Genomic DNA, 143,203 nt, shown 5'->3' on the forward strand with positions numbered 1-143,203 from the left:
ATCTTTAATCTATTACAGAGATATTAATTGTATTTAATATTTATTAGAGAGTTATTGTAAAAGTCACCTTTAGATTTTTTTTTTTTTTTTTTTTTGGTAAAACACCTTTAGATAATTGAAACATAGTGAATAGAAATCATTTACTCTTCCTTGAAAGTTCCACTTTATGTCCTAACAATTTCAGCCACACTTCCTTGTTTGATTTTTTTTTTTTTTTTTAAAGTATCCAAAGTGAAGGCTTAATAGTTAAAACATCATATCTTATTTAGACCTCCAATTTTAAACTAATGGTTAAATTACTTTTACCATACTTAATTAAGTGTGGAATAAGAGTGAGAGTAACGCAATAAACCTGGATCTACACTCTAGTGCAAATGCATAAAATATGAACAATAAATGTAAGACACAAGAATAAAGGAAGAGAGATGCAAACAATGAGATAACACTAAAATGTGTTATTGAAGAGGAAATCGAAATACTCAGGGAAAAACTTTTTTGTGACCCACTAAGTCAAAATGATCCATTAGTGAATAAAGTTGAAGTACAAAGATGTCAAAAAGACTCTTCAAGCCTAATTTGCCTAATGTGCTTGAACCCTTCGAGTTCTAGCTCCCAACGAACTTCACCGAGTCATTCACTAGTTAACTGGATCCTACAATTAGCTCCAAATTACATCCGCTAATCGATGACTTCTTCTAATGCTTCCCACATGCACCAAAACTATTCTCAATACTCATATTAGGTGAAATAAGTGTTTAGGCTAAAAACCCTTCAAGGATTTGTAATTGGAGAGGTAGAAGTAGAGGAAAACTAAGAGAAATTGGGCAGATGATTGTGGGTTTACAATCTCTAACTCTCAAGTGTATTTCTAGGGTTTTCTCTCTGATATTCTCCTTACAATTTTGTAGGTAATGTGAACTTATATAGTATGGGTAAAGAAATTAAGAAGGCACACTAAACAGGCTGGTAGTGCATCTTACAAGTCATCTCGCAAATTGGTCTAGTCACAAGATGAGTTGCGAGATGTTTTTTGGCACTTGACTCTTTAGCTTCCAACTGTTCTTCATAATTCTTCACCAAACTCTCACACTCAACCCTTACATTAAATCCCACAAATATACAAGGAAATGATTGACTAATACAATCAAATTTGACACGGAATTAAAGCCAATAAAACATAATTAAAAATTACAATTTTACACAAAGTTTAGGAAAAAAAATCAAACATTATAATATTAAGATTGTAGCCAAGGGGACCTCTCTCTCATTTATATATATATATATATAGAGAGAGAGAGAGAGAGAGAGAGAGAGAGAGAGAGAGAGAGTTCAAAGCTATAACTAAAGCTAGCTAGAGAAAATTTAATCAGATTTTAAATTGGATTTTAATTGGAGTCAAATTTTGCATCATATGTCCCATTTAATTTTTAATTTTATGGCAAGTGAATGGTTGTGTGTAAAAATCAAAGAGTCCAAATTCATTTAGATTCTAAGTTGGATTTCAATTAAAATTTAATTTTGAGTCATATATCTTATCTAATTTTTTAATTTTTAATTTTAATTGTACTCATGTATATACACATAAGTGTACACTAGTTTTTATTTTTTTTTATGGGTATATACTAGTTAGTTTAAGTAATTGGTTTGCCATTGCGTTACTATCGAGAGATCGGAGAGGAAACTTGTTATACGCCTTTCTACAGCAAGAGTGGACAACTCCCCTATCCAAGCTTAGGCTCAGGCCTTGGGATGGGCAGTTGTTTTGGGTAGCAGGCCCGGTGGTTCGTTTAGATTGCGTTTTGCGTTTTACATTAGTATTTTGCAAATTTTTTTTGTTTGACCAGTACCTCTTGTATTGTTCATGGGACATAAACAGTACATTAAGGTAAATAAATAATAATCCAAAAATTATTTTTTTTATCATTTTCAATTTTTAATATTCAATTTTTAACAAAATAAATGATATTCAAACGTAACATTAGTGCAAAAACATAATTTGGACAATATATGTCTATATTGAATGAGACTCTATGCACATGATAAGTGTTTAGTGTTCAGAGTTTTGTATCTTCTTGTGTGGTTGTTGAATAAAAGTTTTCTTCCACAAAAAAAGAAAAAAAAAGAGAAAAGTGTGTGTGGCCGAGGACTTTTATTGACATAGTTATCACATGGTACATCAATAGAAATGTACTCGCCAAATGTGAAAGTAGCTTGAGAGTTGGAATCGTAGACAGGATTACCAAACATCAAGAGAAATCAAGGAAAAGATAACACGCTTTCATGTCTATCAACTCATTATCACTTGTAGACCGAAGTAGACCTAAATGACTTTGGTTAATGATTATTAAAATAAAAAAAAAGGAAAAAAAGAAAAGAAAAGAAAAAGACTTTGGTTAATGATAAGAAAGTTTTTTTTTTAGAAGACAATGATAAGAAAGCTAAGAAGAATCAAGTTTTGAAGGGGAAGTGTTAACATTAACAGTTTTCCTTTATATTTTCTTAGGAGAGTCGTTATCTTTTTCAAAAAAAAAAAATAATAATAATAATAATAATCGCTATTGTCACGCTTAGGAAAATAACAAGAAGCAACATGTCGGTGATTGGCCCTTTGCAAAGAAAAAACCATGCGGTGTGGAGCAAGGTGTTCCCCTTGCATTATTGAAGCTAAAGTCAAGGTCGATGTTACGAGAATATTTGTATTCTGTACTATATTTTGTGTTCTACTTTATGTTCTATCAGTTATAATTTATTATATGTTTTTTTTTTCTATTTTAAATTTTGGTTATTTTATAAGAAAAGTTAAATAAATACATAGCAAGTTGTAATTGGTAAAATATAAAGTGAAATACAAAAAATAATACAAAAAATTTGTATTCTTAGTACGGCATAGGAAGCCAATGTACAATGAATCCAATGAAGACTGTGTGGTTGATGCCAAATTAAAGGTGGACCTCCACCGACCAAATTACCATTTTTCTTAGAACAATCATTATCATGCATTGGAAAAATAACAAGAAAAAAAAAATTTAACTTTCAGTTCAGCAAATTATAAATTTTTTTTTCAATAAATAGACTAATTTTAAACTAATTTTACTTTACTCTTTCTCTCTCCTCTCTATCTAAACCGATCGTCAGTGACTCAGTGTTGAATGTTGAATAGGCTGGGAGGGCCATATTTCTATTTTCTAAGCCGAAGTTGACATGTCATGCCAAAGTTTAGCCCAACCTGATCAACAATCGTATATTTTAAATTTTTTATTAAACTCACACAACAAATCAGTAAGTTTTAACAAAATTGTGTTTTTTTTTTTTTTTTTTTTTGTATAACCGTATATACTACACAAAGTGGACCATAAAGTTGGATTAGTGGAGTGCTTCTATATGTTTTTAGATTATGTTCCTCTACTGTTTGTGTAGCATAAATATATATGGCAATACATAGAAGTATATTAAATTCAAATTATTTTTTTCAAAATATAATTTCTTGGTTTAGATATATAAATTTGGATGTAAACATAATTGACACACCTTAAGTATAATTAGAAGAACACTTAGTTTGGAATTGCAGTTGCTTGTCCCACATTGGAAAGATCTCATTCTTCTTTCTACCTTATAAGGAATGAACCAATGAGAAAGAGTACCACTAGTTTGGTGATTCTTTTATTGTGGGAGCATTTTTTGCTTCAAGGAAACTCGAGTACTCCTAGGCAATTTTTGCTTGTCCCACATTGGAAATATCTCATTCTTCTTTCTACCTTATAAAGGATGAACCAATGAGAAAGAGTACCATTAGTTTGGTGATTCTTTTATTGTGGGAGTATTTTTTGCTTCAAGGAAACTCATGTACTCCTAGGCAATTTTTGCTTGTCCCACATTTGAAAGATTTCATTCCTCTTTCTACCTTATAAGGGATGAACCAATGAGAAAGAGTATCACTAGTTTGGTTAATTTCCTTGAAGCAAAAAATGCTCCCACAATAAAAGGACCACCAAACTAGTGGTACAAGCAAAAATTGCCTAGGAGTACATGAGTTTCCTTGAAGCAAAAAATGGGGATAATTAGAACGACACTTGGCACAATATATACATATATATATATATATATATATTAGAAGCACTTGACACAATATTAGAGTGCAATTAAAATCTAATTGGATAATTGATTGAACTTCCTCTCTTCTAATTTTTTTTTTTTATAATTATATAGATAGATTAATTTTTATCAGCCACTCAATTGCACCAAATATGAAAAAAAATAAGAGTTATATATTGTCCAATTATATATATTTTTTTTAAAGAAAGTTCAACGTACTTGTAACATAAAAACCTATAGCCTAATTTTATCTACCAATCAATAATATTGCAAAACCATTGGCATATAAATTCTTACAAGTTTTCTTTTTCTTTTTCTTTTTTTTCCATAAACGGCAGTGAGGATGTTAACAGACACAATGACATAAGAATAAGAGGAAACAAATTTTGTAACCCCTTTTTAATCATTTTGGTTATGGATGTAAATCTAATAATAGGAACTGTTTTGGAAAAAAAAAGGGAGGGGGGGGGGAGGATTTTATATTCTGAACCAATTTTAAATTAAAACAAAGCAAATTTATAGTCAGATTAGGATCCTTTAAGGTTCTTAGGGTAACCGCACCATATCCATTCATTATGAAATATAGAGATGCACCACACTTAGACAAGCCACTAGACCCTGAGGCTTTCTTTAAATTATGTATAGTTAATAGTATATAGTTAAAATTAAAAGTTTGACTTCCAAATATACATAATTCCTTCTCAAGAATTAAGTTAGTGTAAAGAAATCCATAAAAATGACCAACCAACAGACACTTATGGCCCCCTTTAAAAAAAAAAAGTTAAGAAATATCTAAACTTAATTGGTAATACTTTTTCTAAAAAAAAAAAAAAATGGTAATGCTTAATTAAAGACATCAACCACCTCATGATGTGTTTAAAGTAAACTCAACCATGGATTAGCAAAACCTCAAGGTTCCCTATCCATCCACACTCTCTTTGGAATTAATTTATAAAAAAAATTATTTGCATGATCTTATTAATAATTTTGTTTTCTTAAGTACAAAAAATGCTTAAACTTTGTGATTAGAAAATAAATCCTTTATTTTTTTTCCTATTTTTATTATTATTTTCAGTTATAAGAAAATAAAGTCGTGGCTACCTATATTTACATCTTTGGGTGTTGATATAATTAAAGGGTCATGCTAACGAGTACCTTAAAGGCACTTGTTAATAATTCATTTTAGGAAAGTTTTGACTTCACTTTTATGAGAAATGAAAAAAACTGTCAAAACATTAATTGTTTTTTTTTTCTTTCCCATAAAAACTTTCTTTAACTAGATTCTTAACCAGTACTTTAAAGGCACTCGTTAGCATTTCCCATAATTAAAAAGAGAGGAAACAAATTATGCTTTGAAAATCATAAAACAAATTAGTTTTGGTGAATCAAACATAATAAGAAAATTATTGTGTACTCCCTCATCTCACATGAATGGTGAATCTTACTAATTAAATTTATGGTGGGACCCACCATTTATGTGAGAAAAATGAGTACATATTCATAGTATTCTGGGAGTACCCAATAATTTTTCATCACATGAACTACAAGTCAAACCATCACTCCATGAATAACTGTGTGACACAATGGTCTCCTTAATTGCTAGTTTTCTCTAGAGATTGTCAACGTTTGTTTAAAGTCCTTGGAATTAACAAGGTTAATTGAATGTTTTTAATTTTGACTAGTTGGATGATTATTTTGGTGCATGTTTTTAAATTTTACAAAACTTAACTTTTAAATCTTTTTTTCTCTTTTTTTTTTTTTTTTTTTTTTTTTTTTATAGTTTTTTTATGTTTTGAGAGGAGAGAGACATAAAATATGAACAAAAATACATATTTACTCTTTTTTTTTAACAGATGTGGGTTATAAAGTCTTAATGGAATGAACCTTAGGTAAGTAAAGTGATTTCAAGTCAAATCACAGGTGGGTTTACTGCAATTACCCCTAAAAACATTGCGTATTTGCCAAACTGTAAAACTATTTTAATTTAAATCTAAACTATTTCTTAAAAAATGTTGTTTAATTTTGATTAAGTTTTAATTTATAATCATTTTGTTTAAACCATATGATATCATTTTTTATAAAACTATTTTATGAGCAAATATAATTGTAGGGACTCAATTCGTGACGATCCCAAGATAATATTAGGCTCGTACGTAAAGAGGGCCCAGACAATATCATTTGTAGAGTGTGGGTTTGAAAGGTTAGGCCTTGGTCACCGAACGGTGGTTTGGGTAGACTCCAGTCAGTGAAACTCGTCTGAGGAATCTAGGGAGCTTTGTGCTCTTGTTATTCTCCTTCTTTCTAGGACTCCATGGCTGGGAGGACTGATCGTCCCCCCCCCCCCCCCCCCCATTTTGGCGCATCAGCTTTTATGTTATATAGGCCTTTCTAGTCGATCCTAACCTTCCACCTGTTGATCAGGCAGGCACCTACTCGAGTACCTGTCCCATCAGCCGCTTCACCCTACTTTTTGTTAGTTTAGCTGATCGAAGCTACACTGTTCAAGAGTCTTTTCCCATTAATACGGTCAGTACGTTTGCGGGCGTATTTAATGCGGAGGTGACGTCTTCTCCGTGAACCTTTTACACACTCTATTTTCGTATGAGTTCTATTTTGCTCGCCCTCTCTTATGAGGGAACTCGGGAGGTTGCCTTTGGCGATAGGCTGATCCTTCTTTTGAAGTCTTGGGAAGTCGAGGACAGGGATATGGGCCATTTGGCCTTTCACTGCTTGTCCTCGGCAACGCCCATCCTCGGCACGGGCCTTGGGCCCTAATGGGAAGTGGGCCAGGTTGTGAGCTCTCTGGCCCCACAATAATATATCGAGAATTAATTCCATATTTTAAGATTCATACCAAACTAAATAAAAATTTAATGTCTATTATACAATATCACAACCAACCTAATTTTGTGGGTGTTTTTTGTTTTAATTCAATAGTTGAGGGAGGAGAAATTTGAACTACTTAAGAAAGTTTCTATTTGGAAAAACTAAGAGCTTCTAGCTGAGCTACAAGACCATTGTCTAATATTGTGTTTGTGAATTTTCTCTTAGCTTTTATTTTTTTTTATGTCATTTAGGTCAGTGAGATACGTTGAGTTGATACAAGTGGAAGGAATAGGACGTTAAGTTTGCTAATCATTTCCTTCTTTCTCTTGATTTTTTTTTATGTCCATCTCTCAAGCCTCTTTCACATTTCATGACTACATTTCTAATGATGTGTCATGTGATGGACATGTCAATAAAAATCCTGTATGCCACTCTTATTATTTATACTCCACCAATATTTGATGCATTTTCTTTCTTTTCTTTTTTATAAAACTTTGGTTACTTAAAAAAATCATATGTAATTGTGATTGGTAAAGTATAAAGTGGAGTAGGTTATTCCCTCAAAAAAAAAAAAAAAAAAAAAGAGTAGAGTAAATGTTTTCCATCCTTTATTTGAAGGTAGCTTTTATAATATTTCTCAATAAATACAATATCTCTACTTCTCTAGGGTATTTAGGGTAAACTTGCATTTATTTACTGTTAAAAAAATAATAATAATGTAGCTCAAAATTCTTTTAAATCTTAAAAATCTTTTTTGATTGACCGATTATGTATTAAATTTTGCAGTAATTTAAATTGACTCAAAAGCTTGAGGATACCATAATTAAAATTTTCTATATAAATAAAATTATGTTATCACATTCTATCTAGCACCTAATTCCAAACATTAAAAGTTATAAATGAAAAATCAGCTTACGAAACCAAAAAAAAAAAAAACTGATGATTATATTTTGATAAAATATAAAGATAGAACAATTTTACATGAAAAATAGAGCTTTCAATTTGACTATATCCAAATCGTCAATATTATGTTGGAAAATTATTAGGTACTCCTAAAATACTATAAATACGTACTTCCTCCTCTCATATAAATGGTGGGTCCCACCATGAATTTAATTAGTAGGACCCACCATTCATGTGAGAGGAGAGAGTACGCATTTATGGTACTTCGAGAGTATACAATAATTTCCTATGAAAAATCATTAGGTACTCCCAGAGTACTATTGACATGATACATCAATAGAAATGTACTTGCCGAATGTGAAAGTAGCTTGAGAGGAGGAATCGTAGATAGAATTACCAAACTTCAAGAGAAATCAAGGAAAAGATAACACACTTTTATGTCTAATTTCTCGTAGACCTAAATGACTTTGGTTAATGATTAAAAAAAAAAAAAAAGACTTTGGTTAATGATAAGAAAGTTTTTTTTGAGAAGATAATGATAAGAAAGCTAAGAAGAATCAAGTTTTAAAAGTGGAAAATAACAAGAAGCAACATGTCAGTGATTGGCCCTTTGCAAAGAATAAACCGTGCAATGTGGAGCAGGGTGTTCTCCTTGCATTATTGAAGCTAAAGTCAAGGTCGTTGTGACGGACCTTAGTCCTTACGGTACAGTAAGCCAGCCAATAGCCAGAACAAATCACCAATATACCAGGAATCCAACGAAAACCCTGTGATCCATGTCAAATTAAAGGTGGGTCGTCCACCAAAGCAAATTACCAATATACAATGATTCCAATGAAGACCATGTTAAAAGGTTGGTCCTCCACCCGAACAAATTGCCAATATACCATAATTCCAATGAAGACCATGTAGGCTTAATTAACGCTGATTTTTGATGCAAATCTATAGTGATAGGAAACTCACTTGTAATTTCTCTGCTTGTTTTCACACTTGTTATAGCCTTGTCATAAATATCCTTAATCAACTCAATATACTTTAGAGGAACTTTCATCTCCAAAACCTACCACATAACTTCTCTAGGGACCTTATCATATGTTTTTTCAAGATCAATGAAAACTATATGAATATCTCTATATACCTCTCTATATTTTTTTGTTAGACGTCTAAGTAAATAGTTCCTGTATGCACCAAAGACAGGTTTACTGGGCCAAACTGCTACTTGGACTCACAATTTATTTATATGGTGGGCTTGAGTATCCTACTTTGGGTTGTTCTAGATTTAGAGACTTAATAAGATCACTTTTCTCTCTTTCTCTTTGTTTCTTCCTTTCAGACTCTCTTTCTTTCACTCTCTCTTCTCTCCACAAAATTGCATCCGCCTTCCATACTTTAGTTTCTCCTATTTATAGCCAATTGTTAGTGGGGGGATTATCATTACCTTTAAACTAGTGCAATAAGAGGTCCAATGTCATTAATCTTAAGTGGATGTTTAGGTGTGAGTGGCTTTGGAAATGGTTCCCTCTGCAGCATATATGCTTGGCGACGAAGTTTCCTAAGGCACTGCTGAGCACTTAAAAGGCAATGTGATCGATCATTTGCATATCGTCCGGGGATGACTTTCCGAGCAATACGTGAGTTAGAATCCGCGGTCCGCTTTTCGGGTATTTGAACAACACCCAACTTAGGCTCGTAGTTATTGTGGGCCCGGGCCGGGATCCCGATCGGTACGGAGGTTGGATCCCTGGGCCATACTATTGATCCATGGCCCAAGGCCCAAATGGACTTGGATGTTAGGGGCCGTACATTAACCCCCCATTGATTTGTTAACGGCTTCCAGGGACGAATCAAGAAGCCAGAGTGGCAGTAGTTGCCCGAGAGAACTCAATGGATGTGTTTTGGGCGATTACAGAGATTCATTAATGTGTTTCTCAAAAGGCGCGTTGCATCTGACCTTTTGGTTCAACCGTCATTATTACCTGTCGGTTTGTAATCCGAGGTGTGCGTGTTGGTGGCTCTGGGTATTTCTAAGGTCTCTCTTTTTTTCTTAATTATTGCTAATTAATACCAATTGTTGCTCATTAATCGATGCTCATTTTCCTTGGTTCCTATAAATAGTTCATCACAATTCATTTTCTCACTTTTCATTCTTTGTACTCTGAAATTTCTCTCTACCGAGCATTCACCTGTATATCTGCCCACAAACCCAGAATCCTCTTCTCCCTTAGAGCCAAAAGTAAGTCTTCTTCCCCTTTCCTCTGCTTTAATTTCTTTTCCTAAAGTTCTTTTTGATTCTTAGGCTTTAAGATGGGTTTTGCTTATCTTTTGAATGCCAGGGCGCCCTTAGCCGATTTTAGGAAAAATTATAGAGTTCCTGATGATGTGGAGGTGATGTACTGCCATGAAAGCGAAATCGCTCTCCATAGAGGGGCGGGCACTGCCTTTTTTCCATTGATGTCTATTTTGGAGGGCGGGGTTAGGTTTCCTAGAGACCCACTTTTACTTAATGCCCTTAGATATTATAGATTAAGTCCTGACCAACTTCCCCCAAATTTTTTCTAGGTAGTAAGTTGTGTGAATAAGTTAAACCAAACATTCAGTTTGCAATTAGATCATCGTGACATAAACCACATGTATAGCCTATGTGGAAAGAAGAAATCCAATTATTATTTAAAGATTAGAGATACGAGGGTACGCCTAATTTCGTGTCTGTCGGGGAATACGTACGGGTGCGCTGCAATTGGTTTGTCGATGGTATCCCTCCCCCTTTATCTCGGCGTGAAGTCAGTTCATTCTAATCATTAATTTATTCTATCCCTTCTTGTTCGTAGCTATTTTACTTATCCTAATTTCGATTTGCTATTCTTTGCTGCAAACGATTCGGTGTTCACCCAAGATATCAGAACAGTTCACGTTCGGGACCTGAACTTTGTACTTAGGTCCGAGATTTTTGTGCATCGAGACGGGCAGCTCCGGGCATCCCATCTCATCCTCGGCGTGGACCTTTTGTATTCCACTTGGCAAGCCTTCGGCCAAGCCCTTATTGTAGACAGCCCTCTCCTTTCTTATATAGACGTTCGGCATACGAACTTCCTGCCTCCAAATTTTACTGTAGGTGAAGCTTGAGACATCGGCCCGCGATACACCTGTTCAAACGAACTCGCGCCCATAAGGGACGAATCAGCCGAAGTAGCATCCCGATATCTCCGGGAACGTGCTCACGAGGTTGTCTAACAAGAAGTTGTACCTACAAAACCTGAGGCTCCCGTTCAGGAAGCTAAACAAGAAGCCGTAGAATCCAGTGACTCCTTTAGGACGCACTCTGTCCCCGAAGAGATGGTGACCCGCAAAACTTTAACAGTTAGCCGTTTTATCCCTGGTGCAAGTCAGACCATTCAATAACAGCCACCCCAGGGACGTGGCCTAGCTCCTCCTACCCATTCTCCACCTCCTCCCCCTTCCGAACGGGCTCGTAAAAGATAATGGGTCGCTGACCTAACCTCCACCAGCCCAGGAGATGCTCTAATTCAAACTCCCCCCCAATCGTCCCGGGGAGTTACTATTCAGGAGCCCCCAGCCCAGGTTGGGACAAACGTAGCTTCATCCACCCGACCAGCGTAGCTGTGGCAGCCCACTTTTGAGTTGGACAACACGCCTCTCTCGGCTAGTGCCAGCGTTCGGGCATGGCAGAAAGGAGAAGGGGGCCGTGTTGCCCAAAACTTGGTTGTGAGAGACTGTGCCCTCGACCCGTTTTTATGGGATGTTGGGTCAAACCCACGTGAATGGGTAAAGTCGTGTTATTGCCTCTCAAAATAGAGGTTCGACTAGTTATACTTTTCCCTTTAGATTAAGGGTTTTAAAATGGAGTCGCCACTTATTTAATTGTTGGAAAAATAAGAAAACCATAATTGAAAAATTTCTCATTTTATTAATTTGAAATTTAATTTACATTGATCGTAGGAAAATTACATGGCTTTAGTCCTAGATACAATCTAAGATAAAGTACATGGCTATATTTTCTAGTTACAATCTAGAAATCGAAAATTATATGGATAAGCATTTGATCTACTAACCCTTGATCTAAGCTCGGAGGCTATGTTACAAGGTGGGAAAGTATTAGACACCCACCTTACCCGGTGAAACCGGTCTTCTAGATTATGGTGGCCAACATTCATATCTTATCATCCAATATGTTAATCAATTTGCATGTTGAATTTAATGTGTATGCATGTGATAAACCCTAATTCAATTTATTAAGCATGACATTTGGATTGAAAAATAAACTCTAGTGAATGTATGTGAATGGTGATATCCTAGATTCAAGAATTTGAAAAAATTATTAAACAAACATGTTTTTCATATTTTTGAGGTGGATTTAAGATTAAATCTAGTGATATGCATGAACATGTGATGAACAACCAAAAACATGTGAAGAACACATAAAAACATTTAAACATATTCAAGGGAATTATCATGCTTTAATCTTAAATTCTCATCATGGCAACATAAACAAATAGTTAGGGAAATAGATTATACCTTCATGCAAGATTCACATGGTAGAGGAGGAGACTCTTGATGGAAGTTCTAAAGGTGGAGGAAAAGAAAAGTTAGGAGAGGGAGAGTGAGTCTCACTCAATACCTTGAGTTTCAAGAAGACCAAGATATGACAAGACTACTCAACTTCACTAGAATTCAAGAGAAGAGAAGAGAAGGGGGTTTTTTATGTGTCTTGGAATGAAGGAGATGAGGGGTTTATATAGTAGTGGTGGAGGAAATATGAATGGAAGGCCATTTAATGAGGGTTGACAAAGAATCATGAACCTAGACCTCATTTTAGCATTGGGGGAAATCTGGTGCATTAAATGGAAAGATTTGTGGGAGTGAGAAGCAAGCCAAAATTCGGTTTCCCCGTAGCTACTGTAACAGCCTATAGACCCAACTTTGAAAAATCATATCTGCCTCAATTTTGATCGGAATTGTCTCATTCTTGTGCTCAAATTGAAGCCCCAGATGTCTAGTTTCTTGGAAAATTAACCTCATTCACAGATTTAAAATATTTTGAGAGATATTGATGAAATGGTGAGCAGAGGTCATTTATTAGAAAATGGTTTTAGCACAATTAACACCAATGGGTCCCAAATTAGCTCCCAATCACTCCCATTTCAGACTTAATTGGTTCCAAATTTACTCTAATTAAAAGATAATTGTACAAATTACTCATTGAATAATAAATGTTTAACTATCTAATTAATTAGGTGTGTGCAACCCTACCATAAAATGTAGTCCTAACCAATCAAATTATGACACATCATCGATCTCAAATTGATTATACTTATAACCAATTGAAATCAGTTATTCATAATCACATATAGTTGGACTCAATTTGTGATAGTGCATCTCAGCCATTAAAACTTGATTTGATGACAACTTTCAATCTAATGGTCCGATTAGGGTTCATGACCAGTCGATTTAATCGTTACAACATCAAGATCACTTTGGTGAAATGAGATTAAGGATCTAATGACCAAAATCAAGATGCATATTTTCAATGTGAAATTACTCTTTTACCCTCCATGTGAGGTTAAATGCGTGTTGCAAAATGGGGTGTCAACATTAGTGCACAGTCTCCTGTTGCCTGAGGACGTGAGCACTTTTGCAGATGGGACTGATGAGTCCATGGGGAGGAGACTTCAGTGGCACACTATCGCGGTAACTTTTCTTCCCTTGGATACTTGCTTTTACACACATTCTCGTTATTGCTGTATACGTTGTTTTTCTAAACTACCGTGCGTGATTAATGTTGTCTATCACAGGCCGCCTAGCTAGCTCATATCCTGAACGAAAGGGTGAAGGATCTTACCGAGGAGGTTGACCGGGAAAAGGTTGGTAGGGAGGAGGCTTTCAAAATGGCAAAGGAAAAAACAAAAAGTGCTGAGGCCGCAGAGAAGAAGGCCGCTGCCACCGAGAAATCACAGACGTCGGCTGAGAAAAGTTCTACGGAGCTGGTGACGAAACAAAATGAAACGGACTTGAAACTGGCCAAGGCTGTGAGTTTAAACGTTACATTATCCGAGGAAGTAGCTGATTTACGAGCGGCCCTGGAAGCCTGTGAAAGTAAGTGGTACGATGAGGGATTTGCGGACGCGGAGAAGGTTGTGGAACCGGTTGTGCTGCAAGCTTGGCAGCTATCTTTTCAGGAGGGCTGGATAGCTACCCTACAGGCCTTAGGAGTGCCCAATGATTCTCCTCTTAGGGACCCTAGCTGGATTCCCTTTCTGGACCTTTTCCCAGTCGTGTAGAACCCTACGGGACCTGCTGATGAGAAGGAGACGGATAGTTTGAGGGAGTTGGTGGAGCAAATTGATGCTCATGTGGAACTAATCGGGACAAAAGCCACCAGCAATACCCCCACTGACAGCCCTTCTGACGAAAATGTTTACCCTCAACCTTCCATATCCGAACATCAGCCTACCGAGATCGCATCCTAGACGCAGCCCGTGGACCTTACCTCTTAATTGCCGAACCGATTTTACATTATTCCTTTATTCGCTTTAGTAACTTTTATTTTGAATTGGTTTGCTTATATCACCAGGATGTGGCGATTAAACAATTAATTTCTGGTTTTTTTACTAAACAATGGGTTTAAACTTAATGTCGCCGGGTTTTTGGTGACGAAGTAATTGTTTTTTTTCGTGTTGGATTTTGACTAAGGTTTATTTGCCGACCAGTTGGCTTAATTTATGACCATGCATCTATGTTTTAATTTCTTAGTAATACTTCGGATTCCCCGTGCATGCATGTTTTACTAATGAACAGGGCATGCTTCTGCCCAGAATATTTTCTTTTGAATGATGTTTTTCTCTGTAATACCTCTGTCCTTAGGATGTTTTTTGAATAATTTTGAATAACGTTTCCACCTGCTCGGTGATAGGGATCGAATCGAGAAGCAGGCTTCAGTCCTTAGAGTCTTTGAATAAGGTTTCCACCTGCTCGATGATAGGGATCGAACCGAGAAGCAGGCTTCAATCCTTAAAGTCTTTGAATAAGGTTTCCACCTGCGCGGTGATAGGGATCGAACCGAGAAGCAAGCTTCAGTCATTAGAATCTTTGAATAAGGTTCCCACTTGCTCGGTGATAGGGCTCGAATCTAGAAGCAGGCTTCAGCCCTTAGAATTTTTGAATGAGGTTTCCACCTGCTCGGTGACAGGGATTGAACTGAGAAGCAAGTTTCAGTCCTTAGAATCTTTGAATAAGGTTTCCACCTGCTCGGTGATAGGGATCGAACCGAGAAGCAGGCTTCAGTCCTTAGAATTTTAATTGACTGCTTAAATCTCCTTGCCTTCCTCCGTGATTAACGTCCAGAAGAGCTAAACAAATAGAGTCGATTGGGCCTACACGAACAAGTTACATCATTATCATATTAGTTATTACAAGTTACATTTTTCTGTGTATGGACAGTCATTGATAAAACTTCTTGAGATTATAAACATTCCAAGGTCGGGCAACGGTATCTCGTCCATGTCTTCTAGATAGTACGCTCCTACGCTTGCAATGGTTGTAATTCTGTACGGTCCTTCCCAAGTCTGGGCTAGTTTCCCGGCGTTTGTATCTCGCATGCTTCCTACTGCTTTCCTCAATACCAGGTCTCTGGCATTGAATTCCTTCACCCTTATATCCTGGTTGTAATGCCGGGCAAGCTTTTGCTGATACTCAGCTAGTCGTATAGTTGCCGTATCCCGATATTCTTCAATTAAATCAAGACACTCTATCAGCATACTGTCATTCTGGGATATGTTGAATTCTGAAACTCGCGTGCTACATAGATTGACTTCAGCTGGTATCACGGCTTCTGCTCCGTACGTTAGAGAAAATAGGGTCTCCCCTGTGGACCTTTGAGGAGTTGTCTGGTATGCCTACAAAAAATTAGGCAATTCCTCGACCCAATTACCCTTTGCGCCTTCTAGCCTTCGTTTCAAGTCATTCACGATTACCTTGTTTACGACCTCAGCCTGGCCATTACTCTGGGGATACGCTGGAGAGAAATATATGTTCCTGATGCCGAGGTCGCTGCAGAATTCACGAAAAGCTTGGCTGTCGAATTGTAGTCCATTGTCCGATATAAGGGAGTTCGGCACCTCGAATTTGGTGATTATATTCTTCCATACGAACTTCTTCACATCTACGTCTCGAATATTAGCCAAGGCTTCTGCCTCCGCTAATTTTGTGAAGTAATTGACAGCCACCTGAACGAATCTTCGATTGCCCATTGCTTGGGGAAACGGGCTGAGGATATCCACCCCCCATTGCGCGAAGGGCCAAAGGCTACTGATCTGGTTCAAATGGCCTGTCGGCTGGTGAATCAAGGGGCTATGCTTCTGGCATTGCTCACACCTGCGGACGTATTCCACGGCGTCCTTTTGCATTTGGGGCCACCAAAATCCCTAAGTCGTTGCCTGGTGAGCCAATGATCGTCCTCCCACATGGCTGCCGCATACCCTTTCATGCAGCCCAGCCAAGAGTTGGCTCATTTTCTCTGGGTGCAGGAATAAAAGGTACGACACCCTAAAGGACCTGCGGTAGAGCTTCCGTTCATTCGATAACCAATACCGGGCAGCTACCCTGCGGATTTTGTTGGCCTCCTTCTCATCGTCCGGGATTCGATCCTCGGCCAAGAAGGTAATGATAAGATCCATCCAACACGGTCCCAATGTTGAAATTGCTGTGACTCCAACCCTTATGGTCCTTACATCTCCTGTTGCCTTAATGCTAGGTTCTAGGATAAGCTCCACTTTGATTAGTTGGGGAATTTCCTCGGCTATTGACGATACCAGTGTGGCGAGGGAATTGGCATGCCTGTTCTGTGCTCGGGCTACCTAGATCACCTTCACCGTACAAAAGCTACTTATGGCCTGCTTTGCCAACTCTAAATATGCTTTCATTCGGGGATCTCAAGCCCCAAAATTTCCCTGCACCTGATTAACTATCAGCCGTGAGTTCAAATAAATTTCCACGTCCCGGGCTTCCAATCTTGAGATTGCCCTCAATCCGGCAAGCAAAACTCCGTACTCTGCCTCGTTGTTGGAGGCGTTAAACCCCAACCTAAACGAGTGCTCCAACAACATACCTTCTGGAGTAATTATGACGATCCTGGCCCCAGCCCCTATGGCGCTAGAAGCACCGTCCACATATACCTTCCACGGGCGATACCCCAACTGACAGACCATTTCCCCTTGGTTCTTAGGTGAGAATTCCGCCACAAAATTAGCTAATACCTGCCCTTTTACAGAACTTCTTGGCTTATACCTTACAGAACTTCTCGGCTTATACCTTACATCGAATGCCTCGAGCCGTGTCCCCCACTTAATTATCCGCCCCGTGAAATCAGACCTTTTCAGCAATGACTATATGGGGTACTTGGTCAACACATACACGGTATGAGCTTGAAAATACTAAGGCAACTTTCTGGTGGCATGTACTAAGGCCAACACTAATTTTTCTAAAGGTAAATATCTGGTCTCCGCAATATCTCAAACACCCCCCGAAGATCATCTACATGCCACGCTTCTTGCTTGCTCTTTACCACCATGTCATCAATATATACTTCAGCCGTATGCCCAATTTTATCCGGGAACATTCTTGTCATCATCTGCTGATACGTCGCCCCGGCATTCTTCAGCCCAAAGGGCATAACGATGTAATGATAATTAGCATCGGGGGATATGAATGCCGTCTTCTCTTGGTCTTAAGGGGCCAAAGCGATTTGATAGTATCCCTAAAAGGCGTCCAAGAAACTTATCCTCGGGTGCCCATAAGTGGCGTCCACCAACTGGTCAATTTTTGGCATAGGAAATGGGTCCTTCAGGCACGCTCAGTTTATATCCGTGAAATCTACACAAACCCTCCACTTACCGTTCTTCTTCCTGACAACCACAGTATTTGCCAGCCACTCTGAAAAATAGATCTCCTTTATTGCTCCGGCCTCCTTCAGCCTCTCGATCTTCCCCCTTACTGCCTCAGCATGATCTTTGGCTGATCTCCTCGGCTTAAGCTTATGAACAATGAACCCGGGATCAACCCTGGGAACTTCGTACGGGCTCCAAGCGAAGACATCTATGCTTTGAGTTAGAAACAGAAACACTTGCACTCTATCCTCATCTTTCACACTTGCTCCAACATGAAAATACTTATTAGTGTCCAGTAATATCTTTACCTTTATTAACTCCTCGGCGTAGCCAACCCCCATTGGTTCCCGGGGCTCTTGTGATTGCTATAAAGAGACCTCTCGGGATGTATCCTCCTGCCCATCCTGCTTCTGTTCGGACTGCCCTTTCCCCTTGCCTCTCATCGGCTGTTCGGTCTCTTCTCCTTGATTGACTTGATTCCCCCGCTTCTATTTAACTACGGCGATAAGGCACTGCCTCGCCACTTGCTGGTCTCCTTTTATCATAGCAATACCCTGCTCGGTTGGGAACTTGATCTTCACATGCAGTATGGATAGGACAGCCCCCATTGAGTGGATTCATGGTCTTCCCAGAATTGCCGTATACGGGGAAAGTGAAGTTACTATTGTAAATGTTACTACCATATCTTTTCCCCCCATAATTACAGGAAGTGAAATTTGCCCTTCAGGAATCACTACCTTACCATCGAACCCAACCAAGGACGAAGTGTGCTTCACAAGGTCCTCCTTCTTCAGCCCGAGCCCCTTGAACAGATTCGGGTACATTACGTTAGCCCCGCTTTCTTAGTCTATCATTACCCTTTTTACCAAGAAGCCACTTATCCGGGCCATGACCACTAATGCATCATCATGTGGTTGGATTATTCCCTCCAAATCGTCATCTTCGAATGCGATAGGCTCCCGTGCAAACTTCATTTTCTTCTCTGGTGGCTGTACTTCCAAGCGACTCTTTACTGGTACTATAGTCAACACCCCTTTCCTTCTTCTTGTAATGAGCCCCTCCAGGACAACATGGATAACTTCAATCACCCCTACAGGGGGTGGGAGAGGATTCCCCCTTTTTTAAGCATCTTGCCCCGCAACTCTGTTTCTCTAGTCCAGCACAAATTCCTTTAAATGCTCGGCCTTGACCAATTGCCCGAGGTGATCTTTCAACACCCGACACTGCTCGGTTGTGTGTCCTTTGTCCGGTGGTAGGTGCAGTACAAATTCTGATTCCTCCTAGATGGATCCCCACCCATCTTGTTCGAACATCGAAAATACGGCTCGTGTTTGATCCGATCAAGAATCCTGTGCACCGGTTCCTTGAATGTAACGTTCACTTCTCCCATCTGGATTGCTAGTTCTTGAATCGTCAAGCCCCCTCGGGGTCTAAACGGAAAACCACTTTGCCGGGGATGATTCATTATCGGTGCTTTGCCCTTGCTTTACAGCCGATCATCCTCTAGTCATTTATATTCTTCAATGTGTCTCATAAACTGCCTCATGTCTTCGGGAGGCTTCTTAGTCAATGACTCCCGTAGTCCGGAGTCCTCGTGCAACCCCATCCTAAAAGTGCTTGCTGCGACCTTTTCATTATCCCCGCCTATCTCATTGTATAGTTCCCAGTATCGGTTGGCATAACTACGGAGGGTCTCTCATGCTCTCATTTTCATGGACAAAAGCGCATCTGCCGACTACGGTACTCGGCTGCAGGTCATAAACCGAACGTCGAACTCTTGAATTAGCTCGGAAAAACTATGTATGGACCTCTTCCGTAGCTCATTAAACCACCTCAAAACGGTTGGTCCCAAACTGGAAGGAAACACCTTGCACATTAGCGCATCATTATAAGTATGCAGAGACATCATCTGAATATAATGATTGACATGCTCTACCGGGTCAGTCTTCCCGTCGTAGTAATTGAACGGCGGGCGGGTGAATCTGCTCGGTATTTCGGCCCGTTCGATACCCTCCGAAAACGGGGATTAAGCTACTTTTCACAAAGCACGACTCATAGTGTCCATAGCAGCATTATGAGGTCGCCTTTCCTTTGGTGAGACCGAATTCCTGACTTGATTCTCCCGAGAACGTGAACGATCTCGGCGTTGCCCTGACTTTCGGGAGACTGACCGATTCCAATATCGTTGAGATCCTTGCGAATGCGAACGATCTTGGTACTGACTGGATTCCTGAGAATGTGATTGACTTCACCGTTGCCGAGACCCGCACTAATTAGACCCCGCCTCGTATCTATTTCCCCAATTGTCGACCTCCCTTTCTTGGTCATCTCAATCTCTTTTTCGACGCCTGCCCCTTACCTCCAATTTCTAGTCCCTAACTAGTTTGCGCAGTCGTTCAAGCTCTTCGTCTCTCTCCTCCCCATGCCTATGTCCCGTAGCACCCGAGACTGTCCGTTGGGTTTAATACGACCCTTCTCCCTCGTCGGACATTTCTTCTTGTTGACCGTGCTCCCTATCCTCTCGTTCCTTTTGTCTGCGCTCTCGCCAGCTAGATCCCTGAGAAGAATTTACGGATTCGCTTTCCGTGCAACTCCTCGAATGCCTTTTAGACATTTTTCCCGAAGTTGAGTCCCTTTAGAACCACAGTTTCGTAAGAGAGCCCCACAGTAGGCGCCAATTGTACGCACCAAAGACAGGTTTACTCGGCCAAACCCCTACCTGGGCTTACAATTTATTTGTATAGTGGGCTTGAGTATCCTACTTTGGGTTGTTCTAGATTTAGAGACTCAATGAGATCACTTTTCTCTCTTTTTCTTTGTTTCTTCCTTTCAGACTCTCTTTCTCTCTCTTCTCTACACAAAATTGCATCCCTCTACCATACTTTAGTTTCTCCTATTTATAGCCAATTGTTAGTGGAGGGATTATCATTACCTTTAAACTAGTGCAATAAGAGGTCCAATGTCGTTAATCTTAAGTAGACGTTTAGGTGTGAGTGGCTTTGGAAATGGTTCCCTCTACAGCAAATATGCTCGGCGGTGAAGTTTCCTAAGGCACTGTCGAGCACTTAAAAGGCAATGTGACCAATCATTTGCATATCGTCCGGGATGACTTTCCAAGCAATACATGAGCTGGAATCCACGGTCCACTTTTCAAGTATTTGAACAACACCCAACTTAGGCAAGTAGTTATTGTGGGCCCGGGTCAGGATCCCGATCGATATGGAGGTTGGATCCCTGGGCCATACTATTGATCCATGGCTCAAGGCCCAAGTGGACTTGGATGTTAGGGGCCATACAGCTCCCATGGTAGATTGTCCTGGCATAGAACCAAATTGATTCTCTGATACTATTGTTTCACATCTTAACCTATGTTCATTCACTCTTTCTTATAGTTTCATAGTGTGATTAATCATCAATCAATCAATGTATATACAAAAGGAGAGACCTCATGCGTGAAAGTATGAGATTTTGCCATGTGGCGCACTATTTGAAAAGAGAATTGAAATACTCTTAAGCCACAATATAAGAACCAAAAAAAAAAAAAAAAAATAGAGACTTTTTGTTTCTTTAGTTCAATGTTTCAAGACTTTTTGTTTCTTAGATTTCTTTGGTTCAATGTTTCAAGATAAATCTCTTGCACTTCTATTCCTTTATATATAGCCCACAACCTTTCATGCATCTCGTCTCAAATACATTCCGACCAAGAATGATGTCATTTATCTTCAACCTTTCAATGAGACCTACCCAACTCCAACTTCGTCGTTCTATCTAATCTTAACCCGTATGAGGTTGCTATAACTAAGGAGGAGGGCTTGCTTTTTTTATTTTTTTATTTTTTTTAAATTATTGAGTGACGATGGATTATATATGGTTTTGATGTTGAGGTTAGATGTTTTGGGTTTTGTAAAAGTTATGGTTGCTTTTCTTCTTTGGGTATTTAGTGTGAGAAAGCCATAAATGTATTTTTTTAGAACTAAAGAGATATAAAAAGAAACCTTATAATTAATTATTGATGAGATTAGTTGTTTTTTTTTATAATGTTTTAGAGCTCATAATTTACAAGTTCCTTTGTAGGTTTTTTACTACTATTTAGTACAATATCGATATAAGCTATGAAGAAAAAGTAAAAGACAATGATGATTTTGGAGTGTTTTGTGCTCTATTAATTTTTTTTTTTTTTTTTAAATGTGGAAGCCTTGCTAAAGGCAATTAAATCTTGATAAATGGAATTGTTTAACAATTTTTTCTATATCTTATCACATTCTCCATATGCCGGCATTTACAGAAAATTTCCTTTTAATGAGATAATGAATTGAGTGTTTGAGATTTAGGGATCGGTATTTGGTTAAGAAAGTTTTGGGAGGTTGTTTGAATTTTTGTAATTTTAGGATATGAAAGTATTTTATGATTTGAATTTAAATTTATAAATTTAAATTTCAAAATCATTTAACCAATTTAAAAAATATAGTCTACAAATAATATAATATGTTAAGTCTCCTACAAATGTCAAAAAACTTGATTGTTCCAACCTTAAAAGTTTAGATTAGTAGAGTAATTCCACTCAATATTCGGAAGCCAATTCTAAGACTATATATATATATATATATATATATAAAATATGAATTAAGAAAATTGAGTTTCAAAGCATTCAACAATATTTTGGTAAAACATAAATATTATACAATAAAATGAGTTTTATAAATAGGTCTTAAAAAAACATAAAAATTATTTCAAATGAATTTGCAAAGTGTCCATGCATCGCACGGGAAATTATCTAGTAAGTTTAATTTCACGGTAGTTTGTAAAGTTTTGGATATCCCCCTTGTTCTTGTAAATAGGTATTTTGTCGACACTTAAAATCATATTGAAAAGGTTTGTCAAACAGCATACACCCACATCACCCTAGCACTTCCAAACCTCAATGGAAATTCTGGTCCCACGTCTATTCCCATATTCATCCTCTTTAATGCATTTTTGTGTCAATCATCCTAATTCTTTAGACAAATCTGTGGTTTCTATCCTCCATTATTGGGCTAATGGGCTACCTAAATCGCTTTAATCTTTTATGTTGTTTCCGTAACAAATTTTATCAAAATAACTTTTCCAATTCTCTTTAATTTCCTCTTATTTTCCTAACACTTTCTTTGCAATTTTTGGCAGCATTAATAATCTATGATGATTTTAGTAAACAAGCAGTGGCATTATGGCATATCGACCAACGTCATTATTGTCACACCGACCACTAAGCCATGAGACTTTCATCACCTCTTTGATCTTCATCTTTAACGTACTGAACACCACTCAAATCTCTTGTTTTTATTTCCCTCATCTTAGTGGGTTTATAAATTTGATTCTCTCCCTCCGCTCCCAACTTGTTGTATTAAGTTATCATAACCATATCATTATCACCATCTCCTACTCTGCCTTTCTAAACAACTGTTTCTGCTCTATATTAAGATTTAAGCACTAGACAAATCCTTGCTATCAAAAAAAAAAAAAAAAAAAAAGCACTAGACAAATCCTTGGTTGACATTGGTGGAAAAATAGGTTTTGCGTCAATTTTATGAGAAAAGTGCCACGTACACCTTCAACCAGTGAATACACAAACTTGACAAAAAATTATTTATTTTTAATCTTCCAAGAATGCCCTACAAACACATTTTCTCCTTCTATCTATAACTATATGTCTATGTCTGCAAATGCAAGAAGTTTTTCTTTTCTCTTTATTTTGTTTGGGAAGGGGGATGTTGAAGAAATCAGACCTTTTTATAAGATTAATGGTTCTTAAGTGCAAATAATTAATTTGTTCAAACGAATTGAGAAATGACATCCACTTTCACAACAATCTAAGACATGCATTTTGTTGTATGTTTTCTTTTTCTCCAATGCATCATATTTATTTTTATCCAAGTCAAACAACATGCAATTGCAAATGGTAAACCTGGAACAAAGCAAATTAAAAGAACAAAGGAAAAATGTAAATTCACATTCATTTCTGCAATGAGGATGTGTGAAGTGATATAATTTTGAGAGATTGCGTTAGCTTATTTAAGAATTTAAATTATACAGGTGGAGGTGGCAAGTCTAGTAGGAGCCAAAATCCAACACAATCATCTGAATCTAAGTCTTCTTGGATGGCAAGGAAATGTAAGCCTCCACAGGCTTTTTTAGCTGCTTCCCAAGCTTCAGCTTCATTTGTTGTTACAGGAGTTTTCTTGTAGGTAGCATAGATATAGCGAGTAGAAATTCCAACAGATAAAATCAAGGAAGCACGACTGAGTTCCGCCTCAATTGAACAGACTTCCAGTCCATTCATCCAAGCTGCAAGAGTACATCACAAGGTTTTTATAATGATACTTGCTATCCATAGAAGCAGCATAAAAGTGCGTAAGGCATACTTGGAATGAGATAGCAAATGGAAAAAGTATTGCTCCACAATCCATATAGAGTTGGATATGGACATTAAATCAAAATTAAAGAAGTGGATGAGCAAGTAGTGAAGTGAGGAATCCTATTTCTTGCTTGTTTGATATAAATTGGCTAAGAGTAACTCTGGTTAGAACTCCAAATGCACCTTATCAACACGAATCCTCCTATAGCAGTTAAGAATTAGAAAATGCATAATGCTTCTTGCCACTCTCATAAACTATCCATCTGGCTTTGGAACCAATCTTAAAAATGAAAAGTATATGTCAATTAACTTGTAATTAAAGCATCTCCAATAGGAGAGCTAAACACAAAATGCTCTCTACTTTAGAGAGTAAACCTACAAAATAAGCTACTGTTCATTCTCCAATGGACTATTTATATCCAGAAATTTTTTTGGCTCATGAACAGTAGCTTAACAAGTCTGATGGGTTACTGTTCATTCTTCAAATATTTTTTTCCTATTATAATAATAAGGTATTGAATAAAAAAATGTTGGAAGATGTGTAGTTGTTAAAAAAAGAATGAATAATGAATGAAGAAATAATATTTAAATGAGATAGAGAATCTGTTGGAAAGTGTATTTGAAAAAGTGGGTAGCTAAAAGGTAAAAATCACTGTTCATTTTCCAAACAGTATAAAAATTTGCCTAATCTGCTAGAAATGCTCTTAGAGACCTAAATTAATCAGATTACACTTCAAACCCAGAATGAGATACTTTTAACTTTTTGGTTGTTGCAATGATTAATCTAGCAGGTCTCATTGAGCACTACTAATTTGAGGCTGTACATAATTGCTACCTACCATGGCAAGATATGCCAGGCCTTAAGAACTTTGATACCATGCATTTCCTATGACTTGGACTTTGTATATAAAAATTGCATGCAGGAATCAAATTTCTTAAGACTATCCCGAATGCAGATTATAGCTGCCATGCTAAACAATGTGTGCTGTTTTCAGAGATAGTTTTAAAAAGATGTGAAAAAACATATTGGTAAAGCATAAAACAAACCAAATAAAATGATCATGATATAAAATCACTAAGAATTATATGAGAGGTGAAGATGCAAAAAGGAGTATATACCTGCTAAAGGTCTAGCACGTGAAGTGGCAACAGCCAGTCCCGGAATTAATGTCTTATCATCAATTTCAATTCCCAGTAAATCCAAATCTAGACCTGCACCAAACACCAATCTTGTGTCCAAGGATGAGACCTCCTCACGAACAGCTGAAAATGGGAAAGTAAGATCAGTAGAGGCTAGTGAAATACCTTGAAAAAGAAAATCATTATATCCGCTTTTGAATTGAGTGAGACTTCTTTGTGCAACACTTTAGTGAAATGGCATCATACTAAAATTGGATCTTCAAAAGTATCTAATATCTGATAGCTACTAATGTATCATAGCAAAAAAAATTAATTATGCAGTTCAAAATGCAGCATAGATATGAATGTTTCATAAAATAGTCTGGGTTGAGTGCGTAAGTGTAGTATCCGTCTATCATTATCATTGAAAGTAAAAGCTGCTGTGCTGTACCTGAAATTGGCAATTGGACAAAGGCCCATTTTTCACCAAACAGATTCTCAGGAAGCTCCATTGGGAAAGGGTTGTCTAATGCTAGAAGCGGTTTAGATCCCTTTTGAAAACCGGGATGACGCATATATACAGCCTCATAACGTTCTTCCAGCCATAGAAGTAGTGAAAGGCACTGAAAAAATAATAATTCAACCAAAAAGCAGAATTTTTGGATAATTAGGTGACTGTACAAAAAGCAAACAGAACTATAGAAAAACATAAGGGTATAGCCAAGGCAAAACAAACTCTCAGTATAACTCAAAAGTTGGGAAAGAGATTACAATGCAACAAAGAATCCCCACACTAAATAATTAAAATTCACCCTTCCCCAATCAGTAATTCATCATAGTGTCAGAGCAGGTGGTTCTAAGTTCAAATCCTGTCTCTATCTCCCCTTTAAAAGTTTAAAAAGCCCAAGTGTTGGCCCACTTTAAGGGGGAGATTGGACCTATACATGAGAGGGAATGTAAGAATTATGGTTAAGTGATTAAATTTACCATTTACTAATACCCTTGAATAGACAAACAAAACTCATTTGGGCTTTGAAGGGGAAAAGAAGCAAATTATGAAAGGGATAAGGTCAGGAGAACATCCACCAATGACGCTAACAACAATCAAAAAGGAAAACAAGGACGCAGAAAGATCAAAAGCTTCAACCTAAACTAAAGATATCACATAAAGTTTTCCAAGATCATTGGAGCCAAAGATATGGTTGATCTCTTTGGAATTTTGTCAGTTACTTCAACTTGCCCATTCTGCAACATGGTTAAACATCAAGTGAAGATGCCGGGATCAAACCCCATATGTATACCCACCACAAGGATGGAGGTGCCAGTAGGCCAAAGAGCCATTTGCTTCCCTCCCTCTTAAATTTAAAACACAGCAATGAAGAATATAATCTTAGTCTTAATCCTAGGAAAAGATTTCCCTCTGAGTGTGAACCGTCCATTGAATACTATAACTCCAATCCCTTGGTTGTACTTCTCACATAAAGTTTTCCAGAAATTTTCAGAATAAAAGCAATTGAAAAATGGTTGATTGTGATCTTTTGAAGCAGAGTTACATAAAGCACAATAATCATTAGTATCCATACATTTACATCTTATCTTGCATTCTCAACTGATTTTGAATAGCAAGCCAAAGAATGAAAGTGTGCTTAGGAATAGCCTTGCTGAACTAAACACTGGAATGCCATGATTCACTAACTGTACCCGCAATTTAATATTTTCCCAAGCTCTTTTACATTGTATTTCCCATCCAATGCGCCAATCCATTAAATTTTGAGTTTTCTATTAAATCTAGACTTAAATCTTGCTAGAGAATTCCTTTATAATATTATAGCCATCAGTGGAATTGTCATGAACACCACATGTAATAGCCATGGAGAATTTCTAGCATATCATGTCTAAGAATTGTTTCAAACTCTATAATCTATATGCCCCATTGATAACACATGTATTCGCTTGTATCATCTCAATAGTTTCAAGAAATAATTCATGAATCTCCCAACAGATTTACAATTCCTACTGTTATTTTATTCTCCATGCCTATTGTGCACAATGTGATCCAATTCAATCAAAGTTAGGACTTCTATTCATGATCCAATCTTCATCCTAGTTGCTTTTAACAAGGACCTAACTTTGGATTTGAACTCAATAAACAACAAATTCAATGAAAAAAAAAAAGAACTTAAAATTTGATAAAACAGAGAAGTAAAACAAAATCATAACGAAAGGCTATACGCACCCGTTTACTTGGAATAGGTTTTATACCAAGCTCCTTACATGCTTTTGTTATAATTGTTTGCATCTGTGACCTTCAAACAAAGAATCAACCCATTGTTAAAGAAATCAATCAAAACACACACTCACACAAACATTTATACATACACAAATGTGTACACGCTACAAAATTCATGCATATTATCGAATAATTCAATTTGAAAACTCACATATTTGTACATACATAATTGTGTAGATATATATACAACAAAAAACCATACATACAATCAAAAAATTCACCTAAAGAAGCGGATTTTCTCCGGTAGAGGGACTCCCAAATCATCACTTATTGATACAATAGCATCCTTCAAAGTAACACTATTGATAACATTGTTAGGAAAATACTTTGTGTATTGAAGTGAAAGAGAACTGTCACATACAACTAGCTCCCACAGCTTCTTCCCTCTGATATCTAGTATAGGCCTAGAGCAAAAATCCAGCTCCCACTCCAAAATGCTCCCGGGATCGGTTTCCGGGTCAAGATAGCTCAGTTCTGCAGTTGGGTCGTCCTCTTCTTCATCATCATCATCAAATTCCACTTCTTTCGGTGCAAAAACTGAGCTTTCTGACACAGAACTAGACCTGATAGGGTGGAGTTTTTGTTGGTTTCTTCTTGAAGGTTTTGTGAGGAAAGTGAATGAAACTTTGATGGGTTTTGCGAGAGAGGAAAATTTGGAGATGGGTTTGTGGGATTGAAGTGTTGGAGTTCTGATTCTGGTGGTGTTGAAGCTTAGACTAGCCATTGGAGTAGTGTATGGAACTGATAAGAGAGTGTGAGACATAAAAGGAAACACAGGTAGGTAGTTCTGTTTTCCACCACATATATCCGTTGGAGATAATGGGCCGAGCTTGATAATGTGCTTGATATAGGCCAGGTCCATCATATATTAGTCTTGTTGTAATATGGATATTTTAAGGTAATTAAAAAATTCTTGTAATTTTAGACTGTTTATTATTAAATGAGTGCTTTAGATTTTGACAAGTTATCTATCACTTAAAAAAATTTCAAAGAAAATTAATTAACATTTGTTTATATATAGATGATAAGCTTTGTTTCTCAAAAAAAAAAAAAAAAAAAAAAGATGATAAGATAAAAGCTTATGGTGTTGCTTAATGATGCTAATTCTTTATTACCAATTTCTTTATTTAACTATTATAAACTTTACCAATTAAATGGATTGAAATTTACTTTGAGCTATGGATGACATGATACAATGTAAACCACTCAATTCATAATGTATACTTGAAATTTTAAGAAGTTCCTAGGCCTCAAAGTGACATTGCACTAACACTAATTTTGCACAAATGGAAATTCTCTCCTTGATGTTTGTGATCAACATCACATTTGAAATGATTTTTTTTCCTAATTGATTATTGGATTTAAAATATTTGGCATTTTTTTATGGTATTGCTTTATACTATCAAGCCAAGACATTTTTAATAATAGTTATAGATGAAATTCAAACTCAATTATCTTATTTGACAATAATGAAATTTAACAAATTAGGTGAATCACATAACTCAAGCGATAAAAAAATTTAACAATTTAGGTGAATCATATAACTCAAGGGTTAACAAAATTTATTAAGCTAGAAAAAAAAACAAAAGAAAAAAAGGTCAAAGTAGAAATTTCATCAATAATCTCAAACAAATTAGGAATCAATAAAAGGTAAGTTAATCCAAAAATATAATTTAACTCAAAGAAAAAAAAATTATAATTTCAATACATTCACCATGTTTATCAATCTCATGAGACTATGAGAGGAATCTCATTAAGTTTAGTATAAAATTAAAAACTGTTCCTTTTCCTTTTTTTTTTAATCTAAAAATGACTATACGTATAATTGAGCCCTAGAACACAAAAGATGAGCCCAAGAAGGTTAAAGAGGTCCAGCCCAACATAATATTCTTTGCATTTTGCATTCACTCGTCATCTAATATTTGCCGCGGATAAAGCACAAAATAAAAAACCACACTTTCTCAAACTCTCAAACTCAACCTCTAAACTCTCTCTCTCTCTCTCTCTCTCTCTCTCTCTCTCTCTCAGGTGAAAGAAGCTCCTCTCAACGCGACTTTATTCCTCCATGTAAACCCTATTCCCCCATACACGCACGCACATATATTCCATGTGTATATGCATATATGTATAATTGTGTAATTACTGGCTATGCACGTATAATAATTCCATGCCCACCAACTGTTTGAAAAAATGCTTTTTTTTTCTTCCATTTTTGGTCTAAGATTTGTCCATTTTTTTTCCATGCAAGCAAATGGGTAATCTGTGAATTGGTTCATATTTAAAATTTAAAACCCTTAATGGGTATTCTAATATTCTTAGCCTGCATTCATGTTAATTGTGTACTGTTTTTACTACATGGATGTTATTTCCATAGTGAATGGTCTAGAAAGTTTCTTCTTTGACCTTTGTTTATTGGGTCTGGAATTAGTATCTAAAAAAAGTTGCAGTGGGTCTTTTTTTTTTTTTGGTTGATTGTTTGGGTGCTTTGGAAGTTTTTTTGGTATTGAGTAAGCTACACAAACTTCAATTTGGCCCTGATATGGATTTTTCCTGCTCAATTTTCACATAAAAAAGAGACCATTTTGATTGTTGATTTTGCAACCCGAGGAAGGCACTAGCCACATCTGTGTTTTTACGCCAAAAGAACTAGTCAAGTTACAACTGGGCTCCTTGTAATCACTTATATAGCCCAGTTTGACCTAATGAACACCAATGTAGGACTTAGCGCACCTTCGCATAACACAAACCTACGCAATCCAATTCACATAATTCAGGGTATCACAGACTCACAGTTGACTCCTTTGGTTTTTAATCAGAAATTTCTTTCCTGATTTCAGTTGATTACATTTGAACTCTTTCTAGTTACAAAACTGCAAGCCATATTTATTGAAGTTAAAAACTTCCTTCAAAGGGAAACATGGAATTCCAAGTGCTGTTTTGTTGTCATGATACTGGTAGTTAAGTCTGCAACTTAATTTTCCTTTATTGTATATGATCATCTAGGTCTTTGTAGGATGCTGCCAATAATTTGTATCGATTCAGCAACATTGATCTTATTTATAATTTATCTACTGTCTCATGTGGGTATAGTTTTTTATTTAATGGATAGGTACCCAATGGAGCAGGCTATGGTCTGATTAGAGTGATGATGAAGTTAACTGGATATTCTTTACCAGCTTCATCTACTCCTATTTATTTAAATATCCTTAAAAAACACAGCATATTTTCTTCCAATATTTTTCAGAGAAATCCTACCAAATCAAAAGGACCGTCTACTTATACACGAAAAGATCAAGTACTTGCAGATGCTGCGATGGTTGCCGGGCAGTATCTTCCTCCCTGGTTTAGGTGCGGTTTCATACGCTTCTCTTTTATATTGTCAGTTCTAAATCAAGAGGACCGCCAATTCTTTGATTGTATGAAGTTAATATGATTTTAGTGTTTTATTGGCAGTGTTGCTCCAATGATGGACTGGACAGATAATCATTATAGGACTCTTGCCCGGCTCATATCGAAACATGCATGGCTCTACACGGAGATGCTTGCAGCAGAAACAATTGTTTATCAGAAGGATAATCTGGTAAGTTATTTAAAGACTTGCCTTTTGAAGGAGCTTTAAGAAGTATTACCAATATTTTCAGTAACCAAAGTATTTAGAACTTAAAAGGAGGTGACATTGTAGGATGAAGCATGTGAAATTATGAAAGTGATTCTTTAAAATCTATAGATTTTGGTGTTATATTATATATTGGATTGCTTGTCAATTAGCTCTAGCTCAAATGACAACTACTTTTTCCATAAGAATTGGCGGGTGAAGTTCTGGGTTCAAGATTCAAAAGCATTTAATACAAGTTCCTCTATCTACACCATCTAAGAAATAATGGTGCTTCATTTCTGGTTTCTCTCAATGTTTATAGACCTTCTCTTGGTCTCTGTTCTTTGTGGATGTCCTGCCAAATCCCTCAAATAAATGTCAATATATGTCAAAGTGAGAGTAAATAGTAGTTTTCCATCTTTATTGGATTTTCAAAGGTTCTGACATAATGGTATCAACTTATATATAATATGTGAAGAACATTAAAATCTTATGATTGTAGTTTCCTTCTGTCTTCATATCCTAAAATTTATTGCTCATCTTCCTGTTATAAGCCTACTACAAAAGGGGAAATGAAGTAAAAAGTAAGAGGAACTATTTAGGTTTCGCTAGTTCCATCTATTAGTTTGCCATTTTTATGTTGAATGATTACTGCCATGAACATATTACTCCATTGCTACCAATAATGCCTACACCCTCAACTCATTCTAAAAAAATGGATTTCTTGGTTCATACTTCATCTTCCCCACCAACCCCCCAAATATCTGGTGGATCTGATATTTTGCTATCTCAATACCTTTGATTCTTTATTTATTATTGTTTTTTTTGTTTATATTGCTCAGGACAGATTCTTGGCATATTCTCCAGAGCAACATCCTATTGTGCTTCAAATTGGTGGGAACAATTTGGAAAACTTGGCAAAAGCTACTGAACTTGCTAATCCATACCACTATGATGAAATAAATTTCAAGTTTGTACAATATTTTGTGCCATATTTCTAAGTTTCTTTTTTCCTTTTGATCACTGAACTAAGACCTTTTAGTATTTGCCAGTTGTGGATGTCCTAGTCCAAAAGTAGCTGGACATGGATGCTTTGGTGCTCGTCTTATGCTTGATCCAAAGGTTTGGCAACTAAGCTGATTATTTTGTTGAGTGCAACCTCTCTAGACAGTAATTTTCTGTCAGCTTGCTCTGATATATACATTTGTTGTTTACAAGGACAGTTTGTGGGTGAGGCTATGTCAGTAATTGCTGCCAATACAGATGTTCCTGTTAGTGTTAAATGTCGAATTGGTGTCGATGATCATGACTCGTACAATGAGCTTTGTAAGGTCCTCTTATGAACATTCTTTTTTCTGTTTAAGTTAAAAGCAACCTATTTAAGTTGAAAGTTTGCTTGGAACTTTTTATTTTTCTTTTATAAATTTACAAGGAACAACTGATGAATATAAACCGGGGCCAAAGTTTGTGCTTTCCTGCTTTCATCCAAAAAGTCCTCTCCAACTTTGCATGCTTAAAGGGTGCGTTTGAATGTCATGCAAATAATCATGCTTTCAGTTATGTGGAATCTTGTTTCATATTGTAGCATGGGGTTATTAGCTCAATATCTTCTGATTATTGTAGCATGGGTGCATTTGACTGTAATGTGAATAGACTGGCATTCAGTTATGTGGAATTTGATTATGCATCATTACTGTAAATATGCAAATAAAATCTTGCTGTTTATTGATTTCCTTTTGCTTGACAAATTTATGTTTCTATTCCTTTCTATATTTTATAGTTATGTAATTTTTATGCTATGTTCCATGAATTCCTCTCCAAGAGTTGGCTATGTTCTTTGCCATTAAACCAAGCCTCAATTAATCTAGCTAAGTTGCATTGTCACTGTTTATCCGATATTGTACCTATAATTTTTTTAGGTGATACTTTTTTTTGGTATCTTATATTGGAATTGCCAGGTTGCATCCTAATTTTTTGGCTGCTATTTTTCTTTTCCCTTTTCAGGTGATTTTATTTACAAAGTATCTTCTCTATCACCAACTAGACATTTCATAATACATTCGAGGAAGGCAATGCTCAATGGCATTAGCCCAGCTGAGAATCGAAGTATTCCTCCCTTGAAGTATGTACTTAATTATTTTGCTGTTTCAGTTACTTGTCAAAAAAAAAAAAATTTGCTGTTTTAGTAATTTTTAAAAGTTCCTGGTTAAGATATCTTTTTTTTTTTTTTTTTGTGGTTCTAGCTTTATTCCAGACCGCTTTTTCTAAATATTTCATTTCATTATGCAGATATGAGTACTTTTATGGTCTCTTGCGTGACTTTCCGGACTTAAGGTTTACAATCAATGGAGGCATAAATTGTGTTGATGAGGTGAGCCATTGTCAAACTAACTGTTTCTCTTCTTCTTCTTTTTTCTTGGTGTGTGAGAGAGAGGGGGGGAGGGTCTGTTAATGTACACCTGTATTTAAAAAAATGTTATCTATAAAGCACACATGAGTATGCATTTATAAATGTTTACATACAATGCATGTACATATGTACATACATAGGTTCTGTTCACATGAAAAAAAAAAAAAAAAAAAAAAACCCTACTAGAAGGCCTCTGAACTCCTCCCTCAAGAGACTATTGCATTACCCATGCCTCCTAATGAAAATTGAGGTCCTTGCTTGGGTACCTCATCCTGTGGACTTCCTTGCTTGTGTCCGCATGACTTTCATGCTTTAGGATTTTTTTTTCTCCAGCTAGCATAGTGCCAAATATGTCCATAAAAAGGCTATTTCTTCTGTTTTCCCTTTTATCTGTGTCTCGTTGGATTGGTAAGGAGCAATTCCCTGGGCCCGGACACCAGGGTGGACTGGGAGATATGCCTACCAGGCAGAGTGTTATCTTCTCTTTTTATTTAGGGGAGAAGGGGAGGTTAGGAAGCAGGGTTTGCAGAAACAGGGTCAACTGAAGATCAATATAGGATTTTTTTTTTTTTTTTTTTTGATAACATAGGAGAACTTCACTCAGATTAGTTGCACGTCGCAGAGCATACTGTACAACAATCCTCATTGTTAATCAAACTCCTACGGGCAACTGACCCCACCCGCCAGAACCAGTTACCGGGTAATTCAGGGGCTTTTCACCCCTGACGGGCTAAGCAGATCAATATAGGATTTCTAGAAAACACGTTTTGCTAGAGTTAACAAGCTAAAGTTAATTGATTTGATACAGGATTCCTAAGCTCAATAAAAGCAAGTGGAAGTGATTGTTACCTCAGTATCTTCAAGTTTTTCCAAGATATGTGACTCCATACAAAGATTAGAAAAGAATCAATTTAATATTCTAGATGTAGGTGTTGCCTCAGTTCACACCTATAGTTGGGCCTTCACATAGCTTATATGGAACCTTAATGAATGAATTTTGTATGACCATTCGTTTAGAAAAATCTCATTCAAATCAGTAACCGACCCTTCGTTAACAGGACATGAGTTTATTCCATAACTGTCAGCTGGCTAGAGGTTTTTTGAACCTATTTTATTTAACTTTCCATTTTAGGCTAGCCAGGAGCCTTTAGTTCAAGTAGTTGGCACCTCCTGGTGTTTTCAAATGAGGCATCCAGGGTTCAAATCTCCCCTCTTCCAATTATCAAATTGTCAAAAAACTTTCTGCTTTAGGCTACCTTGTTACATCAGTTTGTTTTTGCCATTGAATATTTTAACTATAAATGAATTTATTCTTTGCTTATCTGTTGACATCTGAAGCCAGGTTTTGTTTGTTCCTTCTTTGTCAATAAATTTTTTTGATATGTATTGATATTTTAGTAAAAGAAGAGGTTACTTCATGCCCACATTGATGAACACAACGTAACCTAAAAGAATTATGCACAAGAGTGAAGTGATTGTGTGAAATCTAATGACAAAGAATGGACAAACGAAATTTTTCATTGATGAACACAACGTAACCTAAAAGAATTATGCACAAGAGTGAAGTGATTGTGTGAAATCTAATGACAAAGAATGGACAAACGAAATTTTTCTTTGTGGTTGGAACATAAGAGTGTGTTAGATATGTGCTAGCTCCCATCATCTTGATTTCACAGAGAAAATAGATTGCTAGTTTTTTGAGTCTGGAAGCATTTGTTGGAACTCAGAATAGTGTAAATTTGTTGTTTAATTATTATGCATATAGTTATTGAATTTGTTGTTATCTATAAAAAATTCCCTTAAGTTCATAAGTTAAGATTTTTTGTTGGTTAACATGATCTAATGATTACCAAAAATTTTGTTTCTTCTTGACTGTCTCTATCCTATTTGCTTATGTCCTTGCATACTTGCATGCATCTGGTGTAAATGCTTACTATGAATTTACTAACATTTACACGTGTCTGGTGTAAAATTTGTTCTTTTGTCCTTATAATTGCTTTAATCTTTGGTTTTTGCTTTTGACATGGTTTGCTAGTTCACAGCTGCAAAAATTTGCTTCAAGCATTTTTATTTTATGGAATTTTTTTTAATAAGTAAAGAATTTTATTAATAATGAAAACATGAAAAGGCTGAGGCCAAAGAAAACAGGGAGTATACTAAGGAATTTTTATTTTATGGCATTTGCTGTTTCTAAATTATTACTGAATGTTCCGATACTTCAATTTATACTTATTTTCTCATGGACCTTTAAATTATAGGTCAATGCAGCTCAAAGGGCAGGAGCTCATGGTGTAATGGTTGGACGTGCTGCATACCATAAGTATGTGTTATGAATAATTTTGAGAATTTTATTTTGGTCAGCTCTTTATTCTCTTGGCTGTTGACCAATGAGTTTCGACCCTCAGATTTGTGTGGATTCATGAATTCATTGTATTGTTTAACATTTTTCTAGGAGCAGTTGAGTAGATAGTCAGTATGCTTAAACTGTCATCATAAAACCATTGTAGACTGCAAATGTTATGCTTACAAATATATTTGCTGATAAAGAAAATAAAAATAAATAAATAAAAGAAGATGGAGTGACAACAAACATGGTAGTTCTAAGTCAATTATAAAATCAAGTTGTAATTAGTGTCTGAAAAATAAATTACACAGACACACATGCAAATTAGTTTTTTGATATAGGTTGTCTGAGAGGGAGAACAGGAGGTGAGGGAACCTTACAGAAGATCCTCAATGCTATCTTTATTTAACAAAGTTGTTAACTATGAAGTTCTCAAAACAGGTAGTTGTATGACATTATTTGATATTCCCTTTAAACAGCTCGAACATTGAAATCCAGCTCATCATGTGTAATTCTGTCATTTTCTTAGATAATGTAGTCTCAGATTCAATCACCTGAAGGACATGGGCACTCTTTTTCTTAATTCCATAGAAGAAGGCATAAGGGGTGAGATTGCAGTGCTTAAAATCCTGGCAGGGGTGTTAATCGGGTTGTTAAACCATCTTCTTTGGATTTCCTAGAAATACTGAGTAGCCTTATTACTTCCAATCCATGACTACTTGTACACTTAGCAAACTAAACTCTGCAACCTGGCAGGCACGGAGTGCATCTCTTACTTCACTTTCTTAATAGGCTCTTGTCAATGGTGAAAAATGGGTAGATACCATAGATTCTCTAGCCTTCATCAGTTAAAATCCAAAACTTAATTCAGTTTACAAGAAAATTCCTATACCATTGTCCCTCAAATCTGGAGGAAGGTCTAATGTCATTTTCTCCTTCCTATTGGTCATCCTTAACCATAGTGATGTATTGAGGTCGAGGTACACATAATTGTCAAATAATGTATTTTGCCTACAGTGATATCTTTTATTCTCCTTATTAGTTATTGTTGTATTAGTGTATGTTGCTCAATATGCTTAAAATTCTTACATAATTGGCAAAATATGTGCATGAATTATGTAATTTCTGGAAAACAAGCACTGCTGATTTTTCATGCAAAATTATGCATCAAATATTCAGAATCTAATGTCTAATACCGAACCATTAATTATTACTTTCAATATACTTTGATTATATAAATGCTACTGTATTATTTGTAATCTGTACATGAAGTATATTGTTGCATATATCTCTTTTTTTCTTTGGTAAATAAAGCATTCTATAAGAACCCATTAGGGTGCCTCCTAGTGGTTGGAAGCTTGGGATGAGCTGTAGACCCAAACATCCTGGGTTCAATCCTCACTAGCGGGTGTAGGCTTGTGTGTCCATAGTTTACTCCCCAGGGTTGGGTCCAAAGGGCCCTGCCTTGGTGAGATTCCACATCATAAAAATAATAATAATAAATAAAACATTTGATAAGAAAGCGCTGCTGCACTGCTGGAGGGGGAGGGGTGTGGAAGTACAGAGGGAATATTTATTATGTGTGTAGGCTTCTCCATCAGTTAAGATTTACTTATTTATTTTTAAAGTAAACTACAAAGTTTATAATAGTAAAGTATAAAATGATTAACATGCCCGTGCATCTAGGAAAAAGAAAGAAAATGTAACTTTTTGATGCTTTTGTTAATCTTAAAGTAAATTATGCATAATAAGAACCCTTTTTTCTCTAGGGGTAGGTGAACAGTGAAAGAGCTGACTTCAAACTTGTCTATTAAAGTTACTTAAAATTTGTATTTTTCTTGCATCATGAGTACTAGGATCATACATTTTCATAGCAAGTATCATAAAGTTGTCAAGATGTGATACATACTTATGACACACATAATTTTCCATGAGGAAATTACCATTATGTGCATTTTAAGATTCTGACAACTGTTGCCCCCAAGTAGGCATTGCCAGAAATTTGTAGTATTAACAGTTTCTTATGTAAATATATAGTAATGATACATATTGATATGCTGTAGAATGGGTTCTCACATCAGCAGTGTGGTGAGCATTATGCTAATGTTTTTTTCTCTGTGAGGTTTTCTTTTCGCATTTGGGTTGAGATGTTTCTATCATATTTTTCTATGCTGATACTGAATATGTTGACTAAATAACACTTTACCCTTTGTTTCAGCCCTTGGCAGGTTTTGGGACATGTTGATTCTGTAATTTATGGTGCACCAAGCAGTGGTATTACACGACGTCAGGTCATTAGCAGGCTTGGCTCTCAAATGGATGCATCTCATTTTCTTCGATTGATTTACTTCGCTAACAGTTTATAATTTCTGTCCCTTTAGATCCTGGAAAAATATCAAGTGTATGGCGATTCTGTTTTGGGAAAATATGGAATTAAGCCACATGTACGGGACGTGGTGAAGGTAGGGATTTACTATGTGGCTGTCTAGTATGATTTACTATGTGGCCTTATATTTTGAGGACAACTGGACAAAGAATAAAACAGAATTGTGTCTGTGTGATATATGAACCACTGTTCTATTGCTCGTGCACAGATTATTATGCTATTGTTATATTGCATGGGAATATATATCTTTTGTCTCTATGATTATAATAAATGTCGGGAGTTCAGCTTTTTTCCCCCCTGGAAGAAAAAGGGAAGGAGGTGGTGACCAAAGGTGGCTTGGCTTCCCTACCTAGGCATGACTACAGTAGCATCCTACCCGCTGCGTTTAGTGAGCGATAGCTACCCTAGCCCCACTAGGGGCACCAATGAGCACTAAGCCGGTGTTTCACCAATAATCCATAGGTGCTCCCGTTGCAGGAGTCAAACCCAGGACCTAGTGCCTGCCAAACCGGTTGGGAGTAAATCCTCAATTGTGCGGGAATTAATAAATGTGTATGTTGGATGTATGTTGCCTAGAATAATGCCATTTTGTGGAATTTGGTATTTTGCCCTAACTTGATAGCATCTGTTTATCAATCCACATGCCAAATATAAGTCATTTAGATGCCAAAGAGACAGATCATTGCCATTGCTGCTATGCTGATCCAGTATATCTCCCTTGTCACTTGCTACCTGTTGCCTTGTGAGGTCCAATGTTTGCAAGTGGCCATTGTGGATATATTTGGAAATGCAAAACAATTTTTGTAAAAGGAATCCCTCAATATTGTGTTGCTATCAAAAAAATATTGTGTTGCTATACATACACCACTAAAGACATGTCTATATCATCTTCCCCTACTTGTTGCCCTTATTTTTTCCCTCTCCATTGTCTTTCCCAACTTGCATGGAATAGCCTTTTTGCCTAGTGTTGATCAAGTCTAGCTTTTTTCTTCCACCCATAAAATGTTTTTGTGTTTTTAAATGACCCTTAAACCCTGTTGCAGCCTTTACTTCATCTTTTCTATTCGGAGCCTGGGAATGGCCTGTGGAAGCGCAAAGCTGATGCTGCATTCCAAAATTGCAAGGTATGTCAATTATTACAAGTGATTTTATTCAGTGCTTTGTAGAAAAGGTTCTTAGTGGTTCGTTACTATCCAGGAAAGTAACCAAAAGCAGGATATACAAAGTTGTGGTCAAACATTACCAAACCATCTGCATAATTTGCTCTACTTGTTCTAATTTTGTATGGTAGATCATATCTGTTAGCTTGGACTGCTTTATTTTTATCTTCATTTATAGTCCAAGTGAAACAGCGTATAGAAAGTTAGGAAGATGCAAAAGATTAATATCTACAATTATTTGTGGACGGCATGAGTTTGAGAAGAAAAAACCACAACCCTGACACATGGTTTTTCTATCTGACTCTGTTTATGTGCAGTGTGCACACAGCATGCCCTTCTCACACCACCACTTATGTCTATAGACCCAACCATCGCATGAAAATGTGGTTTGGGTGTCCATGGAAGTTAATCAGATGCAATGCCCCACTGCAAGTCCCCACACCCCCTGTCTTTTCCCCCACTGCTGCTTTTGTCATTCATTACCTGTTGCTCCTTGGTCTCTTTTCCAGGACACCTATTGAGTTGGGTGTGTTAAGTTGCAAATATGGGACAATGCCCAGTTAGACTAGTATGAATTTCAGTATTTCATTCTAGTAGTTGCATGCCATCATCTGTTGCTTCTGAATAGTGGCTGCCCACTGAAGCCTGTGAAACATCTCTCCCTATCCAAGAGACAGCCTTGGATGCGTTAACTGAGGATTCGGGTGATTATTTCTCAAGATTTACTGAGGCAGTTGCATCAACAAGGAAAGTAAAACCTAGGATAAAATTTGAATTGTTGTTGGTAGTTGGTACTCATGCAGCCATTTTGGTGTCTGCTGGGCCCAAGCTAAAGTGGTTACAGTCAATGCTCCAACCTCTAACAAGTAAAGACGTGTTCCAGAAAAGATTTATGGAATTTTTGTTAACTGATTGTTTCACCCCAGTATATTTCGTGTATACTTGGGTGACTCATTTTTCTGATATATATCTCCAATTGCTTAAAAAAAAAAAAAAAAAAACCACAAAGATGCATTCCAGAAAAGATGTTCTGAACTAAAACTCTAGGGATATATATCAAAGCATTCTTCTGACATCCATACTAGCTATTAGCAAATATGGGTCAGCCGCCTCCATAGACATCATCCCAGTGTATTAGAAAAGCTTGGATTAGTTATTCAGTAAAAACCACTGGATCATATGTTAAAAGTTCACAGTTTTGCTTAGAACTTCTGAAACTATAGGGTTTAAATATAATTTCTCAAAGAAATCTAAAGTGCAAGATATTAGTCAACTGAAATTCTGAAGAGATAAACCCCGAATTATTCTTCTGATCCCCCCGTATCTAGCTGTTAGCAAAGTCATTTCCACACCTTAATTTCATTTACATGTTTATTGCATCGTTTCGTTTCATGTGGTTTCTTTGTTTACTGAACACTGTTGGATACATCTTTGGAGCTAAAAGGAGGGTTAATCCAAAGTGTTTAATGGCCTAGCTGCTTATCTTAATGCAAAGAGTGTTTTGCTCTCTGATCTTCTGCAGACATTATTAAATCTTTTCCTTCATTTAATTTTTGTTTGTTTTTAATTGCTTCTTTTGCTTGAAGTTTCTGACACAATTTTAAAAACATTGTAGTCAATTAAATCATTTTTTGAGGAAACCCTTGTTGCAATTCCTGACTCTGTCATGGATTCTCCTGTTGCGGAGCCACTATCCGGTCGTGATGATCTTTTTGAGAATATAGATAGCTTGCTTCCCACTCCATATAAATTGAGAGAACAGGAGGTACTATATGCTTAATTTGTATTTCTATTTGGAATTTGATGTTACTATTAATTGTATCTTGTCTCATATCATGAGCAATTTTTTTGGAGCGTGGCCCCATTGGTCTCGCGGAACAATATTAACCAAATTCATCAGTGGATAATCAAAATTTTCTCTATCAGCATGTGTGAGTGCTTACATTTAAATATTTAAATCCTGACTCTTTATTGGATGGCTTAACTTTTGTTGGACCAAAATTGTAATAGCTATTTTGATGGTATCTAGTAATTTATTAATGTTTACTAATTCCAGGGAAAAGAAATTATTTATATTATGTAACAATTTATTAAAAGTTCTTTTCAATCAAGTATTTACTTGCTGGATTTTTCAATTGAAATGTAGCTCAATTTATATATACCAAATTTACTCAATGCAAGTCAAGTACGTAGTTTGAATCCAATGAAATCGCTTAGTGACTATCCTCTCATTAACTAGATGAATCTGACTCAAAGCGCTACGAAATCAAGCTAGAATGTATCAAAATATCGATGGTCAATATTTGTTTAAATACTGACGTGGTAAAATTTAATTCACTTGTTTCAAAATAAATTGATAGCATTTTAAGAATTTTTTATTAAAGTTATCTTACAAACTTTAGACAAACTGTAAAATTACGAATGTGAAAGTCTCTAATTTAAGGATTGAGATTAGGGTCTCTAATTTTTGGATTGAGATCAGGTGGTACTGCACTTAATGCAATAGCTATTAAAAATTAAGATTAAGATTAAGAGTTAAAAAAATAACTTTTAATCTCAGTTCTTGAATAAATAAATAAAAAAAGTGGAAAAAAGGGTTAAAGTTAAAAAGTAAAAATGGTAAAAAAAAAATATATATATATATATATATATATATTTACATATATATGTGTGTGTAGAATGTAATAGCTATTAAAGATTAAGATTGAGAGTTGAAAAAATAACTTTTAATCTCAGTTCTTGAATAAAAAAAAGTGGAAAAAAGGATTAAAGTTAAAAAGTAAAAATGGTAAAAATAAAAAATAAAATAATGTGTAGTGAGAGATGAATTGCACAGAGTGCACTCGATCCAAATCCCTAATTTTAGACCACATTATGTCCTTGATTAACATCCTCAACCAATCTTCAAAAGGAGATCTCCAAAACTATTGGTCCTCACTTTCTAACTCAGAACAATACAGAGGTCTCAAAGCCACAAATTCCTCTTGGATATGTCATGCTACGTGGAACTAAGCTACTGGTCAATACATTTTTTTTTAAGGATAAGATATTGGATGGTCCTCCAACTAGCTCCCTTCCTTTTACTTACACTCCTTATGCTTAATTCGTCAACTCTAAAACCATAGAAAGAAAAAAAAAAACATAAACCATATAGCCAAGCAAAAACAGGGAGGACCTTTGTCACATTGCAAAAATGGCCTCAATCACCATGACATCCTCCTTGCTTGGTGGGTCTACCCTTGCCAACCGTTCTCCAGTAGCCGCCACCAGCCAGAGACTTGTCATCACAAATGCTGCAAGGGGAGCTGAAGGGGAAAAGGTGAAGGTGGTCAATTGTGACACAAAGAAAGAGAGCAACAATGGAAGGAGAGACTTGGTGTTTGCTGCTGCAGCAGCTGCTGTTTGCTCCGTTGCCGGGATTGCAGTGGCGGTAGAGCCAAAACGAGGGACTCCAGAGGCTAGGAAAAGCTATGCCCCGGTGTGTGTTACCATGCCAACTGCTAGGATCTGTCGCAAGTGAGCAGGGTCTGTGGTTTGTTGTGGTTTTTTAATCAATCTGGTTTTAGTCAAGTGATGGTGTAATTTATGCATGATTGTAATATTGTTTTGGGAAATACTTTGTTCCATTGCCTTAATTGTTCAAATTTAGATTTAAGCATCATGGTTGTCTCGACTAGGATAATGGACGCAGTTATGAAAATATTCCATAATTTTTGGCAAACCTTTTTTTATTTTTGGGTTAATTGTAGTTACCCACCTTAATTTTGTGGACACATTTACACAGCCCACATTGCATTTTGCAATGACGCCTTAATTCGACATGTTTGATTGAATGAATTCTAAGTTTCTTTAAGATCTTTTCTTCTTTTTCTATGTGTGTGTTAAAAATATTTAGTATTTAAAAAAAAAAAAATCAAAGTTGAAAATTGCTAGGAAAACCCAAATACATACAATGAGGGTTGGTTAATTGCACTTTTTCACTTAATTATATGGTCAGGTTCAATACTTTCACTAAAGAATAAAATCGAGCAATTATTTTTTTGATTAAGTTTATTATGAGCCTACAGTATAATCTACCATAATCTAATTCAATGGCTCATTCTATGAGTCAGTTCAAAATGGTGTTGCCTGTCTTATTTTGAACACATCAAAGTTTGTTAAAATGTTGCGCTGAAACAAAAGATAAAAAGCTTGATATGGCTCATTTTAATAGGTCCAATACATGCAGCCCAAGAAGAGGAAATAAGCCCAAATAATACTAAGCCCGTTATTTTATTTTTGTCTTTACCACAACGTGGCCCAAGTCCAGATGTAAGGTTCATTAGGAATTTTGAAGGACTGAAATTTGAAGGGCAAAAGATAGTTTTTAAGCCCACCCATTAGCCCAAGAGAAAGGTTGCAAACGTGGGCTTGGAACACTTACAATACCCATGAGTCCATGAGTGACACATGCAAGACAAACACATCGCAAAGGCTGTCTAAAAAATCTGCTATATATCTGTAGAGTGATCCCTTTTTTTTTGGGAGGCTGCATCTTTACAAACTAATGCCTCACTAATCACAATAAATTAATTTATATATTATTTATTATGATTTTGAAATTCACTGATCACATTTATTATCACATCAACTTGACAAAGAGGGATTTCATACCATGAAATGTAAGGTCTTTTTTTTTTCTTTTTTTCTTTTTTTCTTTTTTTTTTTCGACACCAAAATAAAAATAGAGTTCAAGAACATCAATAGAAGTTAGGAATATTTTCATTTCAAGGTATGAAAGATGTGAACACAACAAAAATTAGTTGATGTTCATGGTCCCATTACTATTTTTCATTTATTTTTGGTTTTATGATTAAAAAAAAAAAAAAAAAAAAAACAAATCTTACCTTAAGAAGGCTACAAATATGCAGTGAAACTACTAAATTAATTTTTAACATCTCAAAATATATATGTTTTTTTACTCTAATTTAGTTTACTTTTTCTTTATAATATATGTACAATATTATCCAAAATTGTCCTACATAAAATATTATAAAATTATCCGTGTATCACACGGGTAACTTACTAGTTAAGTTAATGGGCTACTACAGTGATAAGCTACATTTATATAAATAGCTATCTTAAAAGAACACTTGAGAAATTTTTGTATTGATCTAAACCTGTACTTAACTATTGAAAAGAAAGTTCTTCAAAATTGGGTTGTAATCTTGTGTGGATTTTGTATATCCTAAGCAATTAATTACTAGTTAGACCATTTTATACTCTCTAAATAGAGAACAAATTTAGAAAAAAAGACAATTGGCCTTCATTTTTTTGTTGTTACAAAATCTGCAGAGGAAAAGGGGTAATGAGAAACGATTCAAGGCCAACAAACATTGTAGATATTTTTTAGGTCACAGTGATCCTAGAAGTTGTAAAAGAGTGCTGTTTTGATTATTATTGCATGCTGAACTCAAAACTGTATTCCTTATGGGAAACCATAACTTGCATAAGAGGAAGCGGTCATGTGGCACACTAATGAGGACAATAGGAGGTGTTAGTGGCACGTTGGAGACTGTCTAAAGCATCTAAGATCATGTCCTATGCTAAATATTATATGTCTACTCGGCCATAAAAAAAATAAAAAATTTAAGATTTAGCTTACTTATTTGTCTCAACCTTGCAAATAGCTCCAATCTATTTCTTTGATAATTATTCATTTGTGCATCTCATAAATTTACTCATTGTGTAGGAATTTTGGAGGACTACGATTAAAGTTGTTGCGGCTGGACTACCTAAAATCAAAGACAAGTCCTCTGGTCTTTACAAATAGCCTAATAAGACTAACAAATGAACACAAACCACTTACAATGGATGAGGCAGGAAGATCAAGATCAATCTCAAAGAGAAAACCCCATCTAGGTGGTCATGGATTTAACTGTAGAAAGAAATAAGCATGAACCTGAATCTACAAGTCATAAAGGAAAGTGGGAACAATAAGGCTGACCAGGGGCGGAGCTGTGTATAAAAAGGATAGAATTATTTTCTGAAGTTGAGTGTGTAATGTCCTAACAATTTCCCCATGCCGATGAATGCCGATTGAATGAACAGCAAAGAGGATAGAATTATTTTCCCACCCAGTGATGATAAAGGTTACCCATTCAAAGCCAGCTATGATTCCTATGGAAGTGAGGACGTTACAGCCATTGCTAAACAAGCTTTGCTCTATGACCTACCTGGTATGAAATGAAAATTTGTTTCCTGCGCACAAAAGAATAGGATTATTTATAGGAGTGATGCAGTACACAGGAAACATTGTTTTCCAAAAAAAATTTCTAGAAAACAACTTATAGAAAACAAGTCTTATTTTTGTTATAATTTTCTGTTAACTAAAGATAATTTTCCATTAACCAATTTTTTTTATGCTACCAAACATCGAAAAATGTAAAAAACTATTTTTATAAAAAGTCTTCCATCAAAACAAGCAGATAATAGTATTCATGAAATCAATGAGTCAAATAATTTCTTACAAAATTTATCAAAATGCACCATGCATTCGGGCGGGATATCAACTAGTAAAAACAAAGGTAGACACCATTAACTAGTTCGGATCTTTAACAAATAATATAAAATTATCTCTAAATTCAGACAGGACTTCAGAAAAATTGGTGTTCAGATTACTTCCAGAAGCCAGTAACAAAAAAATAAAAACCTCACTCCTCCAACTAACAAAAAAGTGCAGTTGTCTAATTCATTCTCCTGATTAGCTCATTGATGAAATTCTCTCGATTTCCGGCATCGCCTCCCTCAACATAGTGGTTTCTCTTCTTCTTTAGGCCACCCAGGGGTGCCTTCAGCTTAAATGGCCACAGGAAGTTGTTTGCCTGCTTGAAGTGAGGTCCAACTGTCATTATCTCATGGATGAGATCTTCCGTGCAGATAATGCCGTACTTACCCAGAGCCTGTGAAAACATCATAGCACATAAGCAACAAGTTCAAGCAAAAACTTCCCTTTATAAAACAACAGTAGCTTGGAATTACAAACCTGTTCAACGATGGCGTTATCAGTCAAAGCAGTTCTCTGCTGGTTCAACTTTCCATATCCTCTCTTATAGATAAGTTCCCTCACACTCTTCAAGTTGGGATATCTATAAACATGCACATCTAGTTAGCGAGAGACGACGTAAATTTTGAACTACAGATGTTTATGTAAGGCAAATGACCAGAGGGAGAGAGAAAAATACGCACCCATAAGTCACATAAGGCTCAACCCTCTGGAGCATATTCACTGTGGCCTTGTTCACTTTCAAAAATACACCATTGAAGATCTGTTTTAAAGAAAATTAAAAAAAAAAAAATGAACGAAATTAGCAGTCTTGTTTAAGAAATACGTTTAATCAACAAGGCATTTTGTTAAGAAACAGTAATCACATTTGCCATGATTGATAACACTGGTTAAATAATTTTACTAATTTCCCTAATCATTCAATCTCATCATTTCAGTCAAACACATTAAAATAGTGAAAGATCATCATACACTTCTGGTCCTAAATTACTGAAGATGTGTTACCACTAATACCAAACAGGTTCCATTTGTAAGTCCACAGCCACCATGTCCCAGCATTCAGAATAAAAGAATCAGGCATAGTTTCAGATTAGCTTATCATAACACTCACTCACAACAAAGGGCTTCAAGTTTCAAACCATTCAGCAGTAACCCAACTAGAAATAGTGTGTACTTAACGCTTATAGTACCATAAGGGGTGAGTTTCATGTAATACCTGTCTCAAACGCAAGAGCTGCAAGATCTTTCTAGTCTTTGGGTGCATGGCATTGATACTGTAAAGTTCCAAATTCCAAAAAAAAATATAAGAACCTGGTGATCTACCATAAAGATTTCATGTAACGGAACAATCAAAACAGGAAAAAACTTACCCACGAATGCGAATGATAAACAGGAGCTTCGCCTCCGGGTCAACATAAAACCCACCTTTCAACTTTGCCTCACGCTTCAACCTAATCAGCTCCTTCTCCTGAATAAGCACAAATAGATAAAAATCAAATAATTTAAGGAATCATCATCAAAACATAAAGTACAGATGAATAGTACATACTTGCTGTTCATACTCCTTTGAGTACAGCTTGGCCCTATTGAAAATCAATTTCCGATTTTCGGCGTTCTTTTTTTTCGTAGCCTCGAGATCTTGCTTCTTTGCCAATGCCCACTCTTCCTCTCTCTTCCTCTTCTTCAACACTGACTCTGGAATCACTGTCTTGACTGCCTCTTCACCCATCTCTGCAGATTGAGAGAGAAATGAAAGGATTCAGATTAGGGTTTGAGCTGAAAATTCAAATATCTGAAAGAAAGAAAAAACTTACTTCTGATGTGTGCGTGGAGACTAAGAGAGAAGTGAGAACTTATTATTAGGTTTTCTCTCACGGCTGTGAGGGAAAGCAGAGGTTTTGTAGGGTTCATCCAACGGTGGGGATTTAGTTTGGGTTATGAGGGTGGATCTTGACCGTTTATGTGGTGCAGCTATATGGGCTTTTGAATTGACCCGTTTTGCTTTTAGGAAATTGATACGTGGGCTTTTGTCTTTTTTTTTTTAATATTTGTTAGTCCATAGTCCATGTGTACAAGGCCCACTTCAGGTGGGAAATTCGGTCTTTTAAATACTCAATGATCCCTTTGCAAAATGATAGAGGAAAAAAAATTTCTCCAAACTCCTACAAATTACTTTAAAATGGTGAACGTGCCCGTTCAACTTGACTAAACTAAACCCAACGCCACCTACAGTTTGTAATTTTTTATTTTTTTCAAAATAAAAATCAACTAACCCAACTTTTAATTTGGTCAAATGGGAAGGATGCATATCACCCTCGGTGTCATTAGACTTCTATCATAACAAATGAGGGTTGACAAATGCTTTAAAATGTGATTTTTTTTTTTTTTTGGGTTAAAATTTGTACTTTTATTTGAATCTAACAAGTTGTTAGACTTGTTTTAAATACAAAATTATTAGGTTACTTAATTTAACCTAATAAAATAACATATTCATAAGTTTTTTTTTTTTTTCTTTCTCTTTCTTCTACAAAATTTGGACTACACAATATACACTTACACTTTATTTTAATATTTACAAATTTATTTTTTTCATTATCACACTAAGTCCAAGAAACTAGAATGCCAAAAAGAAATTTTTTTTAATTATTAAAATAAAAAAGAACAAGAGGAGATAGTATATGTTAATGACGATGAATAAAATTTTAATGAATAAATAAATTTGTAAAATGATAAACGTGATCACAGCATTAACTTAGATGGGATTGATTAGCCAATGTGATGAAAATTAATTAATTTTTGGGTCATTTGTAATATATTATCACTTTTGAATTTAAGCAATTTGAATGTGTATGTTATAAACACGTACTGGTTTAATTTATTTAGTTAGCTTGTTAAATATTTTTACATAAGTGATGAATAAATTAATAATTAGCTCAATATACCTTTTATATATGTATACCAAAAAGGCCTATCCCGGCGATCTTTTTTCCTGGTGCTCTATAGCACTGCGCACAAATGTGGCAATAGGCTTGTCTGACCTACACCGGCACTTTTAAAACCGCCGATATAGGTTCTGGTGGTTTTGAAACTCTATCTCAGCGCTTTTTAAACCCTATCCCGATGCTTTTTAAACTGCTACTATAGAGTATTTTTTTTCTTTAAAATTTAAATACAGGCTATAACGGCGGTTTCTACTATACATATTCATTGACGTTTTCTTTCCCATGCAATTTGATGTGAACAAAAAGAAAAGCTATATGGAAATTGGAAAATGGATAGAAAATCTTTTTTCCCAATATAATTCGATAGTTGAGGGAAGAGGGATTTGAACTTTGTATGTCTCCATTGAGAACATCAAGGGATGTTGTGAGGGTCCTTTTTTGGACAGTGCCTAGACCCAAGTAGAAGCAAGAACCCCAGGCCTTTTAGTTGTTGTTTTAATGGACTAGGCTTGGTTCACCGTAGCTAAATAGGCTTATTACGAACCAGATGGTGCACAGAGTACGAATCCTATAACATATACATGCTAGCAAACAAGGAATATACGCGTTGAACAACAACAAACAATAAAGGGGTAATGTGACAGAGAAAGAGGCAAAATAAACGTTAAGATAATGTGAAATATTTCATTATTTTCTCAATTGTGTAATACATTTGGCTCACTAGGACGTGTTACAAGATCCAAATAAGTTCAAAAATTACAGACTTAGATGGTTCTTCAAGCTTATAAGACTTGCAAAGTTTAAATCCCCTTGAATTCAAGTGTGTTCTCTAGTGGTTGTTTTAGGATACCGGGCAATATTTCCCTCTCTTTTCTTACTTTCTTTGAATTTTAACAGAGTTTTCTCAATGATTCTACACTAATTCACTATTGTTGAATGTCATTCACTGTTGGCTGCCTTCCCTTTTTATAGTGTCATCTTAGGGTTCCTGAAGTACCATTGATTCCCTCCATTTGCTCCCCTAGGTATCAAACCCAATGTTGTGTCAGCAACATTGGTGGCTAGCTCCTTCCTTATTCCTCATTATCTTATTCTTTTTGGAGCTTCTTCCTCAAAAGTCTCCTACTGCCTTTTAGTTCTAATATGTCTTAAAGAGTTGACCTTGGGTTTTTCTCCTTTAAAGGTTTCTAGTTCCCACCTTTTCAAACTCAGCTTTTGGCTACCTTTCCCTTTGTCATTTTTTCTCAAGTCAGCTGATTCCTTCCTGTTAGGTTAAAAGTTTCCCAGCCATTTCCCTTCATGGTTCTTCTTTTCTAGGCTCCCCGAGGTACCAGCCCCTTATTCATGGATTGTTGGTTCTCAAGCCTTTTGATTCCTTTCTGCACCATTCGGTGGCTGATAGGGACACATCTATTCTCGTTCCTTATGTTTCTTGGCACCCCTTTTGAACTATCTTAATTCAACCCTAGCCTTGTTGCACATCTTGAGGATCCCAAGCTCCTGGCAATTCCTAGGTATCCCGGCCTAGATCTTGCCATTAGGCTTCCTAGCGGTTTTCTGACCTTGACAGGCTGGGATTTCTTTGTTTTATGAATTCTAAAAGTTTACCAATTCGTGGGTTTAGGTTCTTCCTTAAAACCCTTAATAGGTTTGGGCTTACCATCTTTTTTCTTTGTTGTAGGCTCAAGTATTTCATTTCTTGTGGAGTTTGATTCTTTGTGTCATTTTAGGCCTTGGTGCAACACTGTAACATTTTAGACCTCAACAGATGTCAACCAGATGAATTACAAGACTTTTGGCAATAAAAAATCCAACAAAGTGAGCTATTGGAAGTGAACCATCAACTACCATGCAAATTATTGTTTACTTGCTTTGATGTTCAATCAATTACTTGTTAGCCAATGGTTTGTGGGGGTAGGGATCAAACCCCTTACATTTATTTATTTTTGTAAAAAAAAAAAAAATCAAAAGTCAATTTTCTAGGTACAAAATAATAATGATTTTATTTGATTAAGCATATAAGAGACAAACAATTTCTAGGTGCAAAATACGCATACAAGTTGAAAGGAATACCTTGTTTAAACTTTAAATTGTTGAAGGACTCAAAATATCCAATCCAAACCATTCCACCTTATTTATCTTATTTGATCTAACGGATTGTGGGTGATTTTGATTGATGTGTTAGGAAAATATGGAGTGGGAAGTTTTGCTTTCCTAAGTTTTAGGTCAAATGCGATATTGCAAATTTTACTGGCTAACTAATTCGACCGAGACCCATACCCCTCATCCCTATTTATTCATCTTATTCTTTATTCTCATTCTTTATTTCTTTCTCTCATGAATTGCATATATGACTCCCAAGTCATGTCATCTTCCTAGCACCATTGAGCCCAAAAAGAAGTTGCATGGTCATCGTTTTTGCATAGACTTTTTCTACAATGAGTATGAACTACGGACACACACTCTTCTTCCTCAGCTCCTCGCCCTTTCCTTTAATGACTACTGATAATACTCAGAAAATCAATAGGCTAGATGGTGTAGGCTTTGCTGATTCAGAGGGCCTGAAAAAGAAGAAACAAAAGATTAGAGGAGACTGGGGTTGACGGGCCACAAACCCTCCGATGATGAAGTTAGTTTCTCTTTTCTAACAAATGGAATTCCAAACTTCTGGGGATTATGTCTGGAAAAAAAACTTACCTTTGTTTTTCGGAGGTTCGTGTGTATATAGATTTATGGAAACAGTTATTTATTTAGTAACTTCTCCTACTATTGAGGAACTACTATTGAGGAATCCGGAAATTTTGGAGTTAACTTCCATAACTGCTATGGAAGTTGTATGCTTTACTCGTACTTATCATAACCGTCATTGGGAACGGTCTATGACAAAGAACCTTGATTCTTGTGTTCTAGGCTATAAGTGTGGAGCTCATCCTGAGCTTGCATGGACGAGAGATCACCTAAAAGCTGTAGTTAATGTATCAAGCTTGTCCAAGAAACCTTTATGGACGAGCTTGTAAAGGACAAGTAACATATATAGCTCGTTTATACTATTCTTGCCCTAGACGGCCCTCTTGGATGAGCTTAGAGTTGGTTCATTTCCTGACACCATCAACTACTAATAACAAAGGGTAGGTCATTCACATTGTTGATACAGTAAGATTTGACTTTATATTTTATAATTATTTTTGTTAACTACCACCCATCCAACATTTAGTTGGTTGAACAAGGTTAGGTCAAATTGTTAGCTCATCTCTCAGCTTGATTTGACTTGAATTGTGAGTATTTTTATGAGAATTTATTTTATTTTTTTGGGGAGAGAAATAGATATTGAAAAGGGAATGTTTGCCTTGGGCATGGAATGTTGAGTGCAGGTATTCTTCAGCTATATAATTATTTTCGATATACAATATGACAACCAAGCGCCTGTAGCTCAGTGGATAGAGCGTCCGTTTCCTAAGCGGAAGGTCATAGGTTCGACCCCTATCTGGCGCGCGCATTTTTTAACGTTTTATTTTCCCACGCAGCAAAAACGGAGCGTTGCTGGAGATCCAATCATAAAATGGAGTGAGAATATACGATAATAAAGTTTTAATTTTGGTTAACTTATACATTTTATAACTTATTTCATCAATATATAAATATATTTTATACCTTATACAAAGCTTTAAAATTTTCCTCTCTAAAAAAAATGTTTAAAATTGAAATCTGAATTTTCTAGCTATAACTATTTTAATTTATCTATTAAGAAAATCATTATAAACTAATAAGTAGAAAAAGTTCAAGTGAATTTTTTTCATTTTATTTTTGAAGGCCATCCACCATTTCCAACCATATATTAAATTTGAGAAAACGTTCTGTCCGGAGCTGGCAGAAAAGGGGCTATTTACGCCACCAATCAGGAGCTGCCACGTCATATATACAATGAGACCTCAGTACACTCTATCACACAGGATTGAAGCTCAAATAAAACCAAAAATCAGCAAACAGAACAGAACGTGTTCAGAAGCCTTCTCCTCTGACCAACGCCTCCTCTCCTCTGCCCAAACAGAGCTGCCACCGCCTCCTCTCCTCTGACCAACGGAGCTCCTCCTCGCCGCTGGAGCCGCGGCGGCGTCGTTCTGAGCCGTCGCCCACGCACCCAAATACTGCGGTTTGTTCCGATTAACCCTTTATTGTTTGATTAGTTATCTCCCCAATATTTAGGTTTCGAAATTTTGATGGGTTTGGTTTTTTGGACGTGAATCACTTGCTTTGGTTTGATTTCGAAATCTGATTTGTCTATTATGAGAATCTTGTTTTCTTGTTCCAGCTAATTTTGTTTGGGTTTCAAACCATGATTTTTTTTAGGATGAAACTTTTTGGGGTTTTTCTTTGTATTTTTTTGGATTTCAATCTGTTCATACTGGTATAGGTTTTGGATTTTGCTTCTTCTTTTTATTTTTTATACGCATAGTGAATGGATTTTTTAGTTTTATTATTTTCTTTTTCGTTTTATTTTCTGGGTAATGGAGTGGAGTCGTGGTTATTATTATTAAGGGAAGTGACACCAAAGTCTGCTATACAATGGAGATTTCATCTTTACATAACCTATGAAATGTTGACAAGATGCAATCCGTGCCAAATTGCTAGATTATGCAATACCACCGATATTGTTCTCAATATATGTGATTTTAGTAGCCAATAATGATTTCAGTTCCCTGTTGAATGAATGTATGTAAACTTTGTAAGCTAACTCCTTGTACTAAAAACAATACTTCAAATACCAACATGAAATGTTCAATAGTTGTACCCAATGAGCTCTAGATGCAGAAAGAGGGTTTGGACTTTGAATTCCTTGTGGAATCAATTTTAAAACTTATGAAAAGTATTGCTTTGCACCAAATAAGCACAAAAACTAGAAATGTACGTTCTAGTCATAATGTAATTGGTAACTGGGTGCTATAGATCTGTTTTATGTAGTGTTTATTGAGTAAGTGACAATCACAATTGATGCTGCTGTGGTGTTACCCCAACCATTTGAAGTTGGCTAGAATTACCATCAGAACTCCAATACGTCACACCCATCATACTAGTTAATTTTTTTGAATGAATCAATTAATCAGCATTTGTGCAGGTTTAAAGGGTAAATTACAATGACAACCCCTGTGCTTTGTCACTAAAACAATGGCATCTGCATTGGCAGATTTATGTTAGGGCCAGGGGGCAAAATTCTAATAAAATCTTCTGTGTATGTGTATTAAGTATGTATATTTTTTTTTCTCGAAATTTTGGTGGACAAATATTTTAAACAGTTACCAAAAATATTTTTTTGCTCCGTTTAACTTTCTTTTCGATCAAATTTTCCAAAATCTGCATACCATATCCTTAGTATCCTATATTATCTTGAATTAACCATTGGTTGATTTCATATGTATGTCACTTTAATTAAGAAAAAGTGGTTCTGGCTGTGTCAATTTGAATTTGAGTTTTAATTCAATCTAAACTTGATGTTCGTAATTAGATGTAAGTCCATTTCTAGACCCACTTTTGTTTATTAACTTGTGTTATTTCTTTATGCTGATTTGCAATAGGAAAGTTGGAGCAGTTATTGGTGTTGCTGGAAAGGACTGATGATAGGACGCATAATAAGCATTGTCATTGATTATGAACAATATACTTCTTCCCTTGTAATCAAATCTGTTAGGATGGACCATGATAAATTTAGTGTGATGTAGTTTGTATTTTTCTTCTGTTTATTGTCAAATGCATGCTAATTATGTAATCACATGAAAGAGTTGTATAATAATATAATCTATCTTGGATAGATATTTGCTACCCTTTACCATATTGAAATTATACATAGTTGTAATTAGAAGAATAGAGAATATTTTAATGTAAAATTAAATTGAAAATTTCCAAATCCCACTTGATCAAGATTTAAATTTTCTCTAGCAAATTTTAGTTTTGTTCAAGCGACTTAAGTTTCGCTCCAGCAAAGGACAAGCAAACTTTCTGTAAAGACCTTGTTGAATTTTTTTTTTTTCTATTATTGAAGAATTTACTCGAGTAAGAAGGGTCGTTCACTCAAGAAACAATTGCAAAAAAAAAAAAAAAAAAAAAAAAAACATGTTTACTAGAAAATTTTGTAGAATGACAAGAGAGCATTGGCAACATTTTAGAGTGTTTATTTCAGCATAAGTGACATTTCAAATGTGTATTTTCTTTGGCAATGAAGGTATAAGTCACCTTTCAAATGTGTTTTTTTTTTTATTATTATTATAACTCTTCATTCCTTATAAATAAAAAACCATATTTTTGGGGGGGGGGGGGGGTCAAATTTTTCTCTCCATATAATGAAATTCACAAAATTCCCCAATTTTTTATTTGTAGAATCTTGATTAGTTGTATTTAGGAGATGGTTTGCTTACAAACCCATTAGAAAACTTATTTGAGTGGAGACACTTCTGAACATTCACATAATCCGAATATCATACAATAGACCCTTTACAAAGTTTAAATTCTATTACACACATTTAGAGATCAGGTGAGGGAAAAAATATAGCAAAAAATTGTAGAATATAAAGATCAAAATTTTCTTGTTCATAGTGTTAATTAGCAAAACATAATTTTTTTTTGCATTAGTATCACTTAGTATTCAAATGAATAGTTTTAAAATTTTCAAATTGGTTTTCAAGTTTCTAATTGACAATACATTCATCTAAAATAAAACCTGTCATGATTCAAAATACAAAAAGAGAATCATAAGATTACAAATACATCTGAAATAAAACCTGTCACAATTTTTTCTTTTTTAAGTTTCTAACTGACAATACATTCATCTGAAATAAAACCTATCTTGCTTGGAGGTATACAAAAAGAGAATCATAAGATTACAAATGCATCTGAAATAAAACCTGTCACAATTTGCAATATAAGTTTCTAATTGACAATACATTCACCTAAAATAAAACTTGTCATGATTCAGAATACAAAAAGATAATCATAAGATTACAAATTCATTTGAAATAAAACACGTCATGATTCAAAATACAAAAAAAGAATCATATGACTGAAGATACATCTTAAAATAAAACTTGTCTCAATTCAAACTACAAGAAGATGGTTCTATCCACCACAATTAAAATATTGTATAGCAAAAAATATTTGCTTCCCAATGCATTATCTTGATCACAAAACTTGTTTGAACATCAGCTTTCTTGGAATTGTTGTAATAGATCCTACATAAAAGAAAGTACAACCAAATACCAAAAAATAAAAAATTAGAATGAGCACAGTTTAAAAAAAAAAATTCAATATATTCTAATTAAACAATAAGTGGTCATACCGTAAATGATGACTGGTTAGGATGTATATGCATAGTAGATGATGATGATGTAGAAGGATACGTTGCAGCTGGCAAAGAATCCTAAAGATGAATGACAAATACAATTCAGAATAAATAACAAAATCATCCACTACAGAACAATTTATACTAAGTAAAAAAAATCAAATACATCATATACCTGTACAAAACTTGTGGAGTGCAATGTATTTGCTATGACTGATGGGTTCAACCTTGCTATCGAAGATTCCTAATTCAAAAAATTAAAAGTTCATTTTGGAAAATATCATTAAAAATATGTATTATTGTGAAATTCAATATATTATAATTAAATAACCTCAGTTTGACTTTGTTGATGCATTAACTCCCAGTGTGGTGTCAAGCTTGTATTTGCAACTTCCCTACAAGAAGAAATTTTATAAACCAAAAATTTAAATAATAAATTAATACAAAAATCAATAATTTTATATAATTACCTGGAATGCTTATGTGACGGACAATTGCTTCTCATATGACCCGTTTCTTTGCAAATGCTACACTTTCTCTTCTTCGTCAATTGTTTTTCTCTTGGATGCTTTTGTCTCAAAGCTTTAGGCCTTCCCTTTGAAGGAACATGTGGAGGGTCTCGCAAAGCAATTGGAAGATTTGATAATACTTGATTGTTTAATGTAGTATTATCAGGACTTCCTGAATCATCAACATCACAAACATCTTGCATGCCTAGAAGCTCCTCATGAACCTTTTGTAAAGTTTGTCCAAGATGCTTGTATTTCTTCTCTGACTGTGATGCTGCCTCTGCAACTTCCAAAAATTGAAGCATCAAACTATTTCTCATCAAGGTAGAAGAAATTTGTGGCTCAACCTGTACGACATCTCCAGATATTTCATGTACAATGCGCTTCTTGGCATTTATTGTCCATCTCTCTAAAATATAATGTGATGGAAAAAAGTGCACAAGAGATTTCTTCACAAAAACAGCAAGAATATGCCTACAAATAATTCCAACAAACTCAAACATATGGCATGTACAAATAGCTTTTGTCTCAACAGTATCCAGTGACACTTCATAAAATGGACTTTCTTTCCCGTGAGCTACCACCTTATATATCTTCTTCACTCCTTCTTCACAATATTTGGATGCCTTGTATTTTTGACTACAAAATAACTCTTCTTGAAATTTCATAAACATCTTTCTTGTATAAACTTTTGCCGCCTCTACTTCTATCTTATAACATGTTTTCAAAATTGGCACTGAATTTTTTGTCTTTACATCCTGTTCTTTCTCTTTAAGATAACGTGCATTCAAAGCTTGCTCATATTGATACACAAAGTCACTTATCGTTGTACTTGAACGAACATAATCTTTAAAAAATTTATTCATGCTTTCACTCCTTTGAGTTGTAGACATCCCAGCACAAAATTTCCTTCGTAAGTAAGCGGGAACCCATTTTTCACGCCGCATGTAGAGATTTCCCAACCAATCGTTATCCCCCAATCCATAGTTCTCCATAATCTTACTCCATCCTAACTCAAACTCTTCAATGGTGAGTGTATCATGGATGCAATGGTGAAATTCTCCTTGAAAATATGGATATTTATTATATATATGAGACAACTGATCTGGAACTTTCTGTAAAATATGCCACATACACAATCTATGAGTTACATTAGGTAATACATTTGCAATTGCCTTAGCCATAGCCTTGTCATCATCTGTGATAATTGTAGAAGGAGGATTTCCAAGCATTGCATTAAGCCAAGTCTTCAACAACCATGTATAAGATTCAGTTGTTTCATTCACAAGCAAAGCACATCCAAACATCACCGATTGATGATGGTGGTTAACTCCTGTGAAAGGAACAAAAGGCATCTTATAAGTATTTGTTTGGTATGTAGCATCAAAAGTAACAACATCTCCAAAATATTGGTATGCAATTCTTGACCTAGCATCTGCCCAAAAGCAATTACCCATGCACCCATTTTCATCAACTTCAACTGCATAAACAAAACCTGGATTTTTACATTGTTGCTCAATAAAATATTTATACATTCCCTGGGCATCTCCATCTTGAAGCAACTTTCTTCTTTTATTACCCAAATAATTTTGAATATCAACCGGAATACATCCAACATTATAATCACCACCAGATTCTTTACTTAACACAGACATTATCTTGCTTGGAGGTATACCTGTCTCATTGAGTGTATCTATAAGATTCCTTTGGGCATTTGTTATCGCTCTATGCCCACGAAGCATGCTTGTACTCTTAGGAGTAAGAAGCTCATGATTATGATCCTCCACAAACTTACACACAACCCATGTATCTTCAATTTTCTTTAAACCTATCATTGCTTTGCATCCTACTCTTGTTTCTGCACGCTCTAGACCTATTCTTTCTATGTCTTCATCACGTCTACGACGAAACCCTTCCTTTGAACAAACATATTCAATACCAACCAATATTCTATCATTTTTAGTCTTTCGAGTATGATTTACTCGTATGCCAAACCCCTTTCGCCTTGCATATGCATTATAACATGCTTTCGCATCCTCAAGCTTATCAAATACCATATTGAGACATGGTTCCAAATGCCTATTGCATGCAAAAGGTTGATTTGAATCATTTAATGACAAGTCTACATCATTTTGATCTTCGTTTATTTCTGACTCATCATCCACCATATCATAAAGTGAGATTGTTTCAGGTTCTTCATTGCTTGCACTCATATTTTCAATTCAAGTAATTTTAAATTTCAAAATAACCTATAAAAAACAAAAGAGAAGAAAAATTCATAAGAAACGATTGAGAATAAATTCAAATATTGTACTATTACAATACCAAACTTGCCCAATTTGGCAAACTTGTTTAATTACAAACTTGTTTTAGGATACAAGTAAAGAGTAAATCCAACAACTTAATACAAAACTGGTTGCAATTTGAATTTTTAGAATTTCAAATTAATTCCACGTAAGCACAACAAAGGCAGGGTACATTTGAACACCCTGCTCAACAACTCAATAAACACTACATAAAACAGATCTAACTACATCTTTAATTGTACTCTGGTACATATAGAGAGCAAATTGACATTACAAGTAGGAAAAAATTGAAATTACAAGTAATATAAAATTATATTTGAAACTAAGAATATGATAATATCTATCAAATAAATAATACCAGTTGTGTCCCAAAGGCCTAGGTTCACGGTGGAGAATTCAACAACCACAGTAAAAATGAAGGACCAAAGTAAAGGTTTTGGACTCAGATTTGAGGAAGTCAGCCGCTAATACCTTTCAGAAGGCTAAGGACATCTGCAACAGTAAATCGGTAACAATCACATATATAGTACAATTGATTAGGATCACATCTTATAAAGTAGAACTCATTGATTCAAATCTTTCCCTTTTCTTGATTTGGGGACAATTACGTGTGCATAATAAATAAATAAGGAAATGCGAAAGCTACTAAAAATATTATAAAATAAAATTAAAAAAAAAAAAAAAAACTAGTCACTGAGTGAGTGTCATGTTGAGCCGGCTTAACAATAAAATAGTACCTGCTTAACAAAAAGAAATAAAAATAAAAGATCAATGTTATTGAGCCGGCTGTGACTTACATGGTTGAGTGAGTGTCATGTTGCTGCTAACCTTTGTAAATGGCACTAATTGTATGCAAGGCCTGCATAATTACACTCAAAATGATCTTTCTAGATACTAAATAATTGACATAGTATTATTGGAGAATTGGAACCTATAGGCCGGCCAGACCTTCTAGAATGAATTTTTGCATTATGGTAAGAATTATTGTTATAGCTTATAGAATTAATGAATTAAAATTTCTGTGCAGATTGATGATGTGTCAATTGAAGTGAGTCAAGGAGATCCCCGGAATGTTTTGTGTGAGGCTATAGATAAACACCATGCATCAATTTTGGTAATGGGCAGTCATGGTTATGGAGCAATTAAAAGGTACAATTCTATAGCACCCAGTTACCAATTACATTATGACTAGAACGTACATTTCTAGTTTTTGTGCTTATTTGGTGCAAAGCAATACTTTTCATAAGTTTTAAAATTGATTCCACAAGGAATTCAAAGTCCAAACCCTCTTTCTGCATCTAGAGCTCATTGGGTACAACTATTGAACATTTCATGTTGGTATTTGAAGTATTGTTTTTAGTACAAGGAGTTAGCTTACAAAGTTTACATACATTCATTCAACAGGGAACTGAAATCATTATTGGCTACTAAAATCACATATATTGAGAACAATATCGGTGGTATTGCATAATCTAGCAATTTGGCACGGATTGCATCTTGTCAACATTTCATAGGTTATGTAAAGATGAAATCTCCATTGTATAGCAGACTTTGGTGTCACTTCCCTTAATAATAATAACCACGACTCCACTCCATTACCCAGAAAATAAAACGAAAAAGAAAATAATAAAACTAAAAAATCCATTCACTATGCGTATAAAAAATAAAAAGAAGAAGCAAAATCCAAAACCTATACCAGTATGAACAGATTGAAATCCAAAAAAATACAAAGAAAAACCCCAAAAAGTTTCATCCTAAAAAAAATCATGGTTTGAAACCCAAACAAAATTAGCTGGAACAAGAAAACAAGATTCTCATAATAGACAAATCAGATTTCGAAATCAAACCAAAGCAAGTGATTCACGTCCAAAAAACCAAACCCATCAAAATTTCGAAACCTAAATATTGGGGAGATAACTAATCAAACAATAAAGGGTTAATCGGAACAAACCGCAGTATTTGGGTGCGTGGGCGACGGCTCAGAACGACGCCGCCGCGGCTCCAGCGGCGAGGAGGAGCTCCGTTGGTCAGAGGAGAGGAGGCGGTGGCAGCTCTGTTTGGGCAAAGGAGAGGAGGCGTTGGTCAGAGGAGAAGGCTTCTGAACACGTTCTGTTCTGTTTGCTGATTTTTGGTTTTATTTGAGCTTCAATCCTGTGTGATAGAGTGTACTGAGGTCTCATTGTATATATGACGTGGCAGCTCCTGATTGGTGGCGTAAATAGCCCCTTTTCTGCCAGCTCCGGACAGAACGTTTTCTCATTAAATTTACGGTGTCTATTTGACCTTAAATTTTACAACTTGGGGTAAGTATTGTGTTTATAATATATTCTAAAATAACATAACTGTAATTTATAGTATTCATTTGTATAACCTGTATTTACTTAGGTCACGTTAAAGGAAATAGTAATCTTTATTATTAGAAATAGAAGATATTATAATGAAATAACTAGTACCATCCATAACTATTAGTATATTATATATATATATATATAATTTAGTACATGAATAGCTCATGCAAATGTCTTTATGATATAATTTTCAATATAAATTCATACAGTATGAAGGATTGCAATTTATATAACCCATATTAACTTAGTATATACATTTTTTTTTATATAATTTAGTACAAGCTCAGCTCATGCAAATGTCCTTTCTTTTTTTTTCTTTTTTTTTTTTTTTTTTTTTTGGGGTAAACAGGAAATAGCAATAACAAGACTAAAAATAAGAGTTGGCACTGCTACTGCAGTGCCTTAGGTACACATGTCTAGCTCAGCTCGTGCAAATGTCTTTACAATATAATTTTCTATATAAATTCATACCGTATGAAGTATTGTAATTTCTCAAATTCTTAATAAGACAAGTTTTTTATTTATTTTTATTTTTTAGGAGAAGATAATAAGACAAGTATTATGTTGCAAAGTTTATGAGATAACAATATTTTTATGTTCGATAGATGTCAATTTTCAAAAGAGCTAGCCGTGTCTATATATATTTCTTTGGGCTATGTGTTCCATTTAAATTTTTTCAATTTTTGTGAAAAGTGAATTATTGGGTGTAAAAACTAAACAACCCAAACTATTTGTTTCCTTAACTACTTAAAACCAAAGTATAGCATTTATTATTACTAAATTCCTGTTGGGGCCACATCAGCCTAGTATTTCGGTCTATTCGGTCCACTTTGATTTTATTCAGTCCATTTGGTCTTATTCAGTCCACTTTAGTCTATTCAGACTTATTCAGTCCACTTTGTCTTTATTTGGTCAATTGGGTCTTATTCGGTCCATTAGGTATTATTCCTTGGTTCCTTTAGGTCCTATTTGGTCCATTCTGCACACTTTGGCAATATTCAAGGAGAATTTGGCATTTTACCCCTTTTTCAAATTTTTTTTAGCAATATGCCCCTGTTTCTAAACTATATAGGGGCATGCCCCTGTTTCGATACTTGATTACCTTAAAATCGAGTTTCAATTAAATACTCAATTTGTAGAAAATCGAGTTATGCCCAATTAAACTTAAAAAAAAAAAAAAAATGCATGGAACTTGAGTTCCTAGAAATCGAGTTCCATGCAAAAAAAAATTTAGTGTAATCGCCCCATACAAGGTTCAGGGGGCTCTATAGTAGCGTTTTTAAGCCCTATAGTGGTGTTTTTTTTGCAAATTTTTTTTAATAAGTGTGATTACCCCATACCTGGTTCAGGTAGCCCTATAGTGGCGTTTTTTAAGCCTTATAGCGGCGTTTTCCTGCAATTTTTTTTTCTAAGTGTGATTGTCCCATAGTAGGTTGAGGGAGTCCTATAGTGGCGTTTGTTAGCCCTATAGTGGCGTTTTTTAACCTTATAGTAGCGTTTTAAAGCCCTATAGTGGCGTTTTTTAGCCTTATAGTGGCGTTTTAAAGCCCTATAGTGGCGTTTTGGAACTCGATCTCCATAAAATCGTTTTATGCAAATTTTTTTTTTTTAATTTTTAAGTTTGATCGGGCATAACTCGATTTTAAGGCAATCGAGTTTTAAAACAGGGGCACGCACTTATATAGTTTGCAAATAAGGACATATTGCCAAATTTTTTGCCAATTAGGGCCAAAAGGCTAGATTCTCCTAGTATTCAATCCACACTGGTCCTGATTGGTCTATTCTATTAACTTTGTCTTATTCGGTCTATCTGTCCACTTTGGTCTTATTCGGTCTACGTTAGTCCTATTCGGTCTTAGTTGGTCCAAGTCGGTTCTATTTAGTCAATTCTATCAACTTCGATCTTATTCGGTCTACTTTCATCCTATTCGGTCCATTCTATCCACTTTGTTCATACTCGGTCCATGTAGGTCCTATTTAGTCTATTCGGTCCACTTTGGTTTTATTCGGTCCATGTAGGTCCTATTTAGTCTATTCGGTCCACTTTGGTTTCATTCGGTCCATTTCGGTCCTATCTGGTCCATTCTCTCCACTTCGGTCAATATTCGGTCCTATTCAGTCCACTATGGTCATATTCAGTCTATTCCGTTCGCTTTGGTTTTATCCGGTCCACTTTACTCTAATTTAGTCCACTTTCGTCATATTCAGCCCATTCTGTCAGTATTGGTCCTATTCAGTCTACTTCGGTCTACTTTGGTTTTATTAGATCCTATTCAGTCCACTTTTGTTCTATTTGGTCTATGTCGGTCCTATTCAATCTATTTAGGTCCTATTTTGTTCACTTTAAAGTATGTTTGGTTGGAGTGAAAACAGAGAGGATGAAAAATAGGGTGGAAAATGACATTTTCTTTTATTTGGTTCAGGAGAAAAAACAAGAGAGATAGAAAATGGGGAGAAAAATAATCTCTTCGAGCCCACATTTTTTGTCCTCCCAATTTGGGAGAAAAACTAAGGAGAAAAGATGCTGAATGATGTAATTTACACAAATACCATCACTTTAATGCACTCATCTACCCCTCTTTCTTTCCCACTACACCTGTGACCTAATTAACCTTTTGCCTCTTCATCCTTATCATTTTCTTAGCACCTTCACAACACAGTAACGTGAACTACTCTAGGTTCTCTTTTCTCTCTCTCTCTCTCTCTCTCTCGGCCTTGTACTCATTATATTCCTCATTAATATATTGTTTCTTGTTGATTTTTTTTTGTTTCGTATGACATTCAATGACATAATGGTCAATTTATATAAACTACATTTTCCATCCTCCCATTTTTCTCTCTAACCAAACAAAAATTTTTTCCACCCCTCCAACCAAATACACATGAGGGAAAACCAAATTTTTTCTATCTTCCCACTTTTCCAATCCTCTAACCAAACGGGCCCTTAGTCCTATCCAATCGATTTAGTTAAATTGGGTCGAATTTAGTTCACTTTGGTGCATTGGGTCTCATTCAGTGCACTTAGTCCATTTTTGTGCACTTACAAATCTTTGACTTTACAATATGTCTTTTAAATCCATTGAGCAAGTCCTCCAATGGAACAATAAATTGAAAGAAATTGTGGTGTGTGATATTTCTTCAACTTTTAATTCCATAATTTAATAACTATCAAACTAGAGAGATTTGAAGTGTGAACATCTGTGTTAAAAACATCACTATAATACTCTTAATTAATTTTCAATTAAGATTGAGAGACACTTATGAATACATATTGTAGGGACACAATTTGTAACGACCCACAAAATAGTGTTGGGTTCGCATGTTAAGGGCCCAAACAATACAATTTGTAGAGAGTGGGCTTGTGAGGCTAGGCCTTGGTCACTGGACAACGGTTTAGCCATGGTCAGCCATGGTGTCTATGGAAATTTACATGAAGGCGAATCCTAACGAGTTTAACGAGATCTTCTTTTGGTGGCAACAATGAATGGTTCCCGTTTTTTAGACCTTGTCCGAGGAGCTTCATGTCCTCTCCCCCCCCCGTTCCCCTTTGATTCTCCTTCCCTTTTATGCTAGCGTTTACCCCTCTTCTAGTGTCCACGTGTCAGCTCTATTTTCTGGGGTTGAGACTTGTCCTATCAGCCCATACCTGGAGTGGTTGGGAGTAATTGTAAAAGCTGGATAGCATGGTCGAAGGCATGGACCTGTCAGACGCAGGGTTCTTTATTGCTATGTTGACAGCTTTTTCCCTTAACCTGCTCCTGTACTGAGCTCAACTTTTTTCTTTAGGTGTCCTATGGGATGCTGAGCGTGAGATCGTTCTTGGCCACATCCTTGGGCTTTTTTGGGGCTTTCATTATGCGTCCTCGGCAATAGGTCTCCTCGGCTTGGGTATTGGGCCCTAATGTAAAGTGGGCCGGGACCACCAATTCTCCGGTCCCACACATATATTATTTATTTTTTGATTGAAAGATAGAACTTATGAATATATATTTCATCAATTACAAAACTTATATTTTCCTTAAAAAAAAAAATTACAAAACTTATGTAGTTTTTATTTATTTTTTTGAGAGGTTAACTTGGTAGAGTTAATTTAACGCAAACCACAAATTATCCAGTCAAAAAGTAAAAAAAGAAATCTGAAAAAGATTTATATAGCAGCAGTCACACAGAGATAGAGTCACAGTCACAAAACCCAAACGCAAAGAAAACGAACCAACATGGAATCGGAAAACACCACCACCACCACCGCAACAACCACCGCAGTTTCTTCGAGCTCCTCCACGAACTGGACCATCGCCGGTGGCTCTCTCGTAAATTCCGTCACTTTCGAGTCCTATCTTTCCAACGATCAAGAAGAAGAAGAAGAAGAAGATGAAGAAACCACCACAATCGCCAATTCAAATCCAACCACACCCGACAAATCCCCGCTTATTCTGCGCCCTCCCTCACCGGATTCGAACCCTTGCGAGATCAAAAGTACGTTCTAGAACGAAATTTCAATTCTCGCTTTTTATTTCTTTTTGGAATTAGAGTGTGTGAGTTTTCCGGGAAATTTAATTTCACGGATTGTTATATGATATGTTTTGATCTTTATTTACTTGTTTTGCCACTATACGCGTTTCTTTTTGTTAGTTGGAATGTTTTCCGGGAAAACATTTTCCTGAGTGTGAATTTCCCGAGAGAATTGATTTCGCTAAATGTTATATGATATGTTTTGATCTTTACTTACTTGTTTTGCTACTATACTCGTTCCTTTTCGTTAGTTGGGATATTTTCCGGGAAAACTTTTTCCTGAGGAATAAGTGTGAGTTTTCCGGGAGAATTGGTTTTGCGAATTGTTATATGATATGTTTGGATCTTTCTATACTTGTTTTGCTACTATACTCGTTTCTTTTTGTTAGTTGGGATATTTTCCGGGAAAACTTTTTCCTGAGGAATGAGTTTGAGTTTCCGGGAGAATGGGTTTCGCGAATTGTTATATGTTATGTTTGGATCTTTCTATACTTGTTTTGCTACTATACTCGTTTCTTTTTGTTAGTTGGGATATTTTCCGGGAAAACTTTTTCCTGAGGAATGAGTGTGAGTTTCCGGGAGAATTGGTTTCGCGAATTGTTATATGTTATGTTTGGATCTTTCTATACTTGTTTTGCTACTATACTCGTTTCTTTTTGTTAGTTGGAATATTTTCCAGGAAAATTTTTTCTGAGGAATGAGTGTGACTTTCCGGGAGAATTGGTTTCGCAAATTGTTATATGATATGTTTGATCTTTATTTACTTGTTTTGCTACTATACTCGTTTCTTTTTGTTAATTGGAATGTTTTCCGGGAAAATTAAGTACATGAATGGTTGTCTGTTCTGTTTGGAGCTTTATTTCCTTGTTTTGATACTAAGAAGTTTGGATCGGATTGGTGAATTTGTGTTAGTGAAAGGTTTGGGTTAACTCTCTGTTTGGTTATTGAGAAAATAAAGGAAAAGGAAATTTAGTTTTTTGAGTTTTTAGGAATTTTTTTGAAGAAATTTGGATAGGATTAGTGAATTTATGTTGGCAATGGTAAGGGATTAAGTAGATGAATTGTTATCTGTTCTGTTTGGACCTTTATTTACTTGTTTTGATACTAAGAAGTTTGGATGGGATTGGTGAATTTTTGTTAGTGAAAGGTCCGGGTTAATTCTCTGTTTGGTTATTGAGAAAATTAAGGAAAATAAAGAAATTTGGATAGGATTAGTGGAATTTATGTTGGCAATGGTAAGGGATTAAGTATTAACTCTCTGTTTGGTTTTTGAGAAAAGGAAGGAGTTGAAAAGTATATTTTTGAGTTTTGTATTCTTTTTGTTCATAATCTGTTCCATTTTGCTTATTTTTGTATTTTGGAGGAAGTTTGGATAGGATTAGTGAATTTATTTCAGCAAAGGTAGGTGTTTTAACTCTCTGTTTGGTTATTGAGAAAAAGATGGAAAAGAAAATTTAAAATTTTGAGCTTTTATTTTATTTTTTGAAGAAATTTGGATAGGATTAGTGAATTTTTGTTGGCAAATGTTGGGTTTTAACTCTCTGTTTTGTTCTTGAGAAAATTTTAAAATTTTGAGTTTTTATATTATTTTTGTTAGTTATCTGTTCTGTTTGAACCTTACTTTTTATTTATTTAAGAAATTTGAAGAGGATGAGTGATTTTATTTTAGCAAAGGTTGGGGTTGTTACTCTCTGTTTGCTTATTGAGAAAACAAAGGAAAAGAAAATTTATGTTTATAGGTTTTTTAATTCTCTTTGTTAGACTTAGTCATCTGTTCTTTTTGCACCTTATTGTTTTTCCTTTAAAAAAAGAAGAAGAAGAAGAAATTAGGGATAGGGTTAGTGAATTTATGTTCGCAAAGATTGGGGTACAATTCTCTGTTTGGTTGAAAAATCAAAGGAAACTAAAGTTAGATTTTGAGTTTTATGTTATTTTTGTTAGGTTTTTCCAGCATGAAAACTTTACTAAGCTTAATAGAGGATTACGTATACTGCAATGGAATAATTAAACGAAGCATTATGGGGGTCTAGAAACATGATAAAACTTGATGATCATTTCAGCAATATTGATATTGTTTCTTTGTTATTGAATTCAACTATCTGTCATTGAATGCACTGGTCATTTCTAGATATTTGTTCCAATTTTGTAGGTGATAAAGCATAGAAGCAATTTCTATGAGGTAGTTTGAAGCAATTTCTATGTTTTGGGACTTTTCTATTCCACTCCCCAAAAACCACCATCTCTCTTTTTGATTATATTTCTATGAGGTAGTTCCTTTTTTTTTAACAAGTATAATTACTTATAAAAGATATAGAAGCAATTTCTATGACTTCAAAAATTGGGTAAAATTGGTTGGGTTTGTTAAGTAGCTCTTGACGTACAAACATCCTCCAAAAACTTTATTGATTTATCTTCTAGTGAAAGTAGAAGAGAAAATTGCTTGGAACCTTGCACATTATCCTCATAAATGATATAGAACTTCTTGCACTACAGTTGGTTTCACGCAAAAGCATGAGGTGAGGCAGGTTTATGTTCGAAGTACTGCTCGAGTCTATGAGATATACTATGAATCTGGCCCACAGAAAGACAATGAGTATCTGTGTACTGTTCGCTGCGGTATTGCTGCCAGAGATGAGGAAGTGCTCACAACTGACATTAAAGATGTTACTGCCAATCTGGATGGGCCTAGAAAAGGTGTTGGTGAAGAAGAGATAAAAAATGGTAGTAATTTGACTACCAATGAAGATGGCTGGGTTGAAGTGAAAGCCCCTTGTGGTCCTGTGGTTGAGAATAAAACCATCGCTGTGCCATCAAAGGCTGATAGCATGGAATGGACAAGCAAACAGGTATGCTGATGACTATTCATGTACTTATTCAAGTATTTTCTGTCCTCATTTTATGCTATTGAAATGGTGGCCAGAGTGTCTTGATGTATATCGCTTGCCTGCATGTGTATACACTTTTGTCCCCTCCCCAAGAAACACAAAGGAAAAATTACAAAAAATAAAAGAGGAAACATGTTCTCTTCACATATGTCCTAGTTAGCAATAGGATCAAAGCAGACGAACAGTGCAGATGATCAAAATTTCAACTCACGAGGACATTGTTTTGGTTAATTTATTTTTGGATAAGGTACTTTCCTTAAGTTTTATGGATGGCATAATTGAAGTCCATCCCATTAATTAACCGCCATGGAATCAAAAATGGAAAACTTAAATTATCATAGTGATGTAGGAGGCAATGAGAAGACAAACTTGTTATATTTTATTTGATTTTAAGTCTCAAGGGCAATTTTGTAATTTCATAATATTCTGGAATGGGCTTTGCTAACAGTCCATTAGATCTTCTTTTGGGTTTTATTTAGGTTTGGTTAATTAGTTGGGCTTAGTAGTAAAAGCCTATGGAGTAAGTCCAAGTGTTATTAGGATTTTTAAGAAATCCTAGTGCTACTAGGATTAGTTTTAGTCTTCTATTTAAAGAGTTGTAGTACTTTCTATTGAGTTGGTTAATTATTAATGAATGTTTTCAGAATTTAAGAGCTATGCTTCTTTATGGTTTGTGTGATGCAACCTTCTCCAAGGTGTGATGCCAAGGAACCCTAGGTGTGATGCTTAGGAAGTCTAGGTGTGATTCCTAGAATTTATCTATTTATCTTTTATTTTATTTACTGTTCACGGACCGCTGTTCAAAGCACAGGAAAAGCCGCCCAAACCTTGATTGTTCTCCTTTGTTTCATCCCTAAACCCTACTAATCCTTATTCCATTGGAAAACCCTATAACCCTATTATTTTCCAGATCTTCCCCACCAAAACCTAACCCTAAACCCACTAAACTGAAGTGTTACCAGATCTGCTCCAAGAGTTCTAAGTCAGATTTTTGTTGTTCCCCTTGTCCTACATCACATAGTATGGTTAAAAAAAAAAGAAAAATACCCCTAGCTAATCAATAGGTCCCCCCTCCCCCTACCCCAGGGCAGGTGGTGAGATCCTTGTCCAAACAGAAGTTGCAGATCACACTGTCATAGAGGCTTCATTTCTTATGAAATGAAACCTGGTGTTGATGATCCAAGGGAAAACAAGTCTCTTCTTAAGGGGGACTTCAACCAACCCTCTACCTTCCATGGCTAAAAGCCATTGCTTTTGTTAAATCCAGCCACCACTTGAACCTTTCACATAAGCCAAAGTTTTACTTTTTCACTGCAATTTCTGTTGTCAGTGTGGACTGATAGACCATTGACATCTGAGTTTTGCTTATTTGCAACCGGCAAAGCCGCTCAACAAACCTGGTTTTCCGAGGGGAACCCACACAGTGCTAAGACGACATTACAGAATATGCAATGCTCATTGCTGATAGTCGAACCTCTTCTATATGGATTTGGGGTTAGCATATGGATTCTGGTTGGGTTTGGTATTTCATTTGGGATTGGGATCCTCAGATTTGGATTAACAGATGGAATCAAGTTCAAGTTGGATTCTCTGATGGTGGTTTTGAGTTTGTAAATATAGGACTTGTAGATAAAAAGGAAGTGAAATATTACGGTTGAGAAGAGGAGGAGGAGGAGGAGGATAAATGACATAAATCTTTTAATTTCAAACCCATCCCCCCTCCCTTGAGATGAAGCAATTTTTTTTTTTAAATGGTAAGGGTATAATTGACAATCTTCATTTTCTGTTTATGGTATCTCTTAACTGCTACTGCACTGTAATTCCAAAAAATACAAGGGAGGTAGGTGTAATTTTTGAGAATCCAGGGGAAATTTGAGTAATTTATCCTTTATTTCTTAGGCTTGTTTTACTTATCAAAAAAAATTGTTAGGCTTGTTTCCCCAAATCTGGGAAGGCTCTCTAGCCAGTTGTACTTGTCATTTTACTTATTAAATAAAGAAAAAAATTCTAGGAAGGGATACTACCAAAAGATGGAATGCTTAGGGTAATGACTATTCAAGCCTGGTTTTGCTTGCATGTTTCCCTTCAGTTTTTTCTTTTGTGCTTTTCTTCTTTTTCTTCATTATCTTTTTTTCACTTAATCTTAAAAATTTCAGGAGTTATATGAGGCTACAGCAGAGATTACTGATGCTAGTCCTTGCACATCCCTCACACTTCGTCTGCTCTCACTTCAGAGTAAAGGGTGTGTCTATGTTGATGAAGTGTATGTGTTTGCGGATCCTGTTGATGATGCTGATTCTGAAAATCAAGAGGGTCAGATTGAAAACTCAGCTGGAAGTTCTCTTATGGCCATGCTTGTACCTACCCTTTTGCAGTTTTCCAAGTCGACTGAACGCACTACTGATACAAGGGAAATGCAGAAATTCCCAGAGTCTGGTTCAAGATCAACTGATCCAACAACTTTTGCTGCTAAAATTCCGCAGGAAGGAAAATCCAGCATAACTGTCCATCAAGATGTCAAGTTGCAAGAAGTGAATGGTGATGGTGCTGGTCCAGCTCAGTTACAGAACCCTCCACAAGTTCCTGTTTTAGAAATCAAGCCTGATAACCCGCCATATACTCATCTTGAAAGAGCCATGGACCAACTTGTTTCTCGAGTGGCCAGAATTGAAGATCTTTTTTTGAGGTTTGAAGAAAACATGCTGAAGCCCATAGGCAGCATTGAGGCAAGACTCCAGAGAGTAGAGCAGCAACTTGAAGTGCTAAACAAGAAATCAGAGAATTCTGAATTGCCATCTCACTCAAGAATTTGTGCTCCTGAATTTTCTAGCAATGAATCAGTTACCAACTCCTTTTACAGTAGTGTAAATGGTTGTCTTAATTATATTTATGGGTCATTTGAATCAGATAAGAAGGATTTTTGTTCAGATGCCATATCCATCCCTTTTAATGATACGTCTGATTCAGTAAATGCTACTTTGGTGGTCCCAAGTCTAGTAGTTACAGCTCCTGAGTTTTCAAATGTTGATGATGAGGAAGAAAATTTGGCGTCAGAATCAGTGACAAGTCCTTTAAAGGATAAACCAAAGCAAGTTGTGTCAATTGATGATGCTTTGGCATCAGCACTGGCAGGATTTGTATCTTCAACTTCAATTCAGCCTCCATCATATACTCAAACTCTTGCAGTTAAAGCCCCTGAGTTTGCAAATGAAGAAGATGGAAATGACGATAGAAAAGATTCAGCTAGAGTTCAATGTGAAATAGATACAGATCATTCAGTTTCTTATGATAAAACAGATGGGGCACAGAGCATGAAAGATTCAACTTCATCCGATACTTCTTTAGAGGGTGAAAGGAATTTGACTAGATCTCTTAATGATGACTACTCAGAGAAGACAACTGAGGGGGCTCACAACGAATGCCAGAACTATGACAGAGGAGAAGACAATTGTCAGGCCACAGGAATTGACACTGGTGTCTCTTCAGCTGAACCTGATGTGGCAAGAACGGATTCCTATCAGATAGTGAAGGAAAATGAAATTGAAGAAGTGAGCAATGAGATAAGTGACATGTCAGTTCCTGATAATACTAATATTGCAAATGGTGTGCTTCCAAGTCAGACTGAGAATGTCTCTGATACTACCCAGGAAGGAGCTGTTGCAAGCTTGGAATTAGTTGCTGCTACTGAAAGCAAAAAGTCTGGATCTGACATTCTGCGGAAAGTTCTTGAATTTTCTTATGCTTCTGCAGTGGATTTCAAGACTCCAGTTCTGGATGTGAAATTTGCATCTCAGGAAAATTCTAAGACTTGGACTACCCTTGAAGCTCTTTTGACTGACATGCAGAAATTAAGTATTGAACCTCCTGTCATTGAGGATACTGGTGACAATGATTCCTCCATTGGCGAGCAATCCAGCTTAATTTTGGTGGAGGATGGTGAACCATCAGCTTCTGCAACCAATGGCCATTTTTCACTGGATACAAACTACTGTAATTTAATGGATGTGGCTTTGATCACCGAGGGCGAAAGCCTGCAGGATTATCGTCCATGCTGCTGCAGCCATGAATCGTTTGCAGCAAGTCTGATATGATACAGTATTAAAGTTATTTGGTTTTGTATATAAATTTGGTTTAGGCAAGCAATTGATGTATGCTGATTACCATTTGTATACTTTTTTTTCCTCTTCTTTGACCCCTTTTCATTTCTACTTAACTATTCCAGTGTAACTTAAATGTCTAATACTTTTTGACCATGGACCATGCTCAAGAACTTGGTATGCTCCTAGAAAGTTTAATCAACAGAAAATTGTAGGAGTTTTACTGAGAAATATAGTATAAAAAGAAAAAGAATTAAAAAATGAGTGAAATGGAGGAATTCAACCTCAGCGGGAATTAGTTTATAGCAACCTGTAGTTTTTATCAATTGCATTCAAAGTAAAGTTAGACCTAGTGCCGTTCTTTATCATTTGGATCATTACTCAGCACAAAGCTTTCACAATTTTAACAGTCTATTAGTGGTGGTTTCGTGTGTAAGTATTGTAATCTAGTCATAAGCTTACACCAAAATATATTGTGAAATTAGGTGTGTTCATACGTGAACTGATTAGATAATTTATCTTCAATAATATTTATAGGGAAATGTTAACAAGCATTGCAAGGTGCTTGTTAAGATTTCCCTTTTTGGGTCTCATTTTAAAAAAAAAAAAGAAAAAAAGTTGTGAAAACCCAAAACCTGAAAAGTTGCCGCAATATGTGTTGTTAACAGGCACCTTACGGTGCCCGTTAACACAACCCATATTCATATACTTTTAGATTAGGGAGTTAAGATGCAAGCCGTATTTGACCCATAAACATTTACACATAGGCTTCATTGAACTTGAAAGATTATTGAGTCAAAAAACTTGAAATTTTTGCCCATATAAAGACTCTTTTCCAACTTTTACAAAATTGAGAGCAATTTACCTTCAATTGCAGGTGCAACCTTAGTAGTTGAAGAGCCCATTTGGATAGGTGTTTTTGTAGAGGAAACACGTGTTAACAAGTTAAATGCAAAAAAGGAAATCGTTTGATAGTGCAATTTTAGCCGAATTGCGTTTACAAATCACACCATATCTGCTGTTTTAAAAAAGCAGATTTTTAGAGGTTTTTTTTTTTTCAATTTGAGCTATTCAATCACCAAAATTGCAATTATTGACTGAACTTTAAAAAAAAAAAAAAAAATTCAAAAAATCTGTTTTAAGGTCATGGCAAATACAACCTAAGTTTTCAATAATAATAAAAAAGAAGTAAATTAAGTATTATTATTTATAAAAAAAAGAGAAAAAATATTAGAGTAAATTGTAAATTACACCCTTAAAATTTGGGGGTGTTTGAATTTTACATCTTGAAGTTTCAAAATTTAGATTTTACTTCCTGAAATTTGGAGGTATTTAACTTTTACGCCCTAACATTTCAAAATTCAGATTTTACCCTTTAAATTTTAGGGGCGTTTGAATTTTACTTCTTAAAGTTTTGAGACATTTGGATTTTATACCCCAAAACCTCCTAAAGTTCAGAATTTAGGGTATAAAATCAAAACACTCCAAATTTAAAGAGTAAAATTCATATCCCAAAACTTTAAAGAATAAAATCCAAATACCCCTAAATTTTATGGGTTTAATTTAAAATTTACTCAAAATATTACTATTAAATTTTTTCAGACTCACCGTTATTACTTATTACTCTTCCCCTATAAAGAAAAAAAAAAAAAAAACACATAAAAAAGAGTCAAACAAACAAAGACTACCAGGGCACGGGGCACCGAAGAAAGAACAAGTACCAAAAAAAAAAAGTGTTATTATCATTAGATTCAAATTGTTCAGTTCATCCCGCTAAATACAACTAAAAAAAAAAAGCCATTCTCTTTTTTTATTTTATTTTCTCGCTTCCCAAACAAAACGCTAACAGAAAGCTTTGAACCGGAGCTATTATAGTAATTTATATATATACATATACAATCTCAAAAGCTTTTAGGGTTTTGGATTTGGTTTTTTTTCTTTTTGATTCAAACGGAAACTTTAGATGGAGGCTGCGGTGGTCGATGCCGGCTCCAAGTTCCTCAAAGCCGGTCCTGCCATTCCCGATCAAGCTCCTTCCATGGTACTCTAAAGTTTAAACTTTTTTTTGTTTTGTTTTGGTTTTTTTTGGTGTTTGGTTGCTGAGAAATTTGTGGAAAGGAAAATAGAGGAAATTGAGTTGAAATTTATGTTTGTCGTTGTTTTTGGTGAGCTTAGGGTTAGTGGAGTGTGAAGTTCTTTCTATTACTGTAGATAATTGAAAGAGAGGGTTTTTTTATTTTTATTTTTTGGGGTTTACTGTTTTTGTTGATGTGAAATTCGTGTGAGAAGGCTTGCTGAATGGGGAATGATGTTTGGTTGGTTAGGAAATTGGGTTGAAAGAGAGGGAAAGGAAGGAAATTTGGGGTTTTGAGTTGACAGGAAGGGAAAGTAATTGTTTTTAGCGTTGGATTTTCTTTGTGTTTGGTTGCTGAGAAAGTTTTAGAAAAGAAAGTAGAGAAATTGAGTTGAAGCTATGAAGTTGTTTTGGTGAGCTTAGGATTAGCGGAGTGGAAGTTGAGATTTTTTCTTTTGGTTTACTGTTTTTGTTGATGTGAAATTCGTGTGAGAATGTTTGTTGAATGGGGAATCATGTTTAGTTGATTAGAAAATTGGGTTGAAAGAGAGGAAGAGGAAGAAAGTTTGGGGTTTTGAGCTGACAGGATGGGGAAGTAGTTGTTTTTAGGAATGGCTTTTCTTCGTGTTTGGTTGCCGAGAAAGTTGTAGAAAAGAAAGTAGAGGAAATTGAGTTGAAGCTTTGAAGTTGTTTTGGTGAGCTTAGGGTTAGTGGAGTGTGAAGTTCTTTTCGTTATTATTGATAATTGAAAGAAAGGTTTTTTTTTTTTTGGGTTTACTGTTTTTGTTGATGTGAAATTCGTGTGAGAAGGTTTGTTGAATGGGGAATCATGTTTGGTTGGTTACAAAATTGGAGAAAGGAGAGGAAAAGGAATGGAATTTGGGGGGTTTTGAGCTGACAGGAAGGGAAAGTAGGTTTTTAAATTTGGGTTTTGGTTGCTGAGAAAGTTGTAGAAAAGAAAGTAGAGGAAATTGCGTTGAAAATTTATGTTTCTCGTTGTTTTTGGTGAGCTTAGGGTTAGTGGAGTGTGAAGTTCTTTCTATTACGTTAGATGATTGAAAGAGAGGCATTTTTTTTTTTTTTTTTTTTTTTTTTTTTTTTTTTTTGGGTTTACTGTTTTTGTTGATGTGAAATTCGTGTGAGAATGTTTGTTGAATGGGGAATGATGTTTGGTTGGTTAGAAAATTGGGCAAAGGAGAGGAAAAGGAAGGAAATTTGGGGTTTTGAGTCGACAGGAAGGGGAAGTAGTTGTTTTTAGGGTTGGATTTTCATTGAGTTTGGTTGCTGAGAAAGTTGTAGAAAAGAAAGTAGAGGAAATTGAGTTGAAGCTTTGAAGTTGTTTTGGTGAGCTTAGGGTTAGTGGAGTTTGAAGTTATTTTCATTACTATAGATAATTGAAAGAGAGGTTTTTTTTTTTTTTTTGTTTACTGTTTGTTAATGTGAAATTTGTGTGGGAATGTTCGTTGAATGGGGAATGATGTTTGGTTGGTTAGAAAATTGGAGAAAGGAGAGGAAAAGGAAGGAAATTTGGGGTTTTGAGTTGACAGGAAGGGAAAGTAGTTGTTTTTAGGGTTGGATTTTCTTTGTGTTTGGTTGCTGAGAGAGTTGTAGAAAAGAAAATAGTGGAAATTGAGTTGAAGCTTTGAAGTTGTTTTGGTGAGCTTAGGGTTAGTGGAGTGGAAGTTCTTTCCATTATTATTGATGATTGAAAGAGAAGTTTTTATTTTATTTTATTTTTTTGGTTTACTGTTTTTGTTGGTGTGAAAGTGAAATTCGTGTGAGAATGTTTGTTGAATGGGAAATCGTGTTTGGTTGGTTAGAAAATTGCGTTGAAAGAGAGGAAAAGGAAGGAAATTTGGGGTTTTGAGCTGACAGGAAGAAAAAGTATTTATTTTTAGTGTTGGCTTTTCTTTGTGCTTGGTTGCTAAGAAAGTTGTAGAAAGGAAAATAAGGGAATATGAGTTGAAGCGTTATTTTCTCGTTGTTTTAGTGAGTTAGGGTTAGTTGAATGTGAAGTTCTTTCTATTACTGTAGATAATTGAAAGTGAGATTTTTTTTGTTTACTGTTTTTGTTAATGTGAAATGAATACCTGATGAACTAAATTCGTGTGGGAAGGTTTATTAAATGGAGGATTATGTTTGGCTGGTTAGAAAATTGGGGAGAAAGAGAGGAAAAGGAAGGAAGTTTTGGGGTTTTGAGTTGACAGGAAGGGAAAGTAGATGTTTTTAGGGCTGGGTTGAGAGTGTGGTTTTTGTTTTAGTTTCTGTTTGGTCGCTGAGAAAGTGAGGAATAGAAAGGAGTAGAATGTTTGGATAATTGAGGTCCCTCATGTACAAAGGATGTGTATACAAAGTACTTCTTAAAGAGAGAGTCTATAAAGTCTACAATTGAATAAATATTACTTGTCCCTGAGGATGAGAGACCATTCAGACAAGCTCAAGTGAGATCCCTACACAATCAAATGTATGATTTGTTCTTCCACCATATTTTCCACTTTGGTGTAATTGGAGAGATGATGACCAACCTGTATTAAAGCCAAATAGTTGTACTAGGTTAGGCAGAGCTGAGGTCAGTGAGGTTTATTCACTCCTTGTTTGGTTTCTTAGAAAACTGAGGTACATAGAAGAAAAGTGTTTCTATCATATGTTGGTTTATGGAAAATACTGAATTAAGGCTACCTGTTCGATTGGAGATAGATGGGTGAAGGCTTTTGCTTAATCTTGGCATGGTTGCTGACAGAGGCTGGGAAAAAAAGATTTTTTTTTGTTGTTGAATATTGTGTTTTATTACTCTCTGAAACTTGGTAGTTGTGGCTATCCTCTTGGATTTCTGTCCACCACCTAAAACTTCCTTTTAGAAGCTGTTCTACTTAGAACCATATTCACTCGTGATTGCTCATGTACATTTGTGTTGTCTTTGGAGCGTTGTCATTACATGATATGTTTTGTGTTGGCTCTGTCTCTGCATGTAAGGAGTGTTCATATGTTCTTGACTTGAGCCAGTTTTATAACTCTTTTTTTTTTCCTATGTGATCCAGATAATTCCTACCCAAATGAAACGCATGCCTGAAGATGGATCAATGGATGATAGTTCATTGTCTGAGGAAATTATTATTGATCCAGTTGTTCGAGGTTACATTAGAGACTGGGATGCCATGGAAGATCTGTTGCACCATGTTCTATATTCTGGTCTTGGATGGGAGATGGGCAATGAAGGACAAATATTATTTACAGATCCCCTTTCTACCCCCAAGGTGAGAAATTTTTTTTACTTGTTTCTTGTCAAACTCTTTGTTGTTTTCTTATTATTATTTTTATAATTCATATTATCAACTCCAATATTATTATCATTTTAGTTAATGAGATTATTGAATAAGAAATGTCATTCTTGCTGCACATTCTATATGGATGACTATCGGAGTTGATATCACCATCACTCACACGCCATCATGTGCACTTGACCACAACACCTCCAAACAAACAATATTGGCAGTGCATAGGGGTGGGGATTGTCTTTTAAGACTCTACCTTGTATATCAGCTCTTGTGAATCATTAATGGTTGATTGTTGGCCATTTCAGTGTGCATGTGCACATGCTTAATATGGATTGTCTTTCTGTGATGGAGGGGGGTTTTTTGGTTGGGTTGGAGAGGGTTTATGTGGTATTATGACGCTGTTAAGTGGTTTTCAATCATTAAAACCCACTTCTCAATACGTTTCCTTTTCTTCTCTCTACAATGAAATTCGCCAACATCAAATATTCCAAATTTCTGTTATTTATTTATTTATTTATTTTAATATATATATATATATATATATATAATAAGATTAGCCTTTTGAAATTGAAAAAGTACATAATTGTTTTTGCAGGCTGTCAGAGAACAGTTGGTGCAGCTGATGTTTGAAACGTTCAACATCTCAGGCTTTTATGCATCAGAGCAAGCAGTGTTATCACTATATGCTGTTGGACGTATCTCAGGATGCACTGTTGATATTGGTCATGGAAAGATAGGTATATGTAACTTAAAGTCTGAAACTTCTTAGTGTTCTATAGGAATGCTTGGCATGCCTGTGTGAATCAGTAGTGAGAGGATTGGAGACCTTTTGGTCCACTGGCTAAGAAAACCACAATTGAACATTTGAACTGACTAAATTTTTTTTCCCTCTTCTTTTGGCTTTAACCAGATATTGCTCCAGTAATTGAAGGTGCCGTTCAGCATATTGCCTCTAGAAGATTTGAAATTGGAGGTATTGATTTGACAAAGTTACTTGCTCAAGAGCTTCACAAATCTAATCCGCTAGTTAATATCAGCATGTCTGATGTTGAGAAAATAAAAGAGCAATATTCGTGTTGTGCGGATGATGAACTTGCTTATGACAAGACCAAAAATTCATGCCAGATAGAGAAGCATACCCTTCCTGATGGACAGGTTTGTGTTCAAGGTTCTCTAACTTATGATGTAATGCATCTGATTTATAATTAATTCATTTGGGGTAGCCTTGTGTTTTTCTGAGCCTTCTAGAACCAAATTTACATAATTCCAGAACAGTGTCTTGATTAACTTACTATGCAAAATGGACTCTCTTTCTCTTTGTGTGTGTGTGCGCGCGTGCATGCTTGGTACTTTTATTTATATTTTTATTTAGTTTGGAACTTATTGATTAATGAAAGATAGCAAAATGAAGTGTTTGTAAGTGCACTGAATGCCGTGAAAGGAACGGATTATCAAAATAGGAAATAGCTTTAGTTTAATGAAAATTGAGCCTTAGTAAAATGAATTATAAAAACAGGAAGTAGCCAACTTTGAATGGTTGAGATGAGGATATGTTGAAGTGAGTACATGATATTCTCTCTTTTTCTTGCATCTTTGAAATTACACTCCTTAACTTTATTCTAACTTAATTCTCTTAATTGATTTGTTTTCATTAAGAATCATTATCTTTTATAAATTCAAATTTAATCACAAAATTTGCAAGATAGGTAGGTCAAATACGTTATTTATATATCAAATGTAATCTACCCATTGGCTGTAAATGCTTCCCAAGTTCTTCAATGAACTGTATGCTTTATGACAGGTATATTTAGTTTAAGTGTGTCAGCATGTTATACATCTAAACATAACACTTGGTTATTATTCAGGTGATAACGATTGGAAGAGAGAAATATACTGTTGGCGAGGCTTTATTTCAACCATCTTTATTGGGTTTAGAGGCACATGGAATTGTTGAGCAGCTAGTTCGGAGTATATCAACAGTGTCATCTGATAACCACCGGCAGCTGCTAGAAAACACTGTACTCTGTGGTGGCACTGCTTCGATGCCTGGTGCGTTTTATTTTCATTGATATGATATGGCCTCTCTCTCTGTCTGTCTCTCTTGGGTGCTTCTCGTTAGAAACCTCTTTTAAAATTCATTGTTTATGAAATCCGAGGAGTTTCAAATGGATCTTTACTTATTGTTAGGTATCCCTATGTGTAGGGCTCTTCTGATTTTCCTTTGAAATCTTTTCTTGATTAGGGCATATCATGCTATTTAGACTTAGATGAGAAGCAACAAGAGAGAGTACATCTATAATAACTCAGGTTACAACTTACCATATTCAACAAACAAATGTACTCTCTTTCCTCAAATTCTGTCTTCCTCTTCCAATTTACCTTGCCTTGAGATGGAGAGGGAGCTCTGGAGTTATTAGACAAAATGAAATATTTATAAAGCATTTAAACTTTTTGGGTCTGGAGAAATTGACAAGTGCTAGCCTAAACTTCACAGGTGACTTTGAAAAGGTTGAAGTTCCTAGTTGCAAGCCTTTTTACTGTGCGTGTTTGAATTTGCCAAGGATTGCAGCTACTTGAATATTACATAGATCTCTGTGGTTTTTATGTATGCTTTCTGTAAGAAATGTTTGCATGTGTGATAATGTTAAGGGACATGTGCTGCCTGTAGTGCCATCTTTTTGGTTCCATTTGTCTTGATAAATCCTTGCACCGTTGCAGAACTTATGGTAAGGAATGTTTGTTATGGAATTGTTTTGCTTGGGGGTGGCTGAATGACCTATCTCAGTACGACTAATATGTTTTTCTGCAGTATTGATATGCTTATCAAAATAGTCTATTAATTGCCTAAAATTGATTGATATGTGAGAATTTCCCCCAACTATCCCAACCCAAGCTGGAGATAAGACCAGGTCAGATTCTAACCAGCCTGATCTGGCTCACTAAACCTAGTAACCCAACACCCAACTAAAATCCAGCAAGCCCATTTTAAATGGTTAAGTCCAAACTCGATAATCCTTTTAGCTTAAACCTAATCTATAAACCAGTAAGCCCACACTGTTGGTATGATCCATAAAATGTTCTGAATTTTAGGTTATTATTTTAGGTTTTATGATGGAGATGCTCCATCAAACATACATTGTAAGATAGAATATAGGAATTTATGAGCTTGGATAGTGAACTGTATTTGTGATGCAAGTCCCACCTAACATCATGTTGCCACGTGCCTTGTCAGTGACCTAGTTTATGGGGAAATTGTTGCTTGATAGTTGCTGACTAGTGGTTAAATTACTTTTGGATGCAGGTTTTGAAGACAGGTTTCAGAAAGAAGCTAGCCTGTCCTCATCTGCTGTTCGTCCTGCTCTGGTCAAGGTAACCCATTTCATCAGAAAAGGGATTTATTAGATATTTCAACTCTTATTGTTCGTTCTTTCCTAAAAATCAAAAACTAATGTTTATAACTTCGTGCCTATCTTGTTAATGTGTTCTTGCTCAAATGGCACTTCCTTTTTCAATAGTAGTGGGATGGAGGGTGAGGCTGTAGGTTCAAGGCCAACTAGGTGCATGTGTAACTTAGGCCTTGTTTGTTTTTTTTTTTTAATTTTCCATCACTCATCACTCCTCACTCAGTTTTCGTCACTCCTCACTCCTCACTCATCACTTAAAATACCCCAATTTCCACTATCCCACCCGCTTGGACATTGTTTTCACTTCTTATCACTCAAATATTTCAACCTTTTTGTGGGAGCCATTCCTGATCACCAAGTCAGACCCGTACCTGATCACTTAAAGCATCCCACTAACAGAAGAAGCAGAAACCTTTTTTCATTATATGTACCTCTCAAAATGGTTGCTTCTTCTTCTTCTTCTTCTTCTTCTACGGCTTCTTCTTCTTCAGCTTGGTCTCCGTTTGCTCCGATGGTGAGCTCGAAGCCGCCAGCATTGTGGGGAAAAGACGATCTTGATCTGTATCCCTAAATCTAGTAAAAATCATGTGGGTTTTGTTTAATTTTGAGTTGATCTTGATGTTAAATTTTGAGTGGATCTTGAACTTCATATGTTTAGATTTCTAAGTTTAATTTTAGTGGGTTTTGTTTGTTTCTATTTGGTGGGTTTGTGTGGATGAACATGTTTGTGGGTTTGTGTTTGTGAGAAGTGAAGGAAGAAAGAAAGAAAGAGAAGGAAAAAAAAAAAAAACCCAGAAACCCAGTGAAAAGGAATGGAAAAAAAAGAAAAAAGAAAAAAGAAAGCAACCAAACCCAGAATGCCAATGTGAAAAGGAAAGAAAAGAAGAAAAAGAAAAAAAAGAAGAAGAAGAAGCTAGTGTGAAAGGAAAACTCACCGAACCCAGTGAAAAAAAAAAGTCAAAAGTTGCTATTGTTGCTCTGATAGTGGGTCTCTTAGTGTGTGTTTAATTACGAAAATGCCATTGAAAACTGAGTTTTGGAAACTGAAAATACCTAAAATGTGTTTTCAGTTTCCATAACTCATCACTCAAAAATCAGAGAATTGAGTGATGGAAACAAAAACCAAATAGACTTCTCAGTTGTGGGTTCCACCATTTTTGAGTTATGGGTGACGGAAATAGAGTTATGAGCAATGGAAACAACAAATCCAAACAGCCCCTTACAAATTAAAAAAAAAATCACAGCCCATCTTATCTATAGTTGTTTGCTACCCTGTCTATTGAATTATACTTTTTTAACTCTATTCTACTGCTTGTGATAGTTGATTTGGACTTGAAATATAGTGTAAGCATGATTTGCCTTGATTACTTATCAAAAAAAAAAGAAAAAAGAGAGCATGATTTGCCTTGATTGCCATTGAGGTCATCTGTGATTCTCAAACCTGAATTGATGGCTATTTTTTGAGCAAAAGTTTTAGTTCACATTTTGTTATGTTTCTTGCCCTTTGCTTCTAGTGCATAAATAATCATTAAATCATTATTTCTGGAATTTTCTGTAATTTCTTATGTATAATCTGAAGTCTGGTTTCTCATATCTTTCTATTATTTACAATAAGTATTATTTTCTTGCCTTTGAAAATTTATCTTCTGAAATGTATTATTATGTACCATATTTATTATCACAAATATGGTGTTTCTGTTTAGTTTATAAAAAAGTACGCTCAAATGCTTCTATTTTAGCATTTTACAGTGTTGCAACTATTGAAATGATTCTATGAAAAAGTACGCTCAAATGCAACTATTGTAACAAATGTAAATTTTGATAACCTAAGATATTTATGTGACATATTACTCAAAACCAGACTTTGTTAGTTAATGGTGGAAAAATTGCAGCTTGATGTATATTAAAGAGTTCTATTGCAATGGAATCCACCGTTGGGTTCAATTGCTTTTTGTTAAATGGGTTTGCATTTGCTTGATTAGTTCCCAGGAATACCGTTAATCATGATTAGATATTTTCGTATTTAGCAACATGCATTAATAATATCGAAACGAATATGGTTTAGCAATTGCTTTCATTTTACTCCTCCCAGGAGTTTTACCCTAGCAAGTTTGACATAACCTTACATGTATGCTGCCTTTTTTATAATGCAAGTTCTTGTTCTAATTTTCCTGTTCATTACAGGCTCCAGAATATATGCCAGAGAATTTGACAGTATGTTCAGCATGGGTGGGAGGTGCAATACTTGCCAAAGTTGTCTTTCCCCAAAATCAGCATATAACCAAGGCAGACTATGATGAGACAGGACCTTCCATTGTTCACCGGAAATGCTTCTGACAATATTCATCTGAACGAATTCTCAATTGTTTATTAGGTTAATCATTCCTTCGTGTATTGTACCATATAATTATGTAGTAGGAAAAAAAAAATGAGATTACTGGGTTCTGAATGCGGAAAGCAAGTCTTTTAATTTCTTAGGCGATCTAACATATTGTAGTTCATTGGTTCACCTCTTTTAAAAGATTGGCTTCTTATACTCCCATGTACCGCATGAATTAAATGGTTTGATAGATGTCCTTCTATTTTCCTCCTAAGTAATTCTACTGTTGGATCCATGCGATCTCATAGTTCATACCATGCTTTCCTTCTATGCAAGGGTTTTATTGACTTAAAAGGTATGGCAGCATAGAAAAAACTCACTTTGTGGTTTCTTTGCTGTATCAGCAAGCCATGGTAATAACTAGGAATTGAATTGGGAGTATCAAGGCTTCTAATTATCTGCTGTTAACACCAGTTCTTGTAACTGTCCTAGTGGCTCTCATTGCTTGCCGATCACCCAAGTAAATTGGCCATAATTCTCTTTGTAAATCAAGTGTCGAGACATAAAAAATGCAGTTACCAGTAATGTCAATGCACCTATGAGAAGGAATGGTTTGATTCAAGTTGAAGAACGTGGTAATTAAGGTGATAGGAGAGGATGACTTTGGATTAGTTGGAATGGTGGAACAAATACACATGGTTGATTCCGATTAGTTTGTTCACTGTCGAGGAGACTGATTTTGTTGATAATGTACTAGTAACGTTAGCAGGTGATAGCACCTCCTGCAACTTTCCTAATCAACTTTGCACTCTTGACCACTCTAGTGGTCAAGTATTCTTTTTTTGCTTCTTTAGAGCTCTTGATGGACTTGTTCTGCACTTTGGCACAATCATACTATTGCTCTGGCTTTTAGGCCTACTCTAGATGGCTTTTGTGATATGTGATTAAGTGAGTGGGCATTGAGCCATAGCCACGGCACTACCTTCTAGAAAATTTAGTGTTCTGGCTATCATTGGGGGTTTGCCCCACTGAGTCTTTTTAAGCACCTACCGAGAGTACTGATCCCCTTCCTAAAGTTTGCAATTCCCTTTTAAAAAAAAAAAAAAATTATTATTATTATTATTTTTTATGCTGGTCTTCAAATTGATCTGGCTTTAAGGGTCCCTTTAGAGGCTCTTTTAGGTTTTTGAGTGCTCTTAATGTTAAAGGAGGTACATTGACATTGCTCACTAGCCTATGGCCTGAGTAATTTGACTGTTGGATTGGTACTTGAAAATATGCTTCTAGACAGTGAAAGTAATATATAAAACTACTTCATTTGGCTACCTATCAAGGGAAAAGGAGCTTTTCTCTTAGGGAGGGAGGGGGGGAAATCTTCCTTTGATGTTTGCCCAGTCATTTTCTACATTAAAGGCTGCATGGCATAGGCTATCGTACTTAAAAATCAATATAGTAATCAAATGGTCTAAAACTCTAAGCACGATCATTTTCAACCTTCAAATTCCAAAAATGTCCATATCACAGACAGCTTAGGTAGACTCTCTCTCTCTCTCTCTCTCTCTCTCTCTCTCGTTTTCTTTTTATTTTTAATTTTTTTCTTCAAAGTTGTACCTTTGGGAGAAAAGCTTGAGTCACTGCTCCTCAACCTGCAAACTTCATACTAGCTTTTGCTTATTCGTAGTTCACACAAATGATCACAATGGTACAAACCAAACAACTTTGTTTCTTTGTTATTTTTCTTTAACAATTTGTAAGTTGAACCTGCATTTTATATCTTATAGCTAATTTGTGCTATTTGATTATTACATCTATTTATATCTAAAAATTGAAACATAATATTTATTATTGTTACGCTCCAGTTGAGCCACATCATCGGTCATGTCATATTCTTTTCTTTTTTGTTTTTTTAAACAATATTAATATATAAATAAATAGTGCAATTATACACATTCTTTAACTCATTAAATCCAACTCACAGTTAATTCAGCTGTTTTCCAATTCTTAACTCTTCATTTTCCCCTTTGAACACAATTAGCTATTGTATGGGCCTTTTTTGTGTATTGTGTTGAGCTGGGCTGCCTCTTGCGGTAATGGGCTCGAATGTTTCTGAGTAAGGGAGTTGGGGCCGGTCCAATTGTAACTCAACTTGGGCCGGTTTGTGCACAAATTTATGCCTTGTCTGCCAGGAGTAAGCTTACGGCAAGCAGAACTGTTTCAGACGAGTTACGGCAGTCAGATATAATAATAATAACCAAAACAAAGTATCCTGACTATTTAAATAAATGGCTATGTAATCCCTACTTATAAAGTATGATTACAGTCATGATAATGTCATTCACAGAGAAAGTAAAGGAGAAAGAAAATAATATGAACTAATCAAATGGGCATAAATCAAGTTTCAAGTTTAGTCTGCCGAAGCAAAGCCAAAGAGGGGAGAACGCCTCTTCTCAATGCAAATAATCTCCCAGGAAAAAGATCTTGCCGTAGGGATTAATGATTTTGAGGGAGTCGGACCTGAATGGTTATTGTACAAAAGGAGTCTTTATTACGTTTTGGAAAAGAGCAGGATTTGAAAGGGGAGAGAGGGAAAATGACCTACTGGTGCATGCCCATTATATTACCTCTCATTTTTTCCTTAATTTCCTCTCTTTTCTTCTATGTTTTCTTTCTTATCTCTTTTTCTTGTCTCTTTACTCTGTTTTCTTTTTACTCCCAGAATGCTCTGTTTTTCGGTCCCTTTTTCAGGGCACGGTAAGGGCCCTTTTATAGTGCTTGCCGTGACCATTGTTTTACCAATTTGCCCCTTAACCGCCTTTGTCTGGTCTGGGCGTACTTGCTGACCACCAAGTCTGTGCGACATTCACCCTTGCCAGACAAAGGCAGGTTTGTTTCGTTCCTCAGTCTACTGTAGCACTTCTTTCCTGCCACGGTATAAATGCTTTCTCTCTCTTTCCCTCAAGGCATGCACCCAACGGTTCCCCCCTCAAACTTGCCTCTTTTGGGTGGTCTGTCATCCCAGCAGGACGTACCTCCCAAAAGGGCTTGGGCAGGAACCGCAAAATAGATCTTTCCACTCTCCCCACCACCAAACCATACCCCCTTTACCTCTTACCTCTGGCCCATGGCCCCACCACGTCCTATATTGGCTGCGTACAGGCTGGTGGTGCCTGGGCCTTGTGCGTGCTTCCCTTTCAGATATGTCCAAGAGTCTGCCTGCTGCTCATGCGTTTGCCGTGATTTGGAGACTCTCCGTTTGTATTTTCTAACCTTTCATGTGGGCTTTTCTTTGGTTTCCCGCTCCATTCAAGAGCTGGGCTTTGTCTGATGATGGGCCTTACATTTCTTTGGTCCACTCTTGATTTTCTTTATTTCCTGCAACGTTGAACTGTTATTCCTGCCGTAATAACTTAATCTTGCTGGACCTCTTTTGGGCTAGCCGCTTATTCCTTTTCACAGTGGCTTGTCATGGGCACTGTTTTGCTTTTACTTATGGGCTCCTACGTCCCTTTGGGCTTTCCTTTGGGCATTCATGGCCCGATTGCTTTCTTTGGGTTTCCTCGACCTGTTTGCTAATTCTACACTCCCATGGGCTTTTTACTAACTTCATTGGGTTTCTCCGACCCAATAACCTTATTCTTATCCTTGGGGTTCATAGGCTTGCCATAAACCCCTTACTCTCTTAGTTTGCATTGCGTTGGGTCTGCAGCGGCCCTTTCTCGCTTTTCTACCTCATACACTGCCCATGGGATGCTATTTATTTCTTTCTTGGCTTCTTTGAGCCCGCTTGCCTCTTCAAGATCCATTTGTTTATTCGTTGGGCCTGTGATCCATTATTCCCGCCGCTTGGCCCTAATGAGTTTTTGCTATCTATTTTGTCAATTCTTTGTTGCCCTCATTATTGGGCTTTCTTTCTGTCTGCCTGGGCTTCCACAAATGGCTTTCAATAGCTATTTTCAAGTTCAAACCCTTCAATTGCCACCCCTACAATTAACTATGTTATTTTTAACACTATAAATTTCCAATTGCTCTCAACTATCCATTGAATGTTTTCTTATTTTTCACCTTCTACATTTTTTTTGGATAAATTATGTAGAATCCTCTCCATAATGACTAAGCTAACCACAACCCATTCACCTTCCCCATTTATTTCATTAAAGCCCAACCGGCTAACTATTTGAATTCACAATTAACTGTCCTAGAATTTAATAGGATAACGTTGAACACCAAGCATAAGCATATGTTCATCAGCGATTCTGCATCCATAAACATCCATTACACAACAAAACCACAAACAAAAACAAAAATACCATTTTTTTAATAAATAAAAATCACTATTACATGTTGAATTCAATTATGCATCTGCAACTGCCTATTAAAACCAACCCCCCCCCCCCCCCCCTCCCCCCCCCCACACACACACACACACACACAAAAGAAAAAGAAAAAGACATTTACACCAAATATTCAACATCAAGCATAAGCATATGTTCATTGGTTGTTCATTCACTGTAATATTTTCTTAATCTTACAATTTCTTTATCCATTCATCTTCCTTTTATTTTGACTTTTCTTCTTCTCATTTTTTTTTACTATAAAAAATTGTTATTTTCTCTTCCATTCAATCCATATTTTGCCCACACAAAAAGGTGAATACTCTCTCTCTCTCTCTCTCTCTCTCTCTCTCTCTCTCTCTCCATATATATATATATATATATATTCTTTCTTTTGGTGGATGTTCAATTCTTTAGATTGATGAATTTTTATGTTTAACTCTACTTTAGGTTGATATGATTCGGTTATATTTTATTTTATTTTTATCTTTTTAATATTATTTTCTTTATTGTTACATGTTATCCTATGAAATTACAAAATGATTTAATATTATTTTATTACATAGCATGACTTAGATAATTTGGTGTTTACAGCTATACATTTTCTTTTGAATATTCTTCTACTCATCTTCTTTTATATAATTTTGTTATTTGTCTCACATTCTCTTCCAAAAAAGGTGATTGGTCTCTCTCTCTCTCTATTATTAATTTTTTCTTACAACTCTAATTTAGATTGATGATTTTTTTATTTTTTTTGTCTCTATTTTTGGATGATACACTTTGGTGGTGTGTTTTTTGAGTTATTTATCACATGTACTCTCTATCCCTCTTATAGTTTTGGTTTGAGTTAATTTTTAGATATTTTAGAAGTGAAATGAATATGTATTTAAATTTTTTTATAAATTATTTGAGTAATATCCATTATAAATTTGTGATGAGATTTATTTATCATAATAATCTTCTTAAGAGAATGAGAAATTCAAATAATTAATTTTGGATTTAAAAATTTTAGTTGTAGAAAAAAAATCATAACACACTATACAGAAGTTTGAATAATATAGATCACTTGAAAAAAAAAAAAGTATTTCTATCTTTTATCTCAAAAACAATAATGGAATAATATCAATCGAATGCACCTAAGTTTTTCAAAAAAAAAAAAAAAACTCAAAATAATAGAATGATATATTTGTAGAGATGGAGAGATGAAAAATAATTTTAAAAACAATATATTTAGTACGTTTTATAGAATAAATTATACATTATACTATGTTACAAAATAGTTGTATATTCCCACGCATCGCATAGGTCTACGACTAGTTAGGATAAATTCCGGTTCTCTATTTTGTATGAAAAACGCATTTGCCACATTTCTTGGATTAGAAATTGACCATTTAGTGCATTCAATCTATTCAATCCTAAGGTGACTCTTTAAAAATTAAAAAAGGGTGAATTTTTAGAAGTTTCCATATGAATCTTATCATAAGGCTTTGTAATTGTTTTTGTAAATGAATCTTATCAATTGGCTGGATCATGTGGTCCTTAATTATTGAAGAGAGTTTGAATAAACTTTCATAGATGACGTAGATTCTGTGTTAGAATAATGGTTAAATGATCAAACTCATCATTTTTAACAGTTTAGTATTTATGATTAGTGTTCATTTATCATGATCGATTTCGTAGCATGAACAATTGTCATTTATCACTATGTAGTGACAACAATTTGTAGGGGTATGTTGAGCCCTGGGCTCTCTCTCTCTCCCCCTATTGGTGAAATTTTCTGCAATGAATTCTTGCCACATGGAAAATTCCATTTCTTTTCGACATTCTAGAGCATCCAATGCAATAAGAAAAGATGGAGTATTGGGGTTTCTTTTGGATCCAGACAAAGGGAGTTTTGTTCTTTTGGTGATGAGAATGAAAAGGGTCATCCATAAAGAAACTAGTGGTCATTCTACACTTGGCCTCCTCTGCGCCCTTCACTTCAGCTTCAAGAGTGGGGACAAAATCTTAACATTGAGATTTGGCTTCAACAATCAAGTAGGAGAGCACTGCCCAATTAATTAATCTTAGGAGTTGAAAAGGCATCAAGAAACAAACGTGTCAATTTTGTAATAGGCATATAGAGCCTCAGTTAACAATTAAGCCAAAACACACAAGATTCCAATTCACACATCAGAATCTAGTAAACAATTAGTTTTTAGTACCAACACAATATAAATTAGAAGCAAGTGGGAAAAGCCTTTCTTCATAGCATCCCAACCCTAAAGAAAAACAATAATCACCATAAAGAATAACCATCTAGGCTCTAGCTCTCTCTTCTCTGTCCCCTACCCCACTTTGTCCCAAGTCACATATTATGCTTTTTTGACATAGTCAATGACCTTGAGAGAGAGAGAGAGAGAGAGAGAGAGAGAGAGAGAATAGATTTACTGACTGATTTTAACACAGCTGCTAAAATACATACGTTCATGAATATACAAATGGATGATTAAAATTTTAGGATCTTGGGATTTTCCCACTTTGAGAGGAAGATAGAGTGATAGAGAGATATTTGGCTACTTTTGCCATCTTGTTTCTCTTTGATTAAATGGAATTACACCAACATATATATGCAATATATACAGATTGGTGATTAAGATCTTAGATCTTTGAGCTTCCCACATTAGACTCTAACAATTGGTTCACTTCCCAACTTTGTCCCGGTGCTACCTTGTCATGGACAGGCTCATGCTCCTGCAATATATAAAAAACAATAACAAATCATTCCCTACTTTGCCGGCAACTTTGTTTTGTCATTCCCCCAATAATTCAGTAATTGACCCACCATCTAATATTTAAATAATGACCTTTTGAACATTATATAAATTGCTTTTGAAAATAATAATAATAAAATAGAAGAAGAAGAAGAAAGAAAATATACATTTTTCTTATGTACCTCCATTTTCTTTATGAGTTCATCTGCAGTATTGGCAATAATCACAATATGTCTTGCTGAATCCTCTATGAAACCCTCTTCCACTCCTTTATCAAATAAGGCAAGCAAGCTATTATAATATCCATCTACGTTCAACAAGCCCACCTGTCACAAAATTCAAAATCAAACATCAAAACTCATGAATATCATAAGCCAAATAATAACATTTTGGAAACTAGAATTTCAAGAGACTCATCTTACTGGTTTGTCATGGATTCCAAGTTGAGACCATGTTATCACCTCTAACAATTCTTCCATGGTTCCATAACCACCTAAAAAGATTGAAAATTTAATTGAAAAATACATAAGAATATGGTGAAAAAACAATGTGGAAGTGTTCCAAGCCAAGAAATCCTACCCGGAATAGCAATGAATGCATCGGCATGTTTTGCCATTTCTGCCTTCCTTTGATGCATATCTGCAACTTCTTTCACTTCTCCCATGGTTTCTCCTGATATCTGCAAGTGGGGTTTGATCAGTTCCAATATTTCATAAAGAAGATAGATAAAGAAAGCACAGTATATACTATAGGCATGAAATAGTACCTCATGAGGCAAAAGAGCTTTAGGAATCACTCTATACAAACATAGAAATGAAATAAAAGATACATGTAAATTATCTTATAGCAATCCAATGAAACACAAAAACTCATGCATTAATATAAAAATATGAAGTATACCCGAGAACATGGCAACCTCCATTAAACACAGTCTGAGAGATCAAACCCATTAGACCTACACTTCCTCCACCATAAACCAAATTGATCTTTCTCTTAACCTGTTGACTAAAAAAGCTCAATCTGATTGACATGCAAAATGTTTCCAAAAATAGTAAATGACAAGTTAACAGGATTAAAAGAAGAGAATGAAGAATTTGTGTCAATTTGAGTTATGTTGATTAATTAAACTATATATTACCAGCAGTTTACCAAGCTCAAGAGCTGCATCACCAAATGTAGATTTGTATCCAGCTCTACTACCACAGAAAACACATATTCTTTTGAATATTCTTTTCTTTACATTTGGTGTGGCAGATGATCCTTCTTCTCCTTCCATTCTTCCAAAGAAGCTTATGTGAAAGACGAGAGTATCCAATGGAGAGAGAGAGAGAGAGAGAGAGAGAAAGAGATGGAATGCAGAGAAGTTACGAGGGTATTGTTAAAAGAAAACAGAATGAGACACTCTTACTCTCTTCGAACTCCACTACTTGCTTTTGTCTGCTTAAATAAGTACTTGGTGTTGGAGAAGAGCCCAACAAGAGCCCATCTCAGTCTCCCTTCCTTTTACCTTCCTCCACATCTCTTGCAAATCATTCATTCTCTTTCTCTCTCCATTAAATATTTGTTGAACTTTGTTGAATTTTAGAGATTGCCCCATACCCATTGTCTTTTCTTTTGTGCTTCATCTGACCAATGGTTCTTGCCTTTATCATTTTGTTGTCCTTTCTGATCTCTCGCTCTCTCATATGCTTAATGGGCCTTAGGCAGACATTCATATGTATGGCCAATGTAATTTGTCATTGGGCCTTACCATGTAGGCTAACCCCGTTGATAGCTTGAGGTATAGCCCAAAGGTCAACCCAACTGATCCCTTCACGCTTGTAATGTTTTTGTCAAAGTTATAACCTTTCAATTTGCCTCCTAAGCATCCAAAGCAGTGAAGTTAAAAATTTAGTTATTTGGTATCACAAAAAATTATTTTATTTATTTTACTTACAGACATGTTGTAGCAATGGATCTATTTTAGTTTTCAACACAATAAAATAATATAAATATCACAATAAAATAATATATCCACTATAATAAAATAATATATCCACTACATACAAGCACTGCATACAACCATCACAGCCACACACACAACCACAACCACCACCACCACCCCCACCACCACAGCCCACAACAAAGAAAAAAAAAAAAAAAAAAAAAAAACAAGCCCACACCCACCAGACCCACCAGGCAACACCCACACCCACACCCACCACCATGAAACCCACTCGAGCCACCACCACGAACACACTGATTTACCCACAAACCCACCCACACAAACACCGTATTGAACCCGACGACCCACTCACGAACCACATTGACCCACTTACGCGGATCGGTGGCGTGGGTCTGAGGTGGACGACAGCGTGGGTCTGAGGTTGATCGGTGGCTTGGGACGGCTGGTGGGTCGATGACGTCGAGTTTCGATGGCGGCGACGTTAAGGATGAGTTGGGCCAGCGGCGGTGAGAGAGTGAGCTTGAGAGAGTTTTGAGAGATGAGAGCTTCAGATGAAAGTGACTGAGAGAGAGGCATGGCGTGAGAATAAAAGAATTTAAAAAAATGAACCAACTTGTATTATTTTAATCTGAGCTGGGAATAAAATATATATATATATATATATAATTTTTTTTTAGCTCTCAGCTACAGTGCACAACCATAGATAGCTGTGCACTATAGCAATGAAGGTAAAAAAAAATACCTTTAGCTCCACTACTATATGGTTGTTTTTTGTGTCTTAATGGAGCTAAAATAACTATATAACTATTTAGCTCCACTGCTACAAATGTCCTAACAGGGGTGAATGCCCCCTCTGATGCCCCAAAAATTCTCAAGTAATATATAATACAAGGTCTTTTTTTTTGGTAAACGTACAAGGTCTTATTTGCATACACAAGGGCAATAAGCATTTTTACATACTTATTGTACTTGTACAAGGACAATAAGCTTTTTTACATACATATTGTACTTGTACTTTGTATTAGTTCACTGTAGGAAAACAATTTTACGTTGGGTCCACTGCAATTCTTTTTAAAAAAGTAATGGATCCCACCTTATAATAATATTATAATAAAATAAAACCACCTGTATAGCCTACTTCTCCACCACTATTTTGTTGAATAGAATTATGAAAGAAAAGAAAAAATACTACTCTCACTCACTAGTCATTATAGCACCTCAAAAAAATTGAGGACCATAAAATTTTTTACAACTTTTTATCACAACTATTGTGTGGTAGAGTGTGATTGTTGAAAAAAAAAATTGTGAATTTATGAGTTAATATTTGTTAATCACTCACAGTCTGTCATATCAAAGTTTTGGCAAAAATATTATGAAATAATTTATGGTCTAGAACTACTCATAGCACCTTTGTTACGTATAGCAAATTTTTTCTTTCCTCACCAGCATTTTTCAGTCTCAAACCCAAGTTTTTTTTACAAACCCAAATTTTAATTGTATATGACAATTACATTTGCATATAGTTGTTTATTTATTTTTTTCATTAATATTAATTAATATTTTTTTGAATTAATTTTACTCTCTTTGTGCCCCCAACCTAAAATCTCTTTTGATCTTCTAAGCTAAAATCTTGTCTCCGTCACTGCCTCCTAAAATTAAATATTTCAATATTGGTATATTCTGGTGTACCTATTGAAATATTAAAGTATACAAAAACCTTTATTTATAAGATAGAACTAAATCACTTATAGAATGCTCGGAATAATGCTCGGAATAAACGATAAATCGATCAGAATGCTCGGAATTCTCCAAAAACAGCCAAAACAAACTATTACACAGTTATTTATTTATTTATTTTTATATATATTAAAATTTATCGAAATGTATGATATATATTGATTTGATAACCAGTAAGATATATTATAACCAAAACAGTTGAAATGGTATGATATTTATAGCTTAGTTATGCATGTTTCCTTGGATTCCAAGTCTAAAAGGCACATTTTTTATTTTTACATTGGCTCAATTGTCAACCAAGGTGCTCACCAAACAGGAAAAAAATACTAGATTATTGTTGTGCAGGTAACGTGAGGTAAAATGTAGAAGAAAAAGGAATTCATTTTATAAATGAGTTAATTTCATTCCCTGTGCATGGTTTAGATTCCTATTAAGATAAATATATTTCTCCTCTCAATCCTTAGCTTCGCATCCTTGTATTTTTTCATATGTTTATAATGTTAATCTCGCCATCACATTTTCTAAAAGCTTTTATTTGATAAACTTGGCTTTCATTATAAAGTATGCATTTGAATAGTTGATTGAAAGTATGATAGAAAAGAAGATGAAGAGTTTTGTTTGCTTTGGATGCAGCCAGAATAAGCTTAAAACGCCAATTTAGCTTGTGTCTAGCGTTTTAGTGCATTAAATGCGATATAGACATGACATGAATACAACTCATGTTAACGTGTCATATCTTATCCCATGCACTAGAATATTGGACGAAAGATTTGCATCTCAACTTGATTACACCCCAGTCTTGTTAACACATCAGCAGCAGCTCACACAATAGATTCCCAGTGGGGAATAGTGCAAAATGCAACAGAGGAAGTACATGTAAGGCTGTAATCTCATCAACCACATGCAATCGTCAAGACTTGGGCTCAACAAACTGTTAGTTGATGTGGGATCTTTTGATGACTGTAGTCTGTACTACAATCTCAGCATCCAGCTCAATTCAACTATCTCTATTCCCATAGTGCTCAAGAAACTATTGGTAAAAGCTATAAAGTGTTAAGTAGGTGAAAATTTATCAGCATATCATTGTACCTAGTCTTGACGACGAAATTGTACCTTTTACATTTAAGAATGTGAATAGGACTTGGCCCATTAAAAAGTTTTATATACTGTTTAAATGGGGCCTATGTAGCCAGAATCACCCATTCATCTCTCTTACTTTTCACTGGTATGCCAATTTTGGGACCAAATAAATTGTTGTGGTGCTGAATTAGGAGGTTATACTATTTGACCTTTGTACTTTGTCATTAATCTGTCTCCTTGATATGAAGATGGATGACCCCATTACCTTTGTGGCAGTTGGACTGACTCATTTTTGTTATACGGATAACTTTTGACACTTTTCTTGGTCTTTGGGTTTGATGAATACTTTTGTCATGGTTTCTAGTATATTAAAATGGGTTAAAATGTAAAATTAACGTTCCAACTTTTTTTTTTTAGATTTTATTTCAGTTTTTTAATTTTATTTTAGTTCATTTCAATTCTCTAAGTTTTAGATTTATTCAATTAAGGTATTTTCGTTAATTTTTGTTAAAACTTTTTAAAAAAAATTTGAAAAATATTTTTCAATCATTAATTGAATTTTTTTAATTTAAAAAATTTGTAGAAAAATTTATAAAATTAAAAAATTAACCATACTATATAAAAAAGGTTGATAGAAAAGCCTTAATTGAATAAACTTGAAAGTTAGAGGACTGAAATGAATAAAGGCAGAGTTAGAGGATTGAAATGAAATCTGAAGAAACTTAGAGAGTCCGTTTTACATTTTACCTATTAAAATTTAATCCAACTCAATATTGGCGTTATTAGCCTGAACTAATAAAGCCAATGCCTTGTATATGTATTGCAAGGTTAAACTGTTCAAGGTTATTTGGTTGGGTTATGCACATAAAATATAATATTTATTAGGCTAAACCTAGATAATTTTTTTTTTTTTGGATAGGTAAAATTTTAAGTTTTCCAATTAAATTTTTCTATGTAATTGTAATTGCATTGAGCAATGCAGGAAAAAAATGTATTATCTTCTTCCAAGGATAATTAAATTTAAATAGATGATTTATTGACTAATGCAATCATATGATTAAATTTAATTAAAAAACCTAAGCAACATGCCAAGCCAACGTCAAAATCTTTTGAGATCAGAATGCCTATGAAAAGTCATGTTTTCTTAACAGATTTTATCATTACCTTATTCAACTTTTAAATTCATTGTTCCACCGACCCTCATTATATATAGAACAAGTATACTCCATGATGGACTTATATAGGATAGTAATTATATGAATTTGTACCTCTAATAAATATTTGAACCGGTTCTGATTTGCAATGTTAATATCTAACGTACAGTCCCCTGCAATAATTATCTGATATAATATGTTAGAGACATATTTATGTAATTGGCTAATTCTTTAACAAAACGCACTTGTAATTGGGTAGATCTAGCATGAGTTTAGTACTTCGAGAAACCAGTGTTCAAGTTTAGTATTGAAACCATGCAAATTTGACCAAGAAACAAGTGAAGAATGTGTAGCTCATTAAAGCTCGATAGAATCCTTTCTATTGAGAATTACTGTTGAAGCTCGACAGAAGCTCGATAGAAGTTGTATCTTTCGAGAATTACGAAATCATACTTTTCAGATCTGATTACACGCATATCTTTGATTATTTGTGTAGGGTTTCTTTTCTCACAACTTTAGACATATATAAAGATTATTTTAAGTGCCGTTACAAGTGATGCAAAGGGATGCAAAGTGATAATACACACATATTGTGACTGGAGACAAAATTTGCTCTAGTTTATCATGTTTTTTGTCGAAACTATTGCGTCTTTACGTCAAGAGTTTTGTAACCAAGGAACCTCCTGGTCTTCATTGTTAGATGAACTGAAGAACTTTACAGCTAACATCTTCCTCAAGTTGGTGTGTTAATCACGTACTGGGATCCGTGCATCATTGGTTAGTCACGTACTGGGATTTGTGCATTGAATGAAGAGATTGCTACTACAATACAAGTCTAATTGGGTATTGGAGTAAATGTTCAACTGTAGGTTAGTATTAGGTACTGTGATCCTTTTTACTTGTAACCGCTTGTGATTGATAATAGTGGATTTTCGGGAGTGGTGACCTTAAATTCACCAGGTGAGGTTTTGCCTCGGTGGTTTTCCCCATTGCTAAACAAATCACCTGTGTCAAATTTATTTTCCGCTATATTTAGTTTAAGTTGGTGATTTGTTTGTGTTACCATACTATTATATGTTAAATTGATTTAATTAATTAACTTGGATAATTAATTAATTAATTTGTCAGAGGGGTCAATCCATTTTTGCCTTATCACAATATATAAATATATACACAAATGAGCTAGAAAGTCAAATCAAATTGGAATGATAACAAAAAGAGAAAATTTTGCTGCGTGCGAATATTCAAATTGAATTTGTCTTGATATTTGTACCCTTTTGAGAGCATTATTTTTCACTATCATCTTAATCAGTTAATTTTAAAGGGTTTCTTTGATGACCCATATATTTTTCACATATGAATTGCATTTTGCAAAGGATTAAGGGCACCTAAAATTACCTTGCAGATTAATTGTGTTAAAAAAAAAAGGCCATTTGGTTAAATGATTTTGTAATTTTGCAATTTCTTTATTCTTGTTCTTGGTGTGTTGCTGTGCTCTTTAATGAAAATGACGTACTTTTTTTAATGAGTGCTTCAAGTGGAGAAACTTGAGTACAGAATGTCATGGACATGTTGAATGTTTAAGGCTTTGGAAAGAAGCTTAGAAGAAGAGTAACATGTCAAAAGCGTACCTGTTCAATATGTCAACAGGTCCCATGTCTGTTTGCTAAAGCATTTCTTTGCAAGTTCATGGTAAGATTCTTTCTTTTGTCCTCTCTAACTGGAGGAGCATATATATCGGTCTGCCTCTAAGCAAGAAAGCAATAAATAATTTTTTCATTGCTGGCCAACACATGTATAGTAGGCCTACCTTTGACAAAATTTAACATATTACATATATAAGCTCCAGTCTAATCTAGTCTATAGAGATAGTACAATTAAACTACACAATTCAGTGAAAATTCCAATTCAATTCGTATCAATATCATATCACTTGATCTGAAAAGGATGGCACACAAGTTTTTTTACATATCAGTTTAGTTTTTTTAATTGGAAAATTTCTAATCAATGGAACATTTGCTGACTCAAAATCATCCTAATTATTCCTCATACTATGAATGAAGCCATGAATCCCATACTAGTAGTTTGATTTTCTTAATTCTCATTTATAATCTCTAACCAGTTGCAGCTTTGAATGCAACAAAAGTCTCTTAAAAGCCATCATTGTCATCATCTTCAACTATAGTCTTCATTTAAGAGATTGGTAGCTTCACTCCAGCTTAATTATAGCAATTTTCTTCCTCAAAGAGTTCCATCACCAAGATTGTAGAGTTCCATCACCACATGCAAATAGGAAAAAAAATTCATATTGTACATTAGGCTTTTCTAGGAAACTTGGTTTCAATTTGATTAAAATAATTAATTAGAGAAAAAATATATAAAAACAATACAAGTGCTTTTTTTTGGGGGAGCTAACAAACTATAGAGTATAGATTACCAATTACCTCTTCCCTACCTCATAAAAATGGGAGTCTTGTGCATTGTGACTGACCTTTAAACTATAGACTATATTGCAACCACCAGATCTTTCGAAAATCTTGAGTACTTTCTGCAGCACTATTGTTTATCAAATGGCAGGAACGTCCAAGTTCTTACAAGTCAGAGTAGCAACTGATGATTCTAACCTATAATAATCAGCTGATTCATGATCTCTAAGTTTATCCAATGTATCAGTAACAAAATCCATGCACATGTCACATTTCCAATCACTAAAAGATGATCTTCTTCAGGGCCTCTTAAGCTTATATTACCCTTCTTAACACATTCCAAAAACTCTACAAAACTTTCCCTCTTCAGTATAGCATCCAATTTTCCCAACACGGTCGCTAGGATTAAGTGCTCGATTCCAATTTCTTGATCACCAAATAAACTCGCTAAATGGGCAGATGTCAAGTAAATGTTATTGACTGCAAAGCAATCTGCAGATGATTCACATAATATTGATTTCATCTTTGCAATATCAACAATCTTTGTAACACTATCAGCAACACTTGTCTGAGAAAGTGCCAATAAAATATGGTGCACACAAATGTATTGTTGACCGTTACGTCTCCGTTGGAAATCAGCTAGTTCAACCACTCTGATAACCTCATCTTTAATTCAGTCCATACTTGCCTTCCAATTGAAAATTTTCCAACTGTTAATCAGAGAGAACAAAGAAATTCGAGAAGTTAGAAGGTGTAGAAGCATTGATTATATTACTTAGTATCTATTTGTAACGAGCTTTTTTGTTAACTTATGTAAAACCTTTTAAAATTTTACTTTTTCAAGTACATTTTTAATAAACTAATGACAAACAATTATTGAATTTTAAGCTTATTTAAATTAGCATACTTAGTAACTCCCAAAAAAGAGAAACATATATATATATATATATATATATATAGCCTAAGCCACACCAGTTGTAATTATGATGATAAGTGTAAGAGGCTTATAAGTATTACTTATTTTTGTCTCAAAGTAGCAATATAGAAAGCCCTCTACGCAAACCCAGATAATAAGAAATATTTTTCCACAACCCAATAATATTATATATTAATCTCCCTCAAGGCATCTACAACCCAGGGATCCCAAAGACACGTACAATATGGAGAGGTTCAGCCCATCCAAACTCCATGACTAGATGACTTCTTATATAATATTTCTACCTTTTCAATCATTCTTGATTCATGTTTACTAACATAAAATAGCTTCTATGTCCTCATCCCATTCTTATTATTATGATCCTTATTATTATGAAAGGAGGAAGTACCATTGAGCTATTACTCATTGTTGGATTATTCATCATATAGGCAGCAAAGTCTTGCTTCGTTCGTTAGTAGTAGAAATTTCTCTTTCTTTATCTCTACTAGGGTTTTGAGGCATCAACTTTAGTATTTCATGATAGAGATCATTGTGTTGGGAAATTTTTTTATATAATTGTGAATAAATTTCAGCAAGTATAGCGGAAGCACAACCACACAAAAACACAAAAATTTACATGGAAACCTTTTCTTCTTAAAGAGAAATACCACGAAACAAATTCCGAATAATTTCACTATATTAAATAAAGATTACAACACTTAGAGAAACAACTTGAGTAAAGAAAAAACTCTCTTCTTCTTTTCACTCACTGCTCTCTTTCTCACTGTGTATCTCTCACAATTTTCTCTTACTCTCTCTATTTTTCTCTTCTCTTCTACTTGCTTTCACTCACGCAGTTCTTCAAGACTGCACCAGTCCTCACTTTCCTTGGGACTTCTCTTCTTACTCACTGGCCGAATGGCCTCTCCTTTTTTTTTTCTTTATCTTTTCCTTCTTTTCTTCATTTCACACTCTTGACATCAAATCACAATAAATGCAAGCCAACTTGTCTTGATTTTGCTTCAACCAATTTCTATTTCTTTAGCTCCTTAGGCCGAATAGCTGGGAGCAAGCGCAAGCGTTTTGGAGTCTTAAAGCGAAATCTTTAAATGAAGTCTTTATGTTATCACTAAAATAATTTTTAACTAACATTTTATATAATAATTTTTTTAAAATCCATTCTTTTTACTTTTTAATATGATTTTTTTTGTGAGAAAATGCTAAAGTTATAATTTTTTTTACTACAAACCGATGTTGTAATGAATGTAATCAATGACATGAGGCTTACAAAAATATTAGAAATATTATAAAATTTACAACATGAGAATTACAAAGATATATCACCAATCATAAATATTCATTCAAAAATGCATTCAATAGTTTATTGAAATCCACTTATTTTATTCATTGTCACATTAAATTATAAAAGTTATGGAGACCACTATGCACCCTTGATGTAGTGATCAATCCACAAGTAAAAGTTCTTGTGGGGTGTGGGGGGCAATGATCGAGATTTAAGTTTCTAGAAGAAAGTTTCGCATACATATATACTTAAATTAAATTCGAGTATAATTTTTATTTAATATAAAAATAATTAAATAAATAAAATTTATGTAGTAAAATTTATAGTATTTTAAACATTTTCCTATTTGAATTACTTATGATTAGTATCACGTCTATTTGTAAGACCTATTTATTTAAATTTGTTTTATTTCTATCTTTAGTATTACTTAATTCTTTAAACCTTCTTAATAATGAAAAAAATATAAACTAAAATGTTTTAATATCTCCCAAAAATATTTATATATAAAAAATTAAAAAAGAAATTGTCCCCAAATTTGGGCCTAGGCAATGACCTAATCGGCCGAAGTTAGGGCCGGCCCTGCGAATGGCCTTTGCTCCTTTCTTTTTTATTTTCTTCAGCGTGTCCAACACGCTTGGAATCACTTCTCATTAAGAGAAGTTAGACTTCTCACAAAGTCATGGAAGACAAGAGTGACATGCTCAGTAAATGAGCTCTTGACAAGGCATATGGGCTGGACCCACACGGTGCTTTGCACCCAACGTATTGCACTCCATGCAAAACTTTCTTGAGTATGTCAATGTGACAAAGTTTTCCAAATTAATTAAAAACACTCAAAAGAAGCTTTGTAAAGCTCTTCGCCAAGCCGCGATACTTTTTACCAATTATATGCATATAAACTTGGGAAGATATTGAAACTGAATTTATATTAGAGTTCATCCAGTGATTTTTTCCTTCGAAATGAAATGATTATCCACATAAATCTCGTTCTTCGTTGTGGTTGATTTATGTTGTTACATTTGTTGATAACTTGCATTATATTGAGCAATAACTTGATGATTTTTTAGAATTTTTTTGTTTGTTTGTTTTAAATTAAACTGTGATAGCTTCAAATAAAATAATGTTTACCTCAGTTTCAACACTAAGTTTTTTTGGGTCACATGATAACCCATGATTCTTTTCTTTTTTTATTTTTATTTTTTAAATCATTTTGAACATACAACAATCGAGTCATATATGATAGTAGTAATTTTATCACATTTGTTAACAGCTCATGTTACAATAGACAGTAACACTATGGTTGACATAATACTCTGAAAACATTAGTGGTAACATAGAAAGACAAAGATACTAAGGGTCCGTTTGGATACAGTTGAAAACTGAAAACTGAAACTGAAAACTGAAAAACACTGTAGCGAAATAATTTTTAAATGTGTGAATAATATCGTGGGACCCATTTTTAATGAAAAAGTTGCTGAAAAGTGAAATTTGTGGGTCCGTGAACAGTACACGATGTGCTGTGATTGGTCCAAAAAAATTTGAAAAGTCAAAGTTTGCGGCTACTGTTCATTGAACAGTGCATAAACAGTAGCCGCAACACCCAAAACGCTCCAAAACGCGTGAAAAAAAAAAAAAAAAAAAACAGACAAAACGCAAATGCAGGGAACTTTCAGCCGAATCCAAACGCACTCTAAGACTTTCCTTTTTCATTTGGTCATTGAGTGCCATGTTTCATTGGTCACTATAACTACTACCAACCACCTCATTCTGACTATAGAAGTGGATTTTATATAGGAGAGGCTTTCTGGCAAATGATGTGCATAATTAGTCAATCCCAAATAAGAATCAAGTAGCTAGGTTTGTTACTATAAGCATACAACAAAAAGTCAAAATTTACCACCTAATAGTGGTTGACTAGTACATAAAAATATTGTGATCATCAAACAATAATTCTCCAATGTTAGATTTGGCCAAATCTTTTCCCCAAATTACATCAAACACAATTTAATAGTATAAACATAGAAGTGTTTGGTTATAAAAATAAAATACACATTAACATTGTTAGCCCAAACTAGTTTCAACTTTTTAATTTAAAAAAGAGTTAGAAATATTGGATTGGCTCCTAAGTCCCAACTCCCAAGCCCCTTTTTTAATCATTTCCATGGTAACCTATATTAATGATAGGGAATTGACATTGGATGCCAGTTATATATTTAGAGAGAGAGAGCCAGTTCCAAGGCCCGATCTGCTAAGTACAACAACAATTAAGGTGCTTGAAAAGACCAATCTTTGTAGGCTCTTAACATAGGCCCTGGTAGGAAATTAATGGAATATATTATGGATCAGGCTAGATCCGTATAGGTAACAATATTGGTTGATCATGATATTTGTCCGTACGTTCCAATTTTATTGGATGTATCATGTATGAAGGAAGATCCAAAAGCCAGTCTTCATATGTCCTCTCTGCCATCATTGCTCCCCTTTTCACCAACTAGCTATTACTTTATGTCCCAAGGCCAAGGGTAACTAAATTTAATGAGTATTGTATTGGGGCAGATGAAAATAAATTGATCTGTAGAAGGAAAAGACAGAAGTTTGGTACTATAATATATAGCACTGAAAATGTTTTGAGTTCGGTTTTTTCTTGGAGATAGGTATCTAACTTGACTTGGATAGACAGGGAGAATGAGGCCATGACTTTGTGATTTTATTAGCCATGTAGATAGAGCAAAATGACTTATTTTTTCATTTTTAAATATTTACTTATTTATTGAAAATTAGCAAAACTACTTCAATGGTACTTAAAAAAAAGTTGTACATAAAAAAAAAAAGTTTAAAGAAAAAAAGAGTTAATCTAAACTCACTTGTATGTTTGGATTAGATTTTTTCCTGATAGTTTATTAACATATTTGTTTATGTGTAACTTTTTAAAGTTTTGTTTTTCAAAATGCAATTATACTTTTGTCTAGGTTCAGAGTATAAGTGAATAAACTTTTAAGTAAAAACCTGATCCAAACTCACAAGGGGTTCACATAGTTGAACCATAAAGTGTTTGTTTGTTAGCAACCATTTTATTTATTTATTAATTTTTTTTTTAAAAAGTTTTTTAGCTTGTTTATTTATGTATGGATTCTTTAAACTTTAACCTTTTAAAGTACAATTACGCTTTCACGAATTTTTAGCAACACAACAAATGGGCGGAGTACTCATCCAAATGCACATAAGTATGGATTAATATAATTTGGCAGAGTTGGGGTGAATTAGTTGTTTTTAAATATTGCCTCTCTTCCCTGGCCTCTCCACGCAATGCTTTGAATATTGCCATAAAACTTTGGCTAAAGCAAACCCATGTTTTATTAAATTTATGAAGGGAAAACCAATAACTTACAATGAATTCTGAATGCATGTATGGTATTCCTAGCTATTTACGATGAGATCTATCATCTATGTTTGTTTCAGTTCCAAGACCAAAACAACATGATGCTTGACTAAATCTATCACTATAATGCTAAATCAAAGGTATTCAAAACATTAATCTAAGAGCATGAATGTTTGTTTTCCCCCCATCTTAATTTGTAATCAACACCCTGGAGAGACATTCCCCTTTTTTTGCAATCCAACTTTCAGACAAGTAGCATCGACATCTCCATTGCCTTGGCGTACCAGATTAACATCTTGCAACAAAACCCCTTGACAAGGAAAGCTCTTGCTGCAGTCGAATTTTATGGCCTCTTCTGATGCACTAGTGCCCTTGATGTTCTTGAAAGCCACATTGCTTATTTTCACAGCTGAGGGCTGCATATAGATGAATATATGTCATTAGATTGTTATTTTTCATGATGGTTGTGACATTGTGTGTGTGAAAGTGATTGGCTTTGGTGTATATATTACCTGTTGTTGGCATGGTGTTTTTTGATCACAATAGTTTTGGTCTATGATTATAGGATTGCTGACATTGTTCATAACCACATTTTGAAACATGATGTTTTTTGCATACCCAGAGCCTCCCTAGATATTGAAAAAAAAGAAGAAAAGAAAGTGAACATACAGTTATATAGATAGTACATTGTCTGATAATAACAAATATGTCAAATTGTTAAAATTATCATGAAAAGTTTGACTAACAAATTACAATACAATTCAACAAAGATTAATTCAAGGAGAGAGACTAAATAGAATAATAGTCAAAGAAAAGTGCTAAAATAGTGGTTATGTTTGAAAATTAGTTAATCAATAGTTTAGTTAATTGTAGGCCCAAGCCTACAATGATTATTTGTGGAGCACTCATATTTCATGTACATCTCTCGTAAGAGTATGGACCGTATAGTTACAAATATGACTCTTTTAAATATATAAATATAAAAAATTCGAAGTCATAATTTTTAAAATATTTTATACTTTCTAGAAAAGTGATAATTTTGCATGATATTAAAGAGAATGACTTGAGTTTAAACCCCAAAAAAACAATTTTTTTTTTTTTTTTTAAAACCTTTTAATTGTTGTCTACTCCACAAAATTATACATGCATGGGCATAACCTTAAAGGGGTAACATATTTGATTAGGTACCTTTTTTTACCATGAAATAGTCATCATTTCCACCTCCCTTTTAAACCTAGTTGGTTGTTTCTACGACTCCATTACATATATGTTACGTGGCCATCATTGCATGCAAAGATGCATAAGTAAATACTAATTCTAGGCACATGATGATGTAGGAGTACAAAGGAAAGTTAAACTAAACATTTCTCTGTACTTTGCTTGATCTGTTGCAAAGAAGTAAAGAAATGGCAAAATTGTATAACTTGTTTCCAAGTCTTTGTAGATTACATGTCAGCAGCAGCAACAAGAAATGTGTACACTTGTTAATTTCTAAACCGTGGGAGAACGTCACAATTAAAACCATTGGTTTTGGGTCACTATATATGTTTCTATCATTTTCTAAACTTTCAATCTTTACATTGTTGACTTATTTCACAAATTCAGTAGCCTAACTTTTGTTTCTCTTTTGGGTATTTTTTTTCTTTGAAATTTTTTTTTCTACTCGAGAACTTTGCTCCTACATTCACGCAACCTTACGAGGTTCTCATTTTTTCTAACTCCTTTGCAAAGTTTCAACAAGTTTTCCCAAAACGTAATAGGACTTTGACTTCATAAGTAAGCAGTGGATTTAGTCATTTGGTATTAAAAAAAGCAGTAAATTAATCTCAATTTTCAAACTTTAGCTATATATTTCTCTGAAGAGTATAGACAAAATGTGTGTGCACATGTATGATGAAAACAGTTATAGAGTGCCCTAAAATGGGTTTTTGTAAACAAACTTTTACCTGCCAAGTCTTTATTCTCATCCCATTTGTGGTTCCTGTGAGTTTTGCTCTATTCACCATAACATTAGAAACTTCTGCTTCTGAATTATCAGCTCCTAAGCTACCAATGCTGAAAAAATAATATAATTATCAAAACAAGTAATAAGTTATTCAATAAAAACCACCAACATGATATTCGTGCATCATGCTAGTAGAAATAGTTTAGTTAAAATCCACTAATTAGGTGTAAAGCAAGTTAGACTTTATATATATACCTGATTCCATGTCCTGGTCCACAGGTAATATCCGTGGCTTGAACATTTTTAGACCCACTTACAATTGAAATACAGTCATCACCTTCAATTAAAAAACAGGAAAAAAAAAAAAATTAGCTGGGTTGAACGAATTTCTAGCTATTTAATTCATTCATTCTTGGTTAGCTATTTCATTAATTATATTTTCGTTTTATCTTCAAAATTTGACGCATCTTTTTTTGAGGCTTATGTAGCAAATTTGTAATAATATTCTTAGCACTAGGTAGGATTTAAAAAAAAAAAAGTCTAAAATTATTTCTATTTTTTTTAATAAAGAAAGGTTTACACATAAACTTAGCAATTAATGTGATTGATAATATATGATATTACTTTAACAAAGTAATAAATAAATGTTAGAATTTTTTTTTTTTTTATGATATATATAATATAATATGAATTATATACTATAAAATTTGTACTATTTATAGAAAATAGAAAGTTTCATTCTTCTCTAGGTCTACTACCTGTCCTGATGACACAGTTCTGTATTTGAATGTTTTGTGTCCCTGTGACATGAATTCCATCGGTATTGGGGCTATTGCCTGGTGCAACCACCACAAGATTCAAAGCTTCGACATTTTGACAATTCTGAAACGTAAGATGCATTTGCTGTGCATTTTTTATCCTTATGCTGGACACCCTCACATTCTTGCTATCTTGGAAAGTCACAGCCTATAGACAAAATTTTCAAAGACATTAAAGAAAATAAAAGGAAAAAAGTTAGCCTTCATGACCAAATCTATAATGTTAGGAAAGTCTTAGAGAGGACAGATTAACTTACAGTTGGTGCATGCTTGCAGGGCTGCAAAACAATGAATTAAGAGAAAGATAATGAATAATTAGTTCATTTATTAGAAAAAAGAAAAGGAGAGAAATTAAGTTGGTAAAAATCAAATAAAAGCATTATATCAGCCATGCACATACAAGTTTATCGTTGATCTTGCATGAGCTTTCCCACCATATCCTCCCATTGCCATTGATGGTGCCGCCACCTTCAATATTGAAATCTTGAAGATTCTCAAACACAAGCCAATGTAGTGTATCTTTTTCATAATCTGATTTGTGAGAAGAAGCTTTAATTGTTCCATAGACCTGGTAAAAAAGAAAAAAAAATTATTATTTTTTTCTTTAACACTAACCAATATCAATCAATCAATACAAGTAAGGAAGTATAAATCTCATGTAAGAGAGTATGTGATTCTGTCAAACTTGTTGTATTACACTAATAAATTATCATGTTTTAATGAGATAAATGCGTAATTTTCTTGGTATATGATATATATATATATATATATATATGCATTTCTTAGAATTCTCTTCATTTAGCCTTCCACCTAATCAAATTTACATTTATGTCAAAATAATACTAATAAATTATCATGTTTTAATGGAAAAAATGAATTTATTATTATGTATTAATTATCTTGGTATACTTTTTTTTCGAGAAAACTATCTTGGTATACTCAATTATTATTTAATATATAAACTTTTCCATACTTCCAAATTAAGGATATAAATTATGGTAAATTAAAAAGAAGTTAAAAATTAAAATTAAGTAATATATTTATTATATATATGTGGTTATATATTTATTATTAATAAATTTAAAGAAATTTTTTTTCATAACTACAATGATGTTATTTTTGAACTCTAGCTAAAGTCATTGTTTCGATGATAATAAGACGTGTACAACAGTTGAGAAAAAGTTTGTGCCGTGACTAGCATTATTCATACGTTATGCATGTAGATATATATGCATGTTTGAATAAAACTCAACTTCAATATAAAATCGGATTTGTTAAGAACCAGTAATATAATTGACTTAACATGATAGTTCCTGTAGATGCATGCATGGATAAGACTCACCTTCATTGTAAAATATGGTTTGCAAGGACCTGAGAAGGTAATTGGCTTAAGATGATAGTTCTTATTTGCAGTAACCACAAGAGCACTATTTGCAGAAGAACAAGCCACCTTCCAAGCTTTCCTAAATGCCTAACAAAACCAAACCAATATCAGACCAACATAACATTCAAAAACAAATCATGCAAAAAAGGCAGAATTTGAAAACTCAATAAACTGAATTTATAAAATATGGGATATTATACCTCAGTATCATCTCCACCATTAGCTTTAGCTCCAAAGTCATCTACATTAACCAGCTTCTGTGAAGTGCTTGCGCTGCTAAGCCTTGTTGTGAGACCAAACCTTTTGGTCTGAGACTTCATGAAGTCTACAAGCCATGGCTCATGTTTATCACCCTGGTTGATGGTGCCCATTGATGTAGTGTGGGCTATAGGATCGGGACCTCCATTAGTAGCATGTGGGTCCTCTTTGTAAGTGCTAAAGCAGGTTGAGAAAGAGGCTAAGATTATGAAAAGTGCAAGAAATTGGCTTTGTTGAGACATGTCTTTCACTTTTGGAGAAAAAAAGCAATTGTCTTAAAGATTTGCAAAAAGTTTTTAGGATGATAGAAGGTATGAATGTGAGCAATGAAACTGCTTTGTCATTAAGGGACAACGTATTTATAGGCGGATTTGGGTTTGTCATTTTAAGAGAGAGAGAGAGTTAATAAGGTTTGTCAATTAAAAGCAATTTGGTATTCAGAGAATGTTTTTTTTTATTTTTTATTTATTTATTTTTTTATGAGTCAAAGAGGTATGGACTATTGAAATAGAAGAAACTGAGAAACAAGGTTCAATTGGAAGGTCGCCAGATTTTCGTTTCAAAATTGTTTTTCTTCAATGAAGAAAATCAATTTGAGCTTGTCAACAATGGGTGCTTGTGTTTGTGCTTGTTTACCAACATATTTATGTACGATAAATTTGTTGTGCTAATGTATTTTTTACACAGTTTGATACTTTAATATATATATATATATATACCTCTTTCAGTAAAAAAAAAAAAAATATATATATATATATATATATATATATATTTATTTATATAGACCTCAGTTATGAGCACGTGGTCATAAACATATTTATTTGATATGCATAATACGTATTCCTTAGGTTACAATTTTATATTTCTTGCCATTAAACATGTTTTTCCAACCGAAAACCTTGATTAGGCCAAAACTTCTTAAGACATATTTGGCATACGGTAATAGATAAGAATTATAGGTAATAATTGTTCATACGGCAATAGATGAGAATTATAGATAATAATTATTCATACGGCAATAGCAATATATAATAGTTATTTATTAGTACGTTTAATAATTTTTAAATTTAATATATTTTTAAAAATATAAATTTTACACATGCACATACCGATATACAATTGAAATAAGACTAAATTGCATACTACACCTTTAAAATTTCAAAATTTGAATTTTATTCTTAAAAGTTTTATTTCATTTGCATCAGTAACCCCTTTGTCCATATTTTTCGTTAAGTGCTACATAAGGTTGTCACACTTGTTTAGTTAATCCAATAATTCACATCATTTTTATTATGTCACGTCATTTTTAATGATTTAAATTTTTTTAGGCTACAAAAATAATGTGGCATTATTTTATAAGATAAATTAAATACGCTTGGTAAGCTTATGTGGTTCGTAATGAAAAATATAGATTGAGGGATTGCTAATGCAAACAAACTAGAATTTCAAGGGATAAAATTCAAATTATGAAATTTCAGAATATAAAATCCAAACATCTCAAACTTTAGGGTGTAGTTTGCACTTTTACCTTAAAATAATAATAATAAATCTTCTTCCATAGCCATTTATTTAACAAGCAATTATGTCAAATTAAAAATATTTAATTTTAGAAAATAATTGTACAAGTAAGATATTTCATAATAAACAAGTCTTGGATTTTATCATATTTTTCAACCTAATTAATGAATAAGAATAATTATTCTATAGGTCCGGATTAGGTCCAGTGTCCAATGACATTGGACCCATTGGGATTGTGACACGTGTCTATTTTTGGACACTTGTTATCATCCAACCGGGTTCAGTGCATTGGAAACACTAGACTCAAACCTCTCCCTTATTCTGTTACAACATTTTTTTTTTTTTTTTTTTATATTTCTAATTATAAAAATTACCATTCCCATCATAATCGTCATATAGTGTACCAAATTTATCTGGTTCATGCCATTAAATATGGTAAGGAAAAAGAAGAAGAAGTGGATAGTGGTAAAGATAGATCTTGATAAGGTTTCTTTGTCAATGCTATTGTCAAGTTGATAGCTTCTTTGTTTTTTATTTTTATTTTTTGCTTTTTTGTTTTGTTTTGTTTTTTTCCCTTCTTAAAAAAAGTTGATATACATATTTTTATTTTTTTATTATGCGGTATCCATTTTATGATAATTGTATTTTATAATAAGACAATTGTGGGTTTCATTTGTCTTAATTGGTAAAGTCTTTTGTCATTGAATAAAAGAATTAAGATTCAAACCTATACCAAAAACCAATTGGTATCTAGACTGATGATAAAAACCAATCATCATGAAGTAAATGTCATAGATTGAAATTCTAACTATCATTCAAAAAATATACTAAAACACCAATTAGCTTAGACATATCAAATACAATAATTAAAAATTATTTTACTTTTTTTCTTTAAAAAAATCATATTTTATTGAATTGAAAATTTTCTTACATCATGGTGTACGTACTGCCTCTATCAAGAAGGTAGATATATCCTAAAGCAAGATGAATGTTTCCAATGTCAACAAGTAGGTTCATATATACCTAATATGTCAGCAAATTACATATCTAGACATGTGAATAAGATACATGCCTCATGGATTTATCTCATTTTTCTTGGTATTGATAACTAATATGCTAAAATTTCACATATCCGTAAAGCTGGGGAAGAATTATTACTATTAATTAATGAAGGAAAAAAATTTTGCGGCAGGATGAGTTAGGCATAATTTGGTCTTCTTTCTTTTCCCATCTTGGCAATGGTCTTTACTCTTTGGTATTTATCCACTTAAGACTTAATTACCTGGAAAAAATGGCCGTTGACATAAGGCTTTCTATAATCTCAATGTTGTTAATTAAATATGGTCAAATTCATACAGGCATAAAACACGAGCAGCAAGGCCAAAATTTGACTGCATCAGTATAATTTTGAACAGATAGGAAGTTTCGATAAAAATGTCAAACATTTTTTCTCTCAAGTCTTTGTTTGGTCGATGAGAACCAATTGCATAAAAAATTAGTACATTAGATTCAACGGTGTGATCATCATTGTTAAATAGAAAATTTTATCTAACCTTTTCAAATTCCAACTACCTAACTACCGAAGATACATAATTTTGGGCTCTAACTACCAATGATACATAATTTTTGGGTTAATCAGGTCAAAAGCAACATGAATTTATTACAAGCAGTTTGGTTCTAGATAGGACCCCAAAACCTATCAACCCCAAAAAAAACCTTGCCTGGAAAACGATTTTTACTTGCTATTGAGGCATTTCCCAAAAGCATATACTGAAAAGATATAATTTTTTATTATTGAAGCCAACATAGTAATTTTAATATTGAATAAGAGAGCTATCGAAATGAAGATTGGTTTCATCCTCAAAAGGGTTTCCAATGTTGATTTCCATTTCTAATTCCACCACTATAAGTGCCCTTATTGCTCTTAATGTCTTGACTCTTGAGCATTTTAATACGTGATATTTAGGGAAAATTGCATTTTAAAGTGTACAACTTAGGGGGCGTTACAAATTAAATGTTACAGTTTCAAAAGCAATAAATAAAACCTCGAAGTTACAAACTTACAATGCCTAATAAATGAAACCGTCAATTTTATTACACCTCAAATGCAATATATTTCTACTTAAATGGACTAAGGTTTAATTTGTTACTACTTTTTTTTAATTATCAATTTATTACATTTGAAACTATAAGATTAAATTTGTTACTTTTTAAAAGTCAAGGGCTTAATTTGTCACTACCAAAACCTTATAATTTAATGGCATAGTCTAATCTCCCTTATGAGAAAAACTTTGATTTGTTACACCACTAGAAAATAGGGTTTAAAATATAGTTTTTTCCTATTATTTATTTGACATAAGAGAACATGAAAAATGTGTCTCAAAATTAAAGTTTGGATTTTGGGTTTTGATTTCAGGCTGTCTAGGTTACTTTCCTGAGAATAAGGTTGGTAATTTGCTATAAAAATAAGTACATGCATTTCAAGATATACCCTATGATTATATGAATTTATGACCTTATCCATGCCTAGGTTCCATGATGTCAAAATTGAGGGGGGGCTGTATTTGGAAGAGAAATAGAATTGTGAAAGTTATAGCAGTCATTTAGGTGAATTAGGCGCTTGTGTAAGGAAGAGAGAAGGTATGTATGGCTATGGTAAGAGAATGGGATTTGCGTGTAATTTTGGAGGTTTGAAGAAGAATAAGAGGATAAAATAGCAATGAACTTGAACTATGACTTGCCGTGGTGTGCTTAGGAAATAAGAAGAGGGATGGGGGAGTTTTGTTTATTTGTGGCTTTGGTTTGTTGCCACTCTTAGACGGCCTTGTGTACTTAGTGACATAATCAAGGATTCAAGGCTAGCTAGTGACTTTTTTCTTCTTTCACACTTGCATAGTTTTCATTATTTTACCTAAGCTAGAAAGCTATTAAACATTTGTTAATCATGCCTTTTTGTATTAATAGACCCCTCCATGGTGACAATTTTCTAGAAACCCATTATTCTCTACCATTATTATACAACAAAATTATTTGGTGGAATAAAAGAGACCATGAAATTTGATATAAAAAATTGACAACATCGTTGCTGCTTTTAACTTTATCTTTTTATTTTTATTTATTTATTGTTGCAAGTTGCAAGGACTTTGGACGTGTCACATTGGTTTGTATAACCTAGAATAAAGTTATTATACAAGACCAAATGTTTACAATTGGGTAATACATTAGATCATTTTATTATTAACAATGGTATTACAATTTACAAGAGTGAATGGTGGAGAGGGTATTCCAAATTTCCAAGTGATCTCAATTTCAGGCAAAATAAGGGGGAATTTCTTAGTAATAGCAAACGATTTTGTGTCAAAGTTTTGAATGTGAACATGGAAGAATGAAAAAAAAAAATGAAACGAGTCCGAATTTGAACATATATATTCACTAGAGCAATCATCAAATGCTTGAAAATTGATATGATGCCCAAGTTTTTCATAGTTACATTATGGCATTTGAGATTATTTGAGACGAACCTACAAGAATTCTATTTTGAATTTGGAAATTGAGTATGGGGCTAAAATTGACTATACAAATATTCATCCTAATCAGTTTGGCAATTTGGGTTGGATAAGTAACTGTAAAAAACTGCAATTATTATTTATTGAATATGACTTAGAAATGAAAATTATATGAAATCAAAGAGTTCGGTCTTTCTTGACTCTGCTTAGTTTAAGCCTGAAAATCTCATTACACAGTCATACTTGCACGCTTATCCTAACCTGGGAGTCTGGGACTTGAAAAACTAGATTTAGCTTAATTAATAAGCTCCAATTTTGTCAAAGCTTGTGGAATTTCTATCATCTATTATAGGATAAGCCTCAAGAAGCTGACGTTACCATAGATTCTTTTCAAGCCCAAGGCCCTCCTATGGACCCATTCAGTGAACTGGTTATGAAATTGGTCCAATTAGTTGTTTACAGGCCCGTTGGGTAGGACTAGTTACAACATTCCTGTGATGGGCCTAATTTTTTTTTGGAAGAACCTTTAGGCCTTGTAAAATAACCTTGGCTCAAAATCAGTGGAATTAGAAAGAGTTCTATGGAATGGAAGCCAATATAGATCATTGGTACAACATAACATGTAATCTTATTATATAATACAACACTAGCCTCATCACACGAGCAATGAGGCTTTTTTTTTTTTTTTTCCTTTTGTTGGTCTAGTGTCATAATTTTTTTTTTTAATTTTTAATTTTTTGGATAAGTTTGTTCATGGATTAGTAGGAGTCATATTTTATAGGTATTTTAAGTAGAGTTTAAGATATATTTTTACCGGATTGTTCTTAAATTTTTTTTCTTGGTAAATATAAAGTTTAGATGTATTTCTGAACCACATAAAAGTCTAGTCCAATTATTATTATTATTTTTTTCAATTTTGAATTTGTTTAGAAGGTATAGGTCTAGTTTCTTTTTTTTTGGTCTAGTATCATAATTTTCCATTCATCTCAATTTTTAGAAGTATTTTTTTTTTTCAATTTTGGATAGTTTTTTTTTGAAGACATTGATTAATAGGAGAGTGTCCTATTTTGTAGGCATTTTAAGTGGAGTTGGACATATATTTTTACTTAGTTGTTTCCAACTTTTTTTCTTGTTAAATGTAGGGTTAGGGGTATTTTTTGAATCACATAAAAGTTCAGTTCAAAAAGGAGAATTCTCTTATAGAAAGGTCTTGGTGTTGAATGATGTGGATACCTATCATCATTGTGATTACTATTTTAATTACCAGTTGCTCATAAGTTACCTATTAATTTACACATTTTTAAGCTAGATTGTTTCTTCAAGTATTTGTAACTTTTAATTATAAATAAAATGAAAAGGCTATGCTAAAATATTTTTTAACTTTTAATTTGGTTGTGTAAGCTGTTCATTTTTCATAAAAGTTGATTATGAAATATCTATTAAATTGCAAGTTGAACAGCTATAAAATGAAAGGCTATGCTAAAATATTTTTTATATTTTTTTCGGTTGTGTAGGTGGTTCATATTTTGTACCAGTTGATTACGGATTATCTATTAAATTGCAAGTTCAACAGCTAGATTGTTTCGTAAAGTATGTCCAACTCTCAATTAATGAAAATGCTATTATAAGATTGAGATTATATTATCTTTTCGTGTGCTAAAATTATTTTTATATTATCTTTTCGTTTCTATCAAATCATAATGGATTACCTATTAAATTACAAGTTCACACAAGTTGGAATATTTCTTCAGGTCTCTCTAAAATGAAATGCTTAGCTAAAATAGTCCTTATGTTATTGGTAGGGTGTTCATGTTATCCACTAGTTATTTCAAATGATCTTTTACTATAATTACGGTTAGTAAATGATGGTTGGTAGGTACTATGGAGTCACGTCAGCAGCTATTGTGTCTATCTTTTAGTATGAAATTTTACTAAATTACATTCCCACAATACAAAAGAATATAAAACCCAGACAAGTTGGGAAAATGGGGAAATTTTATAAATAAAATATGTTCCAAATACTTTAGAATCACATGATATTCAAATTTTGAGATAACTGTCAGATGAGATTGTAAAATAATTTAGTGAAAATTCCTAATTTTTTAGAACCATATGATGTTCAGATTTTGAGATAACCGTCAGATGAGATTGTAATATGTTCAGAGACTAGATATTTTCTATTGAAAAACATGACTAGTGCAAAAATATCTCATAATTTTTATTTATGTTTTGCAGCCACAACGCTTAATATTTTATTTATATTTACATTTTGAATGCAATTGCATAAAGGTAGGAATCTCCAAATAGTCTTAGAAAAATGCTCTTCATGTTACACGTGTGAACTTACTTACCAACCAGGAAGACACTATAAATAGATGACAACAAAATGAATGCACCCCAAAAAAGAAGCCCAAAATATTTTTTACATTATCTTTTGGTTGTGTAGGTTGTTCATATTTTGTACCAGTTGATTACGGATTTTCTATTAAATGTTCAAAAGCTGGATTGTTTCATCAAGTATGTCCAACCCTTAATTACAAATAAAATGAAAAGGCAATGGTAAAATATTTTTATATTCTATTTTGGTATGCTAAAATCATTTTTATATTATTTTTTGGTTGTGTAGGCTATTCATATTGTCTACCAAATTATTGTGGATTATCTATCAAATTGCAAGTTCAAAAGCTGGAAGTTTTCTTCAAGTATGTCCAAATGTCAATTGTAACTAAAATGAAATGTTTTTCTAAAATTGTCGTCATATTATTTTTGGTAGTGTAGGTTGTTCATATTATCCACCATTTATTTGAAATTATTTTTTACTATATTGATAGTTAGTATCTAATGGTTTGTACGTACTATGGAGTCTTGCATCCAGGAGAAATTGCAATTATCCAACCAATATTCATGCTCCTGCAACTCAACGTATTTCTACTAACTTACAGTTGAATAGGGGTACTGTGTTGGATAGGCAAATGAATATGAGTTACTGGGCAGTAATAGAAGTCATTTAGTAGATGCTAACTTCAACAATGTTGATGCTTTGAGAGGAGAGGTTTCTGTAGAAAGAGGATCTGTTTCATTTACGATTGTGTCACCTTCACATCGTATTGTTGGTAGGTTTTTCAAAAAGTTTCATTTTTTATTATATATTATTAAAGTCTTCAATTTAACATATATATATATATATATTTATATATTTGTGTGTGTGTGTGTATACATATATGTGTGTGTGTGTATAAATTATGGATATACTTATACTTGATTACTCTTTAGGCCATTCAAGAGATATGGAGGATGATCCATTTGTGAGGAGCACTCAACAGAGTCAAAATGATTATAATAGTGAGACTGCAAACAAAAATTCTAATATCTATATACACACTACTTTAAATGAAAATGGTGATGTCACCACAAATGTATCTGAAGACCGAATTCCTCCAGGTAATAGTCATTTTAGTAATAACGTATTAAACATAAAACGTCATACTGACATGCTGCATTTATATATTTTAAAAAAATTGTTAGGATGCCAAATTATTCCACATTGCAATATTTACTTATTATTCAATTATAATCTCAGGAAGTTCACGCATGACTAATGGTGAGAGTTCAGTAATGCAATCAAGTGAAGCCACTTTAGGGGAATCTAGAGGAACTCATCCTAAGTGATATATGACATGGGTAACATGCTTTATTTGTTTTAATGGATTTCTCATTTTAAATCAATTTTATTTCATTGAATATATTTGTTTGTTTTAGGTAAATTCACTGAAGCTTGGAACTTTGGCCCTCCTATTCATATATGTGAACATTGTGGAGCACAAGTTTGGTATGAAGAGAGGACTATAAAATCAAGGAAGACTAAAAATCCAAAATTTAGTCTATGTTGTTCTAATGGCATTGTCCATCTACCTCTTTTGAAAGATCCACCTGCTTTACTAGCAAAACTACTCAATCTAAATGGTGGGAAAAAGTTGTTCAATTTTCGAGTGGGAATAAGGATGTATAATTCATTGTTTTCTTTTACCTCTTTGGGTGGTAAAGTAGACAAGTCTGTAAATAATGGTACATGCCCATATGTTTTTCGTCTCAATGGCCAGAATTATCATAGGATTGGGTCACTGCTTCCTATTGAAGGAGAAAAACCTACATTCACTCAACTCTATATCTATGATATAGATAATGAAATAGGGCATAGAATTGATGCAATGGTCAAGAAGTATAAGAAAAATGAAGTAGATCCTGATATTGTTGTTGGATTATTGGAAATGTTAGATAATTGTAATGAATTGGTGAAAGCATTTAGGATTACAAGGCCAACTATAGTTGTATCCTTTCCACATCTAATTCCAAGATAATACCTTCTATCATCATGAATCCTACAATATATTGTTTATACATATATAATGCATCTTAAGTAGTAATACATTCAAAAATATTTCAAATAATAACATGATCATAACAAAAAAAATAACTACGTGCAACGCGTGGATCCGCGACTAGTGTCTAATAATTTACACATTCCATAAGACTATTAAAATGAATTATCAGTTGCAACAATATGCCTCTTAGGTATTGATAAGTAAACCAATTCATCAAAAATGCCCTCTTCCAAACAGGCATGTGCATAGAGGTTACAATTAAATCACTACTAAATTGATCCTGACATGGATTAGTAATCTATTTTGGGTTAAGAGAATCTCGAATATTGTCAAGTGGAAAGTTAGCAGTTGATAATGACTAAGTATTAATCATTTGAACTTCTAGTTGTAAGAATTAAAGACATATACATGCTAGATACTAACACATATAATCAATTAATCTAGAAGGTTTAGGGACGTAACTTCAAATACCTTGAGCAAACCTGAATAGATTACCAGTAGTAATGGACACGGACACACACATGCACACTTGGCACATGGCCCAGGTAGATCTTCCTCTCCATGCTCCTCCTTTCAAGACTACTTTCGATGGGGCAAGCCACCCTAATCTCTAAAGTGACGAGATCTAGGGTTTTGTCTAATGTTAGGAGTGGAGAGGGGACCTAGCCATATATTATATACAGTAAATATCCACCCATCATAGATCAGGCTTAAAATCCCACACTCTACCTCACATCAGACATTGGCATAAGTCTAATAAAACAAGGTGTACTAAGGCCCAATACTGAATTTGAACATATATAGCATATTAAGGAGCCCTTAAGGTATATTAACTGAGTCACATCCAACCTGTTTTATGAATCCCAAAGTCCAATTAATGGAACTTCTAACAATAGCTACAACAGTTTATGTATATTTTTGTCAATCATCTATGCTTAATTCTGTTCATGTAGATGACATGTAGCAATGGTCCTTCTCTAGGAGCTATGTTGCCACAGGACCCTTGGTTGTCTATGAGGCTGTTTCATACAAGTCCCTTTTACAACTTCCCAAAGACTGTCATGTGTTTGAAAAAGAAGTTACATTATTTTTGTCTAGTGTTACCAATCTTATAAAGTCATAGACAATATTTTGTCGAATTAGTAGCTTAACCTTCAATTTGAACTTGAAAATATCATTTGTGGGCTTCTATGCCAGTTTTTAACTCCATTATGTGTGCAATGTCTTTTTTGTAGTATTCATTTCTTTCCCTTTGAAAGCAGAAAGCCCTCAAAAGAACCATCCGGCACCACAGAGTTGAGATTAGCTGTTCCACGCTTACTTACTTTTTTAGCTTCTTGGGAAACACTGTAAATCTATCAGAAAGTAGATTGGGATAGAAGAAATATCAGAAGATGACGTCAACGACAAGTCGTTTTTAGTCAATTTTCCTGTATATTACATACGGCAGGTCGTGTTTCAGTGGTTTAGTCTACTACACGGCGTCGTTGTTGTTTAACTTAGAAAGCATGTTTTGTTCGTGCATTCATAATACACGTGTCAGTTAGTAATTAGTTTCCTCTGTTAGTAGAGGCCGTTAAGTCGTTATTACCGTATAACCGCTTCTAGATTAGTTAGTTCAGATTTTTCTAGTTATTAGTTTCATTCTTTCTCAAATACTTCATTTTTTGATAAAATCAAACTGCTTGAAAAATGTTTGTTTTGTTGGGGGTTGAGTTTTGATTCTTCAGGCACCCATTGCAAATGAACAATATTTTTCACAAATTTCTTTACAAGTACAATTGCTAATATGGTTAATCGTGATTGGAATAATATAACTTTCATTTGGTTAATCATTTACACTAGTTTTGAAAAATTTTAATTGATTGGTGATGCACGATAAAGAGCAATTATTATAAAGCGGACGTAATTGTTTTAAAAAAAAAATTCATGCTAGGGAAGATTCAAGATCAATATAAACAATTTATTTTTCCGTACTTAGTGGCGTATAGAGGGCCATACAATTTTCTTTTATAGTGCAAAGAAAGGCGAATATTTTGTTCACATGGTCTTTACTCTTTAAAGTTTGCTTAATTTATTAGGCCGCACCAAATGGGAAAGTGGTAAAGGTATGGTACTTAATCGGGGTTTGGGAGATAATTTATCAACATTGACGTGTTTTCCTCGCAATACTAATTTCTTATAGTAAATTTAATCTGGGGTGGAGTTGGTCAGTTAGTGGAATATTACACGCCAAAAAAGATGAAAGCTTTAAACTGAACCAATCTTATGAAGTTTGGGTTTCTAGCTTTACGGGATTCCCAATCTCCAAATTTTAGGTGAGAGAAAGCTTGCTAGAGAGAGGAGCTCTAAAAAAATGTACATACTTTTTTTTTTTTTTGGTCTCTCGATTCTCTCATTAGTCCCTTTTTTTTTTTTTTTTTTTTTTTTTTTTTTTTTCACTATTAAATGAGTATTAAAAGATAGATTGGACAGTTTACCATTAAGATGGGTGCAGGGACGGAAACTGGTATAAAAAAATTAAGATTTGCACTTAAATATATATTTATCTCTCTCCTTCTAAAATATATAGACATTGCCCTACAAGGAAAGAAAGAAAGAAATAAATAAATAAAACTAATGCCCTTTTAACTACAAAAACAAAATAAAATAAATAAATATGGACTAAACAAAAATCACGCACAAAATAAGAAACACTTATTTTGTATGTTATACTTTGTTGATGTAATTTATAATATGAAATGTTTAAGAAATACTTATTTTGTATGTTGTATTTTGTTAAATATGAAATAGATGTTAGTTTTTATTTTCATAATTTTTTTTTTTTTGGTTTTAACCTTTGGCCCCCCCAAGGTACGAATCTTGGTTCCGTCCCTGGATGGGTGGATCTACGTACAATCATTCAGTCATTGATCTTCTTTAAAGCACTCCACTATATATCTCAACAACTATGAGTTTAAATTTAAACTCAAATTAAATTCACTTATCAGATAACACATGTAAACTATCCCTAGGCCACGGGTTCTAGGTCAAGTCAAACTAACCTGATTCCTAACAATTAGAGCAAAAGGTAACAGAAAAAAGAAGGGAAAAGATTCCTCCAATTAATCCAATTTCCTTTCATTTGTGTAACACATAACATTTATTTGATTTTTAACTACTATATGACTTACAGTTAAATAAAATTGTAGGGAATTGAAGGTTTTAATTGGAGAGGTTCTTATCCCAAGAAAGAATAAGTTATGACTACTTATATATGTAAAGTTGTGATTTTCAACTATATTATGTTGGTTTTAATTCTGTACCAAATTTGATCTTCAATAATTTTTCTTGTATGTATGTGGGTTTATCTATAAGAGATAAGTATGAGAGATCGGTAAAGAATCAAGTTTCAAAAGTTGAATCAGTGGATTTCGCAATTGACTTACGAGAAGCAACCCACAAAAAGGCCACGAGTGGAGCACATGATAGGAATATGAAGAGTTGCGTTAGGCTATCATTTTCGTGACTGTCTCGCAAGAAGGGCCAACCTGTGAAGAAACTGCGAAAGTTTCTGTTTGGCAAAAAATTGTGTTTTGTTTTACCAAGTCTTTACCTGCACTATATATACTCTCATTACTTATAAATTGTAAGTAGTGCTTTTTAGAGAGAAAACCCTAGAAAATACACTTGAGAGTTAGAGATTGTTATACCCACAATCATCTACATATTTCCTTATGGTTTTCCTTAACTCCTACCTCTTCATCTTTAGATCTTTGAGAGGTTGTTAGCCCAAACACTTACCACATCCATTCTGAGTATAAAGTGAAATTTTGGTGCTATTGGGAAGTATTGGAAGGAGCCATTCATTGGCGGATGCAATTAGGATTGAATTGCGGGATCTAGAAAGTTAGAGAAGACAAGACTCCGAGAAGTCCATTGATAGTAGGAGTTTGAAGGGCTCAAGTACATAGGGTAGACTGGGCTTGGAGAGTCTTTTGTTATTCGTGTACTCCAACTTTATTATCTAGTGGATCGATTTCGACTTGGAGGGTTGCGGAAAGGTTTTTCGCCGAGTTTTTTGGTTTCATCTTCAATAACACGTCTCGGTGTTATATTCTGTTTGTACCTCTCTTCCCTACTCTTTATACTTTCATTTTATTTTTGATGATAGATGAATATGGCATAGGGTAGTGTTATCGTTTCATTGCGCTTATTTACTTTTGTTCCGCACTTAGTCTAAGTTAGAGTAAAAGCAATCTAACTGTAATTTTTAATTGAGGTTCTGAACAAGTTCTTGTGTTTTAGCACAAATTTGAGCTTCAATATAGAATAATATTTTTTATATATAGAGTTTTAATTTATGAGGTTCGCTTTTGATAATTGTGCTTTAGATCATCAGACTAAGGCATCAATCGATTTTTGGTGTAGGTAGGGATAGAACCCCAAATTTCTTATTCAATTATACTAACTAAAACCAAGTTATTCTTAAATAATTCATCAAAAGATGATCCATCATTGCGACATTTTGTTTTGTTCTTAGACATTCTTTATATATTTTACTCACTTGGTGCTTCTTCTTTTTTACTTTGTTTATAAATACATGGTGCTTCTGGCTAGTTGCCATGCAAGAGCAGGAAATACTATAAAAGAAGTAAAAGTAATAGCAATTCATCAAAAGAAAAAGGTAAAGTAATAACCAATCAATAAAGGGACCATCATTGCGACATTTTGTTTTGTTCTTAGACATTCTTTATATATTTTACTCACTTGGTGCTTCTTCTTTTTTACTTTGTTTATAAATACATGGTGCTTCTGGCTAGTTGCCATGCAAGAGCAGGAAATACTATAAAAGAAGTAAAAGTAATAGCAATTCATCAAAAGAAAAAGGTAAAAGTAATAACTAATCAATAAAGGGACAATTATTAGCATTTCTAAATAATAATAATGGCAACTTTCTTCCTCATTTAAACTCGGTCCTCCAGGGCTCCTTCACAGCAACATTACCTTCATCATCAACATTGAAGCAGTTGAAGCTCACTCCCCTCGCTTTCCTCTCGATCTTTTAGCCTTCCTTTCACTAGCACTGAGGTACTTCAAGTCCACCCTCTAGCTTTCCTCTCGCTCTTTTGGCCTTTCTTTCACTTGCTACGAACAAATGGCTGAAGCAATCCTCTATGGCGTTGCACAAACCTTGATAGAAAATATGGGCTCTTGGGCTTTCCAAGAGATTGGATCGCTCTGGAATGTTGAAGATGAGCTTGAAAACATCAAGAACACTGTTACCACAATCCAAGCTATATTTCGGGATGCAGCGGAGCAGCAAAATCATAACCATCAAGTCAAAAACTGGCTTGAAAAACTCAAGGACGCAGTTTATGAAGCAGATGACTTGCTGAGTGAGTTCTACACCGAAGCTTTACAGCGAGGAGGGATGAGTGGGAATATAACAAAAAAGGTACGCAATTTGATTTCAAGTTCAAACCCACTTGTTTTTCGTCGTGAGATGCATGGTAAAATAAATGCAATGAGGCAGAAACTGGATGCAATAGCAGAAGATAGGAAAAAGTTTCACTTGGAAGAATGCAATGTAAAGCCACGTGTGAGTATGAATAGGGAAGAGACTCACTCATTTGTTCCTAATGAAAAAGTTATTGGGAGAGAAGATGATAAAAAAGCCATCATAAAGCAATTATTAGACCATAATGTGGAAGAGAATGTTTCGGTCATTCCTATACTGGGGATAGGAGGGTTAGGGAAAACAACACTTGCTCAGTTTGTTTATAACAATGACATTGTCAAACAACATTTTCAACTAAAAATGTGGGTATGTGTCTCTGATGTATTTGATGTAAATATAATTGTTCAAAAAATAATATAAGCTACTGGTGAGGCACCTGAAAACCATAGCATGGATCGATTGCAAGATCAACTTCGTAAAAAAATTGATCAAAAGAAATATTTACTTGTATTAGATGATGTGTGGAATGAAGATTTTCACAAATGGGATAACTTGAAAAACCTATTAATGGGTGGTGCTAAGGGAAGTAGGATTGTAATAACCACGCGTATCAAATTGGTCGCGGATATTACAAGCCCGTTTTCAATATACACTCTTACTGGTCTCTCTGAAAACCAATCTTGGTTTTTATTTGAGCAAATAGCATTTAGAAAAGGTCAAGAGACTCATAATCTTAGACTAGTAGAAATTGGAAGGGAGATTGTACGCAAATGTCAAGGGGTACCCCTCACCATAAAGTCCACAGGAAGAGTTTTGCGTTTTAAGGAAAACGAGCTTGAATGGTCATATGTCAAGGATAATATACTAGAAAGTGTAACTCAGCAGGAGAGTGGCATTTTTCCAACTATAAAGTTGAGTTATGATTATCTTCCATCAAATTTGAAAGGTTGTTTTGCCTTTTGTTCTTTGTTTCCTAAAGATTATGAGATTGATAAGATGACACTCATACAATTATGGATATCACAAGGATTTATCCAATCATCAAACAAACAGTTGGAGGACGTTGCAGATGCATATGTCAAGGATCTACTATGGAGATCCTTCTTTGAAGAAGTAAGTGATGAAGTGGGATACTTAAAATATTACAAGATGCATGATTTAATTCATGATCTTGCACAATCAATTGCAGGGGCAGAGTGTACACTCGTCAATTTGGATAAAAAAAATATTGATGGAAAAACTCGTCATATATCATGTCAATTTTCTATTGATTCATCTTTTATTAAAACTTTAAGGTTGGGTAAAGCAAATATGGTACGCACACTTCTTTTGACACATGATAACTATGCATCTGGTGCCATGGATATGTCAACATTGAATAAACTAATTGAGAATTTCACAAGCTTGCGTGCATTAGATTTACATGGATTGAAGATTACAAAAGTTCCCAATTCCATTGAGAAGCTAATACATTTGAAGTACTTTGATCTTTCATTTAATTATATTGAAAATCTTCCTAATTCAATTACCACATTGTTGAATTTGCAAACACTAAAACTCCAGCAATGTTTGGAACTTAAACAATTGCCTGGAAATATTGCAAAATTGGTTAATCTCAAGCATCTTGATAATAGTGGTTGTTTTGGGTTGAGTTATATGCCTCACAGTGTGGGACAAATGACTGGTCTTCAGACATTACCATTATTCATTGTGAGCAAAGACCCTCATTCCATCTTCAAGCAAGTTGGTGGTCTAGGCGAATTGAATCAACTTAACAACTTGAGAGGAACACTACATATCATATGTTTGGAGCAACTGGAAGATACTAACTCAGAATGCAAGGCTGCTAATTTAAGAGGAAAGCAACATCTTGAAAAGCTGATATTGAGATGGTATCAAGAAGGTAATATTAATAATGATAATGAGAAGTCATTAGAAGAGCTCCAACCTCACCAAAATCTCAAATATTTGGAGTTGTATGGGTATAAGGGTGTGAAATTTTCAAGTTGGCTTTCTTCTCTCACAAATCTTGTTGATTTAGATTTGCAGTTTTGTGCGAGATGCAAACATCTGCCATCGTTGTCTCAACTCCCTTCTCTGAAACGCTTATATATGAGGTATATGGATGATCTCGAGTACATATCAGAAAGGGATATAAGTGACTCGTCTACGCCATTCTTCCCATTGCTAAAGTCTCTTGAAATCCACTACTGTTATAATCTGAAGGGGTGGTGGAGAAGCACATCAACTCTAAATCATCAACAAAATCAGTTATTGCCTTCATTTCCTCGTCTTTCTTTTTTAAAAATTGAGCATTGTAGTAACCTTGCTTCCATGCCTTTGTTTCCGTTCCTCGAAGAAGAGCTATGTCTAATCCACAGCAGCAGCAAGCCTTTGCAACAAACAATGGCAATCGCTTCACTTCCCTCTTCATCATTCACTCCATTTCCTCTATCCAAATTGAAGTCTATGAGTTTGTATAATATAGAGGATGAAGTGTCTCTGCCACCAAATCTAAATTCTCTCAAGAGTCTAGACATACAGTGGTGCCCTAGACTAATATCTTTGTCTGGAGTGATGAGATATCTCACCTCCCTTGAGAAGCTTAGCATTAAATGGTGCGATGAATTCAATCCATTAAGTGATGTGGATGCTGATGGCATGGAATGGCGACACCTCAATTGCCTCCGTTCTTTGAATTTTGAGAATCTTCAGAAACTAGAGTACCTCCCTGCAGGCCTTCAAAATGTTACAACTCTACAAAGCCTCTTCATTTCAAGCTGTCCTAATTTGAAAAGTTTTCCGGAGTGGATTAGTGAGCTCACATCACTTGACAAGCTTGGAATTTTTAGATGTGGCCCTAATTTGAGATCGCTTCCTCATGGGATTAGTTGTCTCACATCTTTACGATGGCTAACAATTTCGGGGCTTCCCAATTTCACGACTTTCCCAGAGTCGATTAGCAATCTTACCTCACTTCAAGAGCTTGAACTTTCCCACAGCCTCCTTCTCAGATCACTTCCTGATGGGATTAATTGTCTCAGATCTTTACAAAAATTGAGAATTCAAGGCTTTCCCAATTTGACAACTTTCCCGGAGATAAGCAACCTCACCTCACTTGAAGAGCTTGTCATTTCCAAATGCCCCAATCTCACATCACTTCCTGATAGGATCAGTTGTCTAAGATTTTTGCCATAGCTGACAATTGAAGACTTTTCCAGAGGCATTAGCAACCTCACCTCACCACAAAAACTTCAAATTGACTTTTGTTCAAATCTCATACCTAATGAGATGCCCAGCATCAAATCTTTACCAATGCTAAGGTTTTCTTGGTTGTCCTCTTTTAGAAGAAAAGTGCAATACATGAATTGCTAAGGATTGGCCCAAAGTTGCTCACATCCTCAACTTTCCACTCAATATAGATAGCAGTCACAACATTCTGAAACTACAACTCTTGCAACGGTGTGCTAAAGGTACTTGGTTACATTCTCTATAATCAAAGGCTATTATATATTTTGGATATAATTTCATTCTATATATTTGATTTACATTGCTTCTTTATTCTAATGATTTTTAGCTTACAGAAGCTGAGGGACGTGCTGTCTCTAAGTTTTCACAGAAGATGATGGATTGCTGTCTCAAAGTCTTTACGTGGATGATGGATGATGGATGAACTTTGAATAGCTGGGAGATGGATTAACTTCTAGCTGCTGGAAGGACCAATCGATATACTTCTGCTTTGTTAGGTATATTCTTTAATCCTAGACTCCTAGTCCTCTTCGGGAAATAAAAACTAGTTTTGTCTTCTTCATTTTAAAATATTTTGGAAAATTTATTTGTGATTTAAGATGATGAATTTTACAGCACTAATCAAAATGCAGAAATTTTCGAACCATTCGATTTGTTAGCATCTAACTCTTATTACAAAGTCACCAAGGGCGGAACAGGGGATGGTCAGCCTAAAATTGCTCAAACCCAAGAGTTAGGAGGGGATGAACCCGATTTATCCTTGACATTTCTGGTATATATAATTATCATTCTGAATCCTCTGTAAAAACTCAAATGCTAATGCCTTTTCTCTTCTTCTTTGCTATCTTTGTGTATTAATGATTTCTTATTTTATTTGATCCTAGACGCAGAACTAATTTGAAGCATAGAGCAAAACCAGGAGTAAATATCTGAGCCTAGTGAGAACCTTTTTGGCGTGTGCAACAAGTCTATGAATCGAGTGATTACCTTGTTTTTGTGTTCATTTTTTGTCCCTCTTATAGTTGCATTTCCTCACATGTGAAGAGGGGGTCCAAGAGGAAGGAGAAGAGGAAAGATGCATAAATCCTTCAATTGTTTCTTTATTTTAATGATTTGTACCTATGTTTGACGATTTTGTTTTTGTGTTGTTGATTTTGAATAGACAGAATGAACTTCAGCACTTTGTCATATGGGACAACATCATCAGGAATGATTATTATTGACAACTACTCTCTAGAAAGTGATTTTATATTCAGGTATTCATTTGCTGCAAATATTTATCAAGTACAAGGTCTTACTACCTATTTCTGTCAACAAACAGAAATATCAAGATTAAGTACTTAATCGCTGATTTGTATTCAATGTATTATGATTTTTGGTAGCTTAATTTGGATTAGAAGTACAGCATCAGATTTGAGTCAGTCATGCACAAGTGCTGGGATAGATTTTACTTTATGTGCCGTATTGGATTCAAAAGTTCTAATCAATAAAGAAAAAAGTTTTGCAGAAATAGTCATGTAAAAAAAGAGATAGACTATAATATTGGAAACTTTATTATATGTTCTTTTTCTCATTGCAATGATGCCAGACTGAAATATGTGGGCAATGTCCCAAGAGCTTGCATGCCTAGGTTTTCTTGTAGAACAGAACTACAGATGGTGATCTTATTCAATTGATACTGTGTACAGAAAAATAGAAAGACTAGGATTACTAAAACTAGTAAGAATTGGTGTTTCTCCAAAGTGAGTCGATATTAAAATTATTTAGCAATAAATGAAAATTTGAGTGGTAGGTATCTCAATCTTCTTGTATTTTCTTTAGATTCAGATTAAAATTCTTATCTTATAATATCTGTCATAGTTATACATTGTTATGAAAACATGTTTTCTTTTTGCTTTAAACCTTTAGAAAGTTTTATGCAAGTGGTTAATTATTTATAAATGATTCGATTTGAACGAAAGTAAAGTTAAGGGATTGAAATGAATTTCAATCAAACTTAGAAAATGCAATTTGCATTTTAGCCCAAAAAAAGGGAGGTAGAGTGTAGCAAGAATTCAAACTTAAAAACACCTACTTTGATACCATGATTAACTAGTACTATCACTTATCCTAAAAGCTTAAGTTGATAGGAAGTGGTAAATTTAATTACTTAACCATTATTTTAATAATTATAATGAAGAATTTTGTGCTAATTACTAAACAAGTTATCTCACTTTTTGCAGGTTATTTTGATTTTTGAGAAGGACCAAACTGATATGGAAACTTCACCATCCAGATAAAAGAAATCTGACCAAACTAACATGGAAATCCCACAAACCAAGTCAGAAAATTCCATCATGTGTAGGGATCCTGTCTGTATAAAACTGAGCAATGTAACATAGAAACACTGAGAAATAGAGAAATAAAATAGACTCGTGGATGTAGGCCCTTTATGGCTGAACCACGTAAAACTGCTATTTCTTCCATTCTTTTTTACAGGTTACACAACAAAAGCCACCATTTTTTTGTGGCTTTGGTTGGGTGAAGAAGAAGAAATAGTCATGAACTAGAACTATGACTCGATGTGGTGTGTGCTTGGGAAATAAGAAGAGGGATGGGGGAGTTTGTTTACTTGTGGCTTTGGTTTGTTGCCACTCTGAGACGGCTACTTTGTGATATAAGCAATGCTAACTAGTGACCTTCTGCTTCTTTCAAACTTGCATAGTTGCATTATTTTACCTAAGCTACAAGTTATTAAGCATTTAATCAATCAAGCCTTTTTGTATTTATAGACCCCTCTATGGTGACATTTTTCTAAAAACCCATTATACAACACTAGTCACCTTTATTTTTTTTTTTTTTTGGGTCTAGTGTTATAATTATTTTTCTTTTAATTTTTTAATTTTTTGGATAAGTTTGTTCATAGATTAATAGGAGAGTCTCCTCTTTTATAGGCATTTTAAGTGGAGTTAGAGATGTATTTATACTAGATTGTCTTTAAGTTTTGTCCCTGTTAAATGTAAAGTTTTAGGGGTATTTTTGAATTACATAAAAGTCCAGTTAAAAGATGAGAGAATCCTCTTATAGATAGTATAGATAATCATATGGTGGAACAAAAGAAAAAAAAATTGAATTTTGATAATCAAATGACAACATTGGGAAAGAAAGAACGTTGTATATTTTGTTTGTGAGTTTTAGCTAGCTTAACTAGTAAAGTTTCTAATGCTTGAATAAGAGATTTAGAGTTCAATTCTCATCTTCATTATAAACTGATTGGTGTCTTGGTCTAATAATAAAGAAATATCATTAAGAGCAGATGCCATAGGTTGAAACTCTCTCAAAATTTAAAAAAAGAAAAAAGATGCAAATGACAACATTGGTTCTATCTTTTCCACTTTATATTCCCACTCTCTCCCCCAAACAAATTAAATAGACCCTTTTCCTCTTCTTTGTTTTGTTGCAAGGACTTCAGATGTGCCACTTTGGCTTGTACAACCTAGAATAAAGTTGTTTTATTGTGATATTGACAATGGTATTGCAAGAGTTAGTGATTAAGAAGGAATTCGAAGTGACCTCAATTTCAGAGGATGGCAAAATAAGGTGGAATTCCTTAGTAATAGCAACCGGTTGTGTCAAAGTCTTAAATGATGAATAAGTAAGAATGACAAAACAAATTTAGTAGGATTTGAACATATGTATTCACCAGTACAATCAACAAATACTTGAAGCTTGATGTCATGTTTTTCTTAGTTAGGTACTTACATTATCGCATTGAGAGTTGAGACGATCCTGCAAGAATTCTATTTTGTAATTTGTAAATTTTGGGTATGGGGCTAAAATTGACTATACAAATGTTCGTCATAATCAGTTAGGCAAATTGGGTTGGATAAGTAATTGTAAAAAAAACTGCAATTATCATTCATTGAATATGAGTAGATGTGAAAATTCTATAAAATCAAAGAGTTCGGCCTTTTTTGACTCTTTTTAATGCAAGCCTAAAAATCTCATTATATAGTCATACTTGCACGCTTATCCTAATCTGGGACATGAAAATCTAGATTTGGCTTAATTAATAAGCTCCAATTTTGTCAAAGCTTGTGGAATTTCTATCATCTATTATAGGATAAGCCTCAAGAAGCTGACTTTACCATAGATTCTTTTCAAGCCCAATTCAGCCAGGCTCTCCTATGGGCCCATTCGGTGAACTGGATATGAAATTGGTCCAATTATTTGTTTACAGGCCCGTTGGGTAGGACTAGTTACAACATTCCTGTGATGGGCCTACCTTTTTTTTGGAAGAACCTTAAGACCTTGTAAAATAACCTTGGATCAAATTCAGTGGAATTAGAAGAGTTCTATGGAAGGCAATATAGATCATTGGGACAACAAAATATTTTAACTTGGTGGGCTACTTGACCCACAGTAGGCCACCAAGATTGGAAAAAACAATCTTATGTTTTAATTAAAAAAATTGGACATCAAAGCGGCATGTTGTGGGTTTGAATTCTTGAATCGGCATCTCAAATTAAATTTTTTTTTTTAAAAAAAAACGAGAATTTTATACATTGGTACAACATTGTTTTTTACTACCTAATAACATTTCTCCTCCTTTTTTATTTTATATTTATTTATGTGGGATCTTAAAAAAAAAAAAAAGAATTCTCTTGGGGAGGGTGTTACACAAGTGAAAATTTTTGTTCGTTCCATACATGGGCTTATCAGGCTTTTTATTAAAAAAAAAAAAATTACTTTTTCAATTTATGAATTAGGAAAACATAGATGAATGAGATTTTTTGGATTAATGATATTCTCGTGTACGCTTTTTTTTTTTTTACATTTATTTTATTTTTACTTCCACTTTCATGTTTTAAGCATTGACTTTTTTTTTTTTTTCGCTATTTAAAATGTGTATATTTTTACATTAATTGTAATTGTTTGTATAAAATAATAGATGTAAAAAGATGTAAGAGAATATTTTCCATAAATTAGGGCTTTCCATCATTCATTATAGTCATATTTTAGATGTTAACCCACTCAAAACAAGTCACTGCCAACCCAAATCAAACCAGCACACCAAGCCACTTTTACAATTTATTGCACATAATCCTAGCCTTCAAAACCACTAAATTCATTACCCACCACTACCTTTAGAGCATCAACGTCAATGGAGCTAAAAGAAAATTTGATTTTTAGCATCTAAAAAAAATCATTTTATCTATTTTAACTCATTGTTTCACAACTCAGCCTACATCAATCCTTTTATTTTTCACAATACAGTTAAATACTATCCATTTATTAATTATTTTTCTCTCTTTCTTCTTATCCCTCTCTTCAACCCACACCCACCAAACCCATGACACAAAATCAACCAGCACCACCATCACAACAACCAAACCCACATCCGTATTAAACACAAACCCATATGAATACCACTAGGAAAAAACCCAGATCGGACCACCCAACCCACCGCCACAATCGCTAGCCACAACCCACCACATGACTTTCAACCCAAAATTTGATCTCAACTTGCCACTGCTGCTGCTGTTGCCTATGAATAGCAAACCCACCTCTTTCATCTGTCTGAGAGAGAGCAGACCCAGAGGGAAAAGAGAGAGAGTAAAGTTAGAATAAAATATAACTTTGAGCTACAGTAAACTGTCATTTCATTGGCAGTTTACTATACCTCATTTGCCAAAAAATTTAAAGATAGCACCATCTGGAGCATATTTTTTGTTGGGAGTGAGCAGTTAAAAATAGAAATTTAGCAATTTGGCACTAATGTTAATGCTTTTACATTGCTATAATTAAAAAAACAAAAAAAAAAAAAACCTTACATTGCTATAAGCAATTATCAATTAAAAAAGAAATAATTACAATTATTCAGCCAAAACTAAGAGGTATTTGTAACATGCATCTTGAATTTAAAATTTTTGTAATTAACACCTTACGTAGTTTGATGTTACTATAATTATTTTTGCAATGTTTACCTCAACGTCTAAATTACCGTCAAAGCTAATAGTTTGCAACATCAACCATAAACTACGAGAGCTTTTTGTTAGGTTTTAGGTTATGTAGGCTAACCCTTGTGTCAAATACGGGTTTTAATAACGGATATATTCAAGTAGTTTGGTTATGTATTAAGTCAAGTTAAGAAACATAGTCTGTTCAGTGTTGCTGTAAAAGAGATAGTGAGTATTTCATAGGTCTCATTGTATCTTTATACTTGTTCATAAATTCAGTCTTGGTGTATTAGGAAGATCTATTTCCATGGAGGCCAATTTTTTTTTTTAATTCAAGTCTCACTGCAAGGGAATTTTTTAAGAGACTTATTTGCAGAAATGCTAGGGTCTACTTTCAAACCAAAATTTGAAGGCCATGTCAAATCCAATTCCGATGAAATTTCACTATATTGTTCTTGCAGAAAAGAGCTCTGTGTTGATTGTAGTTGTTGCTTGAAGTTCCTCTCCATTTGCTAGGATGCTATGAACCATGTAATTATTGAAATCCACATTAGTGTGATGAATATATTTGTTTGTGATCCAAGAATTGTGTTCTTGATATTTTTGTAGTCTTTAGCATTTGTTCTAGAGAAGATTGCTTAAGCCTATTATTCTATAGTGGAAGATTTTTACTGGTGGATTTTCCCTTCTCATTGGACGTTTTTCATGTAAATATTTAGTGTCTTGGTAGCGGACTGATGCTGGATTTTTCTGTTTGTGTTGGTTATTGTGTCTAATTAATTTATTTGAAATGCTCATTAAATTTACACAAAGAGAGAAAATTAAAATGAATAATTTTGTTGTACAAACTAAAACTTTTTGTTGAAAGTGTAGAAAAAAAAGAAGTTAAAAGCTAGCTGAATAGTATAATAGAACTTATAAATAATGCCAAAAAGTATAAAAAGACCTTTAAATAGTACAAAAAAAGAAATCAAATAAGCTGAAACTTGCTTCAATCGATCCCAAATGGGCTTGAAATGCAAAAAAATACTATACCTAAGATATAATCACCGCTTTGCGGGCCTTCACTCCCATGATCACTGTCAATAGGGTGGTTACTTTTGTAATCTCCTCTTGCCATATCACAATGTTAACAAGCTCTAAAGCCTCTAATATCAAATATGGCGTAGCAGAAAGCATGAAAGTACTGGCCGGATCTCATTTTAGCTAGACTCAAACTTTTAAATCTATCAGAAATAAAGAAAAAGTCAATTTTATTGAAGGCAAATTTTTATTTTGTTTTAAAGATTGCAAATCTAGCTATTGAAAGGCCCTGGAAAGTTCATTTTTCAAGTAAAAATATTTTAAAACATATCCTAATTGATCTTATTAAGGAAAATATCCTAATTGATAGGATGGATACAATGATAAAACTCAAATTTAACAAGGAAGACCTTAAAAAAAACCTAAAATAAAGGAAATAAAATCTTAATTCCAATAATTACATGAAATTATTAAAAGAAAATAACAAACGATAATAATTAAGTCCCATATTCTTTCCTACACAGGCTACACTCCTACACCCTCATTGAACAGTGCATCACAATTACATTTAAGAGAAAAGTTAACAAATATCTTATGGACATTGATTTAACAATTAATCTTAAAAACTTTTTACAGGAAAAGAAAAAAGAAAGTGATTTTTTAATAGCTTTTATATTTCCAACAAAAGTAATGGTAAATTTTTTTCTAAAATAGTCAATTAATAAATGCCCTAAGAGTATAATACTCTACTATTAAAATATCCCATTTGCAAATTGATCCAACTTTTGTCTTTAGTGCAGCTCCATTGTTGTCAAATGTTAATTGGGTTTCAAAAAGTCTAGACAATCTAAATTGAATCTCATATAATAGTAGGTTAAACAAGATATGTTTAACCTATTGAATGGTCAAACATAAAAAAAAAAAAAAAAAAAAAAAAAAAAAAAAAAAAAAAAAAAAAAAAGAGAAAGGTGATCCTATCAATTTTGATGAAATGGTATTGATAGCTTCTCCAATAGTATTCATGGTATCACTATCACCTACCAAACTTTTTGCATTATTAGTAGACAATACAATATTCATATAGTCAGGGCGGTGTTAGAATATTTTTTTTTAGTCAAGATAAACCATCACACATATGTGTAAACACAGATGAATATAAATATTAATATTTTGATAAAAGAGTAGGTTATAATTTATAAATATATTATATATAAAATTAACAACTTTCACATATGTATATTCGCAAGATAATTTATTAAGGCAACTTATCATATTTTAAACTTCAATACTATACAAAAGTTGTCTAGTTTGATATTAAACATGTACAAAAAAGACGAATTAGAGAAAACAAAAACTACATTGTCTTTATAATTACTAAACCAATTGACCAATTTTATTGGTTTTTAAGAGCATCATTGGACTAACTCAAATATTTGGGGGGCCAACTTCTATTTTTATAGCTATATATTTAAAGTTTTTAATATTTATACATAATATAAAATAATGATTTAAAATTTTGGGGAGGCCGTGGCCCCCCAAGCCTTATTATTACTCTGCCCTGCATATAGTGTTATCAAGTAGTAATTATTTGGACGTGAGTTTTAGTTAGTTTAACCAATAAAATCTTTTGTTGTCAAGCAAAAGATCTAGGGCCAAAAATTAATCGGTATTTTAACTTGAAAAGAAAAGGCAATAATCATAGAGCGAATGACATAAGTTAAAAAATTCTATTTTATTTTTAAAAAAAAATTTGATATTAGGCCAGTGTGCCTCTATTTATATAAATAACTTTGTATTGCCCTGGGCTCCTGCACCCTAGGATTCCTGACAGAGACCTTAAGGTTCTTTGAAGCCGCGTTTTTTAAAATGGGGCTTTAGGCTCAACCTAGGGCCACCTTTTTTATGGCCGCGGCTTAAAAAACGCGGCCCAAGGCTCCTGCGTTTTGTAGTGAGACCACTAAATCCATTTAAATTTTGATTTAAGACTTCCTGAGTATTGGCTAATGGCTACGACTTCTTGGTAGTTGGTATTCCTGTCTCTTTTACAAGCAGCACAATCTTTCTTTTTTATGTATGAGGTTCAATAATAATATCATTAATGAAAGTCAATTTGTTCCGAGCAATTAGGCCAAGTCGAGTGAAGGTAACATCTTTCCGGACATTACCACCAGAGATCAGTTTTGATTAAATCAATTTCTACTTATAGGAAATAACCTGAAGGACACACTATCATCATCTTTCATTCTTTTCAATAGCATTCTCTTAAAGCTTAAGGATGCATTTGGTAGGTAGGATGGAAAAGAGGAAAAATAGAAAATAAAGAAAAGATGGAAAAGTGAACGAATTGAAGAGATTTTATTTTCCCTCATTTTGTTTGGTTGGGAGGGTGGAAAAGTGAAGAGATGAAATTTTTTTTTTTGTTTATTTGAAAGAAAAAATGGAAGGATAAAAAATAGAATCTGTATAAATTTACTATCATGTCTCTATTAGTAAAACAAATGTAACACATTATATTTTTATTAAAAAATTGTGTATGGATAACCCCAAGGAATTGGGTTAGTGGTTTCTAAGATATCATAAGATCCTAAGTTTGAAACCTCATACACCTGAGGGAATAGAAGCTAAAAAATTTAAGAAACCAAAACTGTTACCAATAATTAAAAAAAAAAAAAAAAAAAAAAAAAAAAAAAAAAACCAAAAGGTCCAAAACTGAGATAAGAAGAAACTGATGAGCACAAAAAAAAAATAATAATAATAATGAGATAATAAAAAGAAGGAAGAAACAATGAGAGCATGAGACAACACAATGAAAAAGACAAAAAAAGGAAAGAAGACATAAAACGTTGAATGTTGGTGTTGGCTGGGGCAGTTTTTATTTGAAAGTAAGTGACCTTGTTATCCTTTGTGTTTTCTCCCCAATTTGGGGGAGATTTGGTGGCTCGAGGAAAATAGTCGGATCCTACCAATTTTCTCTCCTCCGGTCTTCTTAACTAAACATCACTCCAATTCATTTTCTCTCCTATTTTCACTATTTATTTTTTACCATGCTCTCCAAAATCATTTCATTGGGCCTTGTTGGTATAGGAAATTGTTTGCCGACTACACTACTTATTTTTTTTTTGAGAGAGACTTCACTATTATTATACACTAGTTAATCTATAATATTTAAAACGAAAGTTGCATTTAAAGAAAACTGAAAACGACCAGAGTAAGAAAACGGTTTTTGTTAAATATTTTAAAGAGTTAGCAAGAGAAAACTGGATGGCTATAAAGACCAGCTGAAGCAGAACCTACAGAGAACAGAAATCTGACTAGGTACATTGCGTTTGGTGGCTGAGATGCCTGTATTTTAGTATTAGATTTATATGCTTCTTGTTACTTTTCTGTGTATGAGCACGGGCGTAGGTAGGAATTTTTATTTAAGGGGAATTACTTATTCTAGTCATAATTCATACATATATTATATATAAAATGATCAATGAAATTAAATAATATTTCTAAACTCAAATCAGTGTACAGAAATAAGTAATTTGCTATAAACATGAACCAAATAAAGCATCTCTTATAAAAGTTATGTTCAATGTTGATCTTTCATAGAATAAAGCTTATTCATTATCAATTCTATGGGATTTCCTATTTAAATCTTCAAATAAATAAATCTCAATTGCAACTATAGAAAACAGGAATAAGACTAGGTACATTGCGTTTGGTGGCTGAGATGCCTGTATTTTAGTATTAGATTTATATGTTTCTTGTTACTTCCCAATGTATGAGCACAGGAGCTTAGGCAGGATTTTTTTTAATTTTTTATTTAGGGGGAATTACTTATTCATATGTTAGTCATAACTCATACATATATTATATATAAAATGATCAATGAAATTAAATAATATTTCTAAACTCAAATCATTGTACAAAAATGAGTAATTTGCTATAAACAAGAACAAAAAGAAAAGCATCTCCTATAAAAGATATGTTCAATGTTGGTCTTTCATAGAATAAAATTTATTCATTATCAATTATAGGATTTCCTATTTAAATCTTCAAATACATAAATCTCAATTGCAACCTAAATTTTCTTCTAGAAAAAGATAAAATTAAAAAAAAAAATTAATGTTAGCACCTTATCAAGCACCTAAATCCAAAAGTAAAAGATGATATCAGCTAGAGAGAAAAAGAAAGAGGAAAAAAAGAAAAGAAGAGATAATAAGAAAAAAAAAATCAAATTTGTGGGTGGATAAAACCTCATAGGTTCAAGTAGGAGTCTTTTGGCTCAATATTGTAAAAATTAGAGTTTATTGGATTTATGTATACTGTGCAAAGTTTTTTAGCTAAATGAGGAGAGATGCAAATTTCGGTATTGATGATGCCGAAATACAAGTAAAAGAAAAGAGAGAAACTGACAAATCTGATATAATTTTAGTATTTCGGCATCCATGTTGCCGAAATTCAAGAAAAAGTTGGAGAGAAAAACTGACATCAATTTCGTCAGTTGGATTGCCGAAATTCAATTTCCATTAGATTCTTTTTTTTCGTTACTTTCCGTTTGGTTAGTTTATATGAAGTTTATTTTTATTTTAAAAAAATGATAAGCGCAGACCCGGGGGATTGAACCATTGCGCAAAGGGTTGTTCCACATAAGAAGCAACCAGCAGACTACCATGCAATTTGTTCAATCTATTGGGGAACTAAATTAATTTATTCTAAACCTGGTAGGTATTTTTCAAGTTTTCAAAAACACAAAAAAACACACTTTTTTTTTTTTTTTAATACTTTCCAAAAATTGATAGTTATGATAACAAGAATAGTAAATTCAAATTATAGTTCATCCACGATGATGTCAAAATTAATTAATATTAACTAAATAAAAATAACAATTGAAATTGTTTTTTTTTTTTTTTTTTTGAAGGTTAATGATTTACATTCATCATAATTGGGAATTTCTACATTTTTCAATTACAAAAATACCTAGGGTGTGATGAGATTTAGGCATTTATGGGTGAAATAATTTTTTTCGCATAATTCTCATCACACCCTAGTTATTTTTGTGATTGAAAAATGTAGAAATTCCAAATTATAATGAATGTAAATCATTAGCCTTTAGGAAAAAAAATAGAAGGGTTTCTAACTACACGCGTGATAAGTATTAATAATCCCAACCATACAAAACTTGAGGATAGTACTGTAAAAATACCTAGAGTTGTGATAAAAAAAATTATTTCACCCACAAACGCACAATATTCATCATATGTATTTTATGATTACAAAATGTAGTAATCTCTTAAAAAAATAGAAAGCCTCTAAGAAGCACGTGATAATTACGGAATACTAGCCTTTGAGCATGCACTCGTACGCATGCTTAGAACATTTTCTATTTTTTTTTTTGTTGGTAAATATTAATAATTTACATGCATTGTAATTTAGAATTACTATATTTTTCAATCACAAAAATACTTAGGGCTGTGATAAAAACATTATTTCAACCACAAACGCATAACACTCATCATACCCCTAGGTATTTTTTGTGATTGGAAAATATAGTAATTCCAAATTATAATAGATGTAAATTAATACATATTAAAAAATGAATTTTTTTAATTTTTACTCTTGAAATAAAATATTATTTTCCAAAAATTTAAACTATATTACCAATTTTAATCTATTTATAACAAGCCATATGAATTTTCAAAAGAAAAAAAAGTCATAGAAAAATTATGCTATACAACTCAAGACACATCATGCAAGTATGACTTGTATTGCCAACTTTGATTACTAAAAAAATTCTTATTATATACTATTAAAATAATATAAAATAAATAACAAAATTTATCTTAAATTTAAAAATATTAACAATATCATCTTCTTTTTTAATTCATGTAATATGTTTGTAAAATATTCAAATTTTTTTTGATAATTTGTTAATTAGACAAAGTTTAGTTACAAAATTGGTTGTAACCTTACTCATTAAAATAAAATATTATTGCATATTTTGATAATTTAACCATTGAATTGTATGTCATTTATGCCTTTAATACACATGTCAAATTTTGTGTCAATCGAATATTATTTACTATATGATCTATAAGCTTATATTTTATGCATAATTTTAAACTACAAAAGTTTTCAATTTTAAACAATTTATTGATGATATAGTTATTGATCTTTAATTTTCTAAATTTTTTGCAAGCATGGAGGATATAAGAAGAAGAAGATGTAATCCATTACTGAATTTGTCAAAATTCACCTCCAATAAAAATTTATTGAGTAAGGTTATAACCATAGGCTACAACCCATTTTGTAACTAAATTTTGTCATTTTTAATTAAGGTTACTAGTTTTTACAAAATTGTTATTTTTATTTAGTTAATATTAATTAATTTTGACATCATCGTGGATGAACTATAATTTCAATTTACCATTCTTGTTATCATAACTATCAATTTTTGGAAAGTATATAAAAAAAGTGTGTTTTTTTTTTTTTTGAAAACTTGAAATACTTACCAAGTTTAGAATAAATTAATTTAGTTCCCATATATGTATTGAACAAGTTGCGCGGTAGTCTACTGGTTGCTTCTTATGTGGAACAACCCTTGCGCAAGGATTCAATCCCCCTGGGCTGCGCTTATCAATTTTTTAAAATAAAAATAAACTATGAATAAACTAATCAAACGGAAAACTAACGAAAAAAAAGATCTAACGGAAATTGAATTTCGGCAATCCAACTGACGAAATTGATGTCAGTTTCTCTCTCCAGGAATGTGAGACCGGTTATGTAAGGCTCTTTTTTTCTGTTTATTTATTTTTTATTTATTTATGAAAATCCTTACGTACTTTGCATTTCATCTAGTTTTAAAAGACCAGATGAGCATAGAAGAAATACAATGCTTGAATGGATTATCTAAAAGATCTCAGATTTAGTAAGAGATCTCAGATTTAGTAGTAAGAAGAAGAGTACTAGTTTTGACAAAATCTTAGTGTCAAAGAGAAAAATGATGAAGTGTTTGGCTCAGTTGTTGTGGCTGTGATTTACTTCTTACTAATTATTATGTTACTGTTTGAACCTAACAGAATTTGTATTGCTTTTTTTATTTCTTTGGATTCGTTGATCAAAATATTTTGGTACCATTTGATTTTGTAATTATGATATTGAAATATGCTATCATGATCTATAGTCTGATTGATTTTCTTCTTAAAAAGTATCTACCAGTGGGTTATGGAATGAGTTAATGGAGTTTCATGATTTCATCAATTAGTATTTTAAGGAAGTTATTTACAGAATATTGTGTATATAAAGTACAAGAGCTCCTAACTCTCCCTTACCATTCATCTAATAATGAATAGGCCATTCTGATTTTATTGTGTCTTTAAGCTTTTGGAATTTTGTGTACATAAACTTATTTTATCAGTAGAATAAGTACATTGATGCCTCTATGCCAGGATTGAGATTTCCTTGATCTATTGATACATGGGTGAAGAGGGATGTTTGATTGTAAAAGGGGAGAGTTTTTGTTTTGTTTTTTATATGATTTGTAGTGTAGTTTCTGATCTGGGTTCAGTTCAAAAACTGAGGCCCCACTTGGTTGATGCCAAAAAATAAAATACATGGATAAAACATATAAATTAATATATGTAAATATAAATGAAGTTCAGAGGCCAAAAATGCTACTCTGAGATAACAGGGGACTTTTAAATGCTTTTCAAAACTATACTATAATCTCTAAATTTTAAACTAAATTTTTTGGGGTGTGTATGATTGTGGTGCAGTGGGTATTTTTTGCTTATGGATCTCCAGTACAACAAAGGACTTACCAATGCTTTGGTCATTTAGTTGACTCCTTGCTGCCAGTCTGTACTTGCTGTCATGCTAGCAAAAACAGGGGTTTCAACCGGTTTTACATATTATTGGATTTGAACCAATGACTCTCGCCATATGAAAGTGAACCGCTGAGTCAAGTAAGTCAAGCTGAGCCAAATCAGAGAAAATAGACTCCTATAAGAGAGCCGTGCAACCAGAGTTCCATCCTACATGTTCTGTTGTTTTTGAAGAGTGATTGAAATTGTAGAACTTTGAAATCTGAAAGTGTAATTTTTTTATACAAAGTTGATTATCTCTTAGATTTTAGTTAATATTCCACTCTATCTACATAATTACCAGGGTTAGCTACTTTAAACTTTTATTTTAATGGAAGATAATTGCAGACAGTGGCGGAGCCAGGAATTTAGATCGGGGGGGCAAGATTAAAAGACAAGATTGGAAGTAAAAAATTAATCAATATTAGTAACAAAATAAGTAAACAACTATATGATAATGTAATTGTTATACAGAATCTAATATAAAATGTAAATTTTAATTTATTTTTTCACACCTAGCTTATTTTACTCAATTGCCCTCGATGATTATGAATATTTGAATGTGTGACTTAAAAACCCAACTTAAATGCTTTTAAAAACTGCACAAAAACTCTGATATCCAAAGAAAGAGACTGGTTTGAAAAGAAATTTTTTTCTTTTTGATAGGAGGCCGTGCTTTGTTTGCATTATATATACTTTTTTTTTTTAAGAGTTCTATGCTAGTTCTAATTCCTATTCTGTGTAGGGATAGCAAAGTTGTTATTTTTTTAATTTTTTTAATTAATACCAAGTGGGACCCACGATTTTATAGAATAAGGTGAATTCATTTAATAATAGACTTCTACAGGCGGCTTGGTAGAGCATAAAAAAAATTCTACAGGCAGCTTGGTCTAGTCTATCAAGTTTACT

The 143,203-nt window shown here is 34.1% G+C and overlaps 11 protein-coding genes, 2 long non-coding RNA genes and 1 other non-coding gene across 19 annotated transcripts; 8 read left to right on the forward strand and 6 right to left on the reverse strand.

The window, feature by feature from the left end:
• Positions 1–23,676: 23,676 nt before the first annotated feature.
• Positions 23,677–28,307, reverse strand: LOC126723898 (protein TAB2 homolog, chloroplastic). The gene is made up of 5 exons (XM_050427899.1): positions 27,742–28,307; positions 27,467–27,536; positions 25,682–25,853; positions 25,231–25,374; positions 23,677–24,041 (listed from the first exon to the last, which is right to left on the reverse strand). The coding sequence occupies exons 1-5, from the start codon at positions 28,281–28,283 to the stop codon at positions 23,782–23,784; spliced, it is 1,188 nt and encodes a 395-aa protein (XP_050283856.1). The 5' UTR covers positions 28,284–28,307; the 3' UTR covers positions 23,677–23,781.
• A 1,133-nt stretch (positions 28,308–29,440) lies between these two features.
• On the forward strand, positions 29,441–41,340 carry LOC126723899 (uncharacterized). Of its 4 annotated transcripts, none has more exons than XM_050427900.1 (13): positions 29,441–29,587; positions 30,630–30,868; positions 30,974–31,100; positions 31,958–32,085; positions 32,168–32,237; positions 32,339–32,441; positions 33,120–33,237; positions 33,405–33,486; positions 35,784–35,845; positions 38,088–38,160; positions 38,251–38,331; positions 39,299–39,379; positions 41,031–41,340. In XM_050427900.1, exons 2-13 carry the CDS (start codon positions 30,666–30,668, stop codon positions 41,193–41,195), a joined length of 1,293 nt encoding a protein of 430 aa, XP_050283857.1. In that variant the 5' UTR covers positions 29,441–29,587; positions 30,630–30,665; the 3' UTR covers positions 41,196–41,340. The 4 variants fall into 4 exon arrangements, with proteins under 4 accessions (XP_050283857.1, XP_050283859.1, XP_050283858.1 ...); XM_050427902.1 differs by having other exon boundaries at positions 29,473–29,587; positions 30,765–30,868; XM_050427901.1 differs by lacking the exon at positions 29,441–29,587 and having other exon boundaries at positions 30,611–30,868.
• A 1,177-nt stretch (positions 41,341–42,517) lies between these two features.
• On the forward strand, positions 42,518–43,076 carry LOC126723900 (photosystem II 5 kDa protein, chloroplastic-like). Its single transcript, XM_050427904.1, has one exon. It carries the CDS (start codon positions 42,609–42,611, stop codon positions 42,933–42,935), a length of 327 nt encoding a protein of 108 aa, XP_050283861.1. The 5' UTR covers positions 42,518–42,608; the 3' UTR covers positions 42,936–43,076.
• Positions 43,077–45,871: 2,795 nt separating this feature from the next.
• LOC126723901 (60S ribosomal protein L7-4-like) lies at positions 45,872–47,909 on the reverse strand. The gene is made up of 7 exons (XM_050427905.1): positions 47,774–47,909; positions 47,509–47,690; positions 47,330–47,427; positions 47,176–47,233; positions 46,643–46,722; positions 46,440–46,542; positions 45,872–46,356 (listed from the first exon to the last, which is right to left on the reverse strand). The coding sequence occupies exons 1-7, from the start codon at positions 47,868–47,870 to the stop codon at positions 46,141–46,143; spliced, it is 834 nt and encodes a 277-aa protein (XP_050283862.1). The 5' UTR covers positions 47,871–47,909; the 3' UTR covers positions 45,872–46,140.
• Positions 47,910–52,320: 4,411 nt separating this feature from the next.
• TRNAR-CCU (transfer RNA arginine (anticodon CCU)) lies at positions 52,321–52,393 on the forward strand. Its single transcript has one exon. It is a non-coding gene; the product is annotated as a tRNA-Arg (tRNA).
• A 346-nt stretch (positions 52,394–52,739) lies between these two features.
• On the forward strand, positions 52,740–54,720 carry LOC126723903 (uncharacterized). The gene is made up of 2 exons (XR_007654513.1): positions 52,740–53,051; positions 54,472–54,720. It is a non-coding gene; the product is annotated as an uncharacterized LOC126723903 (long non-coding RNA).
• Positions 54,721–56,088: 1,368 nt separating this feature from the next.
• LOC126722707 (protein FAR1-RELATED SEQUENCE 5-like) lies at positions 56,089–58,950 on the reverse strand. The gene is made up of 5 exons (XM_050425859.1): positions 56,699–58,950; positions 56,560–56,623; positions 56,404–56,472; positions 56,226–56,306; positions 56,089–56,118 (listed from the first exon to the last, which is right to left on the reverse strand). Exons 1-5 carry the CDS (start codon positions 58,948–58,950, stop codon positions 56,089–56,091), a joined length of 2,496 nt encoding a protein of 831 aa, XP_050281816.1.
• A 62-nt stretch (positions 58,951–59,012) lies between these two features.
• Positions 59,013–61,301, reverse strand: LOC126723904 (uncharacterized). The gene is made up of 2 exons (XR_007654514.1): positions 60,995–61,301; positions 59,013–59,535 (listed from the first exon to the last, which is right to left on the reverse strand). It is a non-coding gene; the product is annotated as an uncharacterized LOC126723904 (long non-coding RNA).
• A 4,199-nt stretch (positions 61,302–65,500) lies between these two features.
• Positions 65,501–73,041, forward strand: LOC126723905 (uncharacterized). Its single transcript, XM_050427906.1, has 3 exons — positions 65,501–65,867; positions 68,397–68,749; positions 70,945–73,041. Exons 1-3 carry the CDS (start codon positions 65,609–65,611, stop codon positions 72,877–72,879), a joined length of 2,547 nt encoding a protein of 848 aa, XP_050283863.1. The 5' UTR covers positions 65,501–65,608; the 3' UTR covers positions 72,880–73,041.
• A 1,549-nt stretch (positions 73,042–74,590) lies between these two features.
• On the forward strand, positions 74,591–84,232 carry LOC126723906 (actin-related protein 7). The gene is made up of 7 exons (XM_050427907.1): positions 74,591–74,926; positions 77,998–78,213; positions 78,830–78,971; positions 79,145–79,389; positions 80,100–80,283; positions 81,536–81,603; positions 83,823–84,232. Exons 1-7 carry the CDS (start codon positions 74,849–74,851, stop codon positions 83,973–83,975), a joined length of 1,086 nt encoding a protein of 361 aa, XP_050283864.1. The 5' UTR covers positions 74,591–74,848; the 3' UTR covers positions 83,976–84,232.
• Positions 84,233–90,507: 6,275 nt separating this feature from the next.
• Positions 90,508–92,653, reverse strand: LOC126723907 (cytokinin riboside 5'-monophosphate phosphoribohydrolase LOG1-like). 3 transcript variants are annotated; one of them, XM_050427910.1, is made up of 7 exons: positions 92,181–92,650; positions 91,943–92,040; positions 91,809–91,839; positions 91,622–91,721; positions 91,465–91,535; positions 91,210–91,368; positions 90,552–91,022 (listed from the first exon to the last, which is right to left on the reverse strand). In XM_050427910.1, the coding sequence occupies exons 1-7, from the start codon at positions 92,316–92,318 to the stop codon at positions 90,930–90,932; spliced, it is 690 nt and encodes a 229-aa protein (XP_050283867.1). In that variant the 5' UTR covers positions 92,319–92,650; the 3' UTR covers positions 90,552–90,929. The 3 variants fall into 3 exon arrangements, with proteins under 3 accessions (XP_050283866.1, XP_050283867.1, XP_050283868.1); XM_050427911.1 differs by having other exon boundaries at positions 91,225–91,368; positions 92,181–92,647; XM_050427909.1 differs by having other exon boundaries at positions 90,508–91,022; positions 91,225–91,368; positions 91,622–91,839; positions 92,181–92,653.
• Positions 92,654–104,939: 12,286 nt separating this feature from the next.
• On the reverse strand, positions 104,940–109,714 carry LOC126723908 (polygalacturonase). Its single transcript, XM_050427912.1, has 9 exons — positions 109,330–109,714; positions 109,088–109,216; positions 108,146–108,313; positions 108,003–108,023; positions 107,686–107,893; positions 107,183–107,264; positions 106,929–107,037; positions 105,495–105,611; positions 104,940–105,398 (listed from the first exon to the last, which is right to left on the reverse strand). The coding sequence occupies exons 1-9, from the start codon at positions 109,627–109,629 to the stop codon at positions 105,183–105,185; spliced, it is 1,350 nt and encodes a 449-aa protein (XP_050283869.1). The 5' UTR covers positions 109,630–109,714; the 3' UTR covers positions 104,940–105,182.
• Positions 109,715–123,930: 14,216 nt separating this feature from the next.
• LOC126722708 (disease resistance protein RGA2-like) lies at positions 123,931–124,653 on the forward strand. The gene has a single exon (XM_050425860.1). It carries the CDS (start codon positions 123,931–123,933, stop codon positions 124,651–124,653), a length of 723 nt encoding a protein of 240 aa, XP_050281817.1.
• A 25-nt stretch (positions 124,654–124,678) lies between these two features.
• Positions 124,679–129,930, forward strand: LOC126723909 (putative disease resistance protein RGA3). Its single transcript, XM_050427914.1, has 4 exons — positions 124,679–127,706; positions 127,818–127,979; positions 128,115–128,738; positions 129,705–129,930. Exon 1 carries the CDS (start codon positions 124,684–124,686, stop codon positions 127,429–127,431), a length of 2,748 nt encoding a protein of 915 aa, XP_050283871.1. The 5' UTR covers positions 124,679–124,683; the 3' UTR covers positions 127,432–127,706; positions 127,818–127,979; positions 128,115–128,738; positions 129,705–129,930.
• The last annotated feature ends 13,273 nt before the right edge of the window (positions 129,931–143,203 follow it).

Source organism: Quercus robur, chromosome 4, assembly GCF_932294415.1.
Source record: "Quercus robur chromosome 4, dhQueRobu3.1, whole genome shotgun sequence".
Lineage (NCBI taxonomy): Eukaryota > Viridiplantae > Streptophyta > Magnoliopsida > Fagales > Fagaceae > Quercus > Quercus robur.

Excerpts from the sequence above, each read along its gene's own strand:
- LOC126723898 (XM_050427899.1), bottom strand. The coding sequence starts at position 28,283 with ATGTCTCACACTCTCTTATCAGTTCCATACACTACTCCAATGGCTAGT. Across the intron at positions 27,537-27,741 it reads GAGAAAATCCGCTTCTTTAG|GTCACAGATGCAAACAATTA; the intron begins GTGAATTTTTTG and ends CTTTGTTTGAAG. Across the intron at positions 25,375-25,681 it reads TGTCCAATTGCCAATTTCAG|CTGTTCGTGAGGAGGTCTCA; the intron begins GTACAGCACAGC and ends TCCCATTTTCAG.
- LOC126723899 (XM_050427900.1), top strand. The coding sequence starts at position 30,666 with ATGATGAAGTTAACTGGATATTCTTTACCAGCTTCATCTACTCCTATT. Across the intron at positions 32,086-32,167 it reads TATGATGAAATAAATTTCAA|TTGTGGATGTCCTAGTCCAA; the intron begins GTTTGTACAATA and ends AGTATTTGCCAG. Across the intron at positions 33,238-33,404 it reads CGAAGTATTCCTCCCTTGAA|ATATGAGTACTTTTATGGTC; the intron begins GTATGTACTTAA and ends TTCATTATGCAG.
- LOC126723900 (XM_050427904.1), top strand. The coding sequence starts at position 42,609 with ATGGCCTCAATCACCATGACATCCTCCTTGCTTGGTGGGTCTACCCTT.
- LOC126723901 (XM_050427905.1), bottom strand. The coding sequence starts at position 47,870 with ATGAACCCTACAAAACCTCTGCTTTCCCTCACAGCCGTGAGAGAAAAC. Across the intron at positions 46,543-46,642 it reads GAGCCTTATGTGACTTATGG|ATATCCCAACTTGAAGAGTG; the intron begins GTGCGTATTTTT and ends GCATGTTTATAG. Across the intron at positions 46,357-46,439 it reads ATAACGCCATCGTTGAACAG|GCTCTGGGTAAGTACGGCAT; the intron begins GTTTGTAATTCC and ends ATGTTTTCACAG.
- LOC126722707 (XM_050425859.1), bottom strand. The coding sequence starts at position 58,950 with ATGAGTGCAAGCAATGAAGAACCTGAAACAATCTCACTTTATGATATG. Across the intron at positions 56,624-56,698 it reads CCGTCACATAAGCATTCCAG|GGAAGTTGCAAATACAAGCT; the intron begins GTAATTATATAA and ends TTCTTCTTGTAG. Across the intron at positions 56,473-56,559 it reads ATCAACAAAGTCAAACTGAG|GAATCTTCGATAGCAAGGTT; the intron begins GTTATTTAATTA and ends TTTTTGAATTAG.
- LOC126723905 (XM_050427906.1), top strand. The coding sequence starts at position 65,609 with ATGGAATCGGAAAACACCACCACCACCACCGCAACAACCACCGCAGTT. Across the intron at positions 65,868-68,396 it reads GAACCCTTGCGAGATCAAAA|TTGGTTTCACGCAAAAGCAT; the intron begins GTACGTTCTAGA and ends CTTGCACTACAG. Across the intron at positions 68,750-70,944 it reads TGGAATGGACAAGCAAACAG|GAGTTATATGAGGCTACAGC; the intron begins GTATGCTGATGA and ends TAAAAATTTCAG.
- LOC126723906 (XM_050427907.1), top strand. The coding sequence starts at position 74,849 with ATGGAGGCTGCGGTGGTCGATGCCGGCTCCAAGTTCCTCAAAGCCGGT. Across the intron at positions 78,214-78,829 it reads ATCCCCTTTCTACCCCCAAG|GCTGTCAGAGAACAGTTGGT; the intron begins GTGAGAAATTTT and ends TTGTTTTTGCAG. Across the intron at positions 81,604-83,822 it reads TTCGTCCTGCTCTGGTCAAG|GCTCCAGAATATATGCCAGA; the intron begins GTAACCCATTTC and ends TGTTCATTACAG.
- LOC126723907 (XM_050427909.1), bottom strand. The coding sequence starts at position 92,318 with ATGGAAGGAGAAGAAGGATCATCTGCCACACCAAATGTAAAGAAAAGA. Across the intron at positions 91,840-91,942 it reads GGAGGTTGCCATGTTCTCGG|AGTGATTCCTAAAGCTCTTT; the intron begins GTATACTTCATA and ends ATGTTTGTATAG. Across the intron at positions 91,023-91,224 it reads AACTCATAAAGAAAATGGAG|GAGCATGAGCCTGTCCATGA; the intron begins GTACATAAGAAA and ends TATATATTGCAG.
- LOC126723908 (XM_050427912.1), bottom strand. The coding sequence starts at position 109,629 with ATGTCTCAACAAAGCCAATTTCTTGCACTTTTCATAATCTTAGCCTCT. Across the intron at positions 107,894-108,002 it reads CCTGCAAGCATGCACCAACT|GCTGTGACTTTCCAAGATAG; the intron begins GTAAGTTAATCT and ends TTTTGTCTATAG. Across the intron at positions 105,612-106,928 it reads TGAGAATAAAGACTTGGCAG|GGAGGCTCTGGGTATGCAAA; the intron begins GTAAAAGTTTGT and ends TTCAATATCTAG.
- LOC126722708 (XM_050425860.1), top strand. The coding sequence starts at position 123,931 with ATGGCTGAAGCAATCCTCTATGGCGTTGCACAAACCTTGATAGAAAAT.
- LOC126723909 (XM_050427914.1), top strand. The coding sequence starts at position 124,684 with ATGGATCGATTGCAAGATCAACTTCGTAAAAAAATTGATCAAAAGAAA.